The sequence below is a fragment of the Panthera tigris genome, chromosome A3, assembly GCF_018350195.1.
Source record: "Panthera tigris isolate Pti1 chromosome A3, P.tigris_Pti1_mat1.1, whole genome shotgun sequence".
Lineage (NCBI taxonomy): Eukaryota > Metazoa > Chordata > Mammalia > Carnivora > Felidae > Panthera > Panthera tigris.
This window is the reverse complement of record NC_056662.1, coordinates 103,041,930-103,185,045: the sequence shown is the minus strand read 5'-3', so window position 1 is coordinate 103,185,045 and position 143,116 is coordinate 103,041,930. Positions and strand designations below refer to the sequence as shown.

The 143,116-nt window shown below is 45.7% G+C and overlaps 2 protein-coding genes across 18 annotated transcripts; one reads left to right on the top strand and one right to left on the bottom strand.

The window, feature by feature from the left end:
• Positions 1 to 74,689: 74,689 nt before the first annotated feature.
• On the bottom strand, positions 74,690 to 79,906 carry LOC102956278. 7 transcript variants are annotated; one of them, XM_042982018.1, is made up of 6 exons: positions 78,436 to 79,906; positions 78,033 to 78,260; positions 77,692 to 77,879; positions 77,412 to 77,579; positions 77,208 to 77,332; positions 75,672 to 77,015 (listed from the first exon to the last, which is right to left on the bottom strand). In XM_042982018.1, the coding sequence occupies exons 1-4, from the start codon at positions 79,061 to 79,063 to the stop codon at positions 77,517 to 77,519; spliced, it is 1,107 nt and encodes a 368-aa protein (XP_042837952.1). In that variant the 5' UTR covers positions 79,064 to 79,906; the 3' UTR covers positions 75,672 to 77,015; positions 77,208 to 77,332; positions 77,412 to 77,516. The 7 variants fall into 7 exon arrangements, with proteins under 7 accessions (XP_042837953.1, XP_042837952.1, XP_042837951.1 ...); XM_042982017.1 differs by having other exon boundaries at positions 77,208 to 77,317; XM_042982019.1 differs by lacking the exons at positions 75,672 to 77,015; positions 77,208 to 77,332 and adding an exon at positions 74,690 to 75,219.
• BCL2L11 (BCL2 like 11) lies at positions 78,231 to 129,884 on the top strand. Of its 11 annotated transcripts, none has more exons than XR_006215892.1 (5): positions 80,600 to 80,802; positions 81,117 to 81,511; positions 110,455 to 110,564; positions 123,059 to 124,059; positions 129,718 to 129,884. XR_006215892.1 is itself a non-coding variant. In XM_042982027.1 (5 exons), exons 2-5 carry the CDS (start codon positions 81,130 to 81,132, stop codon positions 123,155 to 123,157), a joined length of 423 nt encoding a protein of 140 aa, XP_042837961.1. In that variant the 5' UTR covers positions 80,600 to 80,802; positions 81,117 to 81,129; the 3' UTR covers positions 123,158 to 124,933. The 11 variants fall into 11 exon arrangements, 7 of the variants coding, with proteins under 7 accessions (XP_007082412.1, XP_042837962.1, XP_042837961.1 ...); XR_006215893.1 differs by lacking the exon at positions 129,718 to 129,884 and adding an exon at positions 113,762 to 113,883 and having other exon boundaries at positions 123,059 to 123,144; XR_006215894.1 differs by lacking the exon at positions 129,718 to 129,884 and adding an exon at positions 113,762 to 113,868 and having other exon boundaries at positions 123,059 to 123,137.
• The last annotated feature ends 13,232 nt before the right edge of the window (positions 129,885 to 143,116 follow it).

Below are 143,116 nucleotides of genomic sequence, written 5' to 3'. Positions count from 1 at the left end.
TTAAGAGTAAGAATAAGAGAAAGAGAAAGCAAGTTAGCTTCCAGTGTATGAAGTCTTAACACCGGCAGGAAACGTCGAGGATTTAATGTCGCCACCGCGCAAAAGAACTCCACATTGATTCTCAACCTTTTATTGGTTAATAACCACAGTAGCAAAAGTGATTATTTTTACGAAATTGGCCCCCTGCAATGTCAGAGGAGGACCATTTGGCTGTATAAAGGAACAGAAGCAAAATAATGAGAATTTGTTCAATGGCAGCATCTGGAAATCCCAGGAATGTTTTGAGATAGAGAAAGCCATCCGTAATGAGGAGGCCTGTACAGATACAGAATAGGTTCTAACAGTAGGAATGCACTCGGCGCGCACCGTGCAGGAACGATTTAGTCAGCATATCATTACATTCAAATAGCATGCCGCGCCTCCGGCAGAGGTCCCGCGGGGATGGGGGACGAAGTAGAGGGAGCCCATCTGTCTTCGGTGACCGGACCCAGATGTTGCCTTTGGAGACTTTCGAAGAAAGAGCACAGAGGAGGGAAGGAAAGGATCAGTCCACGAAAGCACAGACCTTAACGTCACCCCAGATGAAAATGAACTCAGAATCTAGCCATTTTTATTAGGAACAAATGGAAAAAAAAAGCCTTCTGGCATCAGTATCCGTTGTCACCTGAAGACTCAGGAAAACCATGTTTGAAACAAGAACGTTAAGCAGTCTCTAGTGGTTTCTGAAGTGGGATGTAACCATTACAATGATAAATTGTTATTTTTCTATGATACACATTTTTACCTTGCCCTGGAAAGAGCAGTTCTGAAACATGGTGCTGTCTGAACCCCTAAGGGTGTACCAATTCCTAAACAGAAAAGAGAAACTAAGCACTTTTATTACATAAATTACATCCAACGTTCTCCAGCTCCATGCAGAGTTGTCTTTTGGTTTTTCCCTTCTCGAAGCTTGTAAGGTGTTCTCATTATGCCACAGAAGTCCCTTTTCTGGTTCTTAATAAAGTAACTAATAATTTAGAATGTTCACATTAAGAGCGCATTGTAATTGTGATTGGAATGTATGAATAGTGTGGCTGTCTGGCTACCAGAAGATTAATTTCAGACTCCTCTCAGGGATGATTTGTTTCCAAACAAGACTTATTTCTTAACAAAAATGTGATCATATGTGTTCTTAAAGCATGTATTTCTGTATTTTATCTGCGAGTGCTTGTTCCAGTATTCTTCATGGGATCAGCATTTATTTGCCCCTGTTGTTAATAAGGCTATTGTTTAAACAAACTACATTCACCTTGATTTCTTATTAGTCTTGCCATCCATCTTCTAAGAAACTATGGGAATATACTTGCCACCTCATTGAATGTGTATTTCATTATTTGAGCTCAGAAAAATAAAATGCCATAACTAGGGAACCTGGGTGGCTCAGTCAGTTGAGTGTCTGACCCTTGATTTCAGCTCAGGTCCTTATCTCAGGGTTGTGGGATCGAGCCCTGCATTGAGCTTCATGCTGAGCCTGCTTAAGAGTCTTTCTCTCTTCTTTGAATACAGGTTTCTTCAGTGTTTTGCTGTTGTTGCTGGAGATAGAGGTTTGGCAGGTGGGGAAGGAGGGTAGATACCACAGGCATTGTGTTGGCTGGGACAATCTGCATGCCTTCCTTTCTCATGGGGACCCTCTGCTGGATGGGACTATCTTTAGAGCAGTCCAGCCTGCCCTGACAGGTGGTCTGGGGTTGCAGGGAGGAGCTCTGGGGACTGCTGCCCCTGACACTGACCTTTCTCTTTGTCTAGCACCCATTAAATATGTGGGCGGTAGAAGCAGACAAAGGGTCTATGGAGCCAAGAATGGGCAGGTGCAATTTACGGCAGCATCTTGGAGGCCCTAACGCTGGGGAAGAGAAGGGCTTTTCCGGCTCTGTTCCCTCTATCCCGGTCACGTGACTGAACCTCAGACACATTTGTTCCTGAGAGCAAAAGGTGCAGCTGGGAGTTGAGGGTCCCCATTTCAGAGCACGTGATGCCTGGGAGAGCCCACATGACTGTTCTAGTCCTCTGCGGGAGTTGCCGGGTCCCTGAAGCCTGAAGTCTGGGACAGCGGAGAGGGGCCATCTGGAATGCCAGGAGGTGGCAAGAAACAGGGAGAAAAGGAAGTGAGAACTCACTTACCCTGAGCTTGCACAAGATTCCCTCAAGAGGCAGATGAAAGCAGGGGCTCCTGCTGAGGGAGGCACCCGGTGAAATGGAGACGGTTTTAAGGAGGAGCATGGGGGCATTTGGGTCTAACGTAAATGGTGGCTATCACAAAAAGAAAAGAAGAGGAAATTTGACTGAACTTGAAGCATTATAGCATGTAAACCCTTGGTGGAGTGTGCAACAATGCCTCATGAGCAAATGGACACAGGAAGAGAAAGTTCTATAATGCAGACCGCCCAACATCATACCCCATCCCTAACCCTTCCCATCCTGGGAAAGTGGGTGGGGCAGAGCGTGGCTCCCAGACGTCCGCGAGTCCGCGAAAAGACTCTTCTCCGGCATCATGAAAGTGCTCCTGTCATCATCATAAAGCCGGGGTTTCTCCCCTGGAGCCTCGCCTTTTCCCCGTGGCCGCATAGGTAAACTTGCAGTTTGGGTCAGCCCAACCCAAAGACCCCCAAGTACTGTTCACTCAAGAAATGCTTGGGGCGCCTGGGTGGCTCAGTCGGTTGAGCGACCGACTTCGGCTCAGGCCATGTTCTCACGGTTCGTGGGTTCGAGCCCCGCGTCAGGCTCTGTGCTGACAGCTCGGAGCCTGGAGCCTGCTTTGGATTCTGAGTCTCCGTCTCTCTCTGCCTCTCTCTCACTCTCTCTCTCTCAAAAATAAATAAACATTAAAAAAAAAAAAAAAAAAAAAGAAATGCTGCCAGTCACACTGACCTCGCTAGAGGTCTGAGCCCCTGAGGACCCTGATCACCCCAAACCTGGGAGCGTGTTCTCAGGAAAGCTGTCTTGGAAGACCTCTGCTAACTCACTCGTCTTTGAAGGAGGTGACAACGTATGAGATCATCTTATGACAAACGACCTGAGGACTCTGTTGCGCTGGGAAGAAGAGAACAAATGGAAACAGCAGAGTCTAACTCCTGAGTGATACCTGTTCTGTGGAGGAGACTGTTAAGAACAGAGTTCAGCTACTGGACCCAGATGCTAATAAAGCGTCACTATCCCTAGAGCCCCGGTAGCGATCACAGCGGCCTCCACCTGTTGAGGGTTTCCCCGATGCCAGAGTCATGTCATTTCTTTGGTCTCTACGACAAGCTCACAAAGCCCACTGAGGAAACTGAGGCTCAGCGGAGGGCCAGTTGCCTGGAAGCCCATGCAAATGAGCTTTGGAGCTGGGGCTTCAACCCCGGACTGGCTAACCCCAACGCTTTGCTCAGAAAAGCTTTCTAGGCATCAGATTTTGAGGGAGACTCTCCCGCCACCAACCCCCCCCCCCCCCCCAAGGGCTTTCCTTCCTACAGAGAAACACCAGAGGATGGGAGTCACAGCCTCCTTGAACTTCTGGAGATTTTCCTTTGTATATTCTAAAGTTGGCCTGTACTGCTTTTCACTACTCTCACTGGGTTTGTCTCTGAATAGCACGTCTTCTATTTTCTGTCTCACAGGCTTTCTGTGAGAATTAAACAAAAATCACGCAAGGAAGCAGGAGGGCCCTGTAATCATGGCGACAGCTAACACGGAGGGAGGGCTCAGCGTATCAGGCCCCGTGCAAAATGTTATGAATGAAGCGTTCATTAATGCCCCGCCAAGACGGCGACAAAGGGCCCACTGTCTACCCAATTTCCATCTGAGGAAGCTAAGCACAGAGAGGTTAAGTAAATTACCCGGTGTCACACAGCAGGAGGATTCAAATCCCAGCCGACTGCTACCATCTGCCCTCCTTGGGGGGCCCATACGCTCTGGGTGGGGCTGAATTTGGTCGCTCAGCATTGCTAAAGAGGCACCAAAAATAAGGCCTCCCCACCTTTGAAACGTGGGTTTTTATTTTCCTCTCTCTTTCCCCATTGTAAGCTCGAAAGAGGTACCTTACATTTGTGCTGCAAAGATCTGATCCGCAGTCCATGCCGACTTTGTAACTTCTGGCGTCTAAGTCCTTTCAAAATAAGATTAATCAGTAACCAAGCTGGCAGGTGAAAGCAACACAAACGTAAAAAAGAAACAATTTTTACTGCTGAACTCTACTGCGAGTTTTCCACTAGGAATATGATTGAGAATGATACCTTCTAAACTGAATAAAAGTAGGAGCATAGGAACTCTCATAGCAATTCTAGGTGTGATTTTATATTTAAAAAAATATCCCGCATCCCATATCCTGAAGAGAAACATATTTGCAATAAACATAAATTAAATTTAGATTTTAAAGGACAACATGTCCTAATCTCACAAAACATTTAGCAAATAACCTTTGAGTTCACATGAGCCACCCACACAAAAACCAAAATGAACTCAGAAAAAAAACATAGAAAAAGCAACTGTCTGTTGACAACCAGATTTTCTTTCAGCTCTGAGTTTTTTGGGTTTTTTTTTTTTTTTTTTTTTTTTGTCTATAAATAATCTGTATGTTTCAAATGTGACCAATTTTTTTTAAGGTGCCTCCTGGCATGTTCTCACTTCAGTGTGTTTTGAAAACAAGAAGAAAACTGTGCAAACCATAGAAACTAGTGGGTTTTTGGAAGGGGGAGCTTTAATATACACGCTTTTCAGATACCAAAAGTGTCACAACGAAACATTAAGATGATGTATCCTTTCTACAGTGCATCTGTTTTTCTTTTATGAACTCTGGAGTTTGATAAATCACCAGAGATAAAAACATCATTTTTAACCTATCGTAGATCCCAAATGTCAGGAGGAAAAATAGTGCTGTGTGTCCTCTTCATGAATTTGCCTCTCTCTTTGCTTGAGAGTTATGGGATTTTATTTGCAGAGAAAACATAATGCTCTATTAACTTGAAAATGATGGCGTTTACTCAGAAATGTGAGAACCAAAGAGAAAAAAAAGGAGCGTTCAATCCTCTGAGATATAATCAAGTAACAAGTTTTAATATATACTTAGAGTGGCCTAGAATGTTGGATGCAGAAGTGATCACTAGATAACTAACAGCGAGGTTTCCATTAGTATATTTACCTTCCTTTACTGACACGTAGGACCCCTGACTTGCTATATCGAAGTGGATGTGGAAAACTCAACAGGGAGAGTTTGTTTAACATCAGGGTAAGTAGAGATGGAGGAAGCTATTTCTTGTAATTTTTTTCTACTGAAAAATGACTCCGAAATTCTCTCTTAATTGGAAGCCTGGAAAATAAAGGAATTCCCACAGATTTTTATAACTCTAGATGAGAAGTATTCTGTGCCCGAGAATGTAACAAAAAGCTCCTCTGGTACAGGTGGCGCCTAATCTCTTATTGCTGTGATCCGGAGGGTGCAAGTGCATGAACCAGAAAGTAAGCTCGTCACGAAAGCACAACATGGCCGAAAAAAGTGGCTTTTCACAATGTTAGAAATAGCTCTTTCTTCATATGTGATGCAGTGAACACTAGAGTTCCTTGTCTTGTGCCCATTTCATAGTTCATCATTCCTGAGAAGTTTAAGACAACTTAAATTGTATGCAAACCCATTCTAGGCTATGGACAAGTGGTTGAGTTTTTCTGATAAGTGCTATAAAAAGCTTCTGTCAACAGTCGATTCTGATCTATGCACCAGAGGTGCCTCAAGTCCCAGCTGTGCAGGACCAGTGATGGCTGTGAACACTTGACTTCAGTTTGCTTTGGTCTCTCCTGCAAGGAACATGAGGACAGTGCTGGTCCTAAGGAACGGCATTGAGCTATTTCCTTGGATCATGGGACAAAATGGCGGGATGTTCCGTAGAAGCTAAAGCTTTCAAGCATTTAAAATCTGGCCCTGCCCCACCTGAGTCCAGCATCTACGCAGTTATCCTTCAGAAACAATGCGGATGTAGATCACTCTTCCTTCAGTCCCTTATGCACCCATCCTCAGCCAACAAGCATGTGGTGAGGGCCTACTGTGTGCCAGGAACTGTGTTGAGTTCTGAGGATGAAAGATCCAGTAAGGAATGGCCCCCGCTCTCAAGGAGCATTAGGCAGAGCTGGGATGACAGTGTCTATAGAACAGAGGCTCTGGGAGAACCGGGGAGAGACTTAAGTCAGCCCTGGTGTAATAGGGTTCACATGGCTCCCCATTGAAGCACCAGGCAAGGCAGTCAGCATTTAAGACCTTGCTTTTTGTAAGGTTTACCTACATTGCAGAAGTGGAAAGGGCATTATAAGCAGGAGGAAGAGTAGAATGGGAGGCGTGAAATTCATGGATGATTTGGGAAAACACTTGTGGTTTGGTGTGTCAGGGCACACGTAGGGGACAAGAGTCAGAATCCCCCAGGACCTTTGCAGGCCTATTCCGGGAACTTTCACTGTCACCCTGCACAGTCAGCGGAGGTCTGGGAAAGATTTGGAACAGGGGAAGGCATGACCAGATGGGGCTGTAGGAGGTGAAGTGTGACCAGGGGAGGCCAGGACAGACTGCCCAACACGCAGCTGTGAGGGTACAAACTGAGAAGCCATGGTGGCAGGACTTGGAGAGGGGGGCATTCTGGAGACGTTATGGGGAAGGAATCTATGGGACCTTGAGAGCGATGGGAAGTGAAGGGTGGAAGCACCCTCGGAGGAAGCACCGAGGGTGATACGAGAAGGGCTGGGCTGGTTCTGGCTCCAAGGTGGAGCAGACACGACCAAAGCCAGCCTGGACATGTGCAGCTTTGGGGGAACCAGAGGCCTGTGGGTGAGACGCCATGACAGGGAATGGCAGCGAGACCCGAGAGGCATAGAGATATCCAAGTCCCGAGCATAGCATTATGTTAAACGAGAGGTGAACCCCTCAAAATGGAACATCGGGGCTGATGCTGCCCCCTAGGCAATTGCTCATGGCCATCACGGCCATTATCTTCCTGATTTAAAAGATATATCTGGAGTCCACAGCTCTTGGTTTTCCAAAATTGGTCAACTCCTGTTCCCTTCATGGATCAGTGTATGGGGGATGTGACCTCCAGCTGAGGGTCAACTGTTGGAGTTGTCTTTACAACAAGGGATCTGCTGGTGGGCAGGGCAGTCCCATGGGGACGGTGGTCTACTGGGGAGAAGATATGGCAGTGGCCACCACTGATGGCTACCTCAGGAAGCACTTGTTGGCCATGATGAGCTGGGGGGCCACACTGAGTAAGCGAGAGAGTACCCCACCCATCTGATGGTGGGCAGCCTCCCCACACATGGGAAGACTGCATGTTCCAGAGAGAGGAGTCCAGAAGAGCTGTGCCCTCGTCTCTTGTTGAGTGAATGGCCACGTTTGCCCCAGGCTGAAAGGACTCTATCCGGGGAATCAGTGGCAAGTGTGCTTGCTCCCTCTGGTGACCGTGTACCTGACCTGAGCCAGAGACACAGCTGGCTCTCCTTTGAAACCAGCTCCACAGGAAAGAGCCCTGAGAAGGAAGATCAGATCAGCATGGTGTCACAGGCATGGAGAGAGCAGAACCACCTTCCTCCCAAGGTCCAGACACTGCAGACAGGGTTTGACCCCCCCCCCCCACACACAGAGCCTTACCCCTGCTCCCCACGGGAACTCTCCACCTCTAGAACTTGGCAGCCAGTTATCCACATCTCACTCCCATGGCTCAGACTAGGGTCAAGTATTCCAAGATGGCAGTGAGAAGCCGCTGCTGTTCCCACCCAGGGCCCGGCCAAACTGATGTGTTGCCTGCTGCAGAAGTGCAGTCTGCCCCTCCACACTTCCCCTCTGTGAGCACTGTTCCTGTAGATTTCAGAGGAGGGGTGGCGCGGAATTACTTGGCAGTTTATTTGCTTCCAAAGTTTTCGGGACCTCCTGTTTGCAAGACTTTGGGCTAGGATGACATATGACCCTTGTCAGTATAGTAGAGGAATAAGATGCGAATGCACGTGCCCTGGTACATGGGGAGCGTGACGAGCCCATGAGAGGTCCAGGGAGTTTGCAGACATCACGGGACTCTGAGATGCCTTCCAGAAGTTCCCTCGGTACCGGGTCTTAAAGTATGAATAGGATCCCGGGGTTGGAAGTGTGGCAGTGCATTCCGGGAGGAGGCTGCAGTGTGGACAGAGGTGAAGGTGACAAAATGAAGTCCTTGTTCAGGGAATGGCAAGGCGCCTGTTCTACCAGAAGGGAAGTGGTCAGGGGAGAGACCAGGAAACAGGTTGAATATTGGAAGAGTGGGCTGAACGCTGCATTAAAGAGCTGGGCCTTTTCTGGGGAGACAGTAGGAGGGTCAACTCCCTGTTGATCCTGAAAACAAAAGAAGAGTTCTTTCTGCAAAGATGAAGCCCTTTTGTTTCTCTGTCTCTCTCTGTAAACATTTCCCTGTGGTGTTGTGATGAATAGGTGGGCGGGGGACTTCAGAGGCCCAGGAGTGACAGTTCTACAAGAGCTGAGTACAGGCTTTCAGACACAGGTGAGATGAGAGGGCTGAGGGACAGCCACCAGCATGCTACCTTGTGCCATAGAGTAAGTGGAGGACCCCTAAGCTGACCGGGAGCCTCAGGTGTGGGTCCCAAGCGTGCGTGACCCTCAAGGCTCCCGAGGAGAGGCAGGCCAGAGCTGGGGATACGGGACCCGCTGCCCCCGATGCCAGAGCACGGTGTCCAGCCCTCAGGGTACTCGGCCGTCACACTCTCCCAGGTGGAACCTTCTGTTTAGGGGCACGTGTCAGCCTCCACATTTCTTCTGCCTCTAAGAGGAGGCTGGTTTCCTTATCTTCATTGTAGGTATGTGAGGTGAAAGCCTCCTTCTCCTGCCAGACTGGAGACACAGCTGGGACAGCTGTCCTCTCTCCAGAGATAGATGGACGGGCCTGGTTTTGAAGAGGTTTGGGTGAGCCTGTATTTTAGCATCATTCTCTAGCACAACAAGCGTTCCCTTCTACGTGTGGGGCCCAAGGGAAGCGTATAAAACAGGCTGGCAAAGTGTTGAAGAAAATCTACCCTGTCCTGCTGCCCGAACAAATGTAGCTTCACTCATCTGGAAAAGCCAGGCTCCAATTTACAATTCTCAGACCCTGGGAAGTTTTGTGAACTCAGCAGCATGGGGAGAAGCATCCGCCCTGCAGATCCCTAGCTGTCCACATCCCCAGAACCACCCCACACCGTGTGAATCCTCCAGTCTAGACACACAGGGTCTGTCTACACCCCTGCCAACAGCTGCCCCTTGGGCACCCCATGAGTCTGGGGGTATGCACACCGATGGAGTACATTCCCAGGGAAGAGACTCAAGCTATAAACCCAGGACCCTGGGAAGTGGGGTGCGGACCCTAAGCAGGTAACCCCCCATTGCCACACAGGGAAGGCTACAGCCACAGGAATGGCAGAGCAAGGCTCTCTAAAGCTTGGCACCTGGGGAAGGACCCCAGTTCTCCAGGGCCCTGTCATGGGGATTGAGAGAGAAGCTGAAAGAACATTCTGAGAGCAGTACAGCCTCTATGTCATCTGTCGAGGTCACTTGTGCCTGCTAACCTAGTGATAGTTCCCCAATCTTACGGCCATATTTCAGAAGGAAACAAGTTCAATGCTATTGTGCATTTGGTTTGTCTTGCTTTCCCCCCTTATTTGCATTCACATGTCATAGCGAAAGACATTCTAGGTACAACCATTTCCTTGTCTCAGGGATCTCCCATGTTGCAGAGCCCTGTCTACCTTTCAAAAATGGCTGCAGGGGCAAGGCTGTCGGACCTCACCTCCCAGCCCATGACAGCACACAGTCAGAAGGGGAGACTTATGTTGTCCAAGCTGGCCTGTAAGTTTGTTCTCCCCAACTACCATTTTCTTAGTTCAGCTGGGTCATTTTTTTTTCCTAGGCTCCCCCACTGCAACCCCGCACCTCAAAGCTACTTTTTACCTCAAAATCTGTTGTTCTCCCTCTCTTGTCAGGCCCATCTTTTCTGTTGCACCGAGTGGAAGGGTTGAACTGGGGGACCCTGACTGTATTCAGACAGGTGGAAGCGTTTGCATCCCCTGCTGAGATGAACTGCACTGGGACACTTCAGAGCCGTTAAAACAATCGACGTGGAATCAAGAAAATCTCACCCAGCGTCTCTGAAGGAGACTGGCGCCTCTGCCACGAGCCCTGTGTTTCGTCGCACCGCCTTCTTCTCATTAGGCAGGCAGCCCCTTGAATCAGCAGCAGAGGTAGAGGAACGGAGATACCACAAATGCTTTCATTTTTAGGGTGGTTTTTTTTTCCTCTCTCATTTAAAGGCTGGGGAGGGAAGCGAGAGGGGAATGAAATGTCAACCTTGTGGCGATGCTTCTCAGTGGGTTAGGCAGCCCAGGCAGGCCCGGTGGCCGTGCAGACCTGGTGGAGAGCGGCTGGCAATGTGCCCACCCTCCCTCTTCTTCTGGGGTTGGGCAGAAGTCGGAGTTGGGGGAGGTGAGCCGTGAGCCTGCCGTTGGCATGAGAGCACATGTCACGCTGACATCGAAGGCGAGGAGAAAACAACCTGGGACTCGGTCCGCTCTGCCGCTGTTGGTGCCCAGTTTTCGAGGTTGGCTCTTGTAGCTTGTATAGACAGGGTGAGAGGGGCAGGCCTCATGAACCCGAGCCAGCCAGTTAAGGGGAAACTGCATCTATGGAGTCCTGTGTCCCCACAGGGCACTTCGGTCCACAAAACGGGGCATGTTTTTGTGGGTGATGTTGGACATGTTAGACAACGACAGGCATAGAACAGAGCTCAGGAAAAGACCCGAGGCTACCTATGGAGTGCACAGTCTCACTCCTCGGACGAGGCAGTGTGTGCACCCATAAGCCGAAAAAACTATTTAAAGAGAAGAATCCAGTGTGTAATGTGTCCACCAAAGTATCAAGTGGAGAAGAAATAAGCGTGGTGAGGAAAGTGGAAGCTTCTCAAAGGTGCAGGGTCGGGGGCCCAGGCCATGCCGGGCACTGTGCCTTGGCCTACGGCCCTTCTTCCTAACACCACATCCACTGGGCAGGCACCAGTCTCCACAGGTGACTGTGAGGAAACTAAGGCTCAGGGAGAGCATGTGGCTTGACCAGGGACACGCAGCTGGGAGTGGTGGTGAAGACCACCAGTGAGGTCTGTCTGACTCGGCCTTGACCGGTTGGGCCCAGGAAAGGGGTGGGGTTTGAGCAGATGGGAAGAAGACGGAATGGCTAAGGACCCAGCCGAGGATTAATGATAGTGCGGAGCTGGCAGAGGGGGGTCTGCACCAGGGAAGAGGGGCTGAGATGCAGAGGGGAGGCAGTGTATGCAGAGCAATGGCCGTGCTAGTTTTCCTGTGGTGGCGGCAGTGGGCACGGCGACCGGAGAGGGGGACCAGGCATCAAGGCTGGGGAACAAGTCAGGAGTGTTGTACAGGAGTCAAAGTGGCACCTGTGCCGTGGGAAAGGGGTACCTCAGGGAGACACTTTGCAAGAAGGGTCAGCAGGCTCAGCGACAGGAAGGAAGAATCAGAGATCTGGCTGGGGCATGACGGTGACAAAGAAATGGGAAAATTCCGGGAAGGGTTAGCTAGGCATGGAAGTCAACTGGTTTGGATTGTATGTTCAGGGTTCAAAGGGACAGCTACACCTGGCTGGGTGCCACATCTTGTGAACACCGAAAAGTGTCGCAGTGGAGTCCAGCCATAGGCAGCTGGAGGTATGGCTCTGGGGTCATCACAGAGGAGGGGAGGTGAGGGTGAGAATCTAGGAGCCCCCCAAGGAAGCAAGTAACAAACACTCAGGTTCCCATGGCCTGTGCTCAGAAGATTCCAAGTCACAGCATAAACTTTTACCAAATGAAATTGCTACCTCCAAAAAGATTATCTGAAGAAAACCTAGCCAGGACCACCTGGGTGGCTCAGTCAGTTAAGTGTCCGACTTCGGCTCATGTCATGATCTCATGGCTTGTGAGTTTGAGCCCCACATCAGGCTCTGTGCTGATGGCTCAGAGCCTGGAGCCTGTTGTGGATTCTGTGTGTGTGTGTGTGTGTGTGTGTGTGTGTGTGTGTGTGTGTGTGTGTCTGCCCCTCCCCTGCTCATGCTCTGTCTCTCTCTGTCTCTCAAAAATAAATAAATACTACAAAAAATTTAAAGAAAACCTAGCCTCTGAATTTGTAGATTATTCTTTACTCATCCTCGGACAATAGAGGTCAATGTCACCGTGAAAGTCCAAAACAGAGCTTGGTGTCTTTTAGGGGCTGGTGTGTTCTACATGGGTGAGAACAGACCACAATCATATGAATGCACAGGTTGGGCTCTTATCTCATCCTGAGTTTCTGCTGAGCCCCTTTCATGGGGAAAGTATCATATTAATTCTTAACTCTCTTAAAAATTTTTTTTAATTGTTTAAAATAATTTAAGACTCAATGTAATTAATGAGCTTTAGCCGGGAGGGCATGCTTTAGCCAGCTTTAGCCATGACTGGATGGGCATATACATATAAAGTGGACAATACCGATCGATCCTTCTGTTGGTTCTGAGCACATTTTGTCTGGATAAGGGCAAAAATTTAGACTTGGGAAAAATAAAGAGCACAAGATACAAGTGATAACGGTTAAAACCATAGAGTAATTTAGTCATAGATGAAAACTCTCTAAAGATTTATATTTTTTTAGGTAACATTGAACACAACAAAAAATTAACCAGACAATGCTTTCCTGATGAAAATTCATTCTTGATGATACAGTTCTCTTCAAAATATCTGCATTTGTAAACATGACATCCGGACATTCTTGGGGTCAGATTAGTGGAACCAGACTCTTCCTGAGTCATGAAGCTGGGTGTATCTCTGCCCACTCCCGTGGGCTCTGTGCAGGTTGGGCAGGACCCCAGAGGTGGTCAGTGGCTTTGAATGGGCAGGGCTGCAAACTTCCAGTAGAAGAACTTTGCTCTGCTCAAAGGCAAGTGGTAGGACTGTGCCCAGCAGACAGTGGTAAACGGTTATGGCAGGTAGAGAGCAGACACAACTTTGAGTCTAGAAATAATAGGCTCGTCTAGATGGTTGACTAAAGTTGAAATCTTAATGCCTGTCAAAAGAAGTAGATTTAAATCTGAGGGCGGTAGGGACTCATGGGAGCATTTTTAAAAGTGAAATAATATAGTCAAAACAGTATGCAGGGAAGGTAGCGTGTGGTTTGGTGTTTAGTACAAGCAAAAGAAAAAGGGGGTGCCCACACACATGGGCTTTTGGTGAGAGCTAGGCCACCGTGACGGAGAAAGGGAATGTAATTGGTGTAAATTGTCTACATTAATATTCCTAGAGCATGGCCAATCTAAATGGACCCTTAAAGTATTTTCTTGCAAGCTTTCCTGAGTTTTCTCTCTGCCATTCTGCTGGAGAAGGATGATTGGGGAAACATGACTTGAAATACGTAGGGGAGTTTATGGGATTTGTTTGAGTCAACACTGAGGGCCATTATCACATTCACACCATGAGAGGCTTTAAATCCATGGGAATCATGACAGAACACCAAGATAGAACATTTAGCACTGCCCAATTTACAAAGGCAGTTGGGTCCGCTAAATAATGGAGATCACACGAAACTGGGGTGTTAGTATGGTCTTCGCGGGGGGCCAGCTGGTCATTGGTGGCTACACCCAGGACCTCCTAGAGCTTTAGGATAGAGCTTTGTTGATGGTAATGGCCATGTGCTCTGCTGTAATCATCCCGGCCTGACAGTGGTGGAGAAGCCCCCGTGTGCTGGCCCTGACCTACCCCGGGGCCAGGGAGACCTCTATCTATCCCATCACCAAGGAAAGACCCATAGCATGTCCCCTGCATCTGTTATAACTCCAGTGCGCTTCTCCATGCCAGGAGTCCTCAGGGGCTCAAGGGGGGGGGGGTCCTTCACCTTTTCTGTTTCTTCCCTTCCAGTTACTCTAGAGCAGTTCTGGCTGGCAGTGAGGAGCTGTCCTGAGCAAGAGGACCAGGCTTTGTTAATGAAGGTAGGTTATCAGACAAAGTACTGATTTCCTTAAAGGCTCGCAGCACTTTTACTGCCCTGAGGAGAGTTTCATTTTTACAAGCAGGAGTAAATTTATCATCCCTGAATTCGGTGCTCCGCGGGGATAAACTTGTCATCGGCGGGTAGGAGGGTTGCTGGTTAATGAGCACAACCGCCGTCCGTGGAGTACAGCAAAGTGACAGGGAGTGGGTGTCAGCTACCAGCGGGGAATCTCTCTTAATTCTCCGGAGGGCTCAGTTGGTCCTATTTAAGCTTATCTGACAGAATCTTGATTCTCTGAGCAGATTTATGAGGCTTGGCCAAATTCCATGACTCTCGCTGCACTTTTTAATTAAGACAAAGGATTCCATACGTTCTGTGTCTGCCACATCCTCCCTTTCGTCACCACAGGGAGCGCCACACAAATGAGACTGTCCATGTTAACCACTGGAGCGGGCATCTCATGTCACAGATGCCTTGCCCTTGAGTGGAAGACAAGCTTCGCCATTTCTTGGTAACCGTTGCGTTCTTTCCCTCTGAGTGACAAAGGAGCACAGGTGTGGTATAACCTACATGTAGATCGTACATCCAGGTGAGCCAAAAGCGTGGAAAAACTTGGCCAGCAGCCTGCATGAATTTAATTTAAACTCTGTCTCCGAAGGCAGAGAGGAGTAGACACCAGCAAGTCACGGAGGCACGCCAACACCTTTCCACCAATGACTAAGACTCGTGTTTTCACCCAGAAACTATACTTAGAGTCACCTTGAAACATGCGCATTTCCGTGACGTCATTTCAATCCCGTACCGTCAGGAAACCATGTGGCCCAGGAATTGCGTCCCTCACCTGAACACCATACCAGGTGTCCTCCGACTTTAGAGATGGGCGGAAAAATAGAGGGCGTCACTCTAAGGGATTTCCAGCTCATTTGCCTGAGATGTGATATTTTTGGTCTGCCTTTTTTTTTCCCTAAGCTTTCAGTGTGGTTAATTTTATAATAAAGAGGTGCCGGGGCGCCTGGGTGGCTTGGTCGGTTAAGCGTCCGACTTCAACTCAGGTCATGATCTCACGGTCTGTGGGTTCGAGCCCCGTGTCGGGCTCTGTGCTGACAGCTCAGAGCCTGGAGCCTGTTTCAGATTCTGTGTCTCCCTCTCTCTCTGCCCCTCCCCTGTTCATGCTGTCTCTCTCTGTCTCAAAAATAAATAAACGTTAAAAAAAATTTTTTTAAATAAAAAATTTAAAAAAAGAGGTGCTGATACCAAATAACGGATCCGTCTGGGAGACCTGCTCCCCCAGAGTCCTGGGTACAATGTACCAACTTTGGCATACAGGCAGGCATATAAGCTTTTCTCGGTGTTTTGAGGTTATCCAGGGTCAGCCCTCAGTCTTCTGTCCTGACATCTATTCCCCCAAGGACCTTTCCTCCCAGATACACACTGTGTTTCTGTGGCCTTGACGCAGCCCTTGGGCCCCAGACACTCACCTCTTTACCCCCAGTCACTATTCAAGGTACATGGGCACGGAGCCTCGTGGCCCTTCCTTCCTGTTCTGTCCAGTGTTTTCTCCAGCCATCTGCTCCTTCCTGCTTCCCTCTTGTTGTTCTCCTATCCATCTATCCCCCTTTTTCCCTTCCCTGCTGTGCTTCGGTGTGCTGAACGCACTGCTGTGTGCTGCTTGGTACCGCCGGGGACCTGCGATGCCCCAGTGACCCTGAACTTCTTCAAGTCAATAGCGTAAGGGTGGAAAGCGATACCACCAAAATCCTGCTTCTCCTTTCAGTTTCTCGCCTTCCTTCTGACTCTCCTACTGCCCCCGGCCAGCTTCTCTGGAACATTTGCTCAGATACTAGCAGCTGCAGGTGGTAGAGGAGGGTTCAGAGAGCCTGAGGTGTCCTGGAAGGTGCACGATCTCCAGTGACCTTCAGTATTTCATGCCTTCCCTGTTGGTTTCTGCAAACCATACGGTGGCAGCCGAGGACGACGTCTGTGGGTGTTTTCTCAATATTTGCAGGTATTTGAACAGGCAACATCAAAGAAGTTTCACTGAACAAAATGTGTGCTCGGTTCATATATACTGAAACTACTGTACGATTTTTTTTCAGGAGATTGAGGTTTCTAATGTCACATATCAGAGAGCACCATGTGGGTGTGACAGTGGTGTGCAGGATTTTTGTAGATGTTATGTGGGAGAACTTGCTCAGGGTGACAGTAGATCATTCCAACTACGACCAGCCTGCAGTCCAGGATATGTTTACGGGGGTGAGCCATTCACTTTGAAGATGGTCTGCCATAAACTTCGACAGTTCATTCAACATCATTGGGTGAAAGGTTGCTGGAGGCAAAAACTGTAAATCTGAACCAAATATGCTGGGGTTTTTTTTTTCTTTAAACGATACTTTGCACGCAGTGCGTTGTTATCCCTACATTGTCAACATTGGATACTTTGTATCCCTACATTGTCAGAGATCATTAAGATCTAAGGCCAACGATCTCATTCAGAGCTGTGAGGGTGCCCAGCCCAGGTCAGATACCGCTTGAGCCAAGGTCGGATATCCCTGGAAAAACAGAGCCAGGGGTTGAGACTTGGGAGGCGGCCGAGACCAGAAGCTTCATCTGACAACCAGGAAGAGTCGGCGAGGGAGGAGAAGTGACGCTCCATCTCCGCACCGCTAGTTAGCAGGCAGCAGAACGGACACCGAAAGCCACATCTCTGGAGCCTCAAGCTGGGCCTCTTGCCGGGACTTCCATCCAGATAAGTAGATTCACAGAAAAGTCTACCACCTCACCCCCTCCACCACACCCGAGCCGCATGGGAGGTCAGACTGCAATGAAACCACAGAATGTACTGTTGTGGCTGGCTGGTGGAACCGCTCTTGTGGCTTGTTGTTAATCACACCCCATCTGCAGAGAGTACCATCAGACGGAAGGGAGCTGGCTTCTCCATGATTCAGTTTCCCCATCTACCAAGCAGAGGTCACGGCTCTTACTGACTTGCGATTTTCCCACCACTGCAGCCCTGTTAAGGGGTAGGAAGGAGGTATTAAAAGATAAGACAACTGTTATCAGGGTTTGCCTCTCTGTTCGGTTTCACTACAATCTGAAGCAAAGAAAAGATGTCAGTTCTATAAATTACTTATCTGACCCCATTCATGTCCATACCAACCTGTTTCTTCACTGGTTCTTAGTTCTACTGACCAGTTCATCTCTTCGGCCCCTTGCAGGCACTGCCCTGGAGAGCTGGGTTACCCCTCGACTCCACCCACCACTCTGTTGTGGCTCCAGACCTGCCCTCCAGTCCCACACCCACTCGTGCCCAGCAGGTGTGGCCCTCACCTGTCTCTGTCCTTCCTCCTCAGCCCCGGAACCACAGCGTGGCCTGTGACTCCCCCTGCTCGGGAGCTGCCATGCCACCTGCCATATAGCTATTAATCCCCGGCAGCAGCCCTCAGAGACATCCCGTTCCCTCTCACCCAGAACACAGCACCTGGGCTTGACCCTCCAGGGACAAGTCTGGTTCCCACTTTGCTGGGAACCCGGTGTGATCACAGACAGGTCACCTCTCTCTTTTAGCCCAGTGTCCCCTTGTGGTGAAAGCGGAAGTGAATTAGATTCCCCGGGAGACCCTTCCAGCATCCACCCTCTCAATCTATGCCCCGACATTGCCCGCCAGCCCGTGACTCTAAACATGCTTGAGAATGAGCCAACCTCTACTGCCTGCCCTTCCTTCAGGCTCAGCAAAATGAACTTTCTCAGAATCCCACGTCCTACTTGTCACTCTCCTGGATTCATGTCCAGCCATAGCTCACTCTCTCTTTCTCTCTCTCTTTTCCTCTCCTTTGGCCTGGGGTGATCATAGAACCTATCAGCCATGTCTGGACATTTTGAAAGTGAAAGGAGGCACCACTGAAAATTAAACTTGGGTGGCTGGCATACAATGGGACGATCCCAGGCACATCAGGGCATTTGATTAGCCTATTTCTGCATCACGTCCGAAGTCCCTTCTTTAAATCAAATGGATCAAGCTTGCCTATGAGGCATCCCTCTCAGAGTTGGTCCAGATGCTCCTTGTCCCCACTCCCCCCACCCCCACGATTGTCACTTCTTAAAGATCGCGCCCTCCTTTCAGTGATGGAAGTTGTCAGGAAGACAGACCTCTCGCTGCCAATCTGCATTTGGACCTTCATTTTCTAAATCACACATAAACGATCACACTTCCTCATTCCGTCCTCCAGGGAGTTTCTTACACACCTGGCAGCAGTCATTTCCAATTTGGGTAGGAGACAGCAGCCCCAGCAAGGATCCTCACTGGGACGGAAACTTCCTGAGGCAATCACCTGCCGTGCCTCCCCGCTTCCCTTGGAAAAGCAGGAAGGATGTGCAGCGGAAGGTGGCCCTTCCTGGTAAACGCTGCTTTCCCGGATCAGGAGACAAGAGCCAGTTGAAGAAGCTTTGCCTGGTCTGTTACAACTGGAGCAAGACAGTAGAACAAGGCTTCCTCACTCCAGTGATGCTGAGTGGGTACCTGGCACATTCCTCCCACCGCAGCCCCCGGCAGAGGCCTGGGTGGACCTCTCTGACGAAGGGCTCTAGCTAGAGGTACCACGTGAAGTTCAAGGTAGCCCTTTCTGTGGGGAGAGCCGATATCATACCACGTGTACTGCAGAAAACAGTAACAAGAACCGAGCTGCCTGCATGAAGATAAATAACACACCTTGAATCTCATCTCCCCAAATTGCAGACCTTTTGCAGGACTGTGGTGCCAGCAGCAACGATGCCCCAGCTCATCCTCCGTGGAGTGCTGGCAGGAGGGGTTGACTGTCTGTGGCAAGGCGGGTGACGCCTCGGTCTGAGGACACAAGCAGAGTAGTTTTAATAGCTGCTGGCCGTCCGGCTGGCACGTGCAGGGGCCCACCAGAGTCGGTGGACACGGTTGCCAGGCGCCGAGGCTGAAGTCGAGAAAACCCACAGAGCCGATTCCCCGGGAAGTCGCCCCTGCCCACAGGTGTGCTGGCTGGAGTGCTGCCGGAAGCCTCCTTAGCATTGCTTACCAGCTGCCGAGTATTTTCTTTTTTTAATTTTTTTTTTAACATTTATTTATTTTTGAGACAGAGAGAGAGCATGAACGGGGGAGGGGCAGAGAGAGAGGGAGACACAGAATCGGAAGCAGGCTCCAGGCTCCGAGCCGTCAGCCCAGAGCCCGACGCGGGGCTCGAACCCACGGACCGCGAGATCGTGACCTGAGCTGAAATCGGACGCTCAACCGACTGAGCCACCCAGGCGCCCCCCCCCCCCGCCGCCACGTATTAATATTGCCCCCCAAATGCACAGGGGCAACCGGACAGCTGTGGAAAGAGGGGTGCCCAGGCTCCCTGCCACGTGCCACCCCCCCACGCTGTGATCTGGCCAGATCGAGCCCTTTCTCTGTCTAATGATGTGCTAGCAGCTTGGACACCCTTGAGTCCTCCTTGAAACCAAAAGCTGTCAAGTGAGTGGCCTGACCCAACCTGTCAGTCCTCCCAGGGTACTCAAATCCAGCTGCTTTCCAGAAACAGGCGTTTTCTCCTAGCCTGGTGGGGTCCTGGCCTGGCCCGAACGAGTGTTTAGCTTAGCCTGGGAATGGGGATGCGTTGAGGAGAAAGGGGATTTTCCACATGACCGCTCCACTGACTCACCTCCCCGCAGAAGGTTTAGAAACACCCAGCAGGCCGGTTATCTAGCGTTCCTTAAATTGTCATTGTCACAAAGAGTCTTTCTGCTTCACTTCTCTCACAGTCCCCTCTTTACCCTGCTCACTCCCCTCCACGTCGCTGGGCTCAAGGGGCAGACACGGAGCCATTCGGCTTCTGGAACGGCCGAGGCGTCCTTGCAGGGTCTCTCTGTCAGCTCTTGCCCTGTAGGCAAGGCCGCAGCCGCTTCAGCTCCGATGGGGTGCTCGCCACGGCAACCCCAGTATCTAAGCAGAGCGTTCGCAGGGGACTGTCCCTGCCTCGCAGGCGGCTGGCAGCAGCAGTTTGAGCCTGTCAAGTGGGCGAGGTGGGGTTTTTCCCTTTTTCCTGCATTCTAACTGCTCTTTCTTGCTTTTCTCAACACGTGTAGGTGGTAGCTAGTTTAAGCACCCGACCTAGCAGCCAAGTACCTCCCACCGAGAGCTCTGGGAGGACGGTGATGCCCTCCTTTCTGCGGGAGGGCTTTTTAATGCCTATGGACCCACCCTGTCATAGCCCCTTGCCTTTGAGAGCGCCCTGGGCCCCTGAGCAACCAGCAGAGCAAACATCCTGTGTGTGTGCTATGCGTGCCCACGGCCACCGCTCCGTCATCTGGGGCTGGTCCTGGGAGCAGGCCTCCCACACAGAAGGAACAGCATTCTCACTTGGGGCCTGACTGCGTCTCCAAACCCCATCCGGGGTGAACAGCGCCAATCCCTGTCGGCAGTCCTTTGGCACAGATTGTTGAAGGGTGGCGGGGTCTGTCTGCAGTGTTGAACTTCAGTCTGTATAGCCCCTGTTGCTTTCCTGCCGCCTTCTCTGCTGCTCGCAAGCCAGGGCCTCGTGGAAAGAAGTAAGCACGTGGCTGACAGTGTTTCTAAGAGAAACAGGTAGGGTTTTTCTAGTACCTGGCTCACTTGAAGAATAGGTTTCTGGTTTGTTTGTTTGTTTTTATGTTTAATAAAGGACCAGAACTACCAGGGACGTAGCAATCAAGTTTCAGACCTAGTGTTCCAGCAATCGGTGGTTTTCTCTCGTGCCTGTAACCTGTGTGGGCCGTCGATGCCCCGGCATGCCTTCCCCCTCTTCAATCCCGGTACCCTCGTCACAAGCTCCAAGTCAGTGCCAAGGTTCTGAGGGGGCTCATCTCAAACCTGCCCCCCACAATCTCAGTGATGATTATCCCACCCAGTGAAACACTAACTGTGGGAGGGGATCTTTGGTGCAGAGGACTAACTTTCTAACCCAAAGGAACACATACCTAATGGTAGGATTTCAGGCTTCGCCGTAAGTCAACAGAAGGGTTATTTTGGTGACTGTCTGCGGATACCTATCACAGTCCCTCTTCGTAAACGTTTGTGAATGCCTATTTTGTGCCAGGCACCGTGCTAGGCTCTGGGGGTGCTAATACCAATAAGACCTGGCCCTCATCCTTAGGTAACTCCCTGACTACCAAGGTGTGGAAGGTACTTCAGAACATGCAAGTGTGTTGGGGTGGGCTAAGCGCTGAGAGGGAAGAAACTCGGGGTGCTGATGGAACACTCAGCTGGGGTGCTCAGCTCAACATGGGTTTCAAGAGGACTTCGGAGGAGGTGGCATTTGAGCTAAGTCTCTATGTCTCTGTAAGAGATTAAATTTAGCCAACTGTGTGGGTTCTGCTGTGCTTACCGGTGGGGTCAGTGTGAGTTGTGCTCTGAGCTTTCCATTTATAGAGTGTTTCAGGTGCACTGATGCATGTCTTGAGAGCTGGCTGCCAGAGCAGGGGGACCAGACAGCTGTCTCTCAAGGGGAGGGGTATCCAGAAGCTTCCATTCTCGTTGCACTGTGCGTGTTTCCTCATTGTGCCATTCAACATTCTTTCCTTCGGCGTGGAAGACTTCCCTGACTTCCAAAGGTTAATGTCAAAGTGAGGCGTCTCTCAGAGGGAACGCAGCAGAAGCCATGCTCAGCCGACAGTTGCTCTAGAATAGTTCTGAGAGCATGGTCTCCAAGACCGGGGGCCAAGCACGGAGCAGGAGATGAGCATTGGGAAATTAAGAGGAAAAAGGCAGAGGGCTTCCCTAACCTACAATAGGAGAACGTGCTCTGTGCTCTAAGGGTCTGACAAAGTTGAGAGAGCTCAGCACTCACACTCATACAGAGCTCTCCTGTTGGGGAAAATGGACCAGTGTCTTTCCAGGCTCATGCTATCAAGTGCAAGCGTTACATGGGCCTGATCACCTAAGAGGATCATCCGATCACACGGTGGGCGGCAGCCCTTTGTGAGGACATCACCCCTGCTCCGCCCCTTGATACTTGTTTGTCGAGCATCTAAATAAACATCCAAGTGGAGAACCAGCTGGAAAGCAGAAAACCCAGTGTTCAGAAAAGCAGTGACTTTCCCCGAATGGAGGACACAATCTGCTGGGAATTTCTGGCCCTGCGAGTCTGGCAGAGGACGCGTGCAGGAGTGTCCCTCCCTGAACGCTCTGCCCTCCATTTCTCCGGTGCGCAGCTCTGGGGCACAGATTTCATTTCAGGCTGTTCTAGACGACAGGGCGGAGCGCAGAAGAGGAAATCACTTGAGACAAATACGAAAAATGGAAGGATTTGGTAAAAGCCATCTGTGGGAAAATGAGAGCAAAATTTGGCCCTAGGGGACGAAAGTGAGAGGAGCGAACGGGGCCCAGCCCAAACTTGTTATTTTATCGTTTAAATAAAAAGGTCAAGATGCTAATGTGCCCAGGAGACTTTTCTTGAGTGACATACCCAGACTATGAAGAAACTCTGTCAGGGGGTTCCGGTGACATGAATGTAGACTACCATACATTAACAGAATTACCAAGTGGCTGGGGGGATGACAGATTTCCCAGCACACAATGAAGGGGACATTAGCACTAAGGTTATGTGGGTGTCACGCTGGCCCAGGCTGATGAAGGTAACAGAGTTCAGCACTCCCGCTTCAGCAGCCACCCTGCCTGCAGCCAGTCACGTTTGCTGACTGAAAACTGGACGTGTTATGAGGCTTGAAGATTTCTGTTCCCCACACCTTCTCAACTCTCCCTCTTGCCCTTTCTAATTTTAGCCACTCTGTTTTTGGTTAATTTTACAGTGTTCTCAAGTCTACTCAAACACACTCACACCCACCATGGATATCAACTTTGAGATGGGGAAGAAAGAAAGAGATTGGTTAGATCTATTCCCAAGGGAGAAAGGGAAGAAGGAGAAGGGAAATCCGTTTTGGAATAAATGCCAGGACAATGGCCAGCATGAAGGCAGCAGTCAACCAGTTGCTGCTGCTTCTCAAGTTCTTCTGACGGAATGTGTTCACCTTTAAGAAGATCTTTCCACCTTCGTCTCTTCCAGGACTATTAAAAGGACAGGATGGGATGAAGCAACTTGCTGCATTCTTTTTTTTTTTTTTAAATATAATTTATTGTCAAATTGGCTTAAATACAACACCCAGTGTTCATCCCAACAAGTGCCTTCGTCAGTGCCCGTCATCCATTTTCCTCTCTCCCCCACCCGCCCCCATTCACCCTCAGTTTGTTCTCTGTATTTAAGAGTCTCTTGTGCCTCCCTCCCTCTCTGTAACTTTTTTTTTCCCCTTCGCTTCCCCATGGTCTTCTGTTAAGTGTCTCAAGATCCACATTTAAGTGAAAACGTACGATATCTGTCTTTCTCTGACTGACTTATTTCATTTAGCATAATACCCTCCAGTTCCATCCACGTTGCTGCAAATGGCATGATTTTATTCTTTCTCATTGCCAAGTAGTATTCCATTGTGTATATAAACCACATCTTCTTTATCCATTCCTCAGTTGATGGACACTTAGGCTCTTTCCATGATTTGGCTATTGTTGAAAGCGCTGCTATAAACATAGGGGTACATATGCCCCTATGCATCAGCACTCCTGTATCCCTTGGGTAAATTCCTAGCAGCGCTATTGCTGGGTCATAGGGTAGTTCTATTTTTAATTTTTTGAGGAACCTCCACACTGTTTTCCAGAGCGGCTGCACCAGTTTGCATTCCCACCAACAGTGCAAGAGGATTCTTGTTTCTCCACATCCTCGCCAGCATCTGTAGTCTCCTGATTTGTTCATTTTAGCCACTTGGACCGGTGTGAGGTGGTATCTCAGTGTGGCTTTGATTTGTATTTCCCTGATGATGAGTGACGTTGAGCATCGTTTCATGTGTCTGTTAGCCATCTGGATGTCTTCTTTGGAAAAGTGTCTATTCATGTCTTCTGCCCATTTCTTTACTGGATTATTTGTTTCTCGACTGTGGAGTTTGGTGAATTCTCTACAGGTTTTGGATACTAGCCCTTTATCTGATATATCATTTGCAAATATCTTTTCCCATTCTGTCAGTGGCCTTTTAGTTTTGTTGATGGTTTCCTTTGCAGTGCAGAAGCTTTCTATCTTGATGAGGTCCCAATAGTTCATTTTTGCTTTTAATTCCCTTGCCTTTGGAGATGTTGTCGAATAAAAAATTGCTGCGGCTGAGGTCAAAGAGGTTGTTGTCTGCTTTCTCCTCTAGAGTTTTGGTGGTTTCCTGTCTCACATTTAGGTCTTTCATCCATTGTGAATTTATTTTTGTGTATGGTGTAAGAATGTGGTCTAGTTTCGTTCTTCTACATGTTGCTGTCCAGTTCTCTCAGCACCATTTGCTAAAGAGGCTGTCTGTTTTCCATTGGATACTCTTTCCTGCTTTGTCAAATATTAGCTGGTCATACATTTGTGGGTCCAATTCTGGATTCTCTATTCTATTCCATTGGTCTGTGTGTCTGTTTTTATACCAATACCATACTGTCTTGATGATTACAGCTTTGTAGTAGAGGCTAAAGCCTGGGATTGTGATGCCTCCCGCTTTGGTTTTCTTCTTCAGTATTATTTTGAGAAATAACTTCACTATTACTTCAGTATTACTTTGGCTATTCGTGGTGTTTTGTGGTTCCATACAAATTTTAGGATTGTTTGTTCTAGCTTCGAGAAGAATGCTGGTGCAATTTTGATTGGGATTGTATTGAATGCATAGATTGCTTTGGGTAGTATTGACATATTAACAATATTTATTCTTCCAGTCCATGAGCATGGAATGTTTTTCCATTTCTGGAATTCTATCAGACATTTAAATCAGAGATAATATCTATCCTTCTCAAGCTGCTACAAAAAGTAGAAATGGAAGGAAAACTTCCAGAGCCATTCTATGAAGCCAGCATTACTTTGATTCCCAAACCAGACAGAGACCCCACAAAAAACAAAGAACTTCAGGCCAATATCCCTGATGAACATGGATGCAACAATTCTCAACCAGATGCTAGCAACTTGCTGTGTTCTTCAAACGCTTGCCTGATAGGAAGGGTAACTAGGAACAGCCTGTCGACAATAGCTTGATGAATATGTTATTTGTGAAAGTGGCTTCGCAGGACACATAACACTGAATGTCAGGATTAGGACCAATTATACAAATGAGGCGAACCTATCATTACAAGTGAAAGACTCTCAGATCGGGTGAAACACAGAGTCCAGCTGTGTGACATGTGCAGACATGCAGACTCCTGCTTCCAGGAAGGCCCTGGATTTTCTCTATGCCTTATATATATTATATTTGGAGCTGAAGAAGCTGGAAATCCAGAAAAGGCTAACAAGAACAGACCCCGCCTCCAAAAAAGAAAGCTTACTCTAGCCAAAAGCTAAAGGACCAGAAAAGGGCCAGCCTGGCAAAACAAAAGACTTGTAGACAATATTGCTTTAATCCAGTCCAACACTACATAAAAATCAATGGCACCACCTTCAACCATGCTGGGAAAGGCCTTATGGGAAGCATAGATTTAGATTTAGATGCTCACTAGGCCATAAAGAGGAAATGCAACCTCGCTACTGGGATTATGTCAGAGGAAGCCTAGTAGGGAACTAGAGTTTTCATCTCCACTTGCCAGTAAGGAGCGCCCCCTCCCCCCCACCACCCTGCAGTATCTTTGGGAAATACCTAGGGAGCCGGAACTTCCTCATTCAGCAGTAACAACTCACCCCTCCCCGCTCCTGCTATGGTGGTGTTTAAGAGAAGGCCAAATGGAAATTTAGGACTTTCACCACCACCCAGTGGCAATGAAGCTACCACCTGTCCCTGCCTCCCATCAGTGGGGTTCATGTGGAGAGTAGAAATGAGAGACTCCTATCCTCCCAGCCAAGGTGATTATCAATGGAGGCCTAGTGGGGAACCAGCACTCCTACATTTGCCTCCTACCTCCTACCCAGCAGTAATGAGGAGTACTTCCCTCACTTGGCTGTTAACAGTGGCTACAGTGCACGCTGCCCACCCACCCCCGCCACAGACACACACACACACACACACACACACACACTCGCTTCCTCTGAGGAGACAGTATCACAGATACTAAGTTAGCTAAGATAAGGTTTAAATAAGATCCAGAGTCTCATAATATAATACCCCAAATGGTCAAGTTTCCATTAAAATAATCACTCATGATACCAAGAACCAGGAGTATCTCAAACTTAACGAAAAGAAAAAAGCCAATCACTAGACTCTTCACTGATACAATAGTGATGTTTAAATGATCTGAAAAAGATTTTAAAACAGACATCATAAAAGTATTCCAATGAGTAATTATAAATGTACTTGAAACAAATAAAGCAATAGAAAGCCTCATCAGATAGTCTCAGCAAAGAAATAGAACATATCAACAACCAAATGGAAATATTAGAACTGGGAAATACAATTACTGAAATAAAAATCTCAAGAGATGGTCTCAACAGTAGAATGGAGGGGACAGAGGAAAGATTAGGTGACCCGGAAGATAAAACAATAGAAATTAACTGATTCTAGGGGCGCCTGGCTGGCTCAGTCAGTGGAGCATGTGACTTGTTTTCAGAGTTGTGGGTTTGAGTCCCACACTGGGTGTAGTGATTACTTGAAAATAAATCTTAAGAAAAAAAGAGAAATTAACTGAATCTAAACAACAGAGCAAAAATAGACAGAAGGGGAAGGAGGAGGAGGAGGCGGGGAGGAGGAAGTGGAGGAGGAGGAAGAGAGCATCAGGGACCTTTGGGACGGTAACAAAAGATTTAACATTTGTGTCATTGAAGTCCCGGAAGGAAAGGAGAAAGAGGGAAGGGCTGGAAAAGTACTCAGAGGAATAATAGCTGAAGATTTCCTAAATTTGGCAAAAGACATAGACCTACACATTCAAGAAGCTGAATGACAAACAGCATAACCTGAAGAAATCCAAACCAAGATACATCATAATTAAAATTCTGAAAATTAAAGACAAAATTCTGAAAATTAAAATACAAAAAGAATGTGAAAGCCATGAGAAGGAAATAATACCTTTTCTATATGGGAAAATTAATTCAAATTACAGCAGATTTCTCATCAGAAACCATGGTGCCAGAAGGAAGGAACATATTTTCAAGTGTTTTGGAGGGAAAAAGCCCCCATCACCCAAATTCCGATATCCAGTGAAAACATTCTTCAGAAATTAAGGGGAAATTAAGATATTCTTAGATGAAGAAAAACCAACAGGATTTACCACCAGAAGACCTACACTAAAGGAATGGCTAGGGGCGCCTGGATGACTCAGTTGGTTAAGTGACTGCCTTGGCTCAGGTCATGATCTCACAGTTGGAGGGTTCGAGCCCCACATCAGGCTTTCTGCTGTCCAAGCAGAGAGCCCACTTCGATCCTCTCTCCACTTCTCTCTCTACCCCTCCCCCGCTTGTGCTCTGTCTCGCTCTCTCTCAAAATAAATAAAAACTTTAAAAAAAAGGAATGGCTAAAAGAAGTTCTATAGGGGACACCTGGATGGCTCAGTTGGAAGAGCATGTGACTTTTTCAAAAAAGATTATTTGCTTATTTTGAGAGAGAGAGAGAGAGAGAGAGAGAGAGAGAGAGAGAGAAGGAGTGGTGGAGGGGCAGAGAGAGAAAGGTGGAGAGAGAGAGAATCCCAAGCAGGTTCCACACCATGAGCATGGACCCCGACATGGGGCTTGAACCCTGAACTGAGAGCTGAAATCAGGAGTCAGACTCTTAACTGCCTGAGCCACCCAGGTGCCCCGAGCATGTGACTCTTGATCTCAGGGGTCATAAGTTCAAGCCCCTGTTGGGTGTAGAGATTACTTAAATAAATAAAACTTATAAAAAATAAGAGGTTCTGTAAACAGAAAAGAAGCAATGAAAGAAAGAATCATGGAACGTCAGGAAGTAAGAAACAATACAATAAGCAAAAATGGTAAATTGAAACTATTTTCCTCCTTTTAATTTTCTAAATTATGTTTAACAATTGAGGCAAAAATAATACTCTCTCATGTGATTTTAAATACAGACAGAAAAATATCTAAAATAATTATATTGTAAACAGAGAAGGGTAAAAAGAAATAAACGTTAACTCAAACTGTCATGCCAGTAGACTGTGAGACTGTGATAAGCTCTCTCTGCCTCTCTCTCTCTCATATATATTTTTTCCATTCATTTAATTTCTGTCTATCTGTATGATTCCGTGGGCAGCACAGAGTTGGTTCATGTTTTTAATCCACTCTGATGATCTCTGTCTTTTATTGATATGATAGGGCTTAAGACTCTATCTTTTTTTTTGGTTTCTGTTTGTTTTCTCCATTTTTCACTTCTGTTTTCTCTTCCTTGCCTTACTATATGTTACTTGAGCATTTTTTTAGAATATCATTTTGATTTATCTGTGCCATTTTGGGGTGTGTCTCTAGCCTTTTTTAGTTGTTTTAGTAACACCTAGAAAAAAAATATATTGTGCTAACACTAATCAAAGAAAGCAAAAGTGGCTATATTAACATCAGATAAATAGACATCATAGCAAAGAGAGTTACCAGAGACGGAGAGGGACGTTACATAATAATAAAAGAGCCAGTCCACCAAGAAGATATAATAATGTCAGATGTCTATGCAGCAAACATCACAGTTGCAAAATATGTGAAGCAAAAACTGACAGAACTGAAAGTAAAAACAAGTACACAATTATAGTTGGATATTTCAAACCCTCTCACAACAGTTGATAGACCAATTACACAGAAAATCAGAACATGGAGAAAAACTCAACACCATTGACAAACAGGATCTAACAGACATTGATAGGACACTCCACCCAACAACACAGGTTACCTTATTTTCAAGTGCCCATGGAAAATGTACCAGGATAAACCATAACTTAGAACAAAAGCAAACTTCAAAAATGTCTAAAGTTTCGAAGGAAACTAAAAGAATACATTGATCTGGGTGACGATGAAAATACAATATATCGAATTTGTGGAACACAGATAAAACATTGCTGAGAGAATTTATAGCTTACATTAAATGGAGGGGAAATCTCAAATCGGTAACCTAAGCTAACCTAAGCTATCACCTCAAGGGCGTAAAAAATGAAGAGCAAGATAAAACCAAAGAAAGCAGACGGAATGAAATAATAAAGACAGGAGCATGAATCAATTAAATTGAAAACAAAAAATAAAGGAAAACAGCGAAGCAACGTTTCATTGCTTTTTTGCTTTAAAAAGAGCAATAAAATTATGAGCCCCTAACACAACTAACAAAGAGAAGACAGAAATTGCTAGTATCAGGAATAAAACAGATGATATGAGTAGATACCCTGCCTACATCAAAATGATAAGGGGATACTAAGAAAACTCGATGCATATAATTTTAAAACTTAGATGAAATGAGGCAATTCTTCAAAAACACAAATTACCATACTCCGTATGAAGTAGATAATTTGAATAATGTTATAACTATTAAGGAAATTGAATTTGTAATTTTAAACTTAAAAGATTTGAATTTAGAATTCAAATTTTATAATTTAAATTTTAAATTTTAACTTAGAAAAAGAAAACTCCGGTCTCCAGAATTCACTGAAGAATTTTATTTAACACTCAAAGAAGAATTAACAACAATTCTGCACAATTACTTCCAGAAAGTGCAACAGGAGTAAAAACTATTCATTTTATGGAGCTAGTATTTTCCTAATACCATACCAAACATAGACAAACAAAAATTGAAAAATACAGACCAATATTCCTTATAAATAAATATAAACATAAAAGTCCCAAACAAAATATTAAGAAAAAGAATTATACATTGTGACAAGTGTGGTTTACTCCAAGGATGCAAGACTGGTTCAATTTTTTAAAATCAACCAATTTAGTTATCAGTATTATAGGCTCAGTGAAAAAAAATTACAGGATCATATAAATTGATACAGAAAAAGCATTTGACAAAATTCAATACCCATTCACGAAAACAACTGTCAGACAAATAGGAAGAGAGTTCAACTTCCTCAACTTGGTGAAGTTCTTCTGTATTAATTCAATAGCTAACATCATACCTAGTGGTGAAATAATGAATGCTTTCCCCCTCGTATCAGGAATAAGGCAAGGATGTTTGGTTTCACCATTTTTATTTAATATAATACTGGAAATTCTAGCCAGTTCGAGAAGGCAAGAAATGGAAATTAAAGGCATATGCTTTCAGATCAGAAAGGAAGAAATAAAATAGTCCATATTTATAAATAATAGCATTGTCTATTTTTCATTTTTATTTTTTGAGAGAGAAAGAGGCGGGGGGAGGGGACAGAGAAGGGGGGGAGAGAGAGAATCTTAAGGAGGTTCCACATCCAGCATGGAGCCTGATGCAGGGCTCTAATGACCTGAGCCTAAATCAAGAGTTGGACACTGAACCGACTGAGCCACCCAGGTGTCCTATATCATTGTCTATTTAAAAAATTCCAAGAAATATGTGAAAACAAACAAACAAACAAAAAAGCCCTAGAACTAAATGAGTTCAACAAGGCATAGAATACAAGACCACCATACAAAAATTAATTGAACTTTTATATGCTAGCAATGAGCACATTAACAGAAAAATTTTTTAAATCAATACCATGTATGGTTTATGCAACTGATACAATTAGGTATACATCTAACAAAACTTGTGTAGGACTTATATGATTAAAACTACAAAATGCTAATCCTTAACAAAATACTAGCAAGCCAAACTCAACAGCCTATTAAAAGAAGTATACACCATGACCTAATGGGACTTATTCTTGGAATGCAAGGATGGTTCAATAATGAAAAATTAATCGCTGTAATTTCCATATTAACAGAATACCCATTAACACATGGTCATCTTAATTGATGCTGAAATAGCATTGAAAAAATTCATCACCCCTTCATGATAAAAACACTCAGCAAATTAGGAATAGAAGGAAACTACATCAATATAATAAAGTCAATATATGAAAAACCCACAATCATCATCTTTCACTCAGTGTTGAAAGACTGAAGTCTTTTTCTTCATCCCAGGAATAAAACAAGGATGTCCACTTTCACCTCCTCTATTCAACATAGTATTGGAAGTTCTAGCCATAGTAGTCAGACTAGAAAAAGAAATAAAAAGCATCCAAATTTGAAAAGAGGAAGTAAAATTATCTCTATTCACATATGATATAATATTATTTATAGGAAACTCTAAGATTACAGACACACACACACACACACACACACACACACACTCACAGAACTAATAAACTAACTTAGCCAAGTTACAAGACATAAAAATCAACGTGCAGAAATCAGTTGCATTTCTGTACACTAACAATGAACAAATCCAAAAAAAGAAAAAAAGAAAACAATTCCATTTACAATAGTATCAAAAAAAAAACCCCTTAGGAATAAACTCAACCAAGAAGATAAAAGACTTGTACACTGAAAACCATCAAATGGGGCTGAAATAAATCAAAGAAGACATAAATTAATGGGAAGAAATACAGTGTTGATGGATTGAAAGTCTTAATATTTTTAAGATGACAATATTACCTGAGGATATCTATAGATTTAATGTAATTTCTACCAAAATCCCAATGATTTTTTTCATAAATAGAAAAATTCATCCTAAAATTCACATGGGCTCTCTAAGGGGCCCCAAATAGACAAAATAATCTTGAAAAAGAAGAAAAGATTTGGATATCTCACACTTCCTGATTTGAAAGCTCTAGTAATCAAAACAAGGAGGTACTGGCATAAAGACAGACATACAGATCAATGAAATAGAATAGAAAATGCAGAAATAAACCTTCACATATTTAGTCAAATGATTTTTGACAAGGGTGCCAAGATCATTCAATGGGGAAAGCATAGTCTTTTCAACAAATGGTGCTGGGAAAATTGGATATCCGCATGCAAAAGAATGAGGTTGGACCTCTACCTAACTTGACATATAAAAATTACCTCAAAATAGACCAAAGACATAACTGTAAGAGCTAAAACTATAAAACTTCGAGAAAAAAAACTTAGGGGAAAAGCGATGATATTCTACTTGTAGTGGTTTCTTGATATGACTTCAAAGGCACAGGTGACAACAAAATAATAGACACGTTGTAATTTATCAAAATTTAAAGCTTTTGTGCATCAACTGACACTATCAACAGAGTAAAAAAGGCACCCCACAGGTTGAGATAAAAATATTTACAAATTACGTATCCGATAGGAGATTAATATCCAGAATATAGAACGAACGCTTAAAACTAAACAAGAAAAATAACCTTTTTCAAAAATGTTCAAATGCCTTAAACAAACATTTCTCCAAAGAAGATCTACAAATGGCCAATAAGTACATGAAAAGACGCTCAACATCACTAATGATTAAAGAAATACAAATCAAAGTCACAATGAGATACCATTTCACGTTCATTAAGATGGCAGCTGTAAAAAACAATGAAATAACACATGTTAGCAAGGATGTGGGGAAACAAGAACACTGGTACACTGTTGGTGGGCACGTAAACTGGTCCAACCACTATGATAAACAGTGTGGCAATTACTCAAAAAAGTAACAGAATTACTGTGTGGTCCAGCAATTTCACTTCTGGGCATACACCCAAAAGGACTGAGAGCGGTAATTCAATGAACTTGAACAATTACTTGTACATGCATGTTCATGGGAGCACTATTTGCTATAGCTGAAAGGTAGTAGCAACCCAAGTGTCCATCGACGTATGAATGGATAAACAATATATGGTATACACATACAGTGGAATATTATTCGGCTTTAAAAAGAGAAGGAAATTCTGGCATATGCTACAACGTGGATGAACCTGGAAGACATGAGGCTAAATGAAATAAGCCAGTCACAAAAGGGCATGTATCGCATGAGGCCACTTCTATGAGGTACTAGAGTAGTTCAAATTCATAGAGACAGTAGAGAAGGTAGGGACCATGGGGAAGCAAGAATGAGGAATTATTTACTGGGTACAGAGTTCCAGTTCTGCAAGATGAAAAACGTTCTGAAGATGGATGGTGATGATGGTTGCAAAGCCAAGGACAGATAGGGAATTGGGAGTGGTGGGATGTTGGGATTAATTATGGGTTAAAACAAGTCAGAAAGAAGACCTGGCTGAATGCTTTTCTACAAGTTGCTTAACCTGTCTGCATAAAGTAGGAGTACAGTATCATTCTGAGCCAGTCTAAACAGTAGATTGTGGAAAGAGCCCCAAGGGAATGGCCTCATCTCTGCCTGCAAAGCTTTGCTTTCTGAATTTTCCCACTCCCACTGAACATGGTAAGACCAGTGCGCTGCGACACCACAAGGCAGAGAGTGAGTTTGGCAGAGTATGGCAATCACAGGATAGCTTGAATTCTGCAACTGGCTATAAGACCCCCAAATAGAAGAAAAAGCACTTACTTCCCTCTCAGTCTATCCTCAGGGTTCAGAACCAGAGCTCTGGTTTTCCCCGTGTCCAAGCACTGGTATTCAGCATACTGGTGAAAAGATGTCTCAAGTTTACCTTCTCCAGGGCTTTCCCTCTGTCTCCTTCTTGGCTTGTTGAGTTTTATTTCCTACAGGTGAATTTTCTGTGCTTCTTCATTTCCCAGTGCTGAGGAGGCCAGGATATAGCTACATCTAGAGTTTTCTAAAGAGGCATAAAGTAGGAGGTGCCTTGGGTCTGGCTGTCTGTGGCTCATCTCTCCCTTCTATTACACCTGCTGTATTTGATCCGCCATGACACCAGCCCATGTCCCACCATCACTTTGCTGTGAGACTCATCCCCCATGAAGAGAAACATGTTCCCCTGCCACAGAACGTGGTGGTGAAGAGCAGGCCATTCTGGGCTCCTCTGTGTCCAAAGACTCAGAAAGAAAAGATCACCTTCGTCCTCAACGATCTTCTCCCAGAGAGCTCTGAGCTACCAGAATGATCCATGTGCCACGGTGCCTGCCACCTTTCTTGAGAAGAGAAGCATTTAAGACATGAGGAATATTGAGCAGATTGGATTTAAGAATTAAAAAATTTTAATTAACATCTCCAGGCAGTTTGGAAGGAAAAGATAATCTGATCTTGAACAACTTCCTTGAGTGATCAAAGAAAAAGACACTAAAGTTGCCTCTCCCTGCTTTTCCAGTTAAATATCAATAAAACTTCCTCTCTTGTGAAGCTGATAGCTTACACCTGGAACTGATGGCTTGGAGGAGACTGGGCAGGTGCATTATAAGGACTAAAGATGAGCATCGTTCCAGACTGGTCCAATTTTTAATCACTTTCCTATGGCAGGGAATGCCCTTAGAAATTGCAAAGCCAATGCTTTTTTGCTAATGCGGCAGAAATTCCTTAAACTAAGAGATGGTGCCACTGCCCATCAATTTTACGAGGCAATAATGCAGATCCCAAGTGGCTAAAGTCTGAGGCAGAAGGCAGAGCACTTCATCACAGTGAGAGAACTGGGTTGTTGCTGGGGAAAACTGTTCTGATACCATGCTGGTATTACCATGAATTAATAAGCTTTGTTTATCTTCTCTGACACTAGAGGTCCAACTTAGTCCTTTTGCTTCATCGTCTTGCTTATTATGCAGCTCAGGCCATGGATATAGGCTGCCTACTTGTCATAAATTGCAGGCAACCTCCCTTCTTTCTGCTCTTGGTCCCAGTGGGTTTACGCTCCTGGGAACCAAGGCTCTCTTAACTTTTCAGTTAAGAAATACATTTCAGTTCACAAATGCATACTGAGCCCTGATGCTACGCTAGGTGCTGTGGAAATTCCAAGATGCATGAACCACAGCTCCTGCCTTCCTGATCACCTTGTGGTTAGGGAGAAGTCACATGGGCAAATAATCGCACCAGCAGGATGTGTAACAGAGGGGAAAACACACCTCTCCTGGAACCCAAGAAGGGAAGAGGTGACTTTTTTTTTTTAATTTTTTTTTAACGTTTATTTATTTTTGAGACAGAGAGAGACAGAGCATGAACAGGGGAGGGGCAGAGAGAGAGGGAGACACAAAATCGGAAGCAGGCTCCAGGCTCTGAGCCATCAGCCCAGAGCCCGACACGGGGCTCGAACTCGCGGACCGCGAGATCGTGACCTTAGCCGAAGTCGGACGCTTAACCGACTGAGCCACCCAGGCGCCCCTAGAGGTGACTTTCAGTGGAGGAAATCAAGGCGGGGTCCTTGGACAAGGTCTCAGTACAGGGAACCCTTATAAAATACAGCCATTTCAGCTTGGAGTTTGCCATAGTGAACAAAAAAGAGCCTGGATATAGGAAGGTGGTATATTTCAGTACAGCAAAATGAACTTGTTTAAAGATGTATAGTTCTATGAATTTTAACACATGTATAGAATTTAACACATACATCCTGCCACAATCAGGATACAGAACAATTCAACCATCCTAACATCCCTTACAGAATGGCTTTATAATCGTTCTTTCTTCTGATAATCCTTAGCAACCAGTGAGCTGTTGTCCATCACTGTACTTTTGTCTTTTGAGAATGTTATATCAATGGAATCATACAATATGTAATCTTTTGATATTGACTTCCTTCACTCAGCATGTCTTCTTTGAGATTCAGCCAAGTTGTTGCAGACATCAACAGTTATTTTTCATTGTGAATAGTTTTCTTTTTTTTTTTTTATTTTTTTAACGTTTATTTTTGAGACAGAGAGAGACAGAGCATGAACGGGGTAGGGTCAGAGAGAGAGGGAGACACAGAATCTGAAACAGGCTCCAGGCTCTGAGCTGTCAGCACAGAGCTCGATGCAGGGCTCAAACTCACGGACCATGAGATCATGACCTGAGCTGAAGTTGGACACTTAACCGACTGAGCCACCCAGGCACCCCTCATGGTGAATAGTTTTCAATCGTAAGAATGTACCATAGCCTATCCCTATACCCAGTGAAGGACATTTGGGATGTTTCCAGTTTTGATGATTGAGTAGGGATCCTATAAATGCTCATGTACAAGTTACTATATTATGTAAACATAAGTTTCTTTTCTCTGGGGCAGTTTCTCAGTTTGGGCACTATTGACATTTTGGGCCAGATACTTCTTTGTTGGAGGGGACTGCCCTGTGCATTGTAGGATGTTTAGCCATATCTCTGGCCTCTACTTACTATATGCCAGTAGAAATCCCCAAGTTATGCCAACCAGAATGTCTGCACACATTGCCAAATGTCTTTTGGGGGACAAAACTCATCCACAGTTGAGAACCACGGCTCTGGGGTTAATACCTAGAAGTCAATTTATTGGGTCATGTGGTAACTAACTGTCTGTTTAACTTTATAAGAAACTTTGCATCCCTAACGTATGAGAGAGTTGGTTGCTCAGTATCTTCAACATGTGATATTGTCAGTATTTTTTATTTTTGCCATTCAATAGGGACATAGGAGTAACTCATGATGGTTTTAATTTCCATCTCTCTAATAGCTAATGATATTAAAATTTTTTTCTCATGCTTTTTTTTGCCATCTGTATATCCTCTTTAGTAACGTCTGTTCAAATCCTTTGCCCATTTTTAAACTGGATAATTTGTTTTCCTACTGCTGAGTTTTGAGAGTTTTTTATAAATTATGGATACAAATTCTTTCTTGGATGTGTGATTTGCAAATATTTTCTCCCAGCCTGTAGCATGCATTTTCATTGTCTTAACAGTGCCCTTTGTACAGGAAAAGTTTTTGGTTTTGGTGAAATCCAATTTGTCAAATACTCTTTTATGGATTGTGCTGTTGTTGTCATATCTAAGATCTAAAAATGTTTAATCCCAGGCCATGAAGGTTTCCCCTGTATTTTTTTCTCTAGAAGTTTTAGATTTTTATGTTTTACATTTAGAGCTATGATTCACTTTAAACTAATTTGTGAATACGTGTGAGGCTTAGGCCAGGTTCATTTATCTTTTGACCATTGATATCCCAGTGTTTCAGCACTACGTGTTGAAAGACTATTTTTCTTCCATTAAATTCCTTTTGCATCTTTTTCAAAAATCACTGAGGCACATTTGCATGGGTCTGTTTCTGAGTTCTCTGTTTTGTTCCGTTGATCTAGGTGTCTATCCCTTGATGATACCGTGCCACCTTGAATACTGTGACTTCAGAATAAATCTTAAAGTCAAATAGGGTGATTCCTCCAACTTTATTCTTCTTTTTCAAATTGTTTTAGTCATTCTAGTTTCTTTGCCCTTTCGTGTAAATTTTAGAATTAGTTTGTCTATATCTACAAAAAAAACCCTGTGATTTTATTAGAGTTACATTAAATCTAGGGATTAATTTGGGGAGTTTTGACAAATGTGCTATTTGACTCTTCTTTTTCTATAACATATTTTTTTAAGTTTTTCATTTATTTTTTTTGAGAGAGAGAGAGAAAGAGCATGAGCAGGGAGGGGCAGAGAGAGAGAGGAAGAGAAAGAATCCCAAGCAGGTTCCTCACTGTCAATGCCAAGCCTGTTATGGCACTTGAACTCAGGAACCATGAGCTCATGACCTGAGCTGAAACCAAGAATTAGGCTTAACCTACTGAACCACCCACATGTCCCCTATTTGACTCCTCTAATCTATTTTATTAGTTCTTCCTTGGTTTCTTCCATCAGCATTTTTAGTTTTCAACATAAAGATAATGTACATGTTTTTGTAGATTTATGCCTGAATATTTCATTTTAGGGAGAGCTATTGTAAAGTGTATATTGTTTTAAATTTCAGTTTCCAGTTCACGTACATGATCATTTACATTAATCCCTAGATTTAATATAACTCTAATATGTAGAAGTACAATTGGTAATTTTTGTATTAACCTTGTATCCTGTGATCTTGCAAGTTCGCTATTAATTCTAGAGATTTTGGATTTTATTTTTTTGTAGATTTCTTATAGGTTTTCTGTGTTTGCAAGTGAACAGGGACAGTTTTATTTTTTCCTTTCCAAATTGTGTTTTTTCTTTTCTGATTTGTATGCCTTTTTGTTTGCTTGTTTTTTTGTTTTTCTTTTGCCTTATTGCATGGACTAGAACTTCTAGTGTGTCCGTGAATAAGAGTGATGAAAACAGATATCTGTGCCTTGTTATGGATATTAGGCAAAAAGAGTTTAGTTTTCTGCCATTAAGTAGGATATTAGCTATAAGGGTTTTGTTGTTGTTGTTATTATTTTGTTTTTTGGCGTGTGTGTGTGTATGTGTGTGTGTGTGTGTGTGGTGTAGCTGTCCCTAATCAAATTAAGAGGCTTCACTTCTATTCCTACTTTCCTAAAAGAATTACAGAGATTCATTTTTTCTTCTATGTCTTCATTTATTTCTTCTATGTCTTCATTTATTATATGAAAGATAGTATACTATAGTTTTTTTTGTAAATTTGCTTTTTTCATGTGTCCTGAAAATCACTCCATATTGGTTCATACAGATCTTCTTTATTCTTTGTTTTCCAGTTGCGTGGTACTCCATTGTTAGGATGTGCCATGCTTTATATACAATCATGTATGTGTGTGTATATATATATATATGTATATATATATATATATACACACACACACATACATATATATACATACATATATATATATGTATATATATGTATGTATGTATATTAATTGTTTCCAATATTTTGCAATTAGAAATAATGCTACAATTACAACAAGTAACCTTATACATATACATATTCTTTTTATTGAAGGTATACCTTTAGTGTGTATTTCTAGGAATTTCTGGGTTTAATGGTGAGTTTCATATGTAGTTTTGTTATGTTTTACCAAATATTCCTACAAATGAGTTCTACCAATTTGCATTTGCATTAGCAATATGTGAGAGCTTGTGTTTTCCCATTTCATCACTGAGAGAACTTAATATTTATATATCTATATATATAATTTTTGCAAATCAGATAAGTGATAGTATCTCAGCATTGTTTTGTTATTTCTCTAATTATGAGTTACTTGAATACTTTTTATATATTTAAGGACAGCATTTTATTTTTTGTGAATGTTCCATTCATGTCTTTTTCTCATTTTTCTATCATATATTTAGTCATTTGTCCCTTTACATTTAAAAAAAAATATTTTTAAGTTTATTACTTTGAGGAAGAGAGAGAGCATGTGCACAAGCAGTGGAGGGGCAGAGAAAGAGGTAGAAAGAGAATCCCAAGCAGGCTCCTCACTGTCAGTGTGGATGGAGCCTGACACAAGGCTTGATCCTATGAACCATGAGATCAAGACCTGAAACAAATCAACAGTCAGATGCTTAACCGACTGAGCCACCCAGGTGTCTCTGTCCCTTTACTTTTTTTTTTAATTTTTTTTTAACGTTTATTTATTTTTGAGACAGAGAGAGACAGAGCATGAACGGGGGAGGGACAGAGAGAGAGGGAGACACAGAATCGGAAGTAGGCTCCAGGCTCTGAGCCATCAGCCCAGAGCCCGACGCAGGGCTCGAACTCACGGACCATGAGATCGTGACCTGAGCTGAAGTTGGACGCTTAACCGACTGAGCCACTCAGGCGCCCCTCTGTCCCTTTACTTTTAATGTAATTCTTTATTGAGGTATAATGGACATACAACACTACGTTAGTTTCAGGTGTACAACATAATGATTCAATATTTGTATAAATTGCAAAATGATCACATTAAGTGATCAAATACATTGTGATAGAATTTTTTTCCTTTGATGAGAAATTTTAAGATCTATTCCCTTAACATCTTTCAAATATACTCTACAGTATTATTAACTGTCATTGTTGACCTATACATTATATCCCCATTACTCATTTCTTTTATACCTGGAAGTTTGTACCTTTTGACCGTGTTCCATTTTGTCCACTCCCTATCCCCCACCTCTAGCAACCACCAATCTGTTCTCTGTGTCTATGAGCTTGGTTTGTTTTTTGTTTTTGTTTTTGTTTTTTTAGATTCCATATATATATATATATATATATATATATATATATATATGAGATTATATAGTATTTGCCTTTATCTGTATGACTTACTACATTTAGCATAATGCCCTCAAGGTCTATCCATTTGCTGTTGCATATGACAAGATTTCCTTCTTTTTTATAAGGCTGAATAATATTGCATTGTTTATCTAGTTGACCCTTGAACAACATGGGTTTGAACTCTGTGGATCCACTTATACCCAGATTTTTGTTTTACAGTACAGTACCAATATATTTTCTCTTGCTTGTGATTTTCTTAATAGCATTTTCTTTTCTCTAGCTTATTTTATTGTAATACAGTATATAATCCATATAACATACAAAATATGTGTTAATTGACTATTGATGTTATTAGTAAGACTCTCATTAACAGTAGACTATTAGTAGTTAAGTTTTGGGGGAATCAACAGTTATATGTGAATTTTTGACTCCACAGGAAGTCCACCCCCCACCTCCCTGCATTGTCAACTGTCAATAATGGGTCAACTATATATACCACATTTTCTTTATGCATCCATCAGTTGGTGGACATTTAGGTAGTTTTCATTTCTTAGCTGTTGTGAATAACACTGCAGTTAACATGGGGGTGCACCTATCTTTTCCAGTTAGTGTTTTCAGGTTTTTTAATAAATACCCAGAATTGATGAATCATATGGTAATTCTATTTTTAATTTTTTGAGGAATATCCATACCGTTTTCCACAGTAGATGCACCAACTTAACTTCCCAACAACAGCAATGCACAAAGGTTTTCTTTTCTCCATGTTCTCACCAGCATTTGTTATCTCTTGTCTCTTTGATAATAGCCATTAGGTATAAGGTAAAATCTCATTCTAGTTTTGATTTGTATTTCCCTAATGACTAGTGATGTTGAACATCTTTTCATGTGCCTGTTGGCCATTTGTACATCTTCTTTGGAGAAATGTCTGTTCATGTCTTCTGCCCATTTTTTAATAGATTGTTTGGTTTGGGGTTTTTTGGTTTGTTTTTGTTAGTTTGTTCGTTTTGCTATTGAACTGTACGGGCTCTTTATAATTCTGGATCTAAACCCCTTACCAGATATATGATTTACAAATGCTTTCTCCCATTGATAGGTAGCCTTTTAATTTTGTTGATGGTTTCCTTTGCTGTGCAGAAGCTCTTTAGTTTGATGTAGTCCCATTTGTTTATTTTTGCTTTTGTTCCCTCCGCTTTTGGTGTCAAATTCAAAAAAATCATTGACGTAACGATTCATTTTTGAGTATTGAACCAGCCTTGCATTCCCAGGATAAAGCCCACTTGGTCATGGTACATTATTCTTTTTATGTATTGCTGGGTTCAATTTATTAATATTCCATAGGGGATTTTTAGATCTATGTTCATGAGAAATATTTGTCTAGAGTTTTTCTTTCCTGTTATGTCTTTGCTTAGTTTTGATATCACAGTAATGCTGGCCTCATAAAATGAGTTGGGAAGTTTCTCTCCTCTTCTATTTTCTGGGAAATACTGTGTAGAATTGCTGTTATTTCTTATCTAGATGTTGTGTATAATTTACCATTCTCAATGGAGAATCTTAATATTTTTTGTGTTAGCAGGTGGTGCACCTGGTTTTTCACTGTGGTTCACTGTGGTTCCAATGTCAGCTTAGTCTCCTAAACTCCTTTAAACTCCTCTGCAGTACTCTTCTGGTCTGTCCCACATATGCACCAGTCAGTGACCAGTATGGCACCTGCATTCTCATCTATGTACTAGTTCAGTTCTCAAAGCATTAGGTAAGATAATTAGCATTAGATTCATATATGCACCCTGGATGCTGAGCCCAGCTTATAAGCAACTTTATGAGGTTACTTTTCCAAGCCTTTTTTCTCCATGACCTCCTTGGTACTTTCTGGTTCCCTGGAGCTACCTTTTTTTCATCCTCCAGCAAGAAATCTGGGGTTTAGATGTCCCCATCTGCTGCATATGCAGATGCAGGGACAAGCAGCTTGAGGACTAGGGGAAACAATGAAAGTTGGGGCACCTGGGTGGCTCGCTTGGTAGGTGGTTCCAACTTTGGCTCAGGTCATGATCTTGTGGCTCATGGGTTCAAGCTCTGCATTGGGCTCACCGCTGTCAGACTGTCAGCACAGAGCCCGCTTGAGATCCTCTGTCCCTCTCTCTCTCTGCCCCTCCACTCTCCACCCCTCTCAAAAATAAATAAACATTTTTAAAAAGTGAAAGTCACTACCAGTTTAGTGGTACTTTGAATTCTGGTCCTTTGCCCCAATCTTCCTGCTACTGTTTATTTTTCAGATTACTCAAATAGCTTTTCCATTCACTCTGTCCAAGAGTTATGGCTACATTCAGTGAGAGGGACTGGGGAAGTCTTTTACTTCATCTTACCCAGAATAGACTCTATAGCCTCTATTTTTAGAAAGAGTTGTCTGCTTTGGGTTTTTTTTTTTTTAATTCTGAAAATTAGACGTCCTATGGTAGATAGAAAAATATCTTTGAACCCTGAAAAACTTAGTTCCAACCCTGGCTCTATAATTCAACTTTCTTGAGGCTCTGTCTCTTCATGGGTAAATGGAGCCTGTGTTAGGGGTCCCCAAGACCACCCTCAGGTTTGATGATTTGCTAAAAGGACTCACAGGACCTTTTTATATATGTAAAATCTTTATACACATTGCAAAAGGATATAGATTAAAATCAGCAAAGGGAAAAGGTAGGGAGTGCGGTCCAGAAAAAGCCAGTAAGACTCCGGGTGTTTTCTTTTTGTGGAGTCCTACAGACAGCACTTAATTCCCCCAACAATGTAACAATGTGACAGTGTGACAGTACGTGCAAAGTGTTGCCAACAAGGATACTGAAGCTTTGGTATCCAGGGTTTTTACTGGGGTCAGCAGCAGAATATTATTCTGACAATGTAATAGATACAGAAAAAAAAGCTGTGATTTGGGACACATTTTAAGAGACCAGACATAAGAGTATGGGTGTGCCCCTTGATGGGCATAGGTCTAAGCTACATACAAGCAATGAGGAGAGAGGTAATGGGAGGCAAATGCTTGTCCAAGGATAAATACAAAAGGATAGCATTTAATAAATGTCAGGGTGACTGAGTCCCAGCAGAACATGAGGCTTAACAAATAATCTAATGAAAATTTCAAAGGCCATTTTTAGCCACATTTAGAATTTGAAGAAACAGGCTTCTCATTTGGAGAAGAGAGCTGTGGTGCTAAGAGATGATGAAAAGAAAGCTAAGCCCTTCATCTCCTATAATATTCCCATCTTCTGTCTGAATTGGGAAGTACTTGTAGTTTTGAGAGATCTGAAACCAAGAACAAAAGAGATGTCAGAAAATTATAAATGAACAAATGTGCACTTTTTTTTTAATGGGGAAAAAATAGATTTTGGAAACTATAGAATTTAAGATTGATATAAATCAAAGTTAAAATTCTAGAAAAGACTATTCAGGATAGCTTATGAGCAATTAGAAAACAGACAGTCACCAGGAGCCTATCTGTGTTCACTGTAGCTAAGCCTTGCTAAATGAATCTTACTTCCTTTCTTAACCAGGTTACTAGAAGAGAAAAATCTGGAGAAATTGGTATATCTTGACTTTGGCCAACACTTTGCCAGACTCTCAGGATATCCTGTGGGCAAGCCAGAGAAATATGAGTTAAATGACATGTCATTAAACAGATTTTCAGATACTTGAATCAGAAGACTTAGACATATTAGGTGGGCTCTATTGTATAAAGACACAGATGGGACTTGACAGATTTGTAAATATGACACAAACATGTCAGGTGATTGAGTCAAGATCCATAGAGGTTTGGGGGACTTGAGACAGGTCATCTCAACAAGATGATACTTTCAAAGAATAAGGAATCAAAGAATTTTGTTTTTTAAAAAGAACAAATTTTAAATCATCTCTTTAGGGACATTTGTATGTATGTGCGTGTTGGTTGGAAACAGTTCCTGGGGGAAATGGCTTAGTTGGAGTTTGTCAAGTGAACAAACATTTGATGTTAAACCAAATACGTATGATATTCTTTTATTTATTCAAAAAATATTACGTGGCTGTCGTAAAAGCAAATTCTGCCTTAACTTGCATATAAGAGTATAGAACCCTAATCCGGGATAGCGATGGTGTTGTTAACACTACAGTCATGAAAGAACATTTGGGTAGTCTGCTCAGTTTTTTGTGAGACGCCTTGAGGGTGAGAATTAGCACCTAGAAGAGGCCCCCAGGTCCAAGGTGGTAGGAGGGCTGGAAGCCATGTGGTGAGAGGGAATTAACGATCTGTGAAGGTTGATCATCTTGAAGAAAGACTAAGGCGAGATGTGGAACTGATCTTTAAATCTGTTAAGAGTTATTATCTGGATGCTTTCACAGACTCCTGTTTTGTTCCTTAGGCAGAAGTTACAGGGTTAATAGCTATGAGTCATAGGAAATTGTGTTTCAGCCAGTCTCTTACAGCGCGTTAGCTCCTTCACCAGACCTTAGGCTGGCAGAGATGGGCAGAACCAGATCACGTTCCTACGGAGCCAGCAATCCATAAATTCATGTTCCACAGGGAGAAGTGGATTGGTATACAATGGCTCTTCCAACAGAGAGACTCCTTCGAGAGCCGGATGCCTCTAAAGCACTGAGCTCCTGTCTCTGGAACACAAAAGGAAAGACATTCAGGTTCTGTGTGAGGGTCCAAGGCTGGCCTGAAGGTATCTGGACCTCAATGTGGTGTTCTGATAGCCACTGAGGACCAAGACACGTGTTTGCCAGGATAGGCAAAGAGGGTTGTTTGAGGAGAGTCTGAACTGTGTTCAAGGAGAAAAGCAAAAGTTCAAAGGCAGAAAAGTGTCCCTGAGCATCAGATACACAGGAGCCACAGAAGGACAACTCAGGAGTCAACAGGGGGGAGGAGCAGACCTAGTCGGGAAGCACAGTGTGAGACTGGTTGAAGCCAGCGGTCTGGAACGAAGCTTGGCCACGATGTCAGCAGTCAGGGGCTTGTTGGGAGCTCTGTGGGACCAAGTGGGCTTGGGCCGGAGTCGGACAGGACTAGACTAGAGGCTGGACCACCATCTCTCGGGGGTGTTAAAGATGGGATTTATGCCAGATACCCTCTATTTTGCTCTCCAGCTCTACACTCCACCCTTCTCCACCTGGCTCTAAGCCCAGGAAGCTGACCTACATAACTTGGATCAGTGGAATCCTTGACCTCTGCAGCCAGTTAGCTTCTGCAAACAAGAAGCCTCAGTTAGAGATTGGAGAGGGGAGGAGAAGGAGGTTGGGATATTCCTGCCCTCTGCGCGCCTCCCTGCGGGGTCACCTTGGGATTTCTGGGTTCCTAGGGCAACGGTCACAACTCCTCTTAAGATGCTTCTGTCCATAGAGCTGTCTCTTCCAGGATCCAGGAGCCCCTCCCTGCCCTCCTCCCTTGAAACCTAGAGCTGGTGACAGTCCCAGAGATACCAGCTCTGGGGTACTGCACTATCCTTTGTGGCTCTCCTACAACTTGCCCACACCCTTATGAAAAACATTTATTAACCTCTTCTTGAATCACCCTAGTAGGAAAATGTCATCTGTTTCTTGTCATGCCTTGGCTGACACAGGATTCTGGATTGAGTGAGAAGATCAAATAGGTTATTTCAAAAAAACCTTATATTTCTGTGGCTCTGGATTTCTTATCACTGACCGTAGATGTTTGTAGACCCAGGAGTAATGAGAATTAAGTTTCTATACCTAGGAATCCACAAAAGTATTTCTACAGTGGATGTGGAATTCACCTAGAGATTTGTGGTTCAGTCTAGCCACAGAAGCTATACAATTTATCGTTTTTGTAAGAATTCATGCTATCAGGATGTATGACAGGATTTTCAGTTGCTTCTACTATTTCTGAAGGGTCAGCTAACATCTTTACTGCTATTCTATAAAAGAGCCAAAGGTAGCTTACACTAGCCAAGCAGAACATTGGCAAAGTCATAAAAGAGCCATAATTAATCTTAAATATCTTGCACAGACAAGTCATTAAGCCATACTGTGACCCTTTCTAGGAAGATTGAATAGTGGAGGCTCTCCATAATGATGATATTTCAAGGATGTCCCAGAACCTCAGGAAAAGAAGGAAGTCTACATGACTTCAAACTGTATAATATCTGAGCCTGATGATCAATAGAAAACATTGTCTTCTGGTATGTGAAGGTCATTTCCATTTGACTATGAATAAGAGTTTTGTTGTTGTTGCTTGGATGGACTTTGATATAATCTTACTTCTAAAGAGTCATTATCTTAAAAAAATTTTTTTTTTTTAATCTTTATTCTTGAGACAGAGAGACAGCATGTGAGCAGGGGAGGAGCAGAGAGAGAGGGAGACACAGAATCCAAAGCAGGCTCCAGACTCTGAGCTGTCAGCACAGAGCCCGATGTGGGGCTCGAACCCACAAACCGTGAGATCATGACCTGAGCTGAAGTCGGACGCTCAACCAACTGAGCCATCCAGGTGCCCCAAGAGTCATCATTATCTTTTAGAGATACACAGTGAAAAGCTTATGGATGAGATGGTGTGACCGAACTTTGCCTCACAGTAATACAGAAAGGGGCGGGGGGGGGGGGGCGGGGAATGGATAAAAGAAGACTGTCCATGAGTTAGTTGATAGCTGTTGAAGCTGGGTGATGGAGACGTGGAAGTGGTATTTATACTATTCCCTCCGCTTTTGTGTAATTTTAAAATAATTGAATATTAACTGCCAAATGAATAGTTAATTAAAAAGTTGTTTCTTGGGGCACCTGGGTGGCTCAGTCGGTTAAGCGTCCGACTTTGGCTCAGGTCATGATCTCGTGGTCTGTGAGTTCAAGCCCCGCGTCGGGCTCTGTGCTGACAGCTCAGAGCCTGGAGCCTGTTTCAGATTCTGTGTCTCCCTCTCTCTCTCTCTGACCCCCTGCTCTGTCTCTCTCTGTCTCAAAAATAAACGTTAAAAAAAAAAAAGTTGCTTCTGGACACAGGAACATGCATTTATTATTGCTCGACGCCACTGATGTCATGAAGTTCTGTGTGTAGGTTTCAGAAGTGTAATAGGAAAAACGCATTGAAACAAATGTAAATGAGGAATGCCATTTTTGAGAGTTTAATGAAACTAGGCTCAATGAAAACTGTTAAGATAACATTCAGAATGTACACTTAGAATATTTTTTTCATGAATTGAAAAGGAAAGCAAACAAAAATACTGCATTCATGTTTTAAAATATATTACATGTGGACTTTGCTTCTAAATAACCTGGGATGAGAGCTGACTGGGTGAGGTTACAGACGAAACAAGTTTGGCCATGAATTCATATTTGTTGAATTGGGGGGCGTGGCCACATGGCGGCTTACCATGAGATTCTTTCTGCTTTTATATACGCTTTACATTTTATACAGAATGGGGTTTTTTTTTTTAGTAAAACATATACTGCACCTCAAAAATGTGACCATTTTACATTGAGGAAGTATTAGCTCTTATGATTTAATGAAATGTGACCTTACGCTATTTCTCTTTCTCCTCCCTAGAGTCTCCATTTTCTAATATATTACCATTTGTTCATTTCTCTCCTCTTCCCCCATGCCTTAGTTTCATCTGTTATATGGAACCAAGCTGGTGTTTCAGGAGCGAGCCTGGTATCTAGAACATAAATATTTGACTCCCACGGCCAGCACGAGGATTAGGAGTCAGGTAAGGGTCCCTGATGTGCAGAAGAAACCCTTTGCACTTCAGCCGTGAGCTCTTTGCTTTCTTAGAAAACAGTCCTGTCAATCTTTTATCAGTTCCCACTCAGGGATTTTTATGCCCCTGGGACTTCACATACATGTTTGCATTGCCTATCATGATCATATTACACTTCAGAGTTTAAGTGACAAGGAAATGATTCACTGTGCATGAACTTTCTGACATGAGAAGCAGAAGAGGGAATCAAAAGCATTTTCCTTGTCTTGGCAAAAAATAAAAATGTATTAAGTGATTTTCATTTTTCTGCTTCTTAGCAAAACCTATTAAGTCATTCTTCATATTCAGAAAGAAGACCTGTGGTATTTTTATGTCAGTGATGGTAATGGAAATTCAATGTGATGGCTAAGAGTACCTGAAAATGAAGACAGAGCCGGTGAACCACCACCAAGATGCTGCTCTAATGGAAAAGAATATAAAACAACATAATCGTGTATAAAACACATTTTCTGACAGCTTCTCTTCCGGGTCCCCCATTAGATGCTATAACATAAGCAGGTGTATATGCTCAGACTTTGCCTTCAAAGGAGCTCATCATATTTGAGGACACAAAGCTGACTTTAAACCACAAATAACGGGGAACCTGTGTGGCTCATTTGGTTGAGGATCCCTCTCTTGATTTTGGCTCAGGTCACGATCCCGGGATCATGAGATCAAGCCCCGCACTGGGCTCAGTGCTGAGGATCGAGACCTCTTGGGCTTCTTTCTCTCTCTCTCTCCCTCTGCCCCTCTCCCCAGCTCATGTTCTCTCTCTAAAATAAAATAAAAAATTAAAAAAAAATTTTTTTTAGCCACAAATAATGACACAAGGGAGCAGAGGCTTCCCAATGAATAAGTTCAGAGTTCAGAGGACAGAGATCACTTAAGGACTTAGGAGCAAATGTCATTCTTGTTGCTAGACTTTCAAGAGTGGAAAATTCCAACAAACTGGTGGTTCGACTGAGGAGGGGGCCGTGCAGTTTTGAGCCTTCAGACAGGGTTGGTTGAAGTGAGTAAAATCACAGAAGCAGGAGTACTTAGGGCAGACATGTTGAGAAACGGTGAGCAGACCAGTTTGGCTGATGTCTCAAGTGAAAGCCTGGAGAGGAGCCAGATTGCAGTGGACACCGAAGAACCTTGAAGAATCTTTTTCCCTTTCAGGAGACCAAGAATTCTGAAGAAAAGCATATGTAAAGATGTTTCAGTTATCTGTTGCTGTATAACAAACGACCCTAAAACTTAGTGGCTTAGAACAACCAGTCATTACGTGTCGCGATTCCACATCTGAACGGGGCTCAGCTGGATGGTTCTCCCGCTGCCTGAGGTACCTGCCGGGTCTGTGAAGGCGGCCTCTGCACTCACAGCAGTCACCTTCGCTGGGGTGGCAGGGACATCTGGGGACTGCTGGGCAACTGTCTCCTTCTGTGTGACCTAGTGTGGCCTTCCCCACAGCGTAGTAGTGTCAGGGGGGCTGAATGTTTTACATGATGACTGGCTTCCAAAGAGGAAGTGGGAGATGCCAGTCATCTCAAGGCTAGGCCCACTGCTAACATAGTGTTCCTTCAGCCGCATTCTGTTGGCCCAAGGGACTCACAAGGCCAGCACAGATTTGGGCTAGAGAAGAGACTTCCCCTCTCATTGTGAGGAGCAGCGTGCACATCATGCACATCTAAGGAAGGAAAAATTGATGGCAGCTGTCTTTGGAGACAAGAAAATGCCCACTTTGGGGCATTTGCCTACCAAGAAAATGCCCACTTTGGGGAGGAAAAGAATATTTTTAATTTAAGAAAAAAAAAGCTACATGAAGGAAGATTTTAAATCCATGTGATGAGGTATTTCAGTGATATAAAATAGGTAAATAATACATCAAAAGAATATTGAGTAAAAGAAACCAACTTTCACGTACAACATTGAAGTGCTTTCTATGCTATTGTTCCAACATGCTTTCTACACTTTTCATTTCCTGGAATCAGTGAGCAGCTTGGGAGATAAGCAGGGAACAGACAGACATTTTGGAACAAGCTTTATCTATGGATCTGGGTTGCTCAGACCTATAGGACATTTCCAGGCTTTCTTTTGCAGATCTCAGGGCTACCAGCCATGAGCACTCACCCCTTCTCTGGGCTTTCCCAGTGTTCCCAGAGGGGAGAGGGTAATGTAGCTGGCACCAATGCTTCCCTTCCCACTTCTGCCACACCCCTTTGAAGGGATTTCAAGGTTTCAGAAATATTATTACTAGTTTCTTTTTATTAAAATGTCTGGGACTCTTGGCCAATTGGAGATGCTTAACAGGAGTGGGCTGGTGAAAGGGTGAAAAGGGGGAAAGGGCTGATTAATATTACTGAAACTGATCTAGGTGCTTTACATGATAACTCTTCAAGTTTATTGATGCTTTCTTTCTTTAGGTGCATCTAATGTTCTGACTAATTCATCCCCTAAAGTTTCAATCCTGTTTGTTAGGATTTTTATTTTAAAAAATCTTTTTTGTTTTTTTGTTTTATATCACCTATGTCCCTTTTTAGTTTCTTATACCCTAAAGTTATATTCAATTTTGTCTTGATTTCTTTATGCATTGAAGCATAGTTATTTCATAGTTTATCGCAAATGATTCTAATATCTTAAGACTTTACCAGTCTAGTTCTTTTTGTCTATTATTTCTGCTATGTGTGTAGTTATCTTTTAATATGTGTTGGTCATTGTTAATGGAAAATGATTTGTGAGATTTATGTGAAGGCCAAATTGAAGGCACCTTCTTCCCCTTCACAAAGCATCTGAAAGTGCTCTCAGTTTAAGACCCACCATAAACCAAACTCAAGGCTTGAGTTTCCCATAAGACTTGGAGAATTCAAGTAAGAGCAGTAATTGCTTCACCCTCCCCCAGCGTTATAGCTGTTTGGCATCCAGCTTATTATAGCAAGGGTCTCCTATTAAATTTCTTGCCTAGTACTAGCCCCAGTTTTGACTGTCATCACCCCTACCCCACCCCAGCCATCATGAGGCTGTCAAAGTGAAAATTCAGAATTGCTGGAAATGGCAAATGCCTTCAGGGTAAATGCAATTTTCTTACTTGTTCATTTCTTTTGGTTCCTTCTTTCCCATAATTTTTGCCGTTATTATTTTGTCAGATCATTGTTGGATGATTCCTGTATTTTCTCTAAGAATTTTGGTTGTTTTCAGCAGAATGGTTGGGGGGAAAAATCTAGCTCTCTAGCATCAGAAGCAAAGTTCCTACAGTGTTATACCACTTGACCCCACAACTGCTCTTTAAGTCATTTTCATTATCCTTACACAGGTGAGGAAATGGAAACCCAACATGGAAAAGTAACCTGCCCAAAGTAACACAGCTAGTAAAAAACCCATACCTCCCTGACTCTAAACATTTTCATTTATTTTATTTGGATAAAAATCAGCAGTAGCTAATAACAACAAGGACATTCAGTGTCCAGTTCTCGCTTCTAGTGCCACTTTCCAATAAAAGGAAGCAGGGTACCTGAAGAAATGACTGATTCCAAGAATGGGGCAATGCATACATAAGATAAGCCTGAGGCATCCTTCAGTGCTAGAAGGTAAGAAAGTGCCCAAAATGAAAACTAAAACAAAATACCCCATAATTGCGGGGTATGTCAAGGGGACACTAGAATGAGTCAACTTAGAGTTCCCAGTGGCCAAAGCTGGAACAGTTTGAGCATTGGATTATAACCCCAAGTATAAAATAATTAAATATAAGTCCATAATGATATAAATAAATGATGAAATGGATAAATAACTGGGGTTAAAAAAGACCAGTCTTTCTTACTAATGTATGTAGATTCAGTAAATGAAACCTAATTCATGTCCCTTGAGTGTGGGTTGGACTCCATGGTTTTCTTTTCTTTTCTCTTTTCTTTTCTCTTATCTTCCCTTCTCTTCTTCTCTTCCTTTCTTTTCTTTTCCTTTCTTATTTATTTATTTATTTATTTATTTATTTATTTTTAATAATTTATTGTCAAGTTAGCTAACCTACAGTGTACATAGTGTAGTCTTGGCTTCGGGAGTAGATTCCTCTAATTCATCACTTACGTACAACACCCAGTGCTCATCCCAACAAGTACCCTCCTCAATGCCCATCACATGGCCATTTTCCCCACCCTCCAGCCCCCCGCTCCCATCAGCCCCCAGTTTGTTGTCTGTATTTAAGAGTCTTTTACGGTTTGCCTCCTTCTCTCTCTGCAACTTACTTTTCCTTCCCTTCCCTATGGTCTTCTGCTAAGTTTCTCAAATTCCACATCATATGAGTGAAAACGTATGATATCTGTCTCTAACTGACTTATTTCATTTAGCATAATACCCTCCAGTTCCGTCCGCGTTGTTACAAATGGCAAGATTTCATTCTTTTTCATCGCCAGGTAGTATTCCAGTGTGTGTGTGTGTGTGTGTGTGTGTGTGTGTGTGTGTGTGTGTGATCTTTATCCATTCATCAGTTGATGGACATTTGGGCTCTTTCCATAATTTGGTTATTGTTGATAGCGTTGCTATAAACATTGGGCTACATGTGCACCTAGAAATCAGCACTCCTGTATCCTTTGGATAAATTCCTAGTAGTGCTATTACTGCATTGTAGGGCAATTGTATTTTTAATTTTTGAGGAACCTCCACACTGTTTTCCAGAGCGGCTGCACCAGTTTGCATTCCCACCAACAGGGCAAAAGGGCTTCCCTTTCTCCACATCCTCGCCAACATCTGTTGTTTCCTGAGTTGTTAATTTTAGACACACTGACCAGTGTGAAAAAATTTTCTTTTATTTTAGAGAACAGAGCATTGACAGGGAAAACAGTTACTTTACAGTGGAGAAATCTGGCAGATCCCACCTTAACCAAGTACAGTAGGTGATCACGAGTAATAAGTTGTGTTGATGACATATACTTATGATATTATGCGGTGAAAACAGCACTTCACTTATCTACAAAAATGTCAGAGGGAATCAGATGGAAGTACGGTCTACACAATACCTAACCAGCCCTCAAAACTGCCAGTGCATGAAAGACAAGGAAAAACTAAAAAAAAACAACAACACAGACCAGAAGAGACTTAAGGAGTCATGATATCTAAATCCAGTGCAGTGTCCTGGACTGAGTCCTGGAAGAGAAAAAGGACATTAGTAGAAAAACTGATGAAATATGAATAAATTGTAGTTTGCTAGTATTAACGTACCAATATGGACCTCTTAGTTTTTACAATGGACCATAGTTATGTACGATGTTAACATTAGGAGAAACCAGGTGAAGCGCATATGAGAACGCTCCATATTATCTTTGGAACTTTTCCATAAATCCAAAAGTATTCCAAAATAAAAGGTTTATTAAGAAAAAAATAAAGCATCAGGGAATAGCAGTCAGCCGGGGCTGATTATAAATAAGAAAACTTCCAAACACCCAGGAGTGATGCTGCAGGTCTGGGCTCTGATAATTAGCAATGCGTGTATTTGTGCTAAAAGAAAACAAAATGGAATTTCATTCTCATAAAGATCTTCCAGGTAAGTAAGGCTGATGTAATCCCCATTCAACAAATGAGTGAAACTGTGCAACAACGAAGTTAAAAGACTGCCCAAGATTCTAGCTGAGCAGAGAAACCAGAACTCCTAATCCCAGATGGCTCATCCTGCTTGTCTGCATGGGGCACTACAACAGCTGAGTTCAAAAGCTTCGCAGGGGCCTGCCTGATGTCCCCGAGTAGGTAAAATCCATCCACATATTCCAAAGGCAGCATAAGTGCCCTGTTGTCCAACTGGAGCCCATAGGAGAGGGGGTTGGGTTGGGGTTTGTTTTCTTTTTAGACTCCAGCTGATCCCCCAACAGCCCTTCATAGCTGTGATAACTAACTCCTTTCTTTTGTCTGGAACTTCGCTGTTGACAGAGCTCGTCCACATTCCTTATCCTGTGTAATCCCCACAAGCACCCTGTAGTGTGAATCGCTGTTAATCCACTTTATGGATTGGGAGACTAAGGCTGGTTTACTGCTGATTCAGGCAGTGGTAAAGGCGAGGCTTTGGGACTCTAGTACACTGCTGTTCTCAGTGTTCCCAGGCCCAAATTGTAGGATGAGCTGGCTCCACCTTTATGTCCTCAAAGTAGGTAGGGCCCTGGCTCAAAGGCAGTCCTGTGGCAATATCCCCAGGACTCCATCATAACAATGCTCCTAAGCTGGGGTGCCTGGATGGTTCAGTCGGCTGAGTGTCTGACTCTTGATTTCAGCTCAGGTCATGGTCTTGCGTTCCGTGAGCTCAAACCCTGCATTGAGCTCGGTGCTGACAGTGTGGAGCCTGCTTGGGATTCTCTCTCTCCCTCTCTCTCTGCCCCTCCCCTGCTTGTTCTCACTGTCTCTCTTGAAATGAATAAATAAAAAAGAAAAATCCTCCTAAGTAACAGATTTCTGTGCCCTTTCCATTAGGTACTTTAGCAGGGGTATGTATAAAACAAATGTGTGCTTTGTTCTTGGAAAATTTAGCATCCAGGCATTATCCTGTTCATTCTTCATTAACCTAGACATTTGGATTTATTTTTCTTCAGATAATTATCAGCATTAGGGAGTAGCAATCAGCCAAGGCTCATGTTAAGAAGGCAAGACTTTCAAAATAATCTACCAGTTATTACTTGTGTATATCCACTAAAACCAACTTCGTTTGCTTAAAAAAGAGAGAGGGGCGCCTGGGTGGCTCAGTCGGTTGAGCGTCCGACTTCGGCTCAGGTCATGATCTCGCAGTCTGTGAGTTCAAGCCCCGCGTCGGGCTCTGTGCTGACAGCTCAGAGCCTGGAGCCTGTTTCGGATTCTGTGTCTCCCTTTCTCTCTGACCCTCCCCCGTTCATGCTCTCTCTGTATCTCAAAAATAAACAAACATTAAAAAAAAAGTTTTTTTTTAAATAAAAAAGAGAGAGACAAAACAAAACAAATACTTCAACTTCTCAAAATAGTGTATTTTACTGCAAATGAATATTTGGCCTTGAGTCCCTACTTTTACACCAGCCTTTGAAGCAAATTTCAGTTTTACATAGAGGAGCCTCATTTTTCTCATTGGAGTGTTTGCACCCTGAATTCCTGGCACAGCTGTCCTGCTCTGTCAGTGCCCACCAGCACTGGAACACGACTCTCGGTGACATGCAAAGAAAAAGCAAGTACATGGGACATGTGGTCAGCTCATGCCAAGAAATCAACACAGGAGGAAGCTTTAAAGTTTATGTGTGTTGAGAGAACCACAGCCCAGCTGTGGGTTGCAGATCAAAAACGACCCTATTCAGTGTGGTGAAAATAATACTTAGCAAAATGTTGAATCAGGTTCTATTTCCTGCCCTAAACCCAAATAATGGAACCACGTGAGAAAGCATGTTATAAAGGATCTGCAGGGAGGTCAGAGAGGACTGCATAACCCTGCCCAGACGTAAGGAGGGCCACCCTTGGCACCTTCCAAAGGCCATGGGAGATTGCCTGTAAGAGTAACACTATTAAAAACCAAAATTTCATTCAGGAAGAGAGAAAATAAATACTAATCATGACCATGTCCAAGCAATCTTGACACCCTTCCCCAATATTTGATCATGTTACACCCAAACATTGCCTTGATGTCCTGTTTGAGCCATGACCCGTCAATTTCTTCCTAAGTGCACAGTTTCTGCTGGGGTGACAGATGGCTGGCACCTTGTCCCATCTAAGTCATTCCCCCATGCCTTCAAGACTGTTTTCATTTTGGTGTGCCCACTGATGTGCTAGGGTGTTCTAGGGTGAAGCCCAGATTTAGCACTGGAACAGTGACCAGAAGGACAAGCCTAAGTCCTCTTCTGCACCCTTGGCAACAAGGGCACACAGGAACAGACCCAGCCCCTGGTAGCCTTGGTCTGCTCCACTGAAAGGGACGATCCCTTCTCTCCCTGTGTAAGAGAGAGCTGCTCAGGGACCCAGTTGTAGCAAGGAGGCCAAGGGGAGCCTGTTGATGGCAAGTGATCTCTTAGGCTGTATCTGCTTGAGTCTACAACAACTACTAAGGCTTGGAGTTTAGTTTCGGTTTAGTCATTCAAATGGTTGAATCATCACAGGGGGGAATCATTCAAGCCCATTGACTGATCGGTCATTCAAGTACTTCTGAGCAGAGGTACCACCTTAATGTCAATGACACACATTGATTTATTGTTAGGAAATGTGGCTTGGAGTAAGAATGTGCAGAAGTGTGGCAGACCCCCAGATCCCAAAAGCCAAGACCCTACTGGGATCCTTCAAATTTAGAAGATGGATCACACTTATTTGCTATTTTGAACTAAGTGAAGAATATAAATTCAGCCATTGCCTTGTGGCCAAAAGGCTTGGGGTAGGAGAAACAAACCAGGAAGAAAACTTAAGGAGGAGTTCTAAGCTGGGAAGATGGTGTTGGGATGTTAGCCCTTCTCAAATCTCAGCTTCAAGAACATGTACCTTATACTTGTACCTGTGATGCTTAGAAACGGTACACCTGCCCTTCACTTCCTACAAATGCAGTATGGCTGCTTTCCATGCTGCTTCTGTTAAAGGCTTCTTTTCAATGGACACTCAGATTTCCTATTCTTCTATTTTCATTTTCCCAAACCATCTGCATCATGGCATCTGAACAGATGCTCAGGTACCAGAAACAAATACAACACGAACTGGGATTTTAGGGCATAGGACATTAAAACATGCTTGAACAGGGAAAGGGAGGTAGGGTGTCTCAGTTCCTTGGCCTCGTCTACTACCCACAGACTCTTGATTTTTTTTTGTAAGGAATTTGAGAAGGAATCTGTGGTTCCCTCACCCTGGTCCCACTTACCCAGCAAGGCCCATCTGACTTGGCTACAAGCAAGTGATGAGGTTGTGACGCTTGGCTCTGTTCTACAGGCTGAGTGGAGAAGCTGGTATGGAATGTAACCACAGGCACCCATCCCATCAGGGTGGGAAGGGACATCTCCTATTTGGTGGCTTTGGTGAAGAAGCTGGGTGTTATGAAATAATAGCACAATGGAGTGGTCATACAGAGAATGCAACAGAGTCAAATTTTAAAGTCTCCATTGATTTGAAAGCATCCTCAGAACTGGTTTTAACCTTCTTTCACTTCTGTAGAACCCCTTGGTTCACCTGCAGGAGACAGCAGGGACCAACTAGAATATGAATGCATCCTGGTCCACCTTCTCTTTCCAGAGCTGGAGACCTCACACAGAGAGCCAGGGAAAATATCAGTACCAACAGATACTAAGAAACTGGGTTCTCTCTTTTCCCTTCCCCCTGCCCTTTACCCCTGGGCCCAGCCTGCTCCTCAGCAGCATAAAATGCATTGTTGAACCTATAAATGGACACCACTCAACTGAGGTTAAGAAAATACAAGTGGGATTTGATTTCTTCAGTTTGGCCAAGAACTGTGAGGTCACCACTCCTGCAATCCTGGTTTCCACGTGGCAGCCACCTGGTCAACCCTCATGCTTTGCCCCATACTACAGTTTTGTGTATCTGGGGAATGAACCAGCATCATTCTGTTTCTCTTATTCAAGGTCAACTTGTTAGAACCACAGGAGAGAGCAGTTTGTTCTGCTGATCTCCAGCCCCTGGGTTCTTCTGGCAGCTGCATTATCCTGGGCTCCTTGGGGTGATATTTGAAGTGCTGGGTAACTAGGGCATCCTTCTCCATCCTTTCTCCATGAAAGTCTCAGGGTTCACCCCCTTACTCCAGGATGCACAGCGAGAATTTCCCACTGGCAAAATGTGTTCCTAAGAGTGGCTGTGTTATAATAAAAAGACCTTTTAGGAGATGGAATTCAGCTCTGTGTAAGCAGGCAAGGCAAACTGTGTTACAGTTAAGGACAAGGTGGGTTTTATTATGATTCCATAATAAAATTTAAATGAATTACTGAACTCAAAACAAGAATGGTCCCTACTATATCCATTTTGTTAGAAATTAATATTCTAGCTAGAAATGAATATTTTTTACAAAATAAAACGTGTTTGTAGCTGCTTTTCTTTTTCTGATGCTGTTACCTTTTTCCTTTGATTTTAGAGACTAGATATGGCTGTGGCCTTCTCTACTTCTTCTGTCTTCTGGGGGACTCAAAGCACTTGGTACTTAGTAACTATACAAAATAGGGGTGGTCCCATTTTAAAGCACAATGGACAGGACTCACTTGTGAGAACCCACAGGTCTGTCCTTCCCTGGACACTGGTCATCCCCATCACAGAACTACCAGGCCTTAATTCTGTAACCAAATTGGCTATTGCTGAGACAATGTAAGAAGAATATCCAAATCAAGTGTGTGACTTTTTGTAGGGTCTTTTGGGATACGGGTGATCTATTTCTTAATCTGGGTGATGGTTACATGAGTATGTTCCTTTTGTAATAATTTAGCAAGCTGGTGTATACTTGTTATTTCTATCTCTGCATGCACGTTATGCTCCAACTAAAAAGAATGAAAAGAAGAATCTTCTGTTTTACTTATATAAAACCTTTTGTTGAAACCCAATCTGAAATTTATGCTGACCATGATATGGGGAGGGTAATTAAACTTTTTATTTTGAGAGATCATAGATCCACATGCACTTGTAGGAACCAATACAGAGATATTTCATATTATTTTACCTAGTTTCCCCCAATGGCATCAGCTGCAGAACCATAGTACAATATCACACCCCAATTTTGACATGGTATGGTAAATATACAGAGCTTTCTCGTCACCACGGAGGTTCCTCCTGTGTCTGTTTTATAGGCACACCCTGTTTCCTTCCCTTGCCTCCCCTATAATTCTTAGCAAACACAAATCTGTCCTCCATCTCTATCATTTTGTCATTCCAAGTTGTGCAAATGGGATCACATAATATGCAACCTTTCGGGGCTGACTTTTTCCACCCAGCATAATTTTCTAGAAATCCATCCAAGTTGTTGCATCTATCAGTAGTCTGTTTCTTTTTATTACAAAGGAGTACTCCATGGAGTGGATGTAGCACAGTTTGTTAAACCATTCACTCATTGAAAGACATCTGGTTTTCTTCCAGTTTTGACTATTAGGAATAAAGCTATTATAAACATTTGTGCATAGGTTTTGGTATGAATATAGGTTTTAATTTCTCTAGAGTAAATGCCCAAGAATGTGTTTGCTGGGTCAAATGGTGGGTACATGATGATTTTTTTTAAAAAGAAATTGCTGAACTATTTTTCAGAGTGGCTGTAACATTTAACATCCCCACCAGCAGTGTAGGAGTGATTCCATTTCTTCATGTCCTCATTAGCCTTTCATGGTGTCACTATTTTCTATTTTAGCCACTCTGATAGATATATAGTAATATTTATTGTGGATTTAAGTTGTGTTTCCCTAATGGATAATGATGTTGAACGTTTTTTCATGTGTTTATATGCCATTTGTATATCCTCCTTGTTGAAATGTCTGCTCTGACATCTTTTGCCCATGTTCTAATTGGATTTGGTAGCTGTTTTTTTTTTTTTTTTTAACTGTTGAGTTTTTAGAGTTCTTTATATATTCTAGATACTAGCCCTTTGTCAGATAGTTTGTAAATATTTTCTTCTGGCTTGTCCTTCTATCTTGACATAGTCTTTTTTCCAGAGTAAAAGTTCTTAATTTTGATGAAATCCAGTTTATCAGTTTTCCTTTTATGGATCCTACTTTTGGTGTATGTCTCATAATTTTTCACATATCCCTAGGTCCTGAAGACTTTATCCTACAGTTTTTTTCTAAACTTTTTTACTTCTACAGTTTACATTTCGGTCCACAATTCATCGTGAGTTAATTTTTGTATAAGTTAGGAGATTTGGGTTGAGATTCATTTTGTTGGTCTAAGAATGTCCAATTGCTCCAGGAAAAATTTGTTGAAAGGCTATCTTTCCTCCACTGAATTGCTTTAACATCTTTATCTAAGCAGTTGGACATATTTGTATAGTCCTGTTTCTGCAGTCTCAGTTTTTTTTTTATTTTTATTTTTTTGCAGTCTCAGTTTTGATCCATGGATCTATGTGTCTATGCCTCTGCCAATATCATATGGTCAGTCGTGATTACTGTAGTTACATAAATCTTGAAATCTGCTGAAGTTTTTCCTCTCACTTTATTCTTTTTCAAAATTGTTTTAGCATTTTCTTTCTTTCCCTTTCCATGTAAATATTAGAATAATCTTATCTATATTATTTGAAAAATCTTGGTAGGATTTTGATAGGAATTATGTTAAATCTGTATAACAGTTTTTGGAAAAGTGACATCAATGCTATACTGGATCTGGGGTGCCTAGGTGGCTTAGTCGGTTAAGCACCCAACTCTTGATCTCTACTCAGGTCATGATCTCACAGTTTATGAGTTTGAGCCCCTCGTTGGGCTCTGAGCTGACAGCACAAAGTGTGCTTGAATTCTCTCTCTCCCTCTCTCTGCCCCTCCCCCTGCTCTCACTCTCTCTCTCAAAAATAAATAAACATATGAAAATTATGATGCTAAATGTTCTAATCCATGAATATGGTATGTCTCTCCATTTATATAGATTTCCTTTCATTTCTTTTATCAGCACATTGTTGTTTTTGACATACAAGTCTTATACATGTTTTGTTAGATTTACACCTAATTATTTATTTCTTTTGTTTTTTCGAGAGGTTGTAAATTGTATTGCATATTTTATTTTAAGTGTCTACACACCTATCACTAGTATGTGGAGATAGTTGATTTTTATTTATTATTCTTATAATCTATAATCTTTCTGAACTTACTTATTAATTCTAGGAGTTCTTACAAATTCCTTGGAATTTTCTACATAGACAAACATGTCATCTGAAAATAGGACAGTATTTCACTAGATATAGGATTCTGGGATGAGGGTTCTTTTCTTTCAGCACCTGAAGGCATTTTTGGCTTCATGGTTAATAATTAAAATCCATTGTCATTCAAATCGTTTTTCCCTTATAAGTAAAGTGTGTTATTTCTCTCTACCTTCAAGATTTTTTGGAGGGGGTGGGTCTTTAGTTTTCAAAAGTTTAACTATGATGTCCCATGTGTGGATTTCTTTGGGTTTATCCTGGGTCAGGTTTGCTCAGCTTTTTGAATTTGTTGGTTTCTGTCTTTTGGCAAAAATGGGGAATTTTTTTTTTTGGTCATTTCATTAAGTGCTTTTTAGTCCTACCTCCCTTTCTTCTACTTCTGTAACTCTGATAACACTTAAGTTAGATATTTTTTTTTTTTATAATCACACAGGTCCCTAAGCCTCTGTTCATTTTTTTTCAGTCTATTTTCTTTCCATTGTTCGGAGTCATAATTTCTATTGTTCTGTTTTCCAGTTTACTGATTCTTTCCCCTATATCCTAAATTTTGCTGTTGAGGATATCCACTGAGTTTTTATACAGGTCATTATATTTTTCAGTCCTCACATTTCTATTTGTTTTTTTGTATTTCCTATTTCTTTGCTGAGATTTTTTGTTTGTTTGTTTCAAGTGTGGTCATATCTGATTGTTGAAGCATTTTTATGAAGGTTGCTTTAAAATCTTTGCTGGATAATTCTAGCATTTCTGTCATCTCGGTATTGGCAACTATTGGTTGTCTTTTTCTTCAGTTTGACTTCTGATTGAAACCTGGACATTTGGGGTATTAAATTATGAAACAGTGGGATTTTGTTTAAGCCTTCTGTTTTTGATCCATTGCTCCAGTGGGAGAAAAGGAGCATACTACCTTACTACTGCCCTATAGGGACAGAAGTCAATTCTCCATTCAACCTCTGCTGATATCTAAGGGGGGCTCCTTTTTACTGTTGGGTGAGGGTAGAACTTACAGTTGCCAACTGGGCCTCCACTGATACCTTCCTGGTGGTGAAGGGTAGGAGAGCTTCATTGCTGCTCCCCACATTGTCTCCATTAACACTGGCAGTGTCTTTGCTATCATCATGCAATGGTTAAATCCTTCCTTTCACTAGGCCTCCTTTACAGCACTCCATCTGGAAGAGGAAGGAGTGCATCTCTATTGCCAGGTGTAGGTGGAAGCCTAGCCTCCCCATGTGGTCTCCACTGTCATGATGGCAGACACCTCATTACAGCCTGGCAAGGGTGGAAGACTAAGCTCCCCACTCAGCCTTGAGAAGACATGTTGATAGAGCCATAGTCTTCTATGGTGTTTGGCTGGAGTAGGGTGGTTATTGTCTAAAAATTTTCTGCCTTGCTTGACAGCCCCTTTTGACTGGAGAGGACATGCTTTTGTTGGGGTTTATATCTGCATCTATTAATGTTCTTGGGTTGACATCTTCTTTAACTCTGAGTGTGGGATATATGAGGTAAAAAGGAAACCCAGAGAATTCACCACTGTGTCATTCCTCAGCTCCCCATATCCCTCAACAGACTGTTGTCTTCTCCTCACATTTGAGTCTTCTTATGTTTGTAATATATATATGACAAAACCTGAACAAAACCCTGCTATATATATATATATATATATATATATATATATATATATATGTAAACTATATATGGACTATATATATATATATATGTCAAAGTGGGCTTTGACTATGATTTTTGAGAAGAAAAAATGGTATCTGATAGAATGTTTTCTGGAGAGCTTCATGATTTCATTTGAACTCAGACTGATGGCCTCCCTGGATCTTCAATTTTTTTAGTCCTTTTTCACTTGAACCATCCCCAGGCCCTCTGTTCTCGTGCTGAAGAGTCTGCCTGCAACTGTTTCATCCAGTGACAATATCTTACTTTATCTGGAGGATTCTTTCCAGTCCTTGCTGGCCTGAGAACCATACAATCCTGATTCCTATAAGCCCAAGCAAGAAATTTTCCTAGGAAAGGAGTTAACCTATCTATGGTAAAATGAGAAAAATAAAATATATTGAGTTTTTTGTAATGAAAAATAGTTTTTCATTAAAAATGTCATTATGTTCTTCCTACTTTTTAGGTGCTGAATGTTACCATTTAAATAAAATAGTGATAGTGGTCCATTTTTTTGATATCCTTACTTGACTATATATATATATATATATATATATATATATATGTAGGCAATTACATGTTGGTTTGCCCCATATTGATTTTTTCCTTTCCTTTTCTCTTAATTGAAAAGAAATGAGGTCTACTTTACATATACTGAAGTATACAAATATTAGTGGTACAGTTCATTGAGTTTTGACAAATAAAATTGTAGATTGTATAATGTACACCCCATCACCCAAGAGATTTCCCTCAGCCTGTTTCCATCAATCCCTCCCTTTTGCCCCCAAGGTTCTGACTTTGTCATTACATTTCAGTTTGGCTGCTCTAGAGCGTTACAGGAATGGAAGCAAATAGACTCTCCTTTTGCTCAACTTGATGTTTATGAGATGTTCAGTAGTTCATTTTTTCCTTTTTTTTTTTTTCTGAGTGATATTTCATTGTAGAGATATCTCCCAACTCCTTCTCTTTCCCAAATGATCTCTCTAGGCCCCTGCTATATCAATCTTGAGCAATTGGCCTTGTTACCTCCAACTGACCTCAGCTGCATCATTCCATGGGTATATTTATACTCACTATGGAAAGAAAAAATAACTGAAGACTTTAAGACTTACTTTTCATTTTTTTCTTGCATTAGAAAACAATTAAAAAATTGTTTATTCTTCTGTTGATTGACATTTATGGTATCATGGATCAGTATTATTATGAATAAAATTGTCAGGATCATTTTTATACAAGGTTTTTTTTGACATGTTTTCATGTCTTTTGGTGAATACTTAGAATAGTTGGTATGGTAGACATTTATTGAACTGTTTAAGAACCATAAACAGTTCTTTTAAAAGTGATTATATCATTTTACATCCCCACTAGTAACATATAAAGGTTCCATTTTTCCACATTCTCATCAACATTTGGTGTTGTCAGTCTTTTAAATTTTAGCCATTTTAGTGGATGCGTAGTAATATCTCATTGTGTATTAATTTTCATTTCCCTAGTATTTAATGGTGTTGGGCACCCTTTCAAGGTGCTTATTGTTTCTTCTTATGTCTTAGTCTTTTGTCCATTTTTAAACTGTGTGTTATTGTTGTTTTAAATGTTGAGTTATAAGACTTATACATTCTACATACAAGTATTTGGAATTTTCCCAGTCTGCGGCCTATTCATTTTCTTAACAGTATCTTTTAAGAAGCTGAAGGTTTTAAGTTCAATGGAAAAAAAAATTGTCAACTTAAAATTTTTTGTCAGTGTCTTTGGGCCTTGTCTAAGAAATCTTTGCCTAACTCAAGTTTGCAAAGATATTCTCTCATGCTTTCTTCTAGAAGCTATGTGATTTTTGCTTTTACATTTTGGTCTATGTCTTATCTCAAATAAATTTCTGAGTATAGTATGAGGTAGGCGTTGAAGTTCATTATTTTTTATACAGTTATCCAAGTGTTCAAGCAACATTTGTTAAAAAGATTATCCTTTATTAGCACCTGGGTGGTTCAGTCAGTTAAGTGTCCAACTCTTGATTTTGGCTCAGGTCATGATCTTAGAGTTCATGGATTCGAGCCCCGTGTCAGGCTCTGCACTGACAGTGTGGAGCCTGCTCGGGATTCTCTCTCTCCCTCTCTCTCTCTGCCTTTCCCCCACTCGTGCGTGCATGCTCTTGCTCTCTCTCTCTCTCTCTTTCTCAAAATAAATAAACTTAAAAAAAAAAAGATTATCTTTTATCCATGGAAATATTTTGGCTTCTTATTAAGAAAAAATTGATCATGTAAGTGTGGGTTTGTCTCTGGGCTCTCTATTCTATTCCACTGATGTACTTATCTCCTATTTTGCTAATTCTGTCTTTATTATTATATTAAATTTTATACCAGAAAATGTAAGGCCTTCAGATTTTTTATTCCTTTTCAAAATTGTTTTTTGTTATTCTGAAAACTGCCTATTTCCATACATATTTTAGAATTAGCTTGTGAATTTCATGGAATAAAGAAGGGGACAGCTAGGATTTTGATTGTGATTCCATTAAACCTATATATCAGTTTGGGGGGAATTGATGTTTTAACAGTCCATGAACATGGTATGTCTCTTCATGTATTCAATTCTTTCCAACAATGTTTTAGAATTTTCAGTAATAGAGTTCTTGAACAGATTTCATTAAATTTATTACAAAGTGGGTTTTTTTTATTTTTCAAAGCTATTGCAAATTATGTATTTAAAATTTTAATTTTCTATATGTATGTTTCATATTTAGTACACACACAATTAATTCTTGTACATTGCCTTGTATACATAAGCTCACTAACTCACCTAATAGTTCAAGCATTTTATTTGTAGATTCCCTGAGATTTTCTAAGTACTCAATCATGACATCTAAAAATAAAAAGACTTACTTCTTTCTTTTCAACCTATATGTTTTATAAAGATCCCATCAAGAGTCAAGTTGAGCAAGGGCTGCTTTAATTAGACCAAGGTCATTGTCCCTAGTCCAATTCCCACACACCCCCCACTCCCATACTGCCTTTTTTGTCCTGTCAGCAGTTGAGCTGGGAGGATGTTAGACTATAGTCTGTGATATCTTCGATTCTCCATTGGGTTCAACTTCTGGTTGTAACTATGGGATCAAAGTTCTCTTGAATCTTTCTACATTCTAACTAGAAGTACAAGTCCTCCCAAATTTCTTTCAAAGCATCAGGACACAGTGTTTTCAAATTACTGCTTCAGGTCCTGATTATTTTTGAAGTTTTCATGAAATATTAGTTAAAGAAAAAAACGAGGAAGGATTTTTCTCACATATACCAATCATGCATATGTTCATGTTAAGAAAATAAACTAAATTTTTTGATATAAAACATTACTTTTGAAATTGTTTGGGTCCATGAAATACAAAGCTCCAGGACCCACTGCCACAGAATTTCTCCCTAATATCTTGGGTTTTACTGTTATGTTCTGGCAGTTTGTGGGGCTTCTGTTTCTTGAAAAAATTTTTGGACTGAAAATTATTCCTTCTTGGATGCTTACATTTCTTTGGGTCTGTATTTACAAGGTTGAACTATCAGTTGATTAAACTACTGTATTCTTTTGTCTGAAAAGGTGTAAAGCTAATAGGTGTGAAGCTTTATTATAACCACCTAATTTAATATTCTTTCTAGTTTCACGTAAATGTCTTTGTAGAAAATGCTACCAAGAGCGGCATTGTGGTTACTTTAATTCCATTGCCAATACTTTTATATGGTTTCCTGTATTCTAAAGGGAAAGCTATATGCACTTTTCTTCTTTTAAAACTTTTCCTCTTATGAATCAGTAGCAGCGTGAATAAATGTCAGAAGTTCTTATTAAGTGGTTAAAGTTGATGTCTCTGTCTCAGCATTCTTGTTTTAGGTAATGATGATTAAGCAGACTTCATAATGGAAAATGCCAGAGTGTTAAAGAAATTTTTTTTCTTGCTAAGTAAAGAACACATGATAATAGTAATATTTGTAAATACTCGCCTTGTGCCAAACTTTCTTAATCCTTATATTTTAAAGATAAGAAAGGTAATCATGGCTTCGAGGTCACAGCATCAGGGTTCAAAAGTCCCACTCCTTTACTGAAATGGGCATTGTCAGTAATATTTAGAAAATACCAGGATTGTGTACTCTCCAGTTGAAAAACATTGTGATAGGAAGAACATTTTGAAGGTTAATTTGTCTCTCCTCAAAATGAACTCTTGGGGTAGGTGAAATGAGGTATTTTGTTTTTGTTTGTTAAGGAAGGCAATTTCTCCATTCTAACATTTCAGATTATAACTAAATATTTTTATTAGCTGAAGAACTAATCAAATAAAGTATAATTTATACTGATTCAGAGAAAATACTAAGCCGGAGTCCTGATTATTTAATACAACCACAGAATTTCATTTCTTGCTAATGAAACTTGGCTGTAGAGAAAACCATGGGAATGTACATGTTCTTGGGACCAGGAGGCCCAATATGCTAAGCTCTGGCAGGCTTGAGATGCGAGCGGCCAGTAAAAACAAGAGCTGAGCTCCCCTTTCCAGTGGTTGTTGGGTAAATTGAGAGAGTTAGAATCATCGCACGTAGTGTGCTATTATGCCCCCATGTGAGTGTTTCGGGTATGTTTTTCTTTACATTTACCACTAGCCAGGCATTTGGGCTAAGATAGCAAATTAGCTGTTACAGACCTACCACTGTGACCCTTTTCCTACAGAGGCTGGCAATTCTTTAAGAAAGGTGAATGGATGGGAGAGAAGTAAGATCACAGCCTGCCTGTGTGAATTCAGTGAGTTTGGATGTCTCCACAAAAAGTTGTAATAGCTGCAGATTGAATTTTACTGGATTGTGACAGTTTTCACTGACCATTCTGTGACGATCAGCATGTTTCTCTTCTGAAGGGATTTGAATTGTGTTTGGTGACTTATGGTACGGATCAGAGGAGCAGAGAGGGCCTGTAGACCTGTGCGGCAGAGTTCATCCAGCTTCCTGAAGAAGAATCTGCAGAGCAAGTGGCCCTCCCTTTACAGGAAGAAAACCTGTTTCCTTGAATACCCTTGTGTCTAAGCCCCACTGGCCCGGACATAGTTTCTGGAGACTTGGAGGCTTATCCTTCTCAGGAAGGGCATCCAGATCATCAGGCTGGCCCTTTTGTATCATGGCAGCTGGCTCTGAAGCCAAGGCCCTCAGCACCTCCCTCTAGTGGCAAGATCCTAGAGGCCCCCTGGGCTGCCCATTACTGCCCTAGCCCTCTTGGGGAATCTGAGCCAGCATGGCTGGCCAGACCCACATTCCCCACTCTCAGCACATATGGAATATCGATTTTGACTTAGAAAGAACATCAGGGGCCACACGTTTGGACAGGGGCAGAGGCATTTCCTCATGACAACCCTCTACCCTCCAGAGATGGAAACAGGGGGGGACAGGGGGTAAAGACGGAGGCAGAATGGGTAGACGGGGCTGTAGAAGCAGAAAGAAAGCTCTGGATTAAAACCCTGGTTGTGCCAGTTATGAGGTATGTTACTTGGAGCAAAGTTAAATGACATGTTCATGTTCCTTCAGCTAACACAGCAACTATTTCCCGATGGCCGTACTCAGGCAGTCAACCTGCAACCAAGAACAGAAAGTTTGAAAGAGGCTTAATTAAGTTATGGTAGGCCAAGTAAGGGGGAGTGGGAAATGTGGTGATTCAGTGAAAGGTAATGAAGAGCGTCAAGTGGAAAGCAAGATAAATTTGCTTGGCCCAAGCAGAAGGGGCAGATTGTGCTTGGGTTGTAGGTGAGGAAACTAGTTGTGGGAACTCCATAAATCAAATTCTATTAAAGGACTCAAGTTCACAATCAAGAATTTTACTTTAAAACTAAACTGAGTAACAAGTGGAAGTGATTCTGGGCTTTTCAGAAGAAAAATGATCAGATCAAAACAACACTCGAGAAAGGTAATCTTGTGAGGCAAGAATCTGAAGAATGTGGTGAGGGTTTGAATCAGGAGGCTACAAAACAAGAGTGGAAAGGGTTCTCACACCAGATTTTTAGTATAACAACAGAGCAGAGGATTATGGATGACTTTTCCACGGAGGATAAAGACAGACAACAAAAATAAGCCAACCTTTCTCTTGTTGAGAGATTTTAGCACTGTGCCTGAGGGATGGACGCTGATACTCATTTTATTTCACACTCTTAACAACCTTCTAGAGAAGGTGGTAGTTACTAAAATGCAGCAATACATTTTGCTATTGTTTCATTCACACGCATGTGGACACACACACACACACACACACAATCATTATAAAAGCTTTCAGACATATAAAAGGGGCCCAATTCATACAATAAGTAGCATCGTTGTACCTATTCCCTAGCTTGTCACTTCCAGGCTGCCATCACAGCACAAATGGAACCCACCCACTCGGCTGATGAATGGCATTATGTGTTGATATATGACCTTTCTCAAGAAGGATACTCTTTAAAGCTGTTTTAAACAAGGAGCACGTTACGCATCCCAGAATAAAAAGAGACATCCATTTGGATAGAAGTGGCAAATTATGGGTCCCTATACATGGGCTGGATTTCCACATACTGTCACACTCAGACCCCAAGCTTCCATGTAAATAGACAAATTCATATTGAAACTTACTGGTCTGACTTTCTCGGGAGCCTTTAAAGGCCCTAATGATAGTATTGGGGGGGGATAAAGCGTCAACAACTCTTGTGCTGCCTTTTGCAGTATGGGCTTCACATAATTACCTCACTCTATCCTCCCAACCAATTCTGAGGTCAGACCCCTAACCTACACTTCAAAATTTTTGTCATGTTTATTTATTTTGAGAGAGAGAAAGAGCGCAAGCAGGGGAGGGGCAGAGACAGAGAGAGGGAGAGAAAGAAACCCAATACGGGGCTCCAACCCACAAACCGTGAGATCATGACCTGAGCCGAAATCAAGAGTTGGATGCTTAACCAACTTAGCCACCCAGGAGCCCTTAATCTACCCTTTATAGTAGACAGACTCCTGGCCATGGAGATGAACCCCTGTTGGCCACCTTGTTTAAGAAATCTCTGGGAGTAGGGAAACACTGCAGTCCCATGAACTAAAGTCATAGAGATGTGCTAGTCTATCCCATCATACTAGCTGACTCTGGTTAGGTCTGACCAGGCCCTATCTGTTTCTCTCTTCTAACGGTGCAGGAGAACCTAAACGTTTAGGAGACTTGGAATCTCCAGTTGCAACGATTTTCTGCCTTGCCCCCCCCCCCCCAATCCCTGACACTTTGATGTTACAGAGTATTTTTGTTGGAAGCTCAAGTCCCTTGTAGAGACGGTAAAGGCATGGCAGATGGGTTATATAAGCCAAGTCGTGGTGATTTGCCTTCTATACTGGGTTAGGAAAATGGGGTGGGTGCTGGTGTGCGGTGGGATTTCCACTCTGCTATTCAGATTCTCTCCCAGATACCCCACCAACTGGATAGTCATTTGGCTTTATAAACTTCTCTTTTACGACCTGAAATTCTCTTTCAGTTAAGAAAGACATTGTCCTCAGATAATTAAGAGGGTAGAAGTATAACTGAAGATTACCCTCTCCTCCCCACCCCCGTGATGGCAATTTGAATTTTACTTATTTTTTTTAATTTTTTTAATGTTTATTTATTGTTGACAGAAAGAGAGAGAGAGAGAGAGAGAGAGAGAGAGAGAGACAGAGCATGAGTGGGGGGAGGGGCAGAGAGAGAGGGAGACACAGAATTCCAAGCAGGCTCTAGGCTCCGAGCTGTCAGCACAGAGCCTGACGCGGGGCCTCGAACCTGTGAACTGAGAGATCATGACCTGAGCCGAAGTTGGACGCTCAACCGACTGAGCCATCCAGGCGCCCCACAATTTGAATTTTAAAAGGAAGATACCTGGGGTGCCTGGGTGGCTCAATCTGTTGTGTCCGACTTTGGCTCAGGTCATGATCTCATGTTCATGGGTTCAAGCCCCGTATCAGGCTCTGAGCTTAGAGCCTGGATCCTGCTTCAGATTCTGTCTCTCTCTCTCTCTCTCTCTCTCTCTCTCTCTCTCTCTCGCAAAAATAAACATTAAAAAAATCTTAAAAGGAAGATGCCTGTTTTCGTTACCCATTGCCATATAACATATCACCCTAAAACTTAATGGTATAACAAAGCAATTGTTTATTTCTTGCAATTCCATGGGTAGGCAACCTGGGTCGTTCTCTGACTAGCCTTAGGTAGGATCACTCCTGTGGTTGCCGTCATCTGAGCTCAAATGGACTAGAAGGTCCTGGATGGCCTCACTCACATATCTGAGAGTGGGCCTCGGCTGCTGACCGAGGGAACTTGGTTCTTCTCCACATGGTCTTGGGCATCCTCCAGCAGGCTAGACCTGCACAGCAAAGTGGTCTCAGGGTCCCAGGAAGCGAGAAAGGGCATGCATTGCAAGGCGTCTTGAGACCTAACCTCTGGAAGTCACACAGTGTCACCTTCTCCACATTCTATTGGTCGAGGTAAGTCACAAGGCAGCCCAGATTCAAGGGATGGAGAAAAAGGCGCTATCCCAGTGCCCACAAGAAAGGGGCTGAGGGCCATTTCAAGTTGAGGTAAGGGATTTGACACAGAGAACAGCAGGAGGTCCCCTGCTGTTGGTAACAGAGGTGGAGGGCATGGGAAGAGGCAGGAAAACCTTCTGCACAGAGTCTTTGGAATAGCTGGGGTGTCATTGGACAGCTCATACCTTGAGCATCTGTTGTATAATTAACACCAACACAAGGAAAACTGGATTTTGTTTAGAAGGCTGTAAAGCTTAGATACTGCCCATTCTAGACCATCCTGGTCTCCCACCTGGAATAAGGAAAATTCTGGGACAAAGAGGAAGAAAAGAGACAAACTACTGCAACTAGGTACGGGTGGGAAGGCAAACTCGTTATAAATTTCCCCCTGAAAATCCACATATCAACTTGTCTACCCACTGTCCCTCGAGTGTTGAGCAGTTCCACTTTCTTCAAGGTAAATATTCTCAGATCCCCGTCCCTGGATAGTTCCAGTGGATCTCATGTTATTATTTTTAGAGCAATACTGCCCATGCTATGCGTTCTTTAAATTTTTTTCTATAAGAATTGGTAACTTGTTCATGCTCTTTTATTTTTAAAGGACAGCTATGCATTGGTGTCTTCTCAAAAGCTGATGAATTTTCTTTGTAAAGGGACGGGTGGGCTTGGGGTGCTTTGACCAGAATAGTTGGGTCATATACTGGCATAATGGGGAGCGGGGGAGGCCACCATATGCGCCATTTTTGTGCTTATATTACGGAGATATATGTTTGGTAATAAAACTAAACTTTAAAAGTACAGATGTACCTTGTTTTATTGTGTTTCGTGGGTATTGCATTTTATTTTATTTTTTTACAAATTGAAAGTTTGTGCCAACACAATGTTAAGCAAATCTGTTGACGCCATTTTCCCACCAGCATTTTCTCACCTTGTGTCCTTGTTATCACATTTTGGTAATTCTTGCAACATTTCAAACTTTTTCATTATTATTTTATTTGTTGTGGTGATCTGTGATGAGTGACTACAACTAGCTGAAAGCTCAGATGATGGTTAGCGTGTTTAGCAACAAAACCTATTTTAATCAACATACATATGTTGTTTTTGAGACATAATGCTATTGCACACTTAACAGACTAAGCTATAGTGTGAAACATAATTTTTATATGCGCTGGGAAGCCAAAATATTCCTTTGACTTGCTTTGTTGCAATATTGGCTTTGTATTAGTGGTCTGGAACTGAACCTGCTATATTTCTTTTTTTTTTTTTAATATGAAATTTATTGTCAAGTTGGTTTCCATACAACACCCAGTGCTCATCCCAACAGGTACCCTCCTCAATACCCATCACCCCCCCCCCATAAACCCTCAGTTTGTTCTCAGTTTTTAGGAGTCTCTTATGTTTTGGCTCCCTCCCTCTCAAACCAATTTTTTTTTTCCTTCCCCTCCCCCATGGTCTTCTGTTAAGTTTCTCAGGATCCACATAGGAGTGAAAACATATTGAACCTCCTATATTTCTAAGGTATGCCTGCCCTTTGCTTAGTCCTAGGGGACTCCCTCGTAATAAAAAAAAATACCGTATATATAATAATAAATGCTATATTCGCTAAAGTTTATTTTTTTTTAATTTTTTTTTAACGTTTATTTATTTTTGAGACAGAGAGAGACAGAGCATGAACGGGGGAGGGTCACAGAGAGAAGGAGACACAGAATCCGAAACAGGCTCCAGGCTCTGAGCTGTCAGCACAGAGCCCGACTTGGGGCTCGAACCCACGGACCGTGAGATCATGACCTGAGCCAAAGTCGGACGCTTAACCGACTGAGCCACCCAGGCGGCCCTTAAGTTTATTTTCTATTAAGGAGATCCTATTTGTAAAAAGTCTTTGAAATTCTTCAACATCTCCTTGATCTAGAAGGCCTGTGTCTGCAGTATCCATTACTAAATCTCCAGTGCCCAGCACAATCCGTACCACAGGACAGGATTCCAGTATGTACTTAGTAAGGGAAAGGACGATAATAATAATGATCATCCCCACAGGCAGAGGTAAGGGAGTATCTGGAATCGGAGTCAAACTTGTTATATAAGAAGTGATGCCCGATCCTTGGATCTGGACCCATGGGCCTGTTGCGGTCTGCAACAAATGGAGAAAGGGAGAAGGAGGAATATTTTAGACGGCCTCAGAAATTTAGGTTGAACAAAGAATCTTAGCAGTTGACACATGGTCTTCCCCTTCTATAACAGCATTCATCTGTAGAGTGTCATTTGAAGGGGTTGCTCCCTGAACACTTGTGAGTAAGAAAACCCTCCTCTTCTCCAGCCGTTAGATCCTTTTTTATCACTTTATTCTTATTTTTCAAGTTGTGAAGGGGTGCTTGGGTGGCTCAGTTAAGCGTCCGACTTCGGCTCAGGTCATGATCTCATGGTCCGTGGGTTGGAGCCCCGCGTCGGGCTCCGTGCTGACAGCTCGGAGCCTGAAGCCTGCTTCGGATTCTGTGTCTCCCTCTCTCTGCCCCTCCCCCACTTGGGCTCACTCTGTCTTTCTCAAAAATAAACACTTAAAAAATGTTTTAAGAGAATGAAGTTGTGGAAATTGAATAGATTGTGGAATTGTGGAATAGTTGTGGAATTGAATAAATCTGCCTCCTGCAATTTCTATCTCTCGGTGCTTATTCTGTGTCTGGTACTGGCCAGACCAAACCCATACTCTCTTTCATATGACATTCATTCATATAATTGAATCTCCCCCATTGTCGAACATGTGACAAAAATTGGTTGAGTTTCATAATGCAGACCTAAAGGAAACTTATTTTGAATAATGACATTACAATACATAGAAGGTTTAAGGACTCCTACACCATCTCACGGTTTTGAGCTGTGTGGTTAAAGACCTTGAGAGTTGACAGATTAGTCAGGGATTTGTCAAGAGTATTAATTACAAACTTTGAAATCTTGGTCAGTGAAAGTTCATCATAGTGCATCTTGCAAATATGATCAAAGTCTTTTCACTACTGATTTTATGATGCTTAACCACAGTGTGTAAAGAATGAAGGTTTTCATTAGAAATTACTGGTGTAATAGAGCACATTTTAAAGGCAGATGTCTTGTTAGACTATTAAAATTCATGATCTTCCCCTATCCTACCCCAACCCCTGTTTTGGGGACGCCCCCCCCCTCATTGTCTCTGAACATCGGAAATGGCATTTTGGACTGCTGTAAGGGAACTGTGCTCTTTATAGTATTAATGTAGCTCAGTAATGACCACTGCTGTGAGGGCAGCTACAGTGGGGCTGGTGTAAGTGTTGTTTTTACAACCATAAAAACTTGGGGGCTAACTGTAATTTGGTGAGTGAAAGAAATTTATGGCTGGCTGAAAACTTAAAAAATGGAGGGGTAAATTGTGCAGCTGGTTATGGGAAAGGAAAGCAGACCCTCCGCCTTGTCCTTGTTGAGTTTTAGAAAAACAACCTATTATTTTTGGTAGCTTTTTTTTTTTTTTTTTTGCCCTGGGAATAAAAAGAAAAAAATGCATTGGCACCTAAACTATGGAAAATGAAATTAAAATACACCCAATGCAGCTCCTCCAAAATCACTAGCTTACGTTTCCGCCTCCCTTCTGCCGAGATGTCATATTTGTGTTTTCCAATAGTTACCAGAATACACATGGACATCTGCCAGGTTCCTCGGTGTTCGCCTTAACTGCAGGTTGATTTGCTGCAGTAACCAGGTGTAAGATGCACAGAGATGCCAGTGCTTGGTCTCGGTACCCCCAGTCCCACTGTGCCTGCATTTCGGGAACTATGGCCTGCTGCCAGCCAGGGGTGGGGAGGTGCTAGTCTGGAGAGAACCGGGGCATGTCTCCAATGGGTTCACCTGTCTGATGCTCTTCCTGTTCAATTGCGTCAGCACGCCAGAGGGGGGCACCCCAGGCACTCCAGAGGTGGAGGGGAGGAAAAGGATGGGGACTGGAGGAGAGGGGAGGGCAGGGCAGGGCAGGCAAGGGGAATGCTGATAAAATTCCCAGACCTTGGTCCTGAGATTCCCATCTAATTTGGAGCCCGCCCCCAACCCTGTATGGAAGAAGTGGACTTCTGCAGGACCAGCTGTCACAGACTTAGGAATTTCTAAGATAAGTGTTGTGACGGTTATTCATGACCAACGGCCTCTACCCTCCTGGGTCCCGGGAAATCCCAAGGGAAACTAGTTTCCCCAGTGGCTACCTGTGCAGGTGCTTGGGAGTGGGCGCAAAGCCAATGGCACCCCGCGCTGTAAGTGAGCCAACATCTGATCTGTCACTTTGTGTCATGTTTTGCAGTTACTGGATTTGTGCGATTCGGTGAAGGATGATGCCCTAAGGGTGATCTCCGCCTTTAACATTCCACACACCTCCCTCCATGCACCAATCGCCGGAATCACCAATGCGCAGGCGGCCTGGGCATTCTACCCTGCACCGCCACAACCCCAGGCCGGAGAAGGGGCGCGCTCTCAGCGGCCCAAGCTGGGAGCCAAGTTATAGCGGGCGTGGCGGGAAGGGTGGTGGCTCGCTCGCAGTTGCCACGACACTAGCTTCTCTGACGCCTGGAGCTGGGGCCGAGGCCGGCCTGGCACGCGCTGGGCCCTCGGGGATTTTCGGTCGCAGAGCGAGGTTCCCACCGAGGCTGGCGCGGTTCGCGATGGGCTGTTGGGAAAGGAAGCCAGGCGGCAGCCCCGGAACACGGATCCTTATCACGTAACCCGGCCGCGCCCAGCCGCAACCTCTCCCAGCTTAGGCGTCTGATCCCCCTAGACAGTGGGTTCCCCTGCGAACACGCCCCACACCCAGGTGTCGCCAAAGGTCTCCTGCTGTCAGCGGTGATTCAGATTTACAGTGATTTTTGGAAAACGCATTGGTGCTGCGTGGGGGGGGGGGGGGAGGGAAATCAAAGCATAAAAATCAAACACTCGTGGGCAAAGTTCAGCTCAGCAAATGATGCTTTTCCAGTGAATCAGACCCCCCCTTGGAGTCTTCGAGGAAACGCACGGATGTGGAAAGGGGAGCGTGTGCCTGGAGTTTTGCTCTCCGCAGAGCGCGAACTCCGGCTCGTCCTCTCTGGCAGGCGGCTTCCGGACCGTAAGACAACGAGCGGAAAATATTTTTACCATATGAAATTGTAATCTGTTCTTTAGAGGAGCATAGATACAAAGTTTAATAAAGACATTAAGCGATGGGAAGGCGCTCCGGCTACTTCCGAGGATGGGGAGGCGGGCTAGGGCCGTACATTTCAGTTAAGTCGATTTCGGAACTCGGAGACACCACGCCGGCAACGCCTGTGGTCTGGGCAAGGGCTGTAGATTTCCTATCTCATTTTTCAGATCATTGCCCCACTTCATTCTTGCTCCTTTCTCTCAGTCCAAGCCATCCTCCTTACTCCCTCTCCTCCTCTCCTGGCGGAGGCAGGAGTGGGCATAGCTCTGCTTGTGTCTGCGAGGGCGACATCCAGGACCGGACCGGAACAGAGAGCCCACCTGCTCTTCCCACACCGTCCCTTTCCAGAGGACCTCCGGCCCCTGTGGGAGAGGGCGGGAAGAGCGCGGGGTGTTCTGCCAAAGCTCCCCAGCACAGTCTGGGCTGCATGAACAGCAGACTCCGAGACGACCTCTTCGTGTCCCAAATAAGTGCGCTTAACCATTTGCTTTCCCTGATGCCTTTGATTTTTTGGTGTGTGTGTGTGTGTGTTTTACTTTTTGTTGTTGTTGTTTTAAAGTGTTCACAGGGTCGCTAAAGCAGACGACGCGGGGGCGGCGGAGCTGCACAGAAGCAGTTGACAACCACTACGGCTTCTGCGTGGTTCTTTTCCTGTCCCCGTCTGCGTCGCCCAACCCCACGGAGAGCTCGGAGCACTAGGTCGGGTTTGGGGCTCCCAGCTGGCACAGGAGTTCTGTTATTTTCCCCGGGGTGCTACTACACCGGGCGGCTAAGGCTCAGAGATCACCCGTGGCCGCCACCTGAGGTCGAGGGCAGCAGCTCCAAGCCACGTCCGGGTAGACATCTGGCCTCTGCGTCCACTTCGCCGCGTGCACGCCCTCGTTCTCTCCCTCTTGCGACGAAATCCCGAGGCAGAACCGGCCATGGGTCCTTGAGTCCATCCGGGAACCCCTGGCCTCCCACACTTCGCTCAGGATTCGCGGGAGGATGTGCTGAGAAGACTTTAACCAGGGGCTGTGCTGTCTCGCTGACGTTCCATGTCTGCTTATGCAGCGTAAAACTGACCGAGGTGGCCAGCAGCGGGACAAACGCCTCGCTGACTTGCTCCTCTGCAACTGAGGACCCTTCCTTCTTCGTTGGGGGTGGGGGGGGGCGGGGTGGGGAGGTTAGGTGATCCTTAAATTGAGTTTCTTTATTCCGTCTAACCGGGTCTCCCCCGTGGCAGGATGTTCCATCTCCCGACCGACCTTGCCCCTACTCCCCGGCCACGGCTGTCTCCTGGCTGTCTCCTAGCGGTGAGGGGTAACGGTGAGAACTCATAACCCACATTAGGAAAACAGATATGGGGGTGCGGACCCAGAGGTGTACCGTCCCCCCAGCAGGAGTGGGAGTGGGGCCGCGGGCACCAAGGAGGAAGGGGATAGGAGCGCCCAGGGAAAAGGGGTGTGGGGGGGGAGTACTTCGCTCTCTACACCGCTCACCATGCGCGCCGCCTTCCTTGGCCTCACCGCGCCTCCCTGGCGTCTCTCTGAGAGCCCCACCAGTCTCTAGGATCCTAACTCCCGAGCAGAGTTACCATCCTCTCTCCCACCTGAAGGCCGAGATTCTTCTGGGCCTTTTTTTTTTTTTTTTTTCTTAAAAGGATTTTTTTTTTTTCGAGTTCTTTTTTCATTTCCCTATTTTACCTGCTCTGCGCTCAGCCCCTTCTCGCTTCGGGGCTACGGAACAGACGCCTCCGGGGATCAGCTCCTGGCCTCTTTCTCCACTCGCCCCCCCAAGGTCTCTGCCTCTTATCGGAGGTTCCGCGCGGGAGACGAGCTAGGTGTCCCTGCCAGATGGCAAGAGGAGGGAACCTAAGACAATCACGTGAGGCGAGAGCGAGGAAGGTGAGCAGCCCTGCAGATCGGGGTCTCTCCCAGCACCCCAGACTCTGAGTGAGGAGAGCTTTGAGACCCTCTGCTCAACCTTGGAACTGCGTGTTCTCGGGTCAACCCAGTCCCCGCGTCTGCCCCAAAGAGGCTGAGAGAGAAATTCCTGCAGCCCATCAAGGGCTCGGGGGCGCCTCCTGAGGCCTTCGGCTGGCGGCAGCGGCCCAGCCCGCTTCTGCGTGCCCGGAGCGCCCCCTCTGTTCCAAGCGCACGTCTTGGCCTCTGCTGGATGGGGGAAAGGCAAGGGTACACTTTGGAGGGAGGGGGATGGGTGCACACCAGCCACCGGCAGCCCTAGTCGCTCCAGTAAACACGCCCAGCCGGGGCAGGGCGGGCAGCGCGCGCAGGGGAACCCGGCGGGGCCACCCCCGCCTTTACCTGTCGGAGCCTGAAAGCGCCAGCGGCTGCTGCGCGGCGGGGGCGGGGCTTGCCAGCCCGCGCGCCGGGGCGGGACCCAGCGGGGGCGGAGCTCACAGTGATTGGGTGCGGGCGCGGGGCCACCAGCCAGAGCCGAGCCGCAGGGCTGTGCAGGTTTCACTTCGCTCCGCGCAGCCTCCAGGTTCTGATCTTGTAAGAGCGCTCCGTCTCGCGTCGCCGCCGCCACCACTGCCACCGGATTCTTGAAGTCGCCCTGCGCGCCCCAGCCCGACTGCGGCCAGCATCGCCGCGGGCTGCCCGCTTCGCCCCGCTCCCGCCGCCACCCCCTCGGCGCCCTTTCCCTGGCCCTCGTCCCCCCAATGTCTGACTCTGACTCTCGGACTGAGAAACGCAAGGTAAATACCTCCGAATCCCCGGGAGCGGGCCGGGTGCCGACGGAACACAAACACCGGAGTCAGATCGGCTCCACCTCCTGCTCCCTTCCCGAGCACGTGCAGGCAGAGATGCACGTACCCGTCCCACTTGTCGCTGGGCGGGAGGCGGCGATCAGGCGGGTCGGGTTCCCTTCCCCTGCAGGTCCAGTTTGGTGAGGGGTCATCCGTGGAAAGGCTACGGGCACTTGGCCGAAGTACGGCTCGGGCCGGGATTCCGCGCGAGGGAGTGGTGAAGCTTCTCAGGGCCGGCTGGGAAGGCAGCGCGTGCTCTCCGCTCTGTCCCGGGAGCTGGGGCCCCGCTCCACGACACTGGGCTGCGGCAGCCGGCCAGAGCCTCGCGGCCGGCTCCCGGAGACCCCCGAATAGCGGCTGCGCGGTACGAGCTGGTCTGGAGCCTTGACTTTTCTCGGGTGCTTGGGCCCGTTGCGGAGGATTTGCGGAACTGAGGTGGTTATTTAACTGACGGGACTCGGCTTTTCCTTGTGCCCATTCAGGCCGAGGTTTCAGGGCAGCTACTGTGTTCGTTCTCTCGGACGTGTCTGGGAGCCCTGCCCGGTCTGCGAGTGCGCTGCAGACGATACCAGCCGCACCATCCATAGACAGCGGGAGACCGAGGGCTTCCTCCGACTGCCGCGGCCACGCAGTGGACGAGCCTCGAGCAGCAGAACCTGCTGCATCCGGGGGCCGGACTGTCGTAGAGACCCGGGCACCGCGACTCACTTGCAGTGCTGGCTGGCGGTGCGGTGCCCTCGAAGGCCTGTTACTCGGTGCTGGTGCTGGTAGTGGAAGACCCGCGGGACACTGGGAATGGGGGTGTGAATACGTTCGCTGTCTGCAGTGGCCACGGGTGCGCGCAGATATGCGTGCCAGTGGCCGTGGTGATCGCTTAGATTTGGAGCGTGTCCGCGGCGCACGGGGAGAAAAAGGGAGGAAGTTGGAGGAGGGTCGGTGCTGCAGCTAGGGAGGGGGCGGCCTTTGGGGTCTTCAGCCCAGCCGGCCTGGGCGGGGTCGGCGGCCCGCAGCAAGGACTAGGGACTGAGATCGGCCCTGCGGGTGTGGAGAGAGCGAGGCTCCTGCTTTGTCTCCAGGTGACCGGCTGCTTGGGATGGCGGGAGCTGCGGAGGCTCGAGCGGCGTCCGGACGGTCACAGAGGCGGGGGGCGGGCTGGGGAAGCCTGGGCAGCTCCTGGCCCCGAGACTCCCGCCGCCGCCGCCGCCGCCGCCGCCGCCGCCGCCGCCGCCGCCGCCGCAGCCCGGGGCCGCCTTCGGAGGCGAGTTTGTCAACAATCGCCTCGCCTTTGGCGGCCTGACCCGTAGGCGCCGCCCCCGCCGGCGGCGGCTATTGGCTGGGGCGCAGAGCGACCGCGCGCGAGCCAATTGGGAGCTCGGGCACCCGGCGCCAGCGGCGCGGGGAGGTCGGCGGTGCCGGCGGCGGCGGGCGCAGTGCGCGAGGGGAGGAGCGGGAGGAGGCGGAGGATGTTCCCGGCGGCGGCGGCGGCGGCGGCCGGGGCAGCGCGGGCCAGAAGCGCGGCGCGCGGAGCCCTCGGCTGCCCGGCGGAGCGCGGCGGCGGGTGGACGGCCAGTGGTCGGGTCTGCGCTGCCCCGGGGGCTCTGAACGCGAGTTCTAGGCTTTGTCTCCCGCGCTACCTTCGTGCTGACGGTCAGGGGGCTCCGGGTCGGCGAAGGGCGCGGGCAGGACGCCGCGCGGCCCGGGCTCGGACGCGACGCTCGGAAGGGAAGGGGCGGACGTGAGTTTCGGCCCGATTGCCTTCGCAGAGGAGGGTCAATGGGGTGAAGGAGGCGCGCGCTCCGGTGTCGCCTAGCGTGTAGAGTTACTTGGGGACTTTGCAGGGGGCGCCCGGGGACGGCTTTGGGGGACTCCCCCCCACCCCCCATTTGGAGGTGTGCACCTCGTAGTGTGGGTGCATTCGGGAGAAGTTCTGTCGAGTTCGGGGCGGCGCGCTACCCCCTGCGGGAGGAGGGGCGCGCGGGCTGGGAGCGGGAGGGACCGCGGGCGGGGAGCGCCCGACCCGGGCCGAGCCGCGCTCGCTCGGAGTTACAAACTCTATTGTGACGCACTTACTACGACTGACGGCCCTTGCCAAACCTTCCCCAGACTTGCTGCCCTCAGCACTTTCGGCAGAACAATGGGGCCGGAGCGGGGAACGCGGCCAGCCGCCTGCAAATCGCTGCATCTGCGCCCGCTCCCGTGCTCCAGCGCGGTATCTGATCCCGGGAAATCAGAGCCCGCTGGGAGTTTCCGACTTCTTCAAGTCGGCCCTGAGCAAAGAGCACGTGTGAATAGACTTAACACGAGCTGCTTCTCCTAAAACTTGTGTGCGTGTCCGTGTGCGTTAGAGCACCGGTTACACGTTGACGATGTAATTGTATTTTGCTTGGTGGCAGGAAGTTTAGTCCCACCCCCTCCCCTCCCCCCGCCTCGCAAAGAGAGAGATAACTTTTGTTATTTTAGGTGTTATTTTTATTCTTACCTGGAAGATTGTCAGACAAATATACGAACTGACGACTTAACGTTAAAGCACTCGCTCTTCTAGAAATGTTGAAGGAGTCCGTGAAAGTTAGCTACATTTAGTTACTTGTTACAGTTACTGTTTTGCTTAAGATAATCTTAGTTTTTATTTTACTTGCAGAAAAAAAGACCAAATGGCAAAGCAACCTTCAGATGTAAGTTCTGAGTGTGACAGAGAAGGTGGACAATTGCAGCCTGCTGAGAGGCCTCCTCAGCTCAGGCCTGGGGCCCCTACCTCTCTACAGACAGAGCAGCAAGGTAATCCTGAAGGCGAAGGGGACCGCTGCCCCCAAGGCAGCCCTCAGGGCCCGCTGGCCCCACCAGCCAGCCCCGGGCCTTTTGCTACCAGATCCCCGCTTTTCATCTTTGTCAGAAGATCCTCCCTGCTGTCTCGATCCTCCAGTGGGTATTTCTCTTTTGACACAGACAGGAGCCCGGCACCCATGAGTTGTGACAAATCAACACAAACCCCAAGTCCTCCTTGCCAGGCCTTCAACCATTATCTCAGTGCAATGGGTAAGCAATACCCGGGTAAGAGGTAGTTAACGTGTGGTTGTTTGACTCTGTGTAAAGGCTGTGTGTAACATTTACATTAAACCCCCTTTTAGAAACCTTTTTACTGATTTATTCCATGTTTTGATAGGAGGGGAGGATGTGTCAAATAAGACATCAAGCCAACATTGATTTTAAATCAGGTTTTGTAGCAGCAGTAAAATACACCCAGTATCTGCCTGTTGAGCAGTAAAGCCGGAATCCCTGTTCCTGCCTTCACTGAAGTGTAGGTGTTGTTGTAACCACTAAGACTCACTTATTAATGACCCTCTGCTTGAAGGGGACTCAGTCAGGTACAGCAAATAGCTTAAAAACAGGACTAAATGTATGGAGGGAAACGAGACAAGTTAACCATTTTCAACAAGGACACTTTAAAAAACTGACCTTGTTTGTAAAGGCAGTACCAACATAGAACCATGGAAATGGTTTGCTTTCTACTCACATTTCTCTTTGGGCTAATTTTGTTTGCTCAGAGGTTTTAGGTATAGCACTAATAAGATTAGATTGTGGGTTTTTATTTCAGGGATTAAACAGTGTTTTGGGGTCTGAACCAGGAGTGGCAAACATAAATGCCCAGGAAAACTTGACCATATAATCACAGAGGGAACTGACCTTGTGGGAACTAACTATGGGAAATCAGGGAGCATTTGCACTTTTTACATTAGAACTGCCCCCAACTGTGTCTGTGTGGGTGTGTGGTCTGAGAGTAGTAGTTATTTTCCTATTGTATAGTGCAAGATAACCCAGGAATGTAGATTTTGATGCCAAATATCCTGATGTTTAGACATTGGCAATTAATTTAGAACTTTGAAAGCACTGTGCAAGCCAGATAAAACATCTGCAGGCTAGATTTGACCCTTGAGCCCCCAGCATGTGACTTTGAGCATGTTTGCTTCTGGCAACCTTGGTAAGGGAGTAAGTCTGTGTTGATTCAAGTCACTCTTCCCCACTGATGGAAAAGGTTCATGTCTTGATAAGGATTCACCAAAATCTTGCTTCCCATTTGGACAGATTAGCCTTTCCTGGATTAATGAAATATAAGCAAGTTGGCAGGATTATTCCTGAAGGATCCGGTATATACAGACTGTTACAATGCAGATCACATTTTTGCCAGAAGCTAACTGAACAGTCATCAGTCTAGACATCTGATTGCTGGAACACAATGGCAAATTTGCATTTACAGATAGAATGGGGCTGTGCCTCCTAACCTTCAGATGGGGAAACCGTGCAGGTCTGTCCCCATGTTACAGAATTAGAGCCTCAGAAGGTTGGTCACTTGTCAGATTGGGCACACGTGGGAAATGGCAAGCAGAGACGGCAAAAACATTGGTAACTATGCGTATTGGCTAGGTGTCTCCCGCTGCACACGGAGATCTACTTCATTAGGATCCCTCCTTAAGAAAAGGAGCTAGAAGTTTTATTGCTGCTACTTCCTTCTCTCACTACTGTCCTGAACTCCTTTAAAGCTTAGAGGTTCTCAGTGCTTGGGAATGTTTCTCTGCCCATGAAAGTGCTCCTGAGTTTATGAACCTGTAGCGTTCTTGCTCACTGAATGAGTGAATAGGGCTTAATGGTGTGTAGTTTTAAAAACCTATGTATTTTAAGGATCCTTTGGAAGCCTTACAGTTTTTCCCTGCAGACCTATGAATCCGCCTCTACAGGTGGTGGCTTGATGCATAGATAGAGTTTATCTTACCTTGTGAACCAGAAATAGTGGGTGAGATAATGTTGGTTTTTTTTTTTTTAGTATGTATGGTATCATACTGTTTAGCGAGATTATAAGGTAAGTCCTGTTACTCCAGATGACAGATGTAAAGCTTTAGAGATCACAGTCTAAGTTATTAAAGACAGTTATGTTTATACCTGCGAAGTCAAGTCGTGGATCCTGAGGTGCAATTTCATAGCACTAACTACATTCCAGTAGATTGGCATGATAACCGAGAGTTTAATGCAAGGAGTAAATGATAAGTTATAAGGAGTTTGTCTGAAGTTAGTGCATCAAGGTAAGTTTTCAGGATTTAGTTCTGGGGAGATCTGTTTGCTGGGGTGGGGGATGAGTGGGGGACTGGAGAGAACTTAGATAGGAGTTTTATTCACTGCAGAATAAAATTGACAGCCTTTGTAGTCTATAACTTTTTTTCATGGTTATTCTTCTAATAGTCCAGTGCCTAAAGACCCCTGAAATCTGCTGAGTTGATAAAATCGGGTTCTGTTCTCTTTGTAGTCATGTTTAGTGTTCCTTACTCAACCATGTCCGTTAAGATCTTCAGTGAAGCTTTTGATAATTTATTCCAAAACGCATTTTTTTTTTTTTTCACAAAGAAGTCTTTATGATTGGTTTTCCCCAGGGCAACACAAATGTGAGGTTATAGAGAGGTTCTCCTCTGCCAGGGGCTCCTGCTCCTTCACCCGCAAAATAGTTTCTGCTCCGCGAGTGGGGAAAGGAAGCAGCGGATCTGGTAGTTCTGCTCCTGCATTTTTGTTCTGATGAGAAAGTCTATTCTTGTCTGGGATGTGCAGCAAGTAGATGTTTTGTTTATTCTAGAAATGCTTTCCTATTTTTCTCGATATCCCCGATTTTTCTGGAGGTCTTTAAAAAATACTCTATTTTTCCATGAGGAGAGAGAGAGGGTTCTTTTTTTCTTCTTTCCTTGTTTTTTTTTTTTTTTTTTTTTTTTTGCTTTTACCAATCAAATTGTAGTCTCCTTACATCCTGGGTCAATTCACTTAACAAATGAGCTCTTAGTGGATAACCCATTATTCTGCTCACAATCGTTGACAGAGGTAGGGTTTCCGAGTGCCTTTGCTAGTGAGCGTGCGTGTGCCGTGTGCGTTTTTAATACAAACTATGTACTATTTTCTGCACAAGTTTGTACTTTGAAGGTGTGGTTACTGCTGGTGGAGGTAAGAGTTAAGAAAGGTCAGGATGTGCCAGTGAATATTGTGAACAGGGTGGAAGCTCCGTAATTAACAACTTCCGGGTGTCAAATGACTTAACCCTTATATTCTCTGGAACATCAGAATTCATAGGTAGGGGTTACTCGTGTTCTTGGTATTCCTCCACATGATGTGCATAGTCCTCTTGCACCTGGCAGTGATCTGGCAGATTGTGAGCCCTCCGAGGAGAGGCATGATGTCCTGCAGATCGTCATGAGGGCCTGACAAAGAGGACACGCCCAGGAGATGTTCAGAGTTTGGAGTTTTGCCCATCAGCCTTTCCATAGAGCTACCTGAAGACAAATAAGATTTCAAAAAAGTCTAGCAGCAGGAAAAAGACCCTGTGTGTCTCCCCTGCCCCGCCAAATATTTTGAGTTATTTGGCTCTAACTATAAGGTTTATTACGTGGGGGTGACAGGTGAGGTCTGGCTCAGTGGGGAAGCCACAGCTTCCCACAGCGGAGTACTGAGCACTTAAGATGCAACTGGTCCAGATTGAGATGTGCTTGTTCCTGTCCGTTCACACTGGAGTTTGAAAACTTCGTGGTGCGTAAGAAAGAATAGAAAATATCTCAGCCGCGTTCATATGAATGACATGTTGACACATTTTTAATCTACTGGGTTAAATTAAAAATGTGGGTTTTTAAATTTTTTTAGATATTTATTTTCGAGAGAGAGAGGGTGTGAGCAGGACAGGGGCGGACAGAGGGAGACACAGAAACCAAAGCAGGCTCCAGGCTCTGAGCTGTCAGCACAGAGCCCGATGTGGGGCTCGAACCCACGAACCGCAAGATCAAAACTGAGCCGAGGTCAGACGCTTCATCGACTAAGCCACCCAGGCGCCCCACCTTCACCTTTCCCAAGTGTACAGTTCAGTAGCGTTCAGGTATTGACATAGTTGTGCGACCCACTCCCAGGACTTTCTCATCTTGTAGAACTGAAACACTGTACCCATTAGCCATCGGTTCCCCACTTCCTCTCCTCCCAGCTCCTGGCAACCGTCGTTTTATCGGTGTCTATGATTTGGACTGTTCTAGATGTTTCATATAAGTGGGATTATACAGTATTGATCTTTTCATGACTGGTTTATTTCACTCAGCCTAGGGTCCTCAAGGTTATTCATCATTACTAGACTTTCCTTCCTTTTTAGGGCTGAATAATAGTCCATTGTATTTATGCAACATACTTGATTCGTTCATTCATCCGTCATCGGACACTTGGGTTGCTTCCGTCTCTTGGCTGTTATGAATAATGCTGCTTTGAATATGGGTATGCAGATATCTCATAGATTATACTTTGGATTCTTTTTGATATGTTCAAACATCTCTTCAAAATCATGCTTTTGATTCTTTTGCATATATACCCAGAAGTGGGATTGTTGGGTCATATGGGAATTCTATCTTTAATTTTTTGAGGAACCTCCACCGTGTTTTCCACAGTGGTCACACCATTTGATATTCCCACCAATGGCCTACAAGGGTTCCAGTTTCTCCGCTTCCTTGCCAACATTTGAATACTTGTTTTCCTTTTTTTTTTTTTTTCCCCAGTAGGAACCATCCGTTTGCGGTGATATCTCATTGTAGGTTTTGGTTTTTGTTTCCCTGATGATAAGTGACGTTGAGCATCTTTTCATAATGCTTGTTGGCTTTTAAATAAAATGTATTTTTTATATGAATTTTATCTGTTTGTCTTTACTTTTTGGAAATGTTTCTTCGAGAACAATGTCACATTAGCTCTGTGGCTAGCATTCTGTCTTACCTGGGTGGGCTGCTTTGCAGATGGAGGAGGTAAAGTGCAAGAATTTTTTTTTTTTTTTTTCACTAGTTCCAAATGAAGTTTAGTGACTAATGGCTGTGTAGACAGTTCTAAATTTTATATCTTTTTTAAAAAAAACCACTTTTTAAGATCATTACAGAGTTACATGCAATTGGAAGAAATCATACAGAGATCCTGGGGCGCCCAGCTGGTTCAGTTGGAAGAACGTGAAACATGGATCTTGGGGTCGTGGGTTCGAGCCCCATGTTGGGTGTGGAGATTGCTTAAAAATAAAACCTTTAGGGGGGCGCCTGGGTGGCGCAGTCGGTTAAGCGTCCGACTTCAGCCAGGTCACGATCTCGCGGTCCGTGAGTTCGAGCCCCGCGTCAGGCTCTGGGCTGATGGCTCGGAGCCTGGAGCCTGTTTCCGATTCTGTGTCTCCCTCTCTCTCTGCCCCTCCCCCGTTCATGCTCTGTCTCTCTCTGTCCCAAAAATAAAAATAAAAAACGTTGAAAAAAAAAATTTAAAAAAAAAATAAAATAAAATAAAACCTTTAGGGGCGCCTGGGTGGCGCAGTCGGTTAAGCGTCCGACTTCAGCCAGGTCACGATCTTGCGGTCCGTGAGTTCGAGCCCCGCGTCAGGCTCTGGGCTGATGGCTCGGAGCCTGGAGCCTCTTTCCGATTCTGTGTCTCCCTCTCTCTCTGCCCCTCCCCCGTTCATGCTCTGTCTCTCTCTGTCCCAAAAATAAATTAAAAACGTTGAAAAAAAAATTTTAAAATAAAACCTTTAAAAAAAGAAAAAAGAAGTGAAGAAATAACAACAGAGATCCTCTATGCCCTTTGCCTAGTTTCTGCCAGTGGCATATTAGTACAATATCACAGCCTGGAAGGGACGTGGATAGACTCCGGCTACCTTACTCACCTTTCCCCAGTTCCACATGTACTCCATGTTGTGTGTGCGTGTGAGTGTATATTCACTGCTCTGCGATTTTATCCGAGGTGGAGGTTTGTGGGACGGCTGCTACCGTCAGGATACAGACAGAAGAGTTCTAGCCCAAGCGTTCCTCATACTACCTTTTGAAAACCACAGCCACTTCCCTTCTCCCCAACGCCTAACAACCACTACTCTAGTCTCCATGGCTCTACTTCTGTCACAGGCGACCTTTTGAGATTAGCTTTTTTGCCCAGCGTAATTCCATTGAGATCTACCCAGGATGTCGTATAAATCAATAATCGCTTGCTTTTGATTGCTGAGCAGCATTCCACAGTATGATGTAGCACGGTGCATTGACCTGTTGAAGGACATTGGAGTTGTTTGCAAGTCACGGTAGGGACTTGGGGAGGGTCACAGCCCGCACTGCGTGTCGTGCGTTATCCCCAGTACGTCTTCGGCAGCTGCCAGTTGAAGACCAAGGGCACAGGCTTCCTTCAGGTGACTGGCCATGACGCCGTACCATGGCAACAAACTGCCACTGTGGACAGTTCCCTATGGGTTTTTGCGTGTACGTGAGTTTCCGTTCCCAGAAGTGCAATTGGTGGAACACAGAGCGGTTTAGTTTTTTAAGACACCGCGCAGCTGTTTGCCAAAACGGCACTGCCGTTTCGTGTCCCCGTCAGCGATGTATGAGGGGTCCGGTTCTTCTAGATCTTAGCTAGCATTTGGTGTCATCACTATTTGTTTTAGCCATCCTGACACATGCCTCATTATTGTTGTAATTTGCATCTCCCTCCTGGCTAATGACGTTGAATATATTTTCATGTGTCCCTTTGCATATGTACGCCTTCTTCCGTGAAGTGGCTGTTTCTGTCTTTTGCTCATTTTCTAATTGGATTGTTGGGGTGTTTTACTCCTTCACTCTTTTTGAGAGCTCAGACCCATCCTAGATTCCAGTCAGGTTTGTGATTTGCAGATAGTTTCTCCCAGCCCCAGGTCCCAAGAGTTTTGCTTAGTTGTTTTTGTTTTTTGTTTGTTTTGCCAAAACTTTTATGGTTTGACATTTTACATTTGGATCTATGATTCATGTTCATTGAGTTTAAGGTCTGAGATGCAGATCAATGTTTATTCGTTTTGATTATAGGCACCTGGTTGCTCCTGCACCATTTATGAAAATTGTTACCCTTTTTCCACCTACCGTTAACCCTTGAACCCCTCAAGGTGAGGGGCGTCAGCCCTCTGCACAGTCAAAAATCCATGCATAACTTTTGACTCCCCCCAGACTTGACTACTGTCAGGCTACTGATAGCCTGCTTTTCACTGGAAGCCTTAGCAATAACACAAAACTGTCGATGAACGCATATTTTGTATGTTACACGTATCGAATACTCAGTTCTTACAGTAAGCTAGAGGAAAGAAAATGTTACTGAGAAAATCATAAGGAAGAGGAAATCCATTTACAGTACTATACCATATTGAAAAAAATTCACCTATTAGTAGACCTGGTTGTTTAAGGGTCAACTATAATTGGCTGTGCACCTTTCTTAAAAATTAGTGTGTTTTTGTGACTCTATTTCTGGGTTCTCTTTTGTGTTCTATCGAACTGTGTGTCTGTCCCTCCGCCAATACCACACTTTCATTACTCTAGTCACATACGAGGCCACAGTAATGGATAGAGTGATTCCTCAGATTTTATTCTTTTTTTTTTTTTTTTTTTTTTTTTTTTTCTAAAATCGTTTTAGCTAGGTCCTGTGCCGTTTCATCTATATTTTTGAATAAGCTTATCACTGCCTACAAAAACCCTGCTGGGGTTTCAATAGGAATTGTGTTAAACTTAACAGATCAGTTTGGGGGAGAATTTGCGCCTTCAGTGTGTTGAGTCTTCCGATCCATAAACGGATGTCTCTTCAAGTTTTTAGGTCTATGGGTTTTGTAATTTTCAGCATACAGATCTCATACATGCTTTCTTAGATTTCATTTCCTTGGGAGCAATTATTAATGGTGTTATGTTTCTAAACTTACTTTCTAAACATTCATTTTTAATAAATAGAAATGCCGTTCATATTTGTGTGTTCTTGGATCTTGGAGCTTTGCTGAACTCAGTAATTTCTTGTAAATTTCTTGGGAGTCCTATGTAGACAGTCTTGTTATCTGTAAATAGGAAGTTTTATTTCTTCCTTTTTGATCTGTGTGCATTTTCTTTCTTTTTCTTGCTCTATTACAGTGGCTAGAACTTCCAGTGCTATGTTGAATGAGAGCAGACATACTTGCCTTATCCCCAGTGTTAGAGGGAAAGCTTTCAGTCTTTAACCAATGAGTGTGTTATTAACTGCAGGTGTTTTGTAGATGTTCTTTAAAAAGATGAAGAAGTTTCTCTTTATTTCTGAATTGCTGACAGTTTTTAGCATGAATGGAATAGGTATTAGATTTTATAAAATTTTTATTCTGCATCAATTGATGTGAATTTGTGAGTTTACTTATTTTAGTCTGTTGATGTGGTGAGTTATATTGATATTCAGTGTTAATCTACCTTACTGGACTGGGATAAGTCCTTCTTGGTCAGGGTATAGTTCTTTTCATCTATTGCTGCACTGGATTGAATTTGCTAGTACTTTGCACCTAAGTTCCTGAGAACCGTTTACCTGTTGTTTTCTCTTCAGACTGTTCTTGTTTTGATCAGGGCCTTTACAGTGTGTTGGGAATGTTCCCTTCTTCTCACTTTTCCAGAAGAGATTGTGTAAGAGTTGTATTAATTCTTCAAATGTTTCGGTAGAGTTCTCTAATGACAACATATAGACCTGAAGATTTCTTTCTTGCTGAGGAGGGGAGAGGGTGTCTTTAAATTACAAATTCAGGTTTTTAGTGTTTGTAGGACTCTTCAGGTTGTCTCTTTCATCTTGGTTGAATTGCAGTAGTTTGTGATTTTCAAGGGATTGGTCCATTGCTTCTAAGTTGTTGAATGTTGGGTATTTACAGTGTTTATGTTGTTCTCTTATTATCTTTAGTGGGTGCAGGATCTGTTGTGATAGCCCATTTCATTCTTGATATTGGTGATTTAGGTTTTCCTATTTTTTTAACCTTATCAGTCTTTCTGGAGGTTTATTGGTTTTATTTTTTAAAATCAGCTTTTTTGTTTCATTCATTTTACTCTCTTTTCCTGTTTTCAATTTTATTGCTCATTTTTATTTCCTTTAGTTTGCTTTGTGTTTGTCTTTTCTAGTTTCTTGAGGTAGGAACTTGGAGTAATGTTTTGAGACTTTTCCTCTCTTCCACTGTAAACATTTAGTGCCATAAATTTCCCTTCACCATTGCTTTACCTGTGTCTGACAGTTCTTGGTATATTGTGTTTTCGTTTTCATTACAGTACTTTTTTGGTTTTTTCATTTTCAATGACTTTCATGTGTTTTTATTTCCTTTGAGATTTCCTCTCTGACCCTAGATTATTTAGAAGTGTGTTGTTTCGTTTCTGAGTGCATAGCAATTACCTTGTCCTTCTGTTACTGTTTTCTTGTTTGATTCCATTATGGTCAGAGAATACATTATGTATGATTTCAGTTCTTTTAAATGTGTTGAGGTCTGTTTTGGTAAATGATCCATGAGTGCTTGAAAAATATCTGTATTCTGCTGTTGGTTGGAGCGTTCGTTACATATTTACTGGTTGATCAGATCTTAGTGGTTGAATTGTGTTGTCCAGTTCTACATCCTCGCTGATTTTCTGTCTGGTAGTTTTGTCAGTTGCTGAGACAAATGGTGTTGATGTCCCCAACTGTAAGTGTATTTCTCCTTTTAAATCCATCAGATTTTGCTTTATATATTTTTGAGGCACAGCTGTATGGTGTTCACACATACTGAATTGTTAACTTATTCCTATTGAATTGATCCTTTTATCATAAAGGCTACTTTATGTGATGTCAATATAGCTACTCGTGCTTTTTGTAAAAAATAATAATGCTGTTTACCTGGCATATTTTTTCCCACATCTTCAGATAATACTGTAATCCACTCCCATCAAATCTGTCTTCTAAATGGTGAATTTAGATCATTTACATTTATGGTAATTGTTAATATGTTAAGGCTTAAGTGTGCCATTTTATTGTCTTTCTGTTTCCTCTGTTCCTATGTGTGTTTGGTTTTTTGTGGGTTTGTTTTTTTGTTTTTTTTTGTTTTTTTTTTTGTTTTTTTTAACCTTGCTGTGGGAACCACCTGGGTGGCTCAGTTGGTTAAGCATCTGACTCTTTATTTGGGCTCAGGTCATGATCTTCTGATGTGTGAGTTTGAGCCCCACTTCAGGCTCTGTGCTGACAGTGCGGGGCCTTCTTGGGATTCTCCCTCTGTAACTCTCTCTCTGCACCTCCCTCCCAAAAATAAATAAACTTTGAAAATAAAAAAATTAAATAAGTCAAAATAAGTAAATCTTACTGTGGGTTATTTGAGCATTTTTTAGGATTCCATCTTGATTTATTTCTAGTGTTCTTTGTTTCCAAGTTTGTTTTTTTTTTTCTTAAGTAATCACTGTACCCATCATGGTGCTCAAACTCACAACCTTGAGATCAGGAGTCATATGCTCCACAGACTGAGCCAGCTAGGCGCCCTTGTTTTTAAATACATTGTTTAGAATAATGTCCTTAGTGATTGTGCAGTTATACAGATGTAATTTGTTATGATCTATTGGCATCAATGGTATCAATGTTTTTTATTTCATCTGCAGTGTAGACACCTTAAATCCATTGAGACCCCTTTACATGTCCCCCTTTTCAAATATAATTGTCTTTTTTTTTTTAATTTTTTAATGTTTATTTTTGAGAGAGAGAGAGAGAGACAGCCAAGTGGGGGTGGGGCAGAGAGAGAGGAGAAACAGAATCTGAAGCAGGCTCCAGGCTCTGAGCTGTCAGCACAGAGCCTGAGGTGGGGCTCGAACCCATGAACCATGAGATCATAACCTGAGTTGAAGTCAGATGTTTAACTGACTGAGCCAGACAGGCACCCCTCAAATGTAATTGTCTTAAACATTTCCTCTATGGGGCGCCTGGGTGGCTCAGTCAGTTAAGCGTCTGACTTTAGCTCAGGTCACGATCTCACCGCTCCTGAGTTCAAGTCCCACGTCGGGCTCTGTGCTGACAGCTCAGAGCTTGGAGCCTGCTTCGGATTCTGGGTCTCCCTCTCTCTCTCTCTGCCCCTCCTCTGCTCATGCTCTGTCTCTCTCTGTCTCTCAAAAAATGAATAAACGTTAAAAAAAAAAATTAAACATTTCCTCTATATACATTGAGCACCATATCTGATGGCATCACATTTTTTGCTTCAGCCATCAAATATACCTGAAGCTCTTGGAAAATAGACTAGATTATTATATTCACCCCTATCTTTTCCCCATTTCAGTATTCTTCCTTTCTGAAGTTCTAGCCTCCTGTTACTCCCTTTCTGTTCAGAGGACTTTGTTTAGTCATTTCTTAACAGTAGGCCTGCTAGCAACAATCCTTCAGTCCTGCGTCTGAGAGAGTCTGTGTTTTCCCTTCATTCCAGAAGGCTATTTTCAGTGGCTATAGAATTCACAGTCCATGGCGGTGGTTGGTTGGTTGGTTTGTTTTGTTTTTTTCCTGAACTTAAAAGACATGCCCCTTCCTTCTGGCTTTCATTGTTTCAGATGAGAAGTCTGCCATCATTCAGATATTCTCCTAGAAGTGACAAGTCCTTTCCATCTGGCAGCTTCCGAGGGTTTTTTGTTTGTTTGTTTCCAGAAGTTTAATTATGTGTCTTAGATTTCTCTGGGTTTATCCTTTTTGATGTTCACTCAGTTGGTTACATTTGTGGTTGTAGGTTTTGTGCCAAGTTGGGGAAGTTTTCAGCCATTATGTCTTTGAATATTTTCTCAGTGCCTCCTCTCTTTTGGAACTCTGATGACGAAAGTGTATTTTCGTGGTGGTCTCACAGATCCCTGAGACTCTTAGTTTTCATTCTGTGTTCTCTTTTTGGACTGAGTAAATTCTGTGGACCTAGCCTGGTGTCCGCTGATTCTGTGGCCTGTTGTTCCCCACTCTAATACTTGGCCCAGCCAGTGAAGTTTGGGGTTTCTTTTTCCCCCCCTTTTTGTTGCATTTTTCAATTCTAAAATTTTTGCTTGCTTCCCACCAGGTGAGGTGCAAGCTCAGATCCTTCTTTGGCCTTGCTGATACTTCCCGGCAAAAGTGGTGCACCAAATCGCGTGGCTCCGTTGAGTTCATTTGGGGGTATATGCTTGGTTCCCCGCAGCCCCTGCTGACCCCTGGGAGGGGGACGTGGTGGAGGGCTGACTCCCAGCTCGGCTCCTGCAGGATGGAGACTAAAGCTCAGCTCCTCTCGCCTCCTCGTTGCCGCCAGAGTGCAGGTGAGGGGTAGAATACCAGCCCTGCCTCCCGCCACCCTGTTTCCTGCATGATGCTGGGTGTGAGTTCCCGATCATTCTCCTTCATGTCAGAGCAGAGTGGAGGCCCAGTGACCCACTGGGTCTCACAGACTCCCAAGACTAGGGTGAGGAAAACCTACGGGCCACCAGCCCTGTTTCCTACCACCTCGTTCAGTCTCGTACCTGCTCAGCTCCCCGCTGGGCCGTCCCCTAACCGGTGGTGGGGGAAGTGATGTGCTGACTTGCCCTGACTTGTTCTGTCTCGTTGCTCACTGACGCTTGGTGCCGGTGAAGGCCCAGCTTGTTACTGGGCCTGCAGATAGAGGGTACGTGCCCGTGCGTGCACGTGTGTGTGTGTGTGCGCGCGCGCGTGCGTGCAGTGGCAACTGACCTGCCACGTGCCACCTCCTCGCTGCTTAGTGGGGGGCCAGCTTTCTGCTGGGCCCCACCAGCGCTACCCTGGAAGGGGAGTGAACATGATCCGCTTCCACTGGCCAGGGGTGAGAGAGCTACCCACGTGATTTCTCCAGCACCCCTGTGGCAGGGCAGCGGGATCGGCCCCGCCTGCTTGTGCCAGGCAGAGGTTGGCAGCTCAGCTCCCCTTTCGCCTGCTGACACAGGCTGGGGGTGGGATCAGAGCACGAACACCTCCCACCGAGCAGGGGGTGGGTGGATGATCCACCCCTGGCTTGGCCACGCCGACACTGCGGCACGTGGTGGTCAGCTGGGGTAGGGCAGGTGTTGCCAAAGGGTTTTCTGTTGCAAGGCCACCCTTTCCCCAGTGCTTTAGCTGGGGAGAACTCGCTTCCCCGGGAGCTCTTTGCGTCTGTGACCATTGGAGACCCTCTGCGGCACCCTGTCCAGGATATATGGAAAACGGTGAGGAAGCTGGGGACCTCTCTGCCATGTCATTCCCCGAGTCCCGGGGTCCCCAAGCAGCCTACCTTCTTCTTTCCCCTTTCAGTACTTAAAAAAAGAAAGTTTCGGGGTGCCTAGGTGGCTCAGTCGGTTAAGCGTCCAACTCTGAATTTCAGCTCAGGTCTTGATCTCATGTTTGTGAGTTCAAGCACCATGTCGGATTCTCTCTCCCCCTCTTTCTCTGCACCTCACATCCATGCTCACTTTCTTTCTCAAAAAAAAAAAAAAAAAAGGATTAATGCTTATTTATTTATTTTGAGAGAAAAAACAGGGGAGGGGCAGAGAGAGAGGGAGAGAATCTGAAGCAGGCTCCACACTGTCAGCACAGAGCCTGACTTGGGCTTGATCTCACGAACCATGAGATCATGACCTGAGCCAAAAGCAAGAGTCAGACGCTCAACTGGCTGAGCCACCCAGGTGCCCCTAGCATTTTCTTGTCTGTTGTGTTCTCCCTAGGGTTTTTAGTAGCACGAGGTTGGACTTGGGGGAATGGGTAGGGCGACCCTACCTTGGTGGCACTAGAAATCTCTTTTTTTTTTTTAATGTGTGTTTATTTTTGAGAGAGAGAAGGGAGAGAGACAGAGCACAAGTGGAGGAGGGGCAGAGAGAGAGGGAGACACAGAACGCAAAGCAGCTCCAGGCTCTGAGCTGTTGGCCCAGCGCCTGACGTGGGGCTCAAACCCACGAACCATGAGATCATGACCTGAGCTGAAGTCGGCCACTTAGCCAACTGAGCCGCTCAGGCTCCCCTGTATCTTCTTTTTAACTAAATATTTATGATTGGTATTGATTGGTTCTGATTGCAAAGTACTACTCGGAATTTTGGCCGTCACCTCTTAGACCCTCTGTTTTTACCCTATGGAATAATAGAGTTGAGAGGGGATTGGGCAATAGTCCCAGCCATTGTTTTCAGGTAATAACTACAGTGTCCCTATAGCTGTAACTGCCTTGCGTGTGATCCTGGTGGTGAGCCTGTAAGGTGTACCTACACCTTGCTTCTCTCAAAGGTACTGCCTGAAAACCAAATGGGTGACTCAAGTCAGATTCCACATGCCAGAGGGGAACTCCTTATTGGAGAAGGCCTAGCCCTGTAGTCCTGCATGATTGGACTATAAGGCAGGAAAAAAGAGATAGTCTGTTGATTTGTGTTGTGGTATTAGATTTGAAGAAATGCATGTAATTGCCAACCGAATGCTAGACAGTCTAATATCTTGCCCCCTGACATATTTTTAAACCAATGAATTAGAACACTTGCCCAGGGCCCAGGTCTCCTCGTGCCCCTGGTCTGTGGCTACCCTGCCTGTGTTGGGGCAGGGGACTCTCCACGGACCACCACCTCTCCCTGCCTCGCACACCATGTCCCACACCGGAATCCAGTTGTCTCCGTTCCTTTCTGTGGAGAACGAAGCCTCCGTCTTCCGACATACTCCCTATGTGACAAAACGTCTAGCTGCTTTCTCATCTGCTCAGTGTCCTCTAGTTGTTCTGCTTGGTCAGTGGCCAGGACCCGTGGTAGGGCATGTGACCCGAGACTGCTTTCCTTCTCTCTGGAGGTCCTATTGACACAGACCAGACACCTGTCCTGTAAGACCTTGTGGACTCGGTCCCGTGCTGTGCTCCGGGCTCTAAGCACCCTGCCACCCACCCGCCCTCAGACTCTGCTCTGCAGGCACAGAGCAGAGAGCCTGACATTCCTTTCTTTTGCAGGAAATACTCGGCGAGATGCATGTACCGAGGGCACAGGGGGGTTGTTCATCCTGACATTATTTATCCCAGCCAGAAAAAAACTATTGACTGTCTTAATGGTTTGGGGAAAATCTCTAAACTACTACACATCCTTCTGACAGACTGTGGTGCTGTCATCCTAATGACATTAAGAAGAAGAATGACGTGGCAGATGCTTCTGGCATAAAGTTAAGTTAAAAACGGTTACAAAGTTGTTGAGGACATCGTAGTGTTTTAGTCTGTCTTTGCTGCTGTAACAAAAATAGCACCAACTAGGTGGCTTAACCAGGAAACATTGATCTCACACTTCTAGAAGCTGGAAGTCTGAGATTAGGGTGCTAGCATGCTCAAGCTCTAGGGGAGGGCCCTCTTCCTAAACTTATAGACCGCCACCTTCCCTTGTGTCCTCACGTGATGGAGAGAGAGCAGGCCAGCTCCCTGACCTCGGATAAAGGCACTGGTCCCATTCATAAAGGCTCCACACTCATGATGTAATCACCCCTAAAGGCCCCGTCGCCTAATACCATCACGCTAGAGATTAGGTTTAGCATAGGAGTTTTGTGGGAGGCACAAACAGTGGAGTTCAAGAAGTTCATAAGTGTAACAGATTCGAAGGAAAATATATCAAAATGTTAAAAGCAAATATTTTGTGTTCAAGTGTCCGGTGGTCTTATCTGTGTGCCTTTTTGTACAGCGTGCACAATCACGACTGGCATTTATAATAGAATAAATCCAGGGCGCCTGGGGGACTCAGTCGGTTGAGCGTCCGACTTCAGCTCAAGTCGTGATCTCACGGTTTGTGGGGTCGGGCCCTGCGTCGGGCTCTGTGCTGACAGCCTGTTTCAGATTCTGTGTCTCCTCTCTCCCTGCCCCTGCCCCACTCACGCACTGTCTCACTCTGTCTCTCAAAAATCAATTAATGTAAAAAAAAAAAAAAATTATAGAATAAATCAACAATATGTATGCTATATTTTGTCTTAATTTTAATCTTCATTTTTGGCATCGCCGGCAGCTTGTCACCGTGACACGTTCATCTTCCCGTACGACTCAGTATTAAGTACCATGCCCCTTATGTTGGTAAAGGTTTCATCTGGGTAACATCAGGCTTGTGGCCCACCACCGCAAGTAATCCGCATGGACATTAGCCCCCAATAGACTCTTCTGGGGTCGGCTTTTTATTTAGTGAAGTATTTTTATTGTGAACGTCTCCGTCCAGAGGGGTCACAGCTTGCTTCAGCACCGGTGGGCTACTGCTGTGTCACCTGCAGGGCCGGGCGTCAGGCTGGGGCAGGGTCTAGACGGAACCCCAGCTGTTCCCAGACACGCCAAGGACCTTGGCAGACCTGTTTTTCTGTCTGATGAGCTTGTTTTCTCATCGATCAAATGAAGACAGAAGTGCTCACCACTGGGGGTTGTGGGGAGCTTCCACATAAGCTACCGGAAAGCATCCGATGGGACCTCAGTCACTAATTTTCCTTGCTCCTCAACGACCCGTTGCAGCCATGGCGGGTCAGCAAGTGTGATGGTAATGAGTATTCTCTCCTACTTTGTGTAGAAAGAAGCTGTTTGAGGAGTGTAGGAAACTCACAGGGAAGTGAATTCATCCGGAAATGCTACTGTAATTCTAACTCCCTCAGGTCCCACAGCAAACATACAAGCAAAAAAGATCTTTTCTAGAAACTTGCCTGGTGGGGGTGGGGAAGGGAGGTCTGAATCACCCCTAACCTGCCCGTGACCCACACATCACCCTGAAAAGAACCTTGGCGTGGTTGGCAAATCTTTGGACCGTCGAGAGACATCTGGAAACCACACTGTCTGAGCTGGGCCTGCATCAGGTACACCTGTGGGAGATGGCCCATTGCACTTGGCAGAAACTTGACTTCAGTTCAGTGTATTTGGAGAAAGAAGGTCTTGAGACAAGGCATAGGCTGAACTACTTTTTCCTGCAGTCAAAAGTTAAGCAAACATTTTCAAAATGAGGTATTTTGCTGGTTGGTTTCACGTGAGAAATATTTGTTGCCTGTATAGAATTAAGAAGTTTTAAAACAGCTTTTTCTTTCTCCCTTTGAGGGAATTTATGCTCCTTTGGCTGTTAAATTTTGGGTTTTATTTCTGAGTGAATGAATCACGAAAGCTTCTTGAGAACTTGTCTTCACGAGCTATGAGGTGACCAATGCCAACAGTTAGAGCGCACACCATTTCCCTGATGGGCGAGCTTAAGCTCCATTGGTTAAGAGCCTGTGCCTTCAGGGTTTGAAGTATTTGCTTAGAATGGGTATGGTATCCCAGTGTCTTCCGGGAAACCCCAATTCACTTGGTATTTTCCCTGTTCTCTACCCTGAAGCAGATCCCCATGGTTTGTGAATAGAGTTGTATCTCAGCCAGTGATGGAGAGAACCAGCCCCTGCAGACAGTCGTCTTCTGTTCTTCCTGGGCCACATGTACCCATGAGCCTGCATGAGACCAAGATCTGTGCTTGAGTTACATCCTAAGCCTGTCTCCCCTTCTCTCTAGTGTCTGCACCCAAAGAGGACACAGGCCAGTTGATGGCATGGGTTGTGTCTCCGACCCTGAGACCAGGATTATCTGTCCTGTTCAGAAACAGAGCTCCCAGGATTTGGAAATGGGTTTGAGGGCACATCTAGTGTTGGATGTGGGAACTCGGGCATTTGGCACTCATAACTTACTCTCTGCCCCGTGCATGATGCTTGCTTTAATTTAGGCTTTGTTGACCTTCTTTAGGAGTGAAGATGGCTTTAGAGCTAGAAATTTTTTCAGTGTTTGTTTATTTTTGAGAAAGCATGAGCGAACAGGGGAGGGGCAGAGGGAGGAGAGGAGAGAGAATCCCAGGCAGGCTCCGCACGGTCGGCGCAGAGCCCGCACGGTCGGCGCAGAGCCCAGTGTGGGACTTGATCCCGCAAACTTCGAGATCATGAACGGAGCCGAGATCAAGAGTCGGGACACTTAACCGACTGAACCTCCCAGGTGCCCCTCAAGCTAAAATCTTTTAAAAAATGGAATCAGTCGTTTCACTCTGAGAAGGGTGTATGTGTTCAAATTGAAACAGGTTCAACATGATGATTTTCCACTATATGAGTTGCTGTGCGAACTTTCTTTTTCCCCTTAAACATGTCCCGTTCCTGGACCAGAGCATTCTTCCTATTCCATTTACTGAAGTGTTTGTTGTTTATTTATTTATTTTTGAGAGAGAGAGAGAGAGCACAAGCTGGGGAGGGGCAGAGAGTGAGGGAGACACAATCTGAAGCAGGCTCCAGGCTCCGAGCTGTCAGCGCAGAGCCCGACCTGGGGCTCAAATCACGAACTGTGAGATGAGATCATGACCTGAGCTGAAGTCAGATGCTTTACTGACTGAGCCACCCAGGCGCCCCTACTGAAGTGTTTTAATATAACCAATTTGTGGATTTAATGAGTAATTTGAGGCTTTTTTTTAAAAAGCTGGTTTCAGCAGAAAGGACCTACTTTTTTCTTACCGATGGATGTGTGTCTGTGAAAGTGTATAAGATGAGTTGAGTTTGTCAACCTGAGTTTATTGAGAGTTACTTTTCTATGGAATAAGTGTGTTAGAGGACAGACTAACAGATTTCTTGGGTTCTTTTTGGTTTGTTTTTGCATCTCTTGAGAAATTTCTCAACACAAAGTAGTCTAGAAATGAATTCTAGATATATGTTATGTTAGTTATGTATTTGAATTTAGACTTCGGTTTTACTTATACCTGAGCATAAATTCTACTAAACTAGTTAAAACAAGTTATCAACATAGGAAAACAGTTTGGTGCATAATGGCAGGAGCCCAAATATTTGTAGATTTAATGAGAATTCAAGTAATATTTAAAGCAATATACGAATGCCCACGACTCCCTCTTTTTTTTCACTTGGGTCTTCCCATCGTGCTTATTTAAAGCTTAGAACTGTGTTTTCTGTGAGGAAAGCCCGGCATATTATATATACCAGCTTTGTTTTCTTTCTAGTTCTTTTTATTGATAGTATGTCATGAAGTGTGGGAGTGGAAAGTTACAGAAGGTGACCCAGTCCAGTCTTGATCCCTCCACTGACCCATTACAGCCCCTGGGCCTCGTCCCACAACCTGGCTGGGCACCAGTGTCCTCTCTTGCTGTAGAAGGGTGTCATAGCCATTCAGTAGTGGTCGCAGGGCTGGGGGCGGGGCGTGTGCTGAATTAGAACAACCCCAGTTGAATCTGTATTGCACAGGGGCTTCTAAGCACAGGGGTGGCCAAACCGTTTTGCCCCGTTTATGAGCGCGTCAAGCATCAGAGCTGGGCCAGCAGCCGTGTCCACCCCCGAGGGGTAACGGGTACTGGGGAGGAAGAGGAAGAATGTGTGAACCAGAACAGACATAAGATCTTCAAAAACCACCAGACCTGATGGTCTTTCGGCACAGAATTGCACACAACTTAGGCTTGGGCTTGCACCACTGGTGACACTAGCTTCCGTGCTTTTCCCGTGTGGGAGGACACGGCACACTTCCTTCCGTAACATTTGTATGGTTTACAGGCGAGGCCTGGGGTTCTCCCTCAGCACAACTGCTCAGTGGTGCAAAAGTTACACGGTGTCTTGAGCGTTAGTGCGGGCTGGTCAGCGGAGGAAGGAACTTGAGGCTCAAACCGTTGTCCTCATTCATCCATCATCCACGGTACCACTCTGGTGTTCCGCTGGCTTGGGCCTTCCAGTATTCTTCTTTTATATGCAGCGGGAAATTCTCATAGCATTTCTCTTTCTTACCGTGTTTCCTACACAAGGCTGTGGGGCCTGTGTTCGCCTGTGTCCCTTAGAGGTGGAATACCCTGCCTTCAGCAGTGTGTGTGTGCTCAGTCAAGACGCACGAGCTTTGTGAGTTTTCTGGGGAGGAGCCAGACAGCCTGACTGTGACAGATCTGGGTTTTAAGGACGGCTTTTTAACCATTAAATGTCCAAGCTCAACGATTACATCTTTGTGATTACACAAAAGAGGGCCTGGGATTCAGGTGTAAAGTTTGTCTCTCTTCTCCTATGATGCAAGGTGAAAAGAGGCGGCTCCCTTTCGTGAATTTGTGTTAAGTGAGACGCTTTCAGGGTGCCTCAGACTTCTGCTGTGTCACCACTGCCCGTACATCTCTGCTAACAGGTTAGTGTTTCACTTTGTGTATAGCTGTGATCAATTCTAACTGCGCGCAATTCTAACTGCGCGAATGAGATTGATAGACTTTTGTGTGTTTTAATTAAAACTGCTTAAGATGGCGCTTCGTAGGACTCTGTTTTTGCCCCAGGTCTTGGTGTTTGCTATCACTGAGATGAAATACAGTAACTTTAAGGCCTTAATGTGAGTTAGAAGAGATTTTTGTCACCTGTTTCCTGGTGCCAGTGTTAAATTTCGTAAAGGAAGCCACATTTACTCTGTAGTCAGGAATTTTTATATTTGTGGTTTAAATTTTCATTTCCTCCCCGAGATCAGATTTTTGGCTAGGCATAACATGTAAGTTACCGAAAGGTAGTAACTTCAAATTGTTTTTAACATTTCCTTCTTAAGGAACGGTACCAAATTAATGTATGGCACCAAAATGTAGTCACTTGAAAAAAGTTTTTAACACTTTTTTCCTAAGTGAATTAATGTGTGGAGTTGTACATTCCTTTTAAAAGGTCTCTGAAAAACACTTTTTTTCATAGTTGTGATGGAGTAAATGGTGGGATAAACTGGATAGAAAATTGCATACACTATCAGTAGAAGGGACATAGGGTTTATGTGTCTGTCTTAAAGCAAGCTCACAATTGCTCTCCATTTGACTATACTTAGTTTGGGGGTTATTTTTATTTGTTTTTCAAAATAGGATGGCACAGTCCAATCCTCTGTAATCCTCTGAAAGAAATTTAAGCTATAGAAATAGAGCCGCAGCTGTGCAGAGACTTGGTGTGGCTGGGGTCAGTGGAGGGAAAGCAGAGAGCAGTGTCCCGTGTCTGCCCCTGGTCATCATCCCTAGTACAGTCCTCCACCACCCGCTGCTCAGGGCAGCACGTTTCAGGAGCGCACCAAGGGGACCAGGATGGCCATGGTGGGTCTTCCCGAGTCACGTGGAAGGGGGCCCTTGGGCGGCTCAGTCGGTTAAGGCTCTGACTCGGTCTCGGCTCAGGTCATGATCTGGTTTGGGAGTTCGAGCCCCGTGTTGGGCTCCACGCTGACAGTATGGAGCCTGCTTGGGATTCCCTTTCTCTGCCCCTCCCCTGCATGTGCTCTTTCTCTCAAAAGAAATAAATAAACTTTAAAAAAAAAAAAAAAAAGGCACATGGAAGGAACTGGTTTAGGACCAGGTTTGGGGCATGTGGTGACTTCAAAAGAGGGGTGACGATTGAGAGTGATTATAGATTATCTTTATAGGCCCAGGAGACGAGTTAAATTGAGAATAGGGGTGGAAAGGTTCAGCTCCCTCTAAGGAAAATCTTTGTAGCGCCCAATGCCCTTCAGTGAGGACCGCACTGCCTCGGGACAAAGCATGTCACCTCTGCCAGGCAGTTGGGCACACAGGGCAGGTGACCTGGCATCGTGTCGCAGACGGCCCCTGTACCCAGCGTCCCACCTGCCTGAGATGCTGGGCTTCTTCTGTGGCTGAGAGCTAGCAGGTATGCCCCCGGACATAGACCTGAGAACTCTGTCTGCGTTTGCTCCCAGCACATCACTGGCTTCTAGTAAAGATGTAAATATGGTGGGCGGGGCAGGGGGGTGTAGCTCAGGTGAGCTGGGGAACTGGGTCTCCTGATGTTGCATAGTAAATGAGTGAAAAGGCACAACACACATCGGTCTTAATGCCTTAGATTCAAACTTCATTGGCTGAAGCCTAATGGTAGACAGGGAAAGATTATGAATGCCGGTTTCCAGACTTCTGTCCAACGACGCAGCCTTGGTTTACTGGCAGTTTCCGAGTGGTCAGACTGGAAATGGATCAAAGCAGCTTGTTTTGACTTTCTTCCTCAAGGCCACGTAAAAGCGTGGGCACCACCCACTGAAAGGAGTGGGTATAAAACACTGGCTTCCTCTCATGAACTTCATTACTTGCGGTGGTATATCCTAGCAGCTGTTTGTAAAGCTCTGTCTTGAATTCATGCGACCGCCCAGGCTTGACACCGATGTGTACCAGGGGAGAACAGATGGAGGAACTTTCTGAGCACTGGTGCTAACTATGATCACTGTGTTCCATTTCTAATTGCTCTCATTATTCTCCAGTGGCTCAGTGGAATTGATGCAAGTTTACCAACAAATAAAGCGATGCAAGAGAGAAACAGGCCCATGTGCGTGTGCACGTGGTGAAATTGGTCTCTAGCTCAGTTTCCGAGAATCATCAGTTTCTGAAGGCGATTCTGATAGCATTTTCTGCAGCAAAACTTACTAGAGTGGTAGTTGTCTTTTCCCCTGTGGCCACCTGGGAATCCTGGGGCAGGTGGGACAGCCTGATCACTCGGGTGGGTTTCCTAAGGAACTCTTAGCAGGCTGGCAGGCTGTTTTCCTTTTTTCCTCTTGCAAGCTGTGGATAACTGTGCCTTGATATTTCTGAAGATACCCGTTTAAATAAGGAGACTGTTGGGTTGAATTAACATCCCAGGATTTTTATTTCCCCAAAATGAATGTTGAGCTTCAGGGTGGCCACCTGCAAAGGCAGTGCTTCCTGTGGACATCACTGGATGTTTGGCACTGGTTTCAGTGCCTACAGAGGAGCGGTCCTTTAGGGGGTCCTTTATGGCTTGGGTTGAATTAGACTCTCCTTGGGGAAATAAGTAAAGATGGATGACCCTGAGGTGTCAAGAGGAAGGGCCCCACGGTCCCCGGTAAGTGCCGGGCAAAACGCGCGCTTAAGTGTGACCTGTTGTGTGTTTAAAATGATCATTTCCTCAAAGTCATCCGTTCCATATCCATCCCTTTAGAGACTGAGAAATCCTTTCTCAGCAGTGAGTTGAATACACACTCAGTGCTTAATTCACGCTGACTACTTTAAAGGCTCATCTTGATTCTGCCTAAGTATTTGTGGATTACTGGACATCTGAAGACGGGACAGTGTGAAGTGTTGCCATGAATTTTAATTCTGGCTCCACACTTGAAAAGCCCGTAGCGACACGCCGGGAACTAAAACAGCGACCGCCTCTCAGAAGTGGGAGCCGCACCAGTCCTGCCCCCGGGCAGGAGGCCGCGGTCACGTGCGCGCACGTGTATGCTGTGTTTTACGGCACACGCGGTAGAGACACACACGATATACGCGGTGGGCGGCACGCGTGTGCCCCACTCAGCGGGACTTCTCAGTTCCAGCCTCACAGAGGAAGTCAGCTGGGTGTAGAAAGAGCAGCGATGGCCTTGTGATGGGGTCACCGTTCCTTCGAGCACCTGCCATTGATAACCGGGGTGGAGGCACTTGGGTGTTAAGGAAAATTCAGGAGGTGTGGTTGGGCTGGTGCTGCGCGCATTACGAATTGACAATCGTTTTCTTTTTCCTTTTTTTTTTTTTTTTCATTTTCCCACCCTAGCTGGTGGTGCTACAGAAAGCCCTTTCCGAAAGCCCCAGCCTGATTTCACTATCAGCCACTTAACCACGACATCAATTTTTTCAATTGCTGAACTTGAAATTACCATATGGGTTGGAAAATGTTCTGTAACTGAACGGGAACGGTCTGTTAATGAAGTAACACCCGTCTTTTCGTAACACAAAGTTCTTTGACATTAAAACATGTCCTCCTTCCCATCCCACCCCACCCCACTGTCCCCACACTGGTATAGAAAAATGAATTAATACTACCTCAGCATTTTTTCTGTCGGAAGTGATGTTACCAGGAAATTCTGGATTGCAAAAAATAATTTCTAAGAGTTTTGATGAAAACTCAGCTAACCTCTCATACTTTTGACAGAATGGCTTGTGTGTGACACAACTGCATTATTTTTGATTAGTGGCTTTGGTTAGAAAATCTGGACCTAGCAGGTTCCCCCCCCAGCTCAGTCTGGTGCTTGTAGGATTTGAGCTGGCTTTTCATGGGCTTTAGGTAACAGCTGTGGGGTGGCTTTACATTAAGATCCGGTGCATATTGTATTCTGCTTTTTTCCCCCCTAAATTAGTGCCAGGCTTATGGAGTGAAATGATTTCTTAAATGCTGAAACTACATTTTCTGTGGGCAAAAATACACCTCACCAGGGGCGCCTATATGGCTCAGTCGGTTGAGCGTCCGACTTTGGCCCAGGTCATGATCTCACGGTTTGTGAGTTCGAGCCCTGCGTTGGGCTCTGTGCTGACAGCTCAGAGCCTGGAGCCTGCTTCGGATTCTGTGTCTCCCTCTCTCTCTGCCCCTCCCCCACTCATGCTCTGTCTGTCTGTCTGTCTCTCTCTCTCTGTCAAAAATAAACATTAAAAAAATTGTTTAAAAAAAAAAATACACCTCACCAGAATTTCCCCTTTGGAGAATTTTTTATGTTCATGTACAATTGCCCTAGAAGTTAAAATTTTTATCTTCTTAACTAGTACTAAGAGTTTTTGTTTCAAATAAAGACCCGTTTTATTGATCAGCTACCAACATTTATAGTTGCGAAGCACGACGCACATGGGAAAGTAAAATATTTATCCTCGATACTATAGACTAGAAATGTAAATGTAAGTTATCTTTTTCATAGGCGGACTATCTTACTATAATGGGAATAGTCAGGTCAGTACCTGGATAGGATTAGTAGAGTGGGGGTAGAGCAGCATGTTTTCTGAGTTACTCCCTGCCCCCAAGCCCCACCTGCTCCAGGGGCATCTTTAGAAGACCATACTGTGGATCTCTTCATTGTGGTGGTTCATGCTCAGGGTGACGGTAGCACAGAATTAAGCAAAATAATTTGAGCTCTGACCAGCACTGCCATGGGGCTAACAAACCAATTCTCTGGGGTCAGCCAGACCCCATTCTTTCATTCTGGTGGGTTCTCGTGTGACAGGAGACCAATTGTGACAGTCACTAAGATTAAACCAGTGATGAAATTAAGAAAAGCTTCTTCCACTGCCCCCCCCCAAAAAAAAGAAGATATTTTTGTCACTTCAAAAATAATCTTTGAAATTTATATTGGAAAACTGCACTCTGTTAACTGAGATTAAGAGTACCCTTTTAGGGGCACCTGGGTGGTTCGGTCGGTTAAGTGTCCGGCTCTTCATTTCAGCTCAGGTTGTGATCTCACTGTTCCGTGAGTTCGAGCCCCGCATGGAGCTCCTTGTGGACAGTGCAGAACCTGCTTGGGAATTTCTCTCTCCTTCCCTCTTTGCCCCTCCCCTATATGAGCATGTGTGTGTTCTGTCTCTCTTTAAATAAATTAATTAATAAAAATTTTTTGAAAAAGACTACCCTTTTAAAATACAGGAATACAATGCCTTTTAAAATATCCAAAATAGGATTTCTGTCTTAAATAATCTTAGTATAGTAACGGTCTATTCTGTGTACATGTTAGGTAGGTTTTATTGCAGGACGAGTGATGGTCATTAATTTTAGATTTATAGATGCAAGGAACAAAAACAAACACTGCCAGGTTTTTTAAAAAGCCAAATGGTGATACATGCTGTGTTAGAGTAGCCCAGGTGGATCAGTCTCCTTGGCAAAAGTTAAATTATATTGCTATTACTGAATTATACCCTATTGTTACTGCTCTAAGTCAACTTAAAAAAAAAAAAATACACATAGGGGCACCTGAGTGGCTTAGTTGGTTAAGCATCCGACTTCCACTCAGGTCATGATCTCACAGTTCGGGGGTTTGTGCCCTACGTAGGGCTCTGTGCTGACAGCTCGGAGCCTGGAGCCTGCTTCGGATTCTGTGTCTCCCTCTCCCTCTGTTCCTCCCCGACTCATGCTTTCTCAAAAATAAATAAATGTTAAAAAAAAAAAAAAATACACCTAACTACAGTTAGATAGCTCTCTTACTAATCTGTTGTTCTGGCCAGTTAGTGCATGCTTACCCTGGTCTAATCCATAATCTTTGGTTACCTCTGCCTCCAGGACCTCCCTGTGGTTTCTTACCCGTTGCTCAGTTTTCTCAGGGTCTAGTCTGTGGAGCGTCTGCACCAGAGTTGTGTAGGGAACCTGTAAGGGCTGTGGCCTCCGGGGCCTCCCATGGACACACCCACCCTCTGTGTCACATTGCCACACACCTCGTGGGTATGTTTGTGTCTATACGTTTATCTGAGCTACTGAAATTTTTAGAAACATCTACTTACCTTCTTTGCTTCCTTCCCCAAAATATAGCAGAGCAGTTATCTCTAAGGTGAACAAGTTAGACTTGGCCACCAAGGTTCCAGATTTCTTTCTTTGCTGCTGGCTAGGTGCTAGTTTGATGATAAGCCGACTTCTGACACAAATTGGCTCCTTTGATGGTCGCCAGCCCAAGCATCAGCCAGGCGGAACCTTCTAAACCACACAGGTAGTAAGGGCGTTAAATAGAATGCAGTAGGTTTCATCTTCGGGTTGGGGGAAATTAACCAGGGGAGTTACTTCTGTTTCATGTTGTAACAAGTATAAAGTTTACTTAAAAGTGTCTGTGTCCAGAGGAACTTAACATTTAAATGTTGAAATGGAGGGGTGCCTGGGTGGCTCAGGTGGTTAAGCGTCCAGCTCTTGATCACAGCTCAGGTCTTAACCTCATGGTTCATGGGATTGAGCCCCACATTGGGCTCTGTGCTGGCAGCGCAGAGCCTGCTTGTGATTCTGTCTCTCCCCTCTCTGCCCCTTCCCAGCTCACGCACTTTCTCTCTCTCTCTCTCTCTCACTCAAAATAAACATTAAAAAAAAATAATAAATGTTGAAATTTAATCCACAAAAATGTAAATTCCACAGGAGCAAGGGTTGGCCTGTTTGGTTGCTGTACCCAGAGCACCTCCGAGAATGGTGCCTAGCATCCGGGCATTCGTATTTGTTGGGTATATTCGTGAACAGCTTGATTTATTAAACATTGGGTAACTTGCCAACAGTTTTGACCTACCATCTTTGTAAGACATATAACCTATATTTCACACTTTTTTTGGGGGGGGGGGTGGTAATTGGTATTTTCTTCACTTCTGACTCTAGGTTTGAAAGCAGATTACCCTTTTTTGAACTCTTAATTTTATTTTTAAGCAAACTCTACACCCAGCGTGGGGCTCGAACTCACAACCCCCAGATCAAGACTCACATGCTCCACTGACTGAGCCATAGGCAGGTGCCCCTGCAAGCAGATTACTCTCTTAAAGAGAGGCTTGTATAGTAAGAAACAAGTGGGGCTCTGAAGCCCAGAGGAGGGGTGGGGTGGTAGCTGTTAAGTGGCCATGTGGCGTCTTGCTTGCTGGTCTGGTCGCCTGTGTATGGGGGCAGGTGTCTCCCCCTTATAGTGCCGGGTAAGAGGATTGCATGACACAGCTCACATGAAACATTGCAGGCTCTGGTGTGTAGTAGGCACTCGAAGAAAAGAGATTTCCTTTCCCTCGGGGGTGAGTTAACCTTTTTAACAGCTTCTGAAGTTAGGGGAAAAAATACTTGATTGCTGACAGTATGAAAAGAATAGTAACGATCGGGTACCTCTGATAGAGTAAAATCCTTAAAGTGTTATAAACCCCCCAAAAGGGAGTAGACTGTTACATTACCACCTGGCATTACATCCACCCGGAAATTTTGGGTTTTGCCAGTTTTAAGCCATTTAAATGAAACTTAATTTTAATAGGCTTTTACAGAGTAATGATAAAAATATTTGTGTGGCAAAGATACAGCCAAAGTAGTTTTTAATGTGGTTGCAGGTGTATTCAGGGGACATGCCTGACTTCTCCTAAAAGTTTCTCTGTGGTCAGCCTTCGTGTTTGCCCCTAGGGCTTTCTTTAGGAGTCTTCCCTTGGTTTATTCACAGAGCACAGATAATTCTGTGCTCTTCTTCAGACACACACACACACACACACACACACACACACACACACACACACCCTAGTACCCAGCTTCTCAGGCACTCACTGTTTGTGAGGTCATTGTTGCATTTGGGTGGGGGTTGGGGGGACAAAGAAGATGGGACAAAAGTTTTGAGAAGACTTGGTAAAAACTCAGTTTTTTACATCTTTTCAGAGTGCACTTTTCAGTGCTTTTACAGACCTATGAATCCCCATCAGTTTTACTTAAAACAGTAAAATTCAGAAACCCAGAATGTAAAATATTTTTATAAAAACACAACACAGAAAGCCATATGTATGGCATTGCAAAATCTGATTATTGCAGGCTTTTGAATATTTTGCCATGGTTAGGACATAACATTCGTGTTAGATTGTGAGTAGTGTGCCTATTTTCTCAGTAAGTTAAGTCACAAACCCAAGAGCCTCGTCTCTTTTCCCCAGTTGCATCACTGAACCGGTCTTTTCTGAGTATGGAGAATGCCATCTTCCTGGTGCATGGTGGGATCTTTTGATGACTCCCATTTTTGCTCCCCTTCGTGGCTTCAAATGGTTTCATTAACAGTTGAGTGGACTGGGTGTGAATGTTAGTGACAACTTGATGAAGAGGCCAAGTCCCTCTTTTTTCTTCTTTCAAAAATGCCTTTGCTCCTTCACCCAAAACGTTTCCTCTCCCCATGTGGTGTTTGCAGACTTGAATCCACCTTTACTGGCTGCATTAATATTGAGACAAAACACGTATTTATGCTTTAATTTGGCCACATGCTAGTATTTACAAAGACTGTCTCATCACCTCTTTGTTACTTCCTTCTGTAGAAACGAGCTCATTCAGGTAGGTACCCTGCTGTTTCTCAGGTTTTCCCATATTTTGCTTTAAATAGGACAACCATTTCATTTCGTATCTCTACGTGATGTTTGAAATTTCCCTAAGAATTCTACCTTGTGTAAGATCAAAGTATTTACTGACAGCCTAAATTTTTATGTTCTGTGTTTTAAGTATGTTTTTTTTTTTTTTTTTTGGTGATATTTATTGTACCATTTTTGTGTTAGTGTATCTTCTTGAAATGGGAGCATGTAATTAATTGGCCAGGATATTTTTTTAATTTTGCAGTTCTGAGTCTCCAGTTTTAAAAAAGTAAGTTGTTCTTTGTCCGTTATTCTTCATAACCAAGTTTATGTGACAGACCTTACCGCCATAATCTAGTGCAGAGTCCTGGAAGTTAGGGAGATTCCCAAAACAAAACAAAACAAAACAGAGTGTGTGAGATGGGCTTGCTTCTAGAAAGTTGCCTTTGGAACTTGCTAACTGATTTATGGAAAACCATGTGATTTTTGTTCTGTTTGTTCTGATGCAGCTTCCATGAGGCAGCCTCAGGCTGTACCCGCAGATATGCGCCCGGAGATATGGATTGCACAAGAGTTGCGGCGTATCGGAGACGAATTTAATGCATATTACCCAAGGAGGGTAATGATGTTTTATTTACCCCTTCTCCCTACACCCTCCCCCTCCCCACAAGTTTTTTTTAAGACGACCAGTCATAATTCTGTACTTATTCTGGAAACGTGAGGTATCACTTATGTCTTACCTGCCAGGGTTTCTCCTTTCCCGTTTCCCATTTTAAAACGTTTTATGGATGAATTTTTTAAGTGATGGTAATGAAATACAGTACAAGGTGGCAAAGGGATTTCATGAGCACAGACCTTAACACATCCGTGCTAACAAAGGAATTATCAATAGGCTTTGAAATATTCCCGCATAAATAGCAATATGGTTTCCAATCTGTATAGAGTGTTTCTTCATTCCCTCTGGGTCGTTTGGGTCAAAGTTAAAAAAGTAGGAGAACTTGCATCTTTACTCAGCCAAAAGGAGTGATGCCAGCGAGAGTCATATAATGTCACCCCTGTAATGTAACAGTCAGAGCAGGACAACCATTGCCCTTTCAGTCCGCATTGCTATCCTCGAGTGTCCATTTACAGAAATGTATTAGGAGGCCATCAGTCAGTGGTCTGTGACCTGGGGTCTCACCATTTTATACCTTGAATTGACTGCCACTAAAATTCTGAGGTGTGCTGTGGATTAAAAAACAAAACAAAACAGAACTTCCCTACATCTTCTGTAGACACAGTGTACGTTTTGTTTGTTTTGCCCAGTGGCAACAGATATTACCATTTGGACACCTTTAGCCCATGGACGACATTTTAAAATGCGTAAGTAAGCTTTCACTCCGGGAGTTAGGGCTGTTAGGAGTGTAGGCGAGTACTTCTGCACAGGGTACACGAGCAGATGTGTCCTATAATGAAATTTTGGCTTGTTGACATTTTTTTCAAACAATCAAGTATGAAATATTTCTGTGGATTTATCTAAAAAGAAGACACATCTTATTTTGTAGAAAATGTTATAATTGATATTACCATCCTTTCTTACGGTGTCTTGTCTTCTGGCTCCTTTTTTTTCTTTCTTTCTTTCTTTCTTTCTGAATATTATGGCTTCTGAACGTGATACTTCATAGAAGTATCTCTTCGAGATTTTTTTTTTTCCTATCTTTTTTTCTGGAAGGAGAGGTCATGCTTAGAATACCCCAGTACTTCTGTCCCTCTTTCATCGTTGGCCTCTTTGGTAGCTAGCTGTTGCTAAGTAAGTGGATGTTACCTGTTAATTGCTTTTAGTCATTCTTGTTTTCCTGTCCATACGATGCTTTTCAAACTTGTTTTAGACACATGGAGACATCCTCCTATTTTCAGAGGGTCTTTCATTAATTTCTTCGGTATAGAGTCATTGGTACGGAAGCCAGGGATGCTCTGAAAACTTACACTGGATCCCCTTCATACATTCCTGTGGGTGTGTGTGGTTGTGTTTGATGGGAAATGTGCTTTAGTATGATTCTCTTATTAAATGAGAAATGTCACACTGATGAATGAGTTCAGGAGTTTCTTACGTGGCTGTCTTTAGCTGGCAAGAGTACCGAGCATCCTACATCTGATGGTTACAGCGTATAAATCCCTTCACAGCCTAGCTCTGAAGTGGTCATTGTTTGTGCAAGGTTGATTGGTTTGTAATTTGCCACTAAAATTATTCTCCTCCTCCCAGCACCCCCAGCTCCTTTGCCTTGGTTTCCCTGAAGGCATTTTGGTGTTCCTGTGTGTGACTGGACTCGGCCCTCCCGGTGGACCGGGAGGGATTGGGCAGAATCAGGACCCCAGTGCATTCATGAGGACCTCACGTTGGGGTGGGGAGGCTGACCGCGATTGAAGAGGGCAGGCTGATTCTGGGGGACATGTCCAGGCTGATTCTGGGGGACATGTCCATAATTCAGCGGGAAAAGATGGTATAGTGGCCTCTTGGGTTAGCTAAGCAGCGAAGTGACCACTGTGCTGGGCCTGCCTTCTTCCCCCATCTTGAAGGGGTTTATAGATGTCCTTAGGCCAGATCTGACTTGGTGGGGCTGCCCAAGAGACGTGAGGCCATTGGGCTCTGTTGCCTTCAGAGTCCAGAAGCTCTGGACACCAACATGAGCCCACACAGCTCCATTCTCAGGGACTGGATCAGAGCCTTTGGCCACAGAGCCAGGTGTCTTGTAAGGATGTCGTGTGTAAGTTTCTCTTTAAACTTACATGGAGTATCAGTGACTCTATAAGGCGACCCCCGGATGGACCTGGTTGATGCACCAGGCGCACTGTGGTGGCCTGTGTGGTCCGCGCTAAGACACGGGCCAAGTGTGGCATGAGGGTTGGCGCACAGCCAAGCCCACGGCCATCCTCACATAGGCCTTCGAGGTGGATAGTCCCAAGTCACGTGCATTTGGGTCACAGGCTGTTGTGTTGTTGCCATCGCCTTGCCTGTCCCTTGGAGGTGAGGGAACGGTGTCTAGCAGGTTATATCCTTCCTCTCCTCCTTTTCTCCCAGTGTTCTGTCACAGTCCAGTGTTTCAGAGGATATTTAAGATGGCCATCTCTGTTTATTCAAATGAGATGTAACCTGTTTGTTCTCAGTGTTTTTGGCGAAATAAATGTCCGTTAGTTTCATTGCACTATCACGTGGTTTTCTGGTTGTGAACCTTATTTTGCATCTCTTTAAAAAAGTCAACCACTGGGAAAATGCAGTCACTGATAATTTAAGGGACTCTAGCTTTCTAAGTAGGCTGGGATATCGGGGGAGACATAGGGACAGACTGTAGGTTATAACCTGATTTTTCTAAAACAGAGGCAAATACATTCTCCAGATTTAAATGAAGAACCAGTTCAAAACACCAGACCCTGGATAGTGACACGGTGACCCCCCCCAAAGCTCCAGATGCCTGTCTTGGTAGTTGTTAGGTTAAAAATAATCCCTAGCCTGCAGCCACATTGATGGACGGTCTGTTGTTGAATAGTGGGGGTGGGAATCTGGGGAGGAAATGGGAGGCTGTAGCGGGAAGTAATGCATTCACGTCACCCGCTGGCTCACGGGGTGGGGGGGGGGGGTGGCTGGGAGGAGCTACTTCTTCGGTGAGTGGTGCACGCCGTTGCCTTGCTTTACGACGGTTGCTTTTTAATAGATGTTAGCATTTTAAATACGTAGTGTCTTGATTTGCTTAATACTGTTACAGTGCCTTTTCTAAAGTGTTGGTCTTTTACTGCCATGAGCCTTGCGAAGCCTGACAGGATATTTTCCCGTTTTTTCAGTTAGAGCAATAGAGGAAGGTGTCCTGTAGTTGTCATGTGTTCAGTCCACTTAAGGGCAGTGGGGAAGCCTGTGCCACGGAGCTGTGCAGTCTGAACCCTTGGAGGAGGTGAGAGAGGCACAGGTGAGCGCAAAGTCCCGGTGCATGTTCCCTTTCTCTCTTGTGACTCCATGTCACTGCCCCCGCACGACCCTGCCAGGGCAGAGTGGCCTGTGTGCCCCCCCTCTGCCTGGTCAGTTTGACTGCTCCAAGTCTGGTGTATTTTTGTGACTTTTTTGTTTTGAAATAATTGCAGACTTCACGTGAAAGTTGCAAGAATGGTACGAAGAACCCCCTTCCGTCCGCCACCTAAGCTCCCCGCTGTTCCCATGTTGCCACATTGGCTTTAATGTTCCCCCTCTTTCTACCCGTGTGCGCGCTGTTTTCTGCCCGGTTTGAGAGTAAGTGGCAGGTGTGATGCCCTCTTACTCTTCAGTGCATCGTGTGTATTTCCTACTAATGAAAGTCGCCTCTCACATAACCACAGTGTAGTTCTCAAAATCAGGAAATTAACAGTGTTGCAGTACCGTTATGTAATCTGTGGACTTCATCCAAATGTTACCAGTTGTGCCAAAATGTCCTTTATAGTAAGATTAAAAAAAGGTTTTTTTCCGGTCCAAGATCCGGTTTAGAATCCTGTGTTAAGTTGAGTTGTCTTCATCGCTTTGATGCCATTGACTTGGAACCAATTCTCTCTCAGTCTTCATGACACTGACACTTTGGAAGACACTTCATAGAGACTCTAGTTTGTCTGATGTCCCCTCACGATGAGACTTGAGTTTTGTGTTTTGGGCAGGAATACTACAGGAGTGACACTGTGGCCTCCTCCATCCAGAGTTTGCACTGGGAGGCGCAGGGAGTCCCTTTGTCCTGTTGCTGGCAAGGCTGACTCTGGTCAGAGGTGGCGTCTTCTACTCTCCAGTCCGTGTGTCTCCATCTGCCCTGGAAGGAAAGTGTGTGTAGAGGAGGAAGAAGTTGCCTTCCCGAGTGTGTGTTTGTTTTGTTTGTGGACCTAAATTCACGGGTCCCTTTTAATTCAACAGGTTACTATGCGTTACTCTCTGTGCTTATTTGGATCCTTCAACTTATGATAGATCTGGCCAGTGGCAGCCCGCTGGTGCATTTTCACCTGTCGTCAAGCATACAAGGGCCTCAGCAGTGCAGGCGCACATAACGCGTGTCACAGGACAAAGCCCAGGGGCCCGTGGAGGTCGCGCAGCCCCTGGAAGGCTGAATGATGACCTGCACCCACACGGTGCCCTGACTGTCCCAGCTCCCCGTGCCCGGGCTCTTGGTGAACGCTGGGGAGTGTGGGTGGCAGTGGGCCTGTAGGGAGGAAGATGTCTCGGAGAAGCTAGATCTCTGTCTTGAGCTTCACGGAGAGAGCGAGCGGCTTGCATGTAGCCGTGGTGCAGCGTGGAGCGCCGTGTGCTCATCACCGGTTCTCGGGACAGCGTCCACTCGGATGGGACTCTTAGCCGTGGGCTAAGGGCGCAGTCCAAGTCTGTGGAGCGTGTGCTGGGCCTTCAGAACATAAGCACATGTGCTCTTGGGGTAATTAGACCAGTCTTTTGACCAGCATCTGCCTCCCCCACCCCCGTACCAAAGCTGGGATCATTTACCTCTTGTGGCCTCCTCGGTGCTTTGCACTCAGGTTGTCAGGCCTGCGTTGCTCTGTGCTAAGGTGGACTGCTCTCGGTTGGCAACGACTTGGGGACGTCCTGGTGAGTGGACAGCAATGAGCAACAGCATGGGAAGCTACGCCAGACCCTCTAGCTGGGCCAAGAAGTGAATGAAAACCCTTTCATTGTTCGGTCTGGAGAAACAGTGTATCCTTTGTTTACACTGCCTACTTCCTACTTCTGTCCCAGGCATGTACAGGCACGAGTTGGCTGAACTGCATGTAGACTGAAGAGTAGCACCGAACCAGACAGCATAGAGAGGGAAAGGTGGCTTGCAGACAGGTTTAGATGGAAGCAAAAGTTTAATTGAAGAGCCAGCCATTAGCGTTTTCATAGACTATATCCGAATCTGAAATCTTTCTGTGCTGTCCTTCCTGTGATGTGAATTCCCTGTGCTGTGTGATTCTTCGTTTTATAAACGATATTCTGTAGATAACGTACAAGGGAGAGAACGAATTTGTGGCTTGTTTGGTTAATAGCATAAGCTGAACATCCACCCAGAGAAAATGTGTTCTCTGACAACATTCTTTTGAGGCCTTCGTTAATTGAATGTAGGCGTTTAATAAAATAAGCCATTTTCTATTACTGTCTGAGCAAACCATAGTGGGAAATTTGCATATCAAATATTAAATTTAAAACTACACCTATCTCATGAGATGGTGAGTTGCCCATGAGTTTACAGAAAGACCGTTTTCATGGCAAAAACCATTGTGAGTAGCTTCAGTAAATTGGTGCCCACCATTTATCTGTGATACAGTTCTCAGGTTTCGTGTTTTTCTCGCAGTTGGAGGAAGTCGTTCGGTGTTGTGGTTTTAAGAGCCTTCCAACAACCCCCATCACAGAGATGCTGGAGCCTGTGCGATCCAAGAGTCACCCTTCCTATGGCTTCAGCCCTTCCTGTTTTTCCCTGAGACCTCTGAGACCTCAGCTGATCCCCGCAGTGACTGTGGATCACAGGTTTTCTGAACAAGGGTTTTCCGCGACTTGGGGATAAAGCGTGAGCTTACAGGAAAGCAGGACTCGTGGACAAGTGTGAGAATTTCGGGGTGAGGTCTGGAATCCTGACTCCATCCGTTAATGTCTGGGAGCCCCAGTTTCTGTCCGTCTCTTAGGGATGTGGTGAAGGTCGTGTGGAAACGTTCAGGGGATGGGGCTAGAAATCGCTCTCGTCCCTGGCCCATCGTTCTGGCGTCTCGTTGAACTAGAGCTGAAACAGTTCCCAGGTGGTCTTCAAAGTTTAGAGATGCTACCAGAGTTTCCACCTGTCTATGTTTCATTCAACCCGCTGCCTTGTGGAACAAGTTGTGTTCGGCCCTACTGATGCGTGCTGGGTCTGTCTGGGTGCACAAAAACAGGAGGTGAGACTGGGGCGCTGGGGTGTGTTTAAATGGCTGGGTGGGCATCGCCGGGTGCCGTGGCTCCCGTTCACCCTGCCCGCGAGTGCTGCATCTGCCGTGGCCGGTGGGTACACCTGGACGGCTGCCTCGCAGGAGGGGGGGCGCTGGGCCATTCACACAGAACCATTCAGAGGTGCAGGTGCCTGGAGGGGGACTTCAGAGAGGTCTAACGGGGGTTTTTTAATCCTCTTGAGGAAATGAAGAGGCGCAGGAGGCAGGGCTTGGCCAGCCTGCAGACGTCTCACCACCCCCCGCTAGACTTCTCCCAGCCGAACCAGAGCAGAGAGGTTCAGGTGGTGGGTACAGTGCGTCTCATCATCCTTTTGAGGCCGGGGAATTTCGGAACTGTGTGTTCTTGCTCCGAGGCTGACATTTATTTCGTCTGCTGGAGCCTCACACGGGAGATGTGAGAACCATCTCTGGCTTCTCTGTGATGGGCCACAGTGTGGTGCCACCCCTCCTGGGGACGATCGGGGGCGCTTCACATTAGCCGGGGTGGGGTCTGGGGTCCGAGGGCCGGCGAGTTAGAGACGTGCCCGGGAGAGGGGTGGCTTCTGCCCTGCCAGAAGCCAACCCAGTGCACAGCAGGCCTGACTGGAAGGCAACCGGAGAAGTGGTTGTTCCGCGGACCTCTTCTTTGAGATGATGCATTAAAAATGAAGGAGTTGGATTCATGCAAATGGGATTCGTCTGCGGCTCCACCGTCGCAGGTCAGCCGCGGCCCCGGTCGCTTGGCGAGCACTGCGGGAGAGCTGGCTCCTGGTCGCTGAGTGGGAACACCACATCCGGGGGAGGACCTCCCGGCACCCTCGCCACAGCTGTGTTGACATCATAGCACGCGAGGCGCGCGCTATGCAAATGAACACGTTGCCTTGGTGACGGAGAGAAAATGAATCTGGCTTCTGGGCAGCACCGCAGCATCAGCCTGAGCCCTGACAGCAGTGGGATGGCAAACCGAGTGCTCAAATCTGGGCCAGGGTGCAGAGAGCCCACATCTTCCTGAAGACGTCCACATTTGGGGGCCCTTTTCCTCTCTCCTCTCTGTCTCCCTCTCTCGTCATTTAAAATTCTCTCTAGGTTGATGGTGGTCTTCCATCGGGATCACTGACGCCGCTCTCTGTCCCCCTCCCACCCTGCCATCTTTGATTGTGGCGACACTCAGCACTGTCCCAGAAGGTGCCGCCGTAGTGCCTTGGGGAGCAGACACCATCCAGACAGACACTCACCTCACGTATCCTCACTTGCTTGATCCTGGAGCACAGGTTCCCTGTTTCTCAGAGTCTCATGGCCAGAATTTGGTCTCTTCTAGCATGTTACCACTGAAAGGTGTATCTGTTTTAAAAAAGAGAAGGGACGTCTAGGTGGCTCACTCAGTTGAGCATCCAGCTCTGATTCCGGCTCAGGTCGTGATCGAGTTCCGCGTCAGCCTCTGCGCTGAGCATGGAGCCTGCCTGGGATTCTCTCCCTCTCTCTCTGCCCCTCTGCAGCTTGCATGCTCCCTCTCAAAGTGGATAAATCTTTTTAAAAAAAGAGAAAACAGTTTAGGGCCTCTTAGGTATTCAGTGTTGAAATTGTATGAGAAAGGGGTTTTTGAACAAGTTTAAAAATTGCTGTGTGTCTCAGAGTTTTATAGGTATTCCTTGCTTTTTGGGTTGTCTCTTAGAATTTGCTATTGATCTGCCTTTGATAAAATGGTAAAGATAGTGCCATGTCTCCCTTGTTACTTTGACTGCCAGGAAACTCTCAGCTAAACGATGGCTCTTCTGCAGTAGATCTCAGCCCTCCCTGGTTCCCAGGATAAGTCTCTCTTCCTCAATGTCATTTCTGACCTCTCTTAACTTTTGTTTTTATCTCATTTGTGTGTTTTTATGGTTAAGCTCCTTTGAGTAATGCTGAGTGAATACGTGTGTGTTGTACTTACTGAGTCATTTGGTGCAGCCACATGGGGTTTGGACCAGCCTTTGGTGCGCGGATTGGTGAGCTAGTGTGTTCTACACAGTGCTGAAGTCTGAGTTGACTTGTTGGGAGCACTTGATGGTTCTTGATTTTGATTCCACAAGCTTGGTCAATGTCATCGTATCTGTGACGTGGAGAAGTGAGCTGTTCCGGCTCACAGCATTGTCGTGAAGACTGTAGAGGTGTGTGGCACGCCATTTTGTTTAATGGTGGCGTCAGGTGATTCGTCTGGACCCCAAGCTAGGGCGCACAGAGTCTGAAGACCTGGTATGTCTTGGGCTGCTTTTCAGAGGCAGGGCTCGCCCCTGCCTGCGGGAGTGTGGAGCCAAGTCCAGAGCTGTGCTCTGCAGGCATGCGGTCGGTGGTCCTCCTGGCCAGTTCTCCGGGCAGCCTGGGATGGGATCAGGGTCTCTTGTATCTGCATACCTGCCTTCCTGGATTGGGCAAGAGAGGATGTTTTACTGTGACTATTTTGCCCTTAAAGTATAATTAAATCCCAGTACTTGGTTGATTGTGTCAAGTGTAAGTTGAACATGGTCCTTGTGCGGAAACGACCGTGGCGGCTGGTGCTCCGTCCGCTCGTGCTCTCTCCTCTTGGCTGCTGTAGACAGAGGGAGCCCCAGCCCCCCCCCACCCCAGCCATGTGTTTCAGGCTGGAGTGGCCCCGAGTGCCCCAGCTCCCCGCCCTGTATGCCATCGGCCCTGGTAAGTCTCCCTCATCCCCACTTGAGGATTTTTCCCTGGCACAGCCCCGCCCCCAGCTGCCACCCAGGTGAGCCTGTGTTCTCTGGTGTGTACGTAAGAGAACCGTTCAGGGATGCTGAATGCTTGTGACACTGTCTCTAAGGACACTTTCCATATCTTCAAAGCAGAGAACTCGAGTCTACACCAGGGAACCTGGGCTCACCTCTGTGCCTTCCTGCCCTGGCTCTCCCAGGCCCCCACTTGCCTCTGGCAAGCGCTGCTTTCTCTGTCCTTTTATTAACCTCTGTATTGCCGTTGTCCTGCTATCCTGCTATTTATTTGTATGGCGATTCCCCACCAGAGTGTGAGCTTCTTGAAAAGAGATGCTGTTGCATTTTTTTTCTTTCAACGGGAAGGACCCTCAGCATCTTGACTCCGTTTTGGCACAGGGCTCCCATTTTTGCCAGAACGTGTAGGTGTTTTTCCGCCTGCAGGGTGGGAACCTGCATCATGATTCCACAGGCAGGGCAGTGGTCGCTGTGGGTAGCACCCACGGGTAGCCCTTGGGATGGGCTGTGCGATGCTGTTCTGCACTCGTTGCCGATGACATAGGTATTGCCCATCAGGCCTATGGATGCAGATAACTGCTTTCAGAGTTGGGCCCCAGCACACCCCCTGCCCCCATGCAAGGAGGCATGGGGGCTGCGGGAGCCCCTCGCCCAGAGAAGAGCATGAACTGTCAGAATTGGTTCCTGGAGGGAGACACAAAGCTGAATGTTGAAGGAGTCATCTTCTGGGCACATGGGATAGCCATAAAAGTCAATTGCCCCAAGTAATGTAGTTCCTGATCTAGACCATGGAGCTAAAAAGACCCAACAGGATGGGGCCTACACTTTGAGCACTTGTGATTGTGTGTGTGTGTGTGTGTGTGTGTGTGTGTGTGTGTGTGTGAGTGAGCAAAAGAGATCGCTGTAATACATAAATTCTTTGTACTTAGTAGCATGTTTCATTTTTTTAACGATGCCCTTTATCCAAATGCATCATATTAATGTACCTTCCTAAAGGACTTGAATGAGTTTGATTAAAACAGCGTTCCACAACCCTGACCTGAAAAATGTTGTTTTTCTAAAGGGGGAAGGACCAAGAACGTCCGCTTAGCACGTAGCACTAGAGTGTGTGTTCATTCACTAAGGCTGCTGTAACAAAGTACCACAGGCTGCGGGGGAGGGAGTGCTTGAACAACAGAAATGTGTTTATCCACAGCCCCGGAGGCCAGAGGTCTGAGATCTCGTGCTGGCTGTGCCGCTGTCGTGTGCTTGGCGCTGATAGCTGGAGCCTGGCCGGGCGTCCTCACCCTCTGTGGCCCTCGCGCCGCCTGCCCCACACTGGCATCTTCGGGCACCTACGGTGTGCTCCCGCAAACCAGCTGATTCGTATGGCTGCAGGTGCTGGAAGGCGGGGAGTCTGTGGGAAGCGGGAGCTGCCCGTCATCCAGCTGCTCTGGAGGGACGGGCCGTGCCCACGGAGCTGTGCCAGCCGCGCCAGCTGTCAAAGGTTTTCTGGGCTGGCGTGGCCCTTCTTTGGATTCGTTCGTAACGGCTTCCTCCGTTGAATGCTGTCCAAAAGCAGTTTCTCGCTGGCTTGAAAGCGTGTGCCGTGTTGTCTCGCGTGCTGCCTGAGGGGGCAGGCGTCCCGCTGCCCTTCCTGAGTGGTGGTAGCATCTTGTCGTCTGTCAGGGATTGGGGGTTCCTTTCTCCAGAATTTCCTGCGTTGCCCCCGCCTCCGCCCCGCCTTCCCTGGAACACGCCCCATGCCCCCTACATTGAAGATGAAAGCGGGACTCTTAAACACTTGGAAAGACTTCTCGCGAAGTGAGTCCTGTCTGCTGTCATGGCCACTGTCGTCCACCTGATGTCCTCAAAGGGTGGGTGGAAGATTTCTCCTCGCCGACGCTGCCAGTTCTTGAATGTAAAATTAGCTAAGTGTAAGCAGTTGGGATCTGTCACTAATGGGCCTTGCTGGTGTCACTTAGACCCCATTCTCTGGTCTCCCTGAGGCTGGTAATGACACCTGGCTGACATGAGATTTCCCACCTTGAAGGGATGGCTTAGCCCTGCATTTACGCCTTCTTAGTTTCAGTAAGTCGTGGTTTTATTTTGAATAAGCCTCTTTCAACCTATTAATATTAGTCTAAACTAAAATTAACCTTCCCCTAAATTATTCTCACACAGAAAAAGCAAAGTAATTTTGAAAGTTAAATCAAAACAAAGCAATCTCGTGTGTAAAACAGATAAAAATCACAGACTGTGGTTACAGAGCGCCTGTACAGGAATCGCTTACAGAAAGCTGATTTCCTCCAGTCTGGGTATGGAAGGAGAACGGGAAATGCCCTGGCCGTATCACAATCCCATTCTGTCAGACAGGCTTGGGGAGCTCGTGTAAACAGGGCAGGGGCTCCGCTCGCAGCTGGCGTCTGTGGGCCCCGTTTGTGTGTGAGACGGGACACTCGTTCCCAGCCCGACTTGTGGCCGGCGGTTCCGCGGTGGTGCGTTGGAAGCTTCACCTGCGCACGTGAACACGGGGTTCGTGGAGAGCCCCGGATGGCAAAGAGCCGGGGTCCTGGGCACGGATGACTCATTAAGGAAACGACCAGGATGGATTGCAGGCCTGGATTGCGAAACGGGTTGTAGCTCCTGGTGTAAGAGGCAGGTGTGTTCCATTGCTGGCTCCGGCTGCTCTGAATTGACACCTTGCACTTTATCGGCAGAATGGATTAGAACGCCAAGGTGGGCACTCTTCGGAAGACCTGAGGACCTCTGAGACCGCTGAGACCTTTAATCCAGCAGTTTCCTTTTGAACAGTTTGTCAGCTTATAAACATAGGGTAGTCACTGGCAAGGAGGCTCTTTAAAATTTTTCAATTGCTTTTTCTTTGCTCCCCATATGGGGCGGGAGGATGGGGGTTGACTCTGCCCGTGTGTGCTCAAGTAAACTGCAGCTACCAGAAATTCACCCTTGGGGGAGTCGACGGATTTGAAGGTTAATAACCTGGGTAGTTAGAGACTTCCTTCACATCTCTCTTCTGTCCCCTCCACCCCTGCCTCTTTCAAAGGGACACCCAACTCCAGTTAAGTGGGGTGGGGGGGGATGGCATGGCTTTTCTCCAGCACCTGCACAGAGGTTGATGCATTTCCAGATCAAGGCAGTTCTGGCCAACGATGATCTAGAAAGCATAGCGTTTTAGAGAAGCAAACAGAGTTTCAAGGATTCTCTTTGAGGCTCCAAGCATTCTGTGGGTTCCTGTGAAGCAGCAGATCATTCAGTCTACTGCTGTCTACGCAGTGAGGTCTCCCTCTGCAAGGGAGGTGGTAGGAGGGCCTCCCCTTTCGCAGTCTCGGGGAAGAACCCGTGTTCAGAAGATGGGGTGCCTCCCGAGCTGGGTAACAGTGGGATTGGTGCATCGCTTAAGTATAGGCATTCCCCCACCCAAAAAATAACATCAGGGCTGAGAAACTAAGAAGCTTTCCTATTGTCGTTTCAGGTCTTTTTGAATAATTACCAAGCAGCCGAAGCCCAGCCCCAAATGATTATCTTACGACTGTTACGTTACATCGTCCGCCTGATATGGCGATTGCAGTGACGACGGGTTCCTCGCGGAGCCACATGTGTGCAGACATTTCACGTGTTCACGCCAGCAGGCCCCAGCACCACAATTTCTGGGGGCCACTGCTGTGCTGCCAGCGGCTCTGTCCCCAACGGGGCGTGCGGGCAGGCCGGCCAACGCGTTCCCGAGGACGCCGCGCCGCATGTGGACCGGACCTTTCTGTTCACCACACGGCAGAATTTCTAATGGAAGTTTGTTGTGAATGTAAATGAGGGAGGATTCTTTTTAAAAAAAAAAAAAAATATATATATATATATATGTACAAATCATGGTTCTTTGGAGCAGGATTTTATGCAAGAATGGTGTTTACACGCGGTGTGGGTTTTTTTTCCACCTTCTTTAATAAGAGCAGGTTTTTCAAAAAGGAAATGGAAACTTTTTAACCAACTCGTGAATGATTTTTGTACTAAAATTTTAAGAACCTGTTGCCTACTCTCAGAGGATTATGTAAACTCTGCAGTGGAAACTGAGCCAGCTAATTTATAAAGCTGCCTTAGTTTCTTTTTAGAGATTACTGTACAGAATTTTTAAACGGGAGAGGTATGATATGGCCCCCTCCCTTCCCTGCCATTGCCTCTTTGACATACTTTGTTGTTTTGGGTTTTTTTGTTTTTTTTTTTTTTACCATTATTATTAATACCAAAAAGTTCTTATGAAATGGAACTGATTAAAGGGGCAGAGGGTCTGTTACCAGCCTGTATTGATATGCCACTCCCATCTTGTAAATATTTACTTACCTCCTCAAATTCAATTGCACCTGTGGCAAAAAGTTTAAGACTCTTCTCCGTGTGTTTTTCCTTATCTCCCCCGGCGATGCTCTTCTGGTCTGCCTGGACGGCGATGCGCAGATTTGGTCCAGCGCGTGCTCATGATAAAAGGTAATGGGGTCAGGACATGAGTTAGGATCTGCCTGTATCACACACGCTGGGACGGGCTTGATGTTGGTCTTCTTTGGTTTCGATGGGCTCATCATTTAGAAGTGTCCTGAGGGAGGACTGGCAGTAACAGCACAGACAGGCACCGTCGGCTTTTCTGGTTGCAGACTTTCCCATAGTCACAGGTGCACTGTCTGCGCGGCCACAGGTGGTGAGCACGCCCCCTCACAGCTGAGTTCCTTGGACTGCAGGTGTCCGAGCCCCGGCCCTCGTGGGAGTTGGCACAGGCCTTGGGGCTTGAGGCGGCTGTTTCCTGGGCATCCGGGCTTTTCGTCCAACTCCCAAGTTCGTCTGGCCTTCGATGCCTGACGCTTGGTTCCCACCCCTCTGAATCCATTTTGATATGAAGGCTTAATCCCGCCTTCGGCAGTGCCATCAAAACTCCTCCGTCGGAGCACAAATCTGAAGCGGCCTCTCAGCCTCCTGACAGCTGTCGGTTTGACTTGTTCCATTTCCCTCGGAACGGTTGGGTTTTGTGGGACCGCCCTGCGTGCGTCCACCTCTGTTGGGGCTGCTCTTTCTTTCTCCCCCTTTCTGGGACGGAGAGCCCGTGAGTTGGGCCATCATCTCAAAGGCAGTTAACTGGGGAGACCCAAGAAAAAGATCAGGAAGCAGGAAAAGAAGGGAGGTGGAGATCATTTCGTGAACCCTATAACTCTGACAGTCTTTGAAACCTCAGACCATTAAACAGCTTTTTAAGAGAAATACATCAAACCGAGTCAGCACCAACAACTCTTGTTTTGCTCTTGGCCCCTAAGAGGACCAGTGTTTTCACATTATTAAATTAAGTGGGGAAATTCATTCATTTGTATCTTCATAATTCTATATAAATATATATATATATATGTATGTATCTATAGCATATACATTTTTTTCTTTTAGGTAGAGAGATTTGCTTCCAAATATCCTTCCTTTTTTAGAATTTTCGTTTCCCCCAAACTCTCCTTGGGGTCTTGAATAGTTTTTAAAGCTGTGTTGAGGGTCAGCTTGCGTTTTCGATGTGTCTCGAACTCCTTTGTAGGGTCGTAAAGCCCACACGGTTGTAAGGCAACGGTGGGCCTGCTGGACACACACACACCAAAGACGTATTCGGTTCTGGACGCCTCGCCCCGACCCAGGACCTCCATACTCAGTGCCGGTCTCTCCAACTGGGGCACTTTACTCTGTTTCTGCAATACTGCGGCTCCCTGGGAGCGGGGCCCGAGGGCTGTGTGCTGGCCACATGTACAGGTTTACCTCTGGCTCGGTGGCCTCCTGGCCTCCAGGCCGGCCGCGGAAGCAGCTCGTGAGGAGATAGGAGATTCTATGAATTGTAGTATTAAGGAGCAGGATATCGCACCAGGACTCAAGAGAGATGACTGGACGTTTCTGTACTGTATGCATCTGTTTATCAAGATGCCTCTGGAAGGTATGCCTACTGTGGTAGACCTTGTATTTTCTCTGTCTTTTACTTTTTGTAGAAAACATAATGTGGCTAGATCCCTTTTTGGAAACTGAATGCGGGTTTTGTGCCTTGACCACCTCTTCTCACGTGAGGTTTGTAGAAAGTGTCCTGTGACTTAGCACAGAAATGCAATAAACACATACAAAATACTCTCATGAGTAATGCTTCCAGTTAACTGTGCTCCTGCCTAGAAGGGAGTTTACGAAGAACTCTTTTGGGTGGTTGTGGAGAAACCAGGTAAAAATTCCGTCTGATGGAAGTGTACACAGTAGAGAACAACTTTCTCCTGTTTTCCCCTTCTTAATAATGTATATATTTTGACTATTTATTAGATTAGGAGGTCACATTTTACTTACCAACTGAGCCAAATGTCTGTGTGCAATTGTGTTTCCTTTACCTTTCTTGTAAAATTTTGTACAGCATAAATGAGTAAAAATCACTGTTTTTACTAAACTTTTTCAGAATTGAGGATTGTAAATATTGTAGATTCTTTTTCTGTGTAATGTGTCCTACTGTTTCATAATGCTGTAACTTGTAGAAATATTGTATATTTATTTCCTGCTTATTTAATGTCTTAAGTTTTGAAAAGTGTTGACCTCCCTGCCCCCACCCCCACCCCCCTGCTGTACCATTAATCGCTTTTTGACTCTGACGTGGTGACCGCTCAGCTCCCTGAGCCACACGGTCTTCCCAGGCTGGCCCTCCAGCTTTGGTTCCTGTAGTTTCTGGTCACATGGGTTTCAGTTCTTGGGGTTTGCTCTACTTTTGATGAAGTCTGTGCGTTGCCATCAATGAGGGACCATTTGGCAGGTTACCAAATTCTACAAGAAATATCCAGTGACTTTTTATTCCAAAAGAGCGAGCTTCTCATGGAAGCAAATTCTATTAACACCAGACCGTATTTTTTTTTTTTTTTTTTTTTTAATGTATCATTGGCAGTTGGGACAGATCTTTCCATTGAACACTTACCCCTGACAATTCAGCGTTCAGAGAAATAGAAGCGTGCCCGCTCTGGAGGTACTGCCATGGAGTGAGTGGTTCAGGGGCAGGAGGAAGGGACAGGGGAGACAGGTGGCTCCTGCCTCGGGAGTGACTTCAGGACCACCTCATTGCCACTAATCCCTTTTTGGCAACTGGTGAGTAGTTGAATTACCCCCCACCCGCTGTGTCCTGTGCTTTGAGGTGTGGACTAAATGGTCTTCAGGAGCTAATTGTACAGACCCTACCCCCGTCCCCAGCCCTGAGCCGTTTGGTCCCTACATTTGATCAGCCTGCTTCTTCAGGTGGTCGTCTTCTGCTTCTCTGTTGCCTTTGAGAGAGGTTGAGGGTCCCACTAGACTGGATGTTAAGATGTGAAAGCTTCTTGGAAGCTTTAGAGACTTCCTAGTGGATCCGTGTCAGTAGATGGTCCTGTCATCCCTGCTGATTTAGCCTGGTGCCTGTGTGTGCCCACTCTGCACACACGCGTGTGCAGGGGTGTGTCCACACGTGACGCTAAGCCAGCTGAGGTGACTCCTGTTCTCCAAACGGCATTGCATTTGAGAAGCGTTCCTCAAGCTCCCAGCTAGGTAACTTGACTACTTTCATCCGGAAACCTGACTTTAGAAACTCTCCTAAGTCGTATGTCCAGATTCTGTGACCACTAGTTACTGTATCAGAACTCATCAGGTACACATTTATAAATAGCACTGATCTGTCTGTATACTGACCCATCACTAACTTGTTTCCTAGGACCCAGCGTATGTAGCATTTGTATTGCAATTTCCCTGGCTTACTTGTGTTTTGCACTGATGAATTTCGACAGGGTAATTGCCACTTTACTTGTGCAATACTGCTGTAAATAACTGCAGATTTTTTTTTTTTTAAGAAACTTAATCTTTTATGTTCTTAATGAAGTTTATACAAATAAAACTTTCAACTAGTTTTGGTGAGCTGTGTGATTTGTTTCACAGAACGGTGGAGAGACAGCTGGAGTTCTGTATCAGTATATGCACACCCACACCTCTGCCCTTTGTCAGTCACAGAATGTATTCCCTACGTGTAGGTTTTGTGAATTCTCGCTCGAAGACAATTCTGTGTAGCATACTTAAAAGCAAACCACTCTTAAGAGTTTTGAAGTGGCTGGCGGGACCTTCTGCATGGTTTTCTGCCCACGTAGTCAGATATGACTCAGCACCCGGGGGGGGTGGGGGTGGTACTAGGAGCCAGCTCTGTATTGATTAGTGATCAGGGCAGATTCCCTGCCGTCTCATCCCCTCTCATAGTTGGAAGAAAAAACAAAAGGTGGGAAGTCTGGTTTGACTCTGGCAGAAAGGGCTTGTCTGCAGAGCCCAGGCGATCACCAACGAGTGTCTGGGGCCCCGGGTGTGAACTGACCGCTGCCGCCTTGGGAGGGTTCACTGAGTTGAGTGCTGGGGGCACTGTGCTCCACAGTGAGTGTGCACTGGTGTAAGGGATGACCGAGACCGTAAAGCTTGGTCTGGGGGCATAGGCTATAAACTCCTAAATAAGTAATTGTAGCATTTGCCACTGTTGCTTGGAAGCAAATGCTGGGAGAGTTAAAGACTGGCCGGGCTTTGTTGTCAACAGGGTAACCTGTTCATGTGCTTCATTTTAATTAAGCGAGCAATGCATGACTATGGTCTTGTTGCTACACATCTGTGTGTGTATACATTTATTGCAGATCATACTTACTTCAGATCAAAGTTGTTCTGGCCCCCATCCCGCATCCTACTTCCTCACCAACAGACACGCGTTCAAATTTTTCCCCATCCTTTTCTTTGTGGGTCCGTGTGCGTGCGCGCGCACTTAGACTACCGTGATTTTGCTTTTTCTATCAATGCAGCAATTTGTACGTGATTCTGCCTTAGCAGTAGGTCGTAGAGCTTCCAGAGTGACTCCACTCCATTCTAGCCTCTGCATCGAGTGCACGCAGGTTCGCCGCTTGCCGCCTGGCGTCCTGCTTCTGGCATTTCTGCCTCTTCCGTGCTGCCCCGGGCTGCCTGGCCAGCAAGCGGGAGGGTTGCGCGGTGGTGGGACAGGGAGGTGGGGGTCTCCGCTCCCGCGGGCTCACGGATGCTGCCGGTCTGGCTCCGCTCACACGACCACCGGCGGCACGTGAGAACATCCGCTTCGCCTCCAATTCTCCGCCAAGTGTCGATACCGTGTTGATAATCAGCCTGGACGGGGAAGAGTAGCATGATTGGTCAAATTCAGGTTTTTCTAGTTACAAATGGGATGATCTTGTCAGGTATTGTTGGCATTTGCCTTTTGTCTAGAGGCCTTCGCTTACGGCCCTTTGGGTTTTTCATTTCTTCTGTTGATGACGAGCTCTATGTATCATGAGTAAAAATCTCTACGTGTCACAAATATCTTAACTTGAATCTTTTGCTTTCTCCCCTCCCCCCCCAACGTTCTATTATCAAGATCTTTAAATATGCAGAAAATTTGAAAGAATTTCACAGAGAAACCCAGTATACCCCCCTGCTAGATTCTACCTTTCACAATTTACTACACTTTTTTTTTTAACGTTTATTTATTTATTTATTTATTTTGAGAGGGAGACAGAGACCCGGGGAGAGGCAGAGAGAGAGAGAGAATCCCAAGCCACCTCTGCACTGTCAGCACAGAGCCCAATGTGGGGCTCGATCTCATGACCATGAGATCATGACCTGAGCCGAAATCAAGAGACAGGCACTTAACTGACTAAGCCACCCAGGTGCCCCTACTATTTTTAACGTCACCTATCCAACCGTTAATCTATCTTCCTTTCTGATGCATTTTGGAGTAAACCATAGACATCAGTATTCATCCCTAAATACTTCAGCACACATATCATTTAAAGTTGGTTATTTTGGGGGAACTGGGTGGCTCAGTCAGATGAGCGTCCAACTCTGGCTCAGGTTATGATCTCACAATCCATGGGTTCGAGCCCTGCGTTGGGCTCTGGGCTGACAGCTCAGAGCCTGGAGCCTGCTTTGGATTCTGTGTCTCCCTCTCTCTCTGCCCCTCCCCGGCTCACACTCTGTCTCCCTGCCTCTCAAAAACTAAAATAAAATGTTAAATTTTTTTTTAATAATAAAGTTGGTTCTTTTTTTTAATGTTCTCTTTTGAGATAAAATTTACAATAAAACCTTTTTTTTTAATTCATTTCTCAGAAAAACACACATCTTAAGTGTGCACTTGCTACGTTTTGACCAAAGATAAAGCTGTCACCCAAACCCCTCTCAAGACGAAGAACCTTGCCATCGCTGTAGAAAGTTCTCTGAAGCTCCTTCCCAGGCAATCCCTCCCATCCCACTCCCAGGAGTGGCCTCTGTTCTGATTTTTTTTTCCACCACGAATTCGTTTTTGTGGATAGTTTGAATGGAATTATGCAGTATGTGTTTCTGTGTGTGTCTGGTTTCTTTATTGCTCAGCTTAATGTTTTTGAGACCCAAGTTAAAATCAATAGTCGATATAATACTGTACTTGTTTAAAGACGCTTGGGTGGTTCCATCATTAAGCAAATGACTTGGGCTCAGGTCATGATCTCACAGTTTGGGAGTTCGAGTCCCACATCGGGTGAGCTCGAGCCCCGCTTTGGGTAAAACATGAACCCTGGGTGGGCCCCACTTCTCTATCTCTCTGTCACTCTGCCCCTTGGAGGATTCTCTCTCTCTCTCTCTCTCTCTCTCTCTCTCAAAGAAGAAAATATATTGTACTCATTTAAGGCGTACAACAGAGTGATTTGAAATTATAAACATTACAATATGCTCACCACAGCCACCATCTGTCACCATACAAAGTCCCCACAACATGACTATGCTCCCTATGCTACCCTGTTCGTCCCTGAGACTTTATTTGACAACTGGAAGCTTGTACCTCTTAATGCCCTTCACCCATTTTGTGTATCCCTCCACGGCACCCCCCTCCTTGATCACTATTGTTTTAGGTTTTAAATTTCTTATCCTTATTTTTCAAGATTATCGTGGCCATTCTACATTTTGTCTTCAATGCATTTTAGAATCCGTTTAAGTGCCTTGAGTAGTTCTGTGGAGATCTTGTTTGGGATGATGGTGACTATTAGGGGAACATTGTCATTTTTCCAAGATGTGTTTCACGGTGGGTAGTATTTTGATCTGTCCATGAGACTTTTTTTTTTTTAAACATTTATTTATTGTTGAGAGAGAGAGAGAGAGAGAATGACAGAGCATGAGCAGGGAAGGGGCAGAGAGAGGGGGAGGCACAGAATCCGAAGCAGGCTCCGGGCTCCGAGCTGTCAGCACAGAGCCCGACGCAGGGCTCGAACCCGCACACCATGAGATCATGACCTGAGCTGAAGTCAGACACTTAACCGACTGAGCCCCCCAGGCGCCTCATGAGGCTTATTTTTCATGCTTTTAGTACACTTGATTTCTCTTCCATATATCCTGCATGTTTCTTGCTAGCTTTTCTTTATGAGAGGGAGGGGGGATTATGCAGTCCAACCCGCCTATCCCCGTTCCCCTTATTTCTACCACAATTTCCCTTTATCTCCCTACCCCTGGTACAGCTGAGGGCAGACCTGTTTCCTAGGCTTGGCCAATCCAACGCTCTCTGAATCTGCAGCAAGCAGGGCAAAGAGGGGTTGTTGCGAGAGCAGCAATATCCTTGGGTCTGCAGGGGCGTGGTGGCATTCCCTGGCCATGGTGCTGTGCTGTCCAGCCACCAGCACGCCAGTATCTGGTCCCCGGCTTCCTGTGTGTTCTTTGCGCTCAGTGCCCACCCCTCCAGTAAGTTCTCTGTGTGCTGAGGTAACCCAAGTTGCTTTCAGTTGCTGGCAGCCAAAATCAGAAGGTGAGAGGTGACAAGTTGTTAAAATTCTCCACTAGGCAAGACCAGATGGGGTCTGTGAGAAGATGGAAAACAAGGCAAAAACTCCCCCAAGTTTTCTGGTTTCTCCCACGGGGGTCTCCTTTCCTGATCACTGCTTCCCGGGTCACGCCCTGAGCCCAAGAAGACACACTAGAACGTTGAAGGTCCTCGTTTCTAGAATGTTCTGCCTTGTAATACCCACGTTACCAAAAGGAACTCAGCAAGGGAAAATCATCACAACTTCTCCCCCTTTGCCCTCCTTAAAGCAGATTTGGGGAGAATCAGCTCTACAAGAACCCCTTACCTGCGAACTAGACGAGATCAAACGTGGGCAACCACTCTTAAAATACGCCCGAAAGATAACACGTTCCGTTGTTGACCCTCCGGCCCAGAAGGACGCCAGAGACTTCATGCGAGCTCATTACTCTTTTAGTGATTTAGGTAGTGGTTTAACTAAAACGTTCGTTCATTCAATCCAAGTATGTAGTCAGACCCTAGCATAGCCCAGGCACAAATGAAAACAAAAAGGCGGAAGACCAGGACGTGCTAGGGAGCTGTGTTGCTCCAGATCTCATGGGCAGTAAACAGAAAAATCCTTTAAAAAAAAGCAAGAGAAAATTCTGGGGTGGGACCCTAGGGAGAGACCGGCAGCCCCACCGGTGTCTCCCCCACCCCCACCTGGCCCCAGAGCCCCCTGTGATGATGCCTCTAATAGTAACAAGTAACCACTGGGCACAGATGTGTGAGGCCCTGCTCAAAGTATCGCATCTCCGACAGCCCTTTGAAGAAACCGCCCTTATCACCCCAAGTGTCCACATAGGGAAACTGAGTCACACAGCATTTAAGCTCCTTGCCCGGGATCACTGAGCTCATCAGTGGCAGAGCCAGGGATGAGACTCCAGGCAATGTGGCTCTGCCAGAGCACAGATGACCACCTCCTTCCGCCTTTTAGGTCCCTGCAGAGCAGGAGCAAGAGGCTACCTTGCCCCAGAACACTTCCGGTCATCCTGGGGACTTGTGACACTGTGGTCTGGTCTAAACCACCCTGTAGGGGCAGGAGGGGGTGAGCGCTGTAGGCCCCACGGCTTGCTCGCGTCTCTGGCCACCAGGCCGTTTCAGCTGGACCAAGGGCACATCCTCTAGAGGCCCCAGTCCTGCCCTTCTCGAGTCAGACCTCCTGCAACTCTTGGTGACCTTGTCTGATGGCGTCCTGTGGACGTGCGGGTTGCCCCAAGAGTTCTGGGTATTGTCTGAGCCTACTGACTGCTGCCCGTGGCCCTGTAACGTGTGGCCTCAGTCTGGTCCCCTCCCTCTGCCCCAGCTGGGTACAAATATTCCTTTGGCGTGTCTTATCCTGGTGCACCTCCCTGTGTGCCAGGCCAGGGCAGAATTTGGGGTTCAGGCCATCCTGTTCCCCTGTCTACCTCATTCTCTGGTGAAATCTGTAGAACCACAGTCAGGACTGGGCTCCCTGGGGGACGGGCAGCGGGGGGCCTCCCCGCAGGCCATCTCCAAGAGCTGCTGCAGTTTTCTTCTTTACTCTCTCTTTTTTTTTAATGTGTGCGTGCGCAATCGGGGAAGGGGCAGAGAGAGAGAGGGAGACTGAGAATCCCAAGCAGGTTCCAGGCTCTGAGCTGCCAGCACAGAGCCCGACATGGGACCTGAACTCATAAGCCACGAGACCATGACCTGAGCCGAAGTTGGACGCTTAACAGACTAAGCCACCCAGGTGCCCCACTGCATGTGTCATTCCTGGCAGAATGACGTGTGTCTAGAGCTGAGGAGTGCTCTCCGTGATGGACCTGTCCAGTTGCAAGCGAGAGTGGTTCCATCCTGCCTGTCCAAGGTCGAGGCTCACCCTTCCCCTGTCCGCTTGCTCGGCGGACCCCTGGCCAGGAGCTGTTTCTGCAGAGGCATGAGGAGGGCCTGGGGATCTGGCTGGGGTCCTCCAAGGGCGTTTGGGGCCTCTCAAGGCCCTTCTCGCAGGAAAGGGAGCCCCCTTTGCTATTTGAGTGGGTTCTAGGCAGCCTGTGGCTTGGTCAGAAACTCTTCGCCATGTTACTCAACCATGACCTTCAAGTCGAGACGCGTCACTTATTTCTGCTGAGAGCCCCGTCACAGAAAGCCCTGGGTGTAGACAACCTGGCACATTTTCTTAAAAAGTAAATCAAGTCTATTATCTTGACGTCTGGCCAGTTGGAAGAGGGGAGCAGTGCGCCGAAGCTTCCTAGGTCATTGGCTGACATCCTGAGGAGAAAACATTTTTCTTCTTCTTCATTCAACTTCTATAAAATCTCTAACCCATGTGAGTATAGGTGAAAGGGTTTTATTGTCTTTAATACAAATAGTCTGATAAAGCTTGCGTTGACTCATTCATTCACTCATTCATCCACTCATTCAACCAGTGTTTATTGAACAGCTATTATGTGCCAGGTGCAATTTTTTCCAAGTGCTCAGGCCTCAGCAAGGACCAGACTGCTGAGTTGCCCACCCTCGCGGGGCTTATATTCGGTGGGGGGTGAGGGACAGAAGATAAAGGGATGAACAAATGAACGGGCGATGAAAGGTGAAAGCAACGAGCAAGGCCAAGTGTGGCGGAGCAGGTCTGGTGGTGTGGCGGGAACAAGGAGGATCTCTCCTCTGACTCAGGGCGGGCAAGGAGCAGCCGGCTCAAAGCTGGGAGCGGTTCCAGACCGAGAGACCAGAGACATGAAGGCCAGCATGGTAAGGAGGCCGGTGAGGCTGCTTCCAGGAACCAGTGCCATAGAGAGGCACTGGGGACAGTGCCGGGTGGGCCATGCCCCAGAGACCGGGCCCCTCTGATTCCACAGGGCACTTGCAGAACCAACATGAGCTGATACGAGTAATTTTAGAAAGATTCCTCTGAACTCCAGCCTGAGGGAGACTGAAGGGACACGATGACAGAATGTCGTAAGTGATCTGGGGTTTCCACTTGCTAGAAAGGACACGATTGGGACAAGCGGGGAAATCTGAGTAAAATGTGTAGATGAGATAATAATGTTGCCCCCAGGTTAATTTCCCGAGTTTCATCATTGAGCCAGGGTGGTTTAAGAGGATGTCCTTGTTCTTAGGAGATACGGGCTGAAGCAGTTAGGGATGGGGGGCATTGCATGTCTGCAGTTTCCGCTCAGACACTCAGACAAACATATGGCGGTGCATATATGTGTATTCGGTGAGGCAAGGGGAAGGATGAAATAAACGTGGCAAAATGTTAACATTTGGGGAATCCGGGTGAGGGCCGTGTAAGGAAACTGTTTATACTATTTTGCAATCTCTTCGTGAGTCCGAGCTTATGTCAAGATAAAAAGTTCAAGCTTTGAGACCCCGCTGGCCGTGCCTGGATGGTGGCAGCGAGTAGAAATGTTAAGACGCGGGGGACGGGAGGCCTGGGACCTGGACGGAGGGAGAGATGCTCTGGAGGGAAGGGAGACAGCACCTCCCAGGGTGGAGGGAGAGAGGAGAGAAGGATTCGAGGGTCCTCAGGGAGGACTTGGGCCAGAGCAGCTGGGGGTGGGGGGGGGGGAGGAGGCTACTTCCTGAGAAGAGAAACAGGGCGGGGCAGGGGAGGAGATTTGGGGAAAGCTGGAGGGGGAAGAAGGGCCAATGGCGAGTTCTGTTGTGTTGATCTGCCAACTCAAGTCAGGCCTGATCCAGAAACAAAGTGTTATCAATTCGTTTTAAAGGGAAAATGTTGGGCTTTTGGAAAGGAATCCCAGCCACTTGGGCTGTAAACCACTAGCCCGTTGAAGAAAGGCTGCATCAATGTTTAGGCATTTACTTTAATGAAACACTTTAAAAACTTATAAAACTGAGGTTATAAACTCATAAATCTGAGGAACCGGAGCCTTCGATCGGGAGGGACGCAGGACAAACGATGTCATCTTCATGACCCATGGGCAGCTTCCGCTGAACCCGGGCCAGACGCTGCCCCGGAAGTAGGGGATGTGGACGCTCAACCCGGGAGGACGTTAGGCCTTCGCCAAATAACCCACACCCAGGGTCCACCTCCCCAAAACTAGTGCAATTCTAGTGTCGTATATTTTTAAGTTTATTTTTATTTATTTTGAGAGAGAGTGCAAGTGGGGGAAAGGCAGAGAGAGAGAGAGAGAGAGAGAGAATCCCAAGCAGGCTCTGCACGGTCGGCATGGAGCCCCACGTGGGGCTCGAACTCACGAACCGTGAGATCGTGACCTGAGCCAAAATCAAGAGTTGGACGCTTAACCGACTGAGCCACCCAGGCACCGCTATAGTCTGTACTTTTTACTGCAGTGGGTGGCAGGGCTTGGGAACCGCCAGGTCAGTTTGCTCAGGACTCCCACAGATAACTTCAGAAACGGTGTGGCCAGTTGGCACAGCATCGCGGGATCGAGTGCCTCACCCCCAGGGAGAACGCTCTGAAGGACGACGTCCAATCGGGTACCTTCAGCTTGTTTCACATTTTTGTTACGCTTGCAAAATGTTCAATCCTCATGTCTCTTTCCCTCCGTCAGTTTGCCCTGGCACTGGCATTTGTGCCTCCTGCCGCACTGGGGGTGAGTGGAAGGACAGACAGAATGGGCTGGAGGGCCCGGGGTCAGGGCCACTGCAAGGTGTCGGTGAGGCTCTGTGCCTGGGGAGAGCCCGAGCGATCAGGTAGGACAGATCGAAAGGGCTCAGCAAGGACAAAGACAGGAGAACGGGTCGCCGGCCGGGCTGTATGCCTGCGTGTGCACGCGCACACGTGTGTGTGTGTGTGTGTGTGTGTGTGTGTGTGTGGTAAGGAGGGCGTAACACATGGAGTGGAACAGGTGATGGATGACAGTGAGTACAGTAGTGTGCTTGAACCTGGCCTTCACAGCTCAGATGGGCGTGGTGCATGAAGGAATCTCAGAATCCAGGGGAAAGTGTCATGGTCCCCTGAAAAGCAAGGACACACAACGGGCCTGAGAGCATGCATTCAGGTGTGGGCGCCTAGTGGGGTCACACGGTCGCTTGTGCCGGGGAAGAGATCACAACCTGTATGACCCCCAGCTGGAAAAGAAATTCTTCGGGGGGGGGGGTGTGGTCACCTATACATGCTCAGTGCTATGCAAGGATACTGGGTCAGCACCCCCCTGCCAAAACTGCCTCTGTGTGAGCCCCTACAGGCCCAGCCTGGACTCCTCCAAGTCCTTCTGAGGGCACGACTCCTGCCACCCACCTGGCCTGGTGAGGGTTCAGGCCAGCAAATCTCCCAGGTGACTCAGCCTGACTCAGGCTCCCAGTCACTGAGCTCCGGGGCTGGACTTCTGTTGGCCTGCAGGTAGAAGCTCTCGACCCCACCAGGAGATTTTATTTGGAATTGTGTCTCCCTGCCTTCTGGATCATGAGGGTCAAGGCAGGATCTAACGTGGTGCCCGGCACCTGGTGGGCACTTGATGCATGACCAAGGGGTTGCATGGGTGACAATGAAATGTCTGATTAGGATTCTGTGGTAAATCATTTCTCGTGAAAGCCCAAGTCTGTTCTTGGCTGCTTGACCACGATTTGTGGTTTTTGCCTTTAAAAAAAATAGTGGTGGGAACAGCGGCCTATACGAATGACAAACTTCTTTCCTAAGAGGCAGGTCCGAACTTTGGCAAAATGGTTCTTTTTTTTTTTTTGAATAGGTGGGTGGGTGGGGTCCTGTTTTACTTCATGGCGGCCCCTTCCTCCTTCCACCCTGTGCCTGCGCGCGGGCCCCAGGGCCACTAAACTTCCTCTACATCCCTTTCTTTAGGGGCACTTGGGTGGCTCAGTCTGTTAAGCATCCGACTTCAGCTCGGGTCATGATCTCACAGTTTGTGAGTTTGAGCCCCGTGTCAGGATCTGTGCTGACAGCTCAGAGCCTGGAAGCCTTCTTAGGATTCTGTGTCTCCCTCTCTCTCTCTGCCCCTCCCTGCTCATGCTCTGTCTCTCTCTCTCTCTCAAAAAGAAATGTAGAAAAAAAAACAAACAAAACCCCTTTCCTTTAAAAGCTGCTGCCGAGAGCCATGGTGCTGGTAGGGTGCTGATAAATAAATTCCCCTAGAGCACACATGCCTGATAAAGCCTGGATGAAGTCAGCCTCTCACAGTGCCGCTGGCAGGTGCAGTCAGGTGCTGTCTGATCTGGGTGGCTAGTGTAAGAAGTCTTCATTAATCCTAAGAACATGACACTTTGGGGAAACCAATCCCAACAAATACGGGCTGTTTCCCGGAATACCCCAGGGAACACTCACTCCCACATCATGGTCTTGCTGTCCCCTCTTTCTGAAGTGCTCTCCCCCAGAGAGCCACAGGGCTGGCTTCTTCAACAGCTCCCAGGTCACCTTCCCAAGTGTGGCCCTGCCCAACCGCCCCACTCAGTCTCACCTTTGGTTCTGTTCTCTGGGCAGTGAGGCTTTGGACACATTCCTGGAGCCCCCCAGTCTGGTGTCTGTTGGAACTTGGGGTCCAGTGATTGGTAAGGCCTGGGCTGTGTGCTCCGGGAGAGCAAGGACTGGGTGGGCCCCCTTCCTTGCATCCCAGCACTGGCACATAGTAGGTGCTCCAGGAACATGAGTGGAACGATGTAGTTCTTTTTTCAGAGAAAACGCATGGCTACCCTAGCCCCTTGGACAGGCCAAGGGAGTACTAAATTGGGTGGGAATGGGAGAGCCTCCCCCATCTCCCTCCAGACCCCTGATAGCTTCCCTCTGTGGGACCCAGTCACGTGTAGACTTTTACTGTGCACAGATGTGGAGCACCAGGGCAGAAGTTTCTCAGAACTTCTTTCCAGAAGAAATCAGGCTTAAAATACTTGCCTACCAAATGACTGGGGCAGCCCTGGGGCACTGCGTCTCTTATCTGATGGCCATCTACAAAGAGGCCTCTGGAAGCTGTTCTCAGAGCATCAAAGAGACCGGGCTGTCAGCTGCCCTCACGGGTCACAGCTCTGTTGCCTCTACCGGGGTCCAGCCCATGGGACTGACCTGCCTAGCGGGGCCATGAAAGTTTAGACAGACAGACAGTCTGAGATGGAAAGGACACACTTGCCCCGCCTCTCCCGTGGCTAAAATCCAGCGTATGGCCAGTGTAGCCAATTAATTACACATGGACTAGGGGAGGAGGGAGGGGAAGGAGAGAGGGGAGAGAAGAGGGGAGGAGGGAGGAGGGAGGAGGGGGGAAGGAGGGAGGGTGGGCCCACAGGTAAAGTCTAACACCTGGACAGCGGGAAAGAGCCCTGTTTGGATTAACTGAACACATTCTCGGACTGCAAATCGCCTTTTCTAAAAGCATAAGCACCTGAGAAGGCAGATGTAAAATCTGAAGGACTTTGGCCTCAGGGAGTCAACGTATGTCACTTGTGTAAATAATACCACGCCATCTTAAAAATACTCCGCAAGGCAGGAACAAACCACTTTCATTGTTATGAACCTGGACTAAGATTGCATTTTTTCCCCCTGAAATTACTTTTCAGAGTTCATAAATATACCTTACGAGGAGGAAGGAAATAGCATTCACGAGATAGAGTACAACATTTTTTTTGGATTATTTATGCTTTTGTGTGTGTGCCTAATTCTGAACCCTTTGAAGAACTGAGAGACTATAAAGTAAGTTGAATGGTTTCTTTCCAAGAAACATCAAATAAAACTCCGGTTTCAGAGAGACAGCATTCTTTACCAGAGTTCCCAAATGCCAAGAGCCTTCTTTTTCATGTTTTTCTGTAACTGAAAGTTATTTTCCATAAGCCTGTATGATTTGCAGTTGAAAATCTCCAAAATGGAAGCAAGCCCTGCCCCATGTGAGTTTAGTTCAAGGAAGACTCCCATTGCCCATGACTCAGAGAGGCGGGGGAATGTGACCCAAAGGGGAGGTTTGTGACTGCAGCGCACAGACTCAAGTTCTCGGGGGGTCAGCATTTGAAACTGACAGGACACTGACCTATGTTGATCAGTCAGACAGCCCGGAGCCACCTACCCTTGTCCTGAGGGCTGCCTCTTCCCCACCCTCTCTGTGAGTTCTGATTAAAGGACGCCTGGGTGGCTCAGTCAGTTAATTGTCCGACCCTTGATTTCTGCTCAGGTCATGATCTTGTGGTTCGTGAGCTGGAGCCCCATGTCAGACTCTGCTAACAGCACAGAGCCTGCTGAGAATTCTCTCTCCCTCTCTCTCCGCCCCTCCCGCCCCCTCTCAAAATAACTAAACAACTTATTAAAAAAAAAAAAAAAAAGCTACCAGATGGCAGGAAACTCCAAAGTGGACTCGCGTCTCTCCCCACGGCAGTGCCCACCTCTTCAGACGTGCGGGGGCCCAGGCCTGGCCTGTGGTCAGCACATGAAGTTAAGCCCCCTTGGTCACACTGTCCTCACAGTGGACCACCGGCAGTCCGAAGACGCAACGCCTTCTCCTCCCCCGACATTATTATGTATGAGGTTGGAAGCCGGTCTGGACCTTTCTTTGTCCCTACTGTGTTTCATGTATGTGGTATCTGTCTGTGCGATCCGCCTCTCTGTGGTCCTGGGTAGCGGTATCTTATTGAGTTCCAAATACACTAAGCGGGGGCGCCTGGGTGGCTCAGCCGGTTAAGCGGCCGACTTCGGCTCGGGTCGTGATCTCGAGGTCCATGAGTTCGAGCCCCGCGTCGGGCTCGGTGCTGACCGCTCGGAGCCTGGAGCCTGTTTCGGATTCTGTGTCTCCCTCTCTCTCTGACCCTCCCCTGTTCATGCTCTGTCTCAAAAATAAATAAAACGTTTAAAAAAAAAATTTAAAAATAAATAAATAAATAAATACACTAAGCAAAGCCCATGCATTCGAAAATAACCTGGCCGTTCAGAGCAACACATGTGCCAAAAGAGGGTATGTGTGTGTGTGTGTGTGTGTGTGTGTGCGCACACGTATACCAGTGTGGTGGAGAATGGGAGGGACAGCCCAGCATTTATTGGTCACCTTTGTTACCCCTGAAATTTTCATGCAATTTCTTCTTTAATGCCGGTGCCAGTCTCCGAAGGTAAGGATTGTCGGGGCCCAGATACATGTGGGATATTTCCTTTGCTCGGGCCGCCGTGACAGATTACCAGACACCTGGTGGCTGCACTCCCTCTGATGGCTCCAGGGGAGAAGACATCCTTGCCTCTTCCAGCTTCTGGTGCTCCAGGCACCCCTTGGCTTGTGGCGGCATCCTTGCCTCTGTCTTCATGTGGCCTTCTTCTGTGTGTGTATGTCTTCTGTCTCTTACCAGGGCACCTGCCTTTGTGCCGTTGGGTTTCGGGCCTCCCTGAGTAATCCAGGATTATCTTAATTCAAGAGCCTTGACTTAATTACATCTGCAAAACCTCTGCTCCCAGATAAGCTCACATTTACAGATTCTGGGAGTTAGAGTGTAAATCTATCATTCCGGGGTGGGGGGGGCAGGGGGGTGCTCCAATTCAACCCCCTATAAGGGGTAATATTTAATACTTACTGGCAATCAATCTGCCCCAGGCACTGCTTTAGGTGCTTTGTCTGAATTCTCTCCCACAGTCTTGACAGTAGCTCCAGGAGGCAGGCACAAATGATCGTTGCCATTTTTGCAAGTGAGGATACCAAAGCATCGCAAGGGGAAGGGGTCCCAGGATCGCTCATCTAGAAAGAAGCAGCATCTGGGCAGTGCTGGGAAGCCCAGGTGCCCTGCCTGGCTCTCAGAGCTGATACACAGCTGCACCCCCTCCTAGCCAAAGCCTTCACTTTGCCCGCTTGTGTCACCATCCTCAGTCACCCCCACATCCAGGCCGCCGGACCGCGGGGCACCATCCCCCTCCCTCCTCTGGTGGCCAGGGCAGAGCTCCCGAGCGGCCCATTTACTGCAGTCGTGCCTGGACCCCCTCGTCGCTCTCGCCCCCAAATCCAGATTCCCAACGCCTCTCCCCGTCCTGCCAGCCCTGCAACTCAAGCTCCCGTTGCCCGTTCCGTGGCTTCGCTGGGAATCTGAATGCACTGAGCGCCCACCCCCCACCGCAGGCCTCCTCCTGGCTTCTCTTTCCTCCCCGTCCAGCCTCTGCTCCTGGGCTTGTCCTAAGTGCCCCCAGTGTGAATTCCTTCAGCAACTCTGCCTGTCTCTCTTTTGTCACCGCCCCTGGCAAAATCCCAGCCCTGGATGAACCCTCCCCTCCGCCTTCTAGGGGCCGCACCAGAGCTGTTGACTGGTTTTGGAGATCATCGCACAGCAGGGCTGGCTGCCTTGCTGTAAAGTCTTCGTCTCGGTCTTCACATCGGCCCTAGATGCTGCCCGACAATCCCACTGTTCTCTCTCCTAGTCCACTCCCCTCGCCCACCTGCACCCCCCTCCACGGCTACTTCCAGCAGGTCTGATCCATTCATCAGCATCCTTCAGATCCCGCTAAGCCTTCAAGGCCCAGCCCCGGGTGCCCCTCCCGGGAGCCCCTGCGCAGCCCTTCCTGAGCCCCCGCCGTTGCACAAGCCTGTCTCTACCATCTGTTGTCTCGGGATTTTGCTCTTCTCCCACATGCATTGGCTCCGTCTCACCAGCTTCTTGGGGTGAGTTTGCTTGTACTGCAGTAACAAGTAAACCCCAGCACTCAGCGACTTCACCCTGGGTGGCGGGCACACACGTGCTTCATACTAGCAGGCCCACCATGGTTTGGGGGAGGCTGTGCTCCCCCCCGCCATCGTCCTCATTCGAGGACATGCGCTGATGGAGCTTTTACCACCTGCGGTCACTATGGTGTGAGGAAGGGAGTGTGGCACCAACTCTTCGAAGCATCCACCTGCAATGCCGCCTGTTGCTTCTGCTTCCATTTCATAGGCTGAAGCAATCGCACGGCCACATCTGACCTGGGGGGTGAGGAGAGGTGGAGAGGAGAAAGTGACCAATTATGACAGCTGACCTCTCTGTGAGCTAGGCTTTTTATCATGCAATTTTGTCATGCAATGAGGTAGGCATTTCTTCCCCTACTCGTGTCCACAGCCCTGCCTCCACTCCCAGCACCCCCCCCTTCCCCCCCGAGCCTCCAGCCTGGTCTTTCCAGAACCCTGGCTAGGCCCAGCTTGGGCTGCCTCAGAGATGCGGTCCGGACTCCCAGAAGACAATACAACTTCTTTCTATTGGCTACAATATATCGAGCCCTTCTCAGAGGGCCAGGCACTGGCACTGATCATATCATTTGATTCCTTCTTTTTTTTTAATGTTAATTTTTTATTTATTTTTGAGAGAGAGAGAGAGAGGGCACAAGCTGGGAAGGGGCAGAGAGAGAGGGAGACACAGAATCCGAAGCTGGCTCCAGGCTCCGAGCTGTCAGCACAGAGCCCAACGCTGGTCTCAAACTCATGGACCTCGAGATCATGACCTGAGCTGAAGTAGGACACTTAACTGACTGAGCCACTCAGGTGCCCCCCCCTTTTTTAAATGTTAGTTGTTATTTATTTTTGACAGAGAGAGAGAGAGAGATCATTTGATTACTGCTTGTCACAAGCCAGTGAGGAGGCTCCCATCATGAAGCTGAGGATAAGAAGATCCAGAGAAGTTTAAAAATTTCCCCAAGGTGCCCGAATGGTGAGCAGGATCTCTGGGATCTTCCCCGCCTATCTGGCTCCCCACCTCGCTTGCCTCGTGACTGGGCCTGTGGCTGAAGGGGGAAGTGGTACCAAAGGCCAATCTTTGGAACATGTGTCCAGCTCCACGGGGAACTCGGTGTTCTTTGTGGGGGCTGAAGAGCATAGATAATGATGGAATTTACCCCTCAAG

Excerpts from the sequence above, each read along its gene's own strand:
- LOC102956278 (XM_042982019.1), bottom strand. The coding sequence starts at position 79,063 with ATGGATGGTGCGGCTGGTATCGTCTGCAGCGCACTCGCAGACCGGGCA. Across the intron at positions 78,261-78,435 it reads CCGCTCCCGGGGATTCGGAG|TGGTGGCGGCGGCGACGCGA; the intron begins GTATTTACCTTG and ends ATCCGGTGGCAG. Across the intron at positions 77,880-78,032 it reads GCGCTTTCAGGCTCCGACAG|CAGAGGCCAAGACGTGCGCT; the intron begins GTAAAGGCGGGG and ends TCCCCCATCCAG.
- BCL2L11 (XM_007082350.3), top strand. The coding sequence starts at position 81,130 with ATGGCAAAGCAACCTTCAGATGTAAGTTCTGAGTGTGACAGAGAAGGT. Across the intron at positions 81,512-110,454 it reads CCATTATCTCAGTGCAATGG|CTTCCATGAGGCAGCCTCAG; the intron begins GTAAGCAATACC and ends GTTCTGATGCAG. Across the intron at positions 110,565-123,058 it reads ATGCATATTACCCAAGGAGG|GTCTTTTTGAATAATTACCA; the intron begins GTAATGATGTTT and ends TTGTCGTTTCAG.